Below are 116,666 nucleotides of genomic sequence, written 5' to 3'. Positions count from 1 at the left end.
TCGCGGTCCGTGAGTTCGAGCCCCGCGTCGGGCTCTGGGCTGATGGCTCAGAGCCTGGAGCCTGTTTCCGATTCTGTGTCTCCCTCTCTCTCTGCCCCTCCCCCGTTCATGCTCTGTCTCTCTCTGTCCCAAAAATAAATAAACGTTGGAAAAAAAAAAATTTAAAAACTGAGAACAAACTGAGGGTTGATGAGGGGTGGGAGGGGGGAGGGTAGGTGATGGGCATTGAAGAGGGCATCGTTTGGGATGAGCACTGGGTGTTGTATGGAAACCAATTTGACAATAAATTTCATATATTAAAAAAAAGTAAAAATAAATAAAAATAAATAAATAAAATAAATAAATAAAATTTATTCCACGTTTATTTATTTTAGAGAGAGAGACAGAGAGCGAGTAGGGGAGGGGCAGAGAGAGAGGGAGACACAGAATCTGAAGTAGGCTCCAGGCTCTGAGCTGTCAGCATGGAGCCCGACGCGGGGCTCGAACTCACAGACTGTGAGATCATGACCTGAGCCGAAGTCGGACGCCCAACCGACTGAACCACCCAGATGCCCCCACAACAACCCTTTAGAGAAGCGGATGGTGACGCCTAGGCAGGAGGTCAAGTGACTTGCCCAAGATCACGGCTAGCCCATATTCCAACCCAAATATTCCTTCACAGCCTTCAGAACTGTTGAGAGCTTTTCTGTTTCAGAGCAAGATCCTAACAATTTGTGAGTTAAAAACAAACAAACAAAACTTGGTCTTCTCAACAGGATGGATGGGAATGAGGTCAGCAGAGTAAAGAAAAGCTGAGAATTTCTTCCTTTAAGGGCACAGCGAGGCCTCGTAACTGGAGCCAAGCGTAACATGGGCGTTTTTAATAGGTGAATTTTGTCAATGCCTAGATTTTGATGGGCTCCTTGATGGTGGCAGAGCAGGAAGCACACCCTGGCAGAGCTTTGATCAGTCTGGTGCGTACAGTTCATGTGGGCATCACACACCCCTCGGCAGATTGCTTCTCTCTGAAGGCCTGTAATTATTATTGCAACCCGCAAGCCGAAAGGTGTTAGTCATCACTGGCATTTGAACAGCAATTTCAAACGCACAGAGGCCTTTGAAACTCGTGACAAACTTGTAGGTAGGCAGAAAAGCAGTTACTACTAACCTCATTCTACAGATGAGAAAACCAAGACTCTGGAAATGCAGGTGATGGCTCAGCTAGTGACAGATCCTCTAATTCGGAGGCCACAGAAGACTCTTCTGGATACATTGTTTTTCTTTGTAATGTTGAGCAAAGCGGGATACATTATTTTCTTTTTAATTTTCTTTTTTCTTTTTTTTTTATTTTTAAAGATGTTTTTTTTCAACGTTTATTTATTTTTGGGACAGAGAGAGACAGAGCATGAATGAGGGAGGGGCAGAGAGAGAGGGAGACACAGAATCGGAAACAGGCTCCAGGCTCTGAGCCATCAGCCCAGAGCCTGACGCGGGGCTCGAACTCACGGACCGCGAGATCATGACCTGGCTGAAGTCGGACGCTTAACCGACTGCGCCACCCAGGCGCCCCTAATTTTATTTTTTCAAATTTACATCCAAGTTAGCATCTAGTGCAGCAATGATTTCAGGAGTAGATTCCTTAATGCCCCTTACCCATTTAGGCCATCCCCCCCCCCCCCGTCCCACAACCCCTCCAGGAACCCTCAGTTTGTTCCCCATATTTGTGAGTCTCTTCTGTTTTGTCCTCCTCCCTGTTTTTATATGATTTTTGCTTCCCTTCCCTTATGTTCATCTGTTCTGTGTCTTAAAGTCCTCATATGAGTGAAGTCATATGGTATTTGTCTTTCTCTGACTATGCTAATTTCACTTAGCATAATACCCTTTAGTTCCATTCCACATAGTTGCAAATGGCAAGATTTCATTCTTTTGGATTGCCAAGCAATACTCCATTGTATATATATACCACATCTTATACCACATCTTCTTCATCCATTCATCCATCAACAGACATTTGGGCTCTTTCCATACTTTGGCTATTGTTGATTGTGCTGCTATAAACATGGGGGTGCATGTGTCCCTTTGAAACAGGACACCTGTATCCCTTGGATAAATGCCTAGTAGTGCAATTGCTGAGTGGTGGGGTAGTTCTATTTAATTTTTTGAGGAGCCTCCATACTGTTTTCCAGAGTGGCTGCACCACTTTGCATTCCCACCAGCAATGCAAAAGAGATCCTCTGTCTCCGCATCCTCGCCAACATCTGTTGTTGCCTGAGTTGTTAATGTTAGCCATTATGACAGATGTGAGGTGGTATCTCATTGTGGTTTTGATTTGTATTTCCCTGATGATGAGTGATGGTGAGCATTTTTTTATGTGTCGGTTGGTCATCTGGATGTCTTCTCTGGAGAAGTGTCTATTCATGTCTTTTGCCCATTTCTTCACCGGATTATTTGTTTTTGGGTGTTGAGTTTGATAAGTTCCTTAAGATTTTGGATACTAACCCTTTTTCTGATACGTCATTTGCAAATGTCATCTCCCATTCTGTTGGTTGCCTTTTAGTTTTGCTGATTGTTTCCTTCGCTGTGCAGAAGCTTTTTATTTTGATGAGGTCCCAGTAGTTCATTTTTGCTTTTGTTTCCTTTGCCTCCGGAGACGTGTTGAGTGAGAAGTTGCTGCGGCCAAGATCAAAGAGGTTTTTGCCTGCTTTCTCCTCGAGGATTTGGATGGCTTCCTGTCTTACATTTAGGTCTTCCATCTGTTTTGAGTTTATTTTTGTGTCTGGTGTAAGAAAGGGGTCCAGGTTCATTCTTCCGCGTGTCGCCGTCCAGTTTTCCCAGCACCACTTGCTGAAGAGACTGTCTTTATTCCATTGGATGTTCTCTCCTGCTTGGTCAAAGATTAGTTGGCCATACATTTGTGGGTCCATTTCTGGGTTCTCTATACTGTTCCATTGAACTGAGTGTCCGTTCTTGTGCCTGTACCATACTGTCTTGATGATCACAGCTATGTAATACAGCTTGAAGGCCGGGATTGTGATGCCTCCTGCTTTGGTTTTCTTTTCCAAGATTGCTTTGGCTATTCAGGGTCTTTTCTAGTTCTTTACAAATTTTAGGATCGTTTGTTCTGGATCTGTGAAGAATGCTGGTGATTTTCTGATAGCGATTGCATTGATCTGTAGATTGCTTTGGGTAGTATTGACATTTTAACAATTTTTATTCTTCCTATCCAGGAGCTTGGAATCTTTTTCCATTTTTTTGTGTCTTCTTCAATTTCTTTCTATATCTTTTAGTGTATAGATTTTTCACCTCTTTTGTTAGATTTATTCCTAGGTATTTTATGGTGTTTGGTGCAATTGTAAATGGGATCGATTCCTTGATTTCTCTTTCTGTTGCTTCATTGTTGGTAAAGTGAGATACACTTTAAAGTGAGAGGGGAGCAGACTGAGAGGAGACAGGACTGAGCATGGCGATGGGGGGGGGGGAGGGTTGCCTTAAGACTGCTCTCTGGGACTGAATCCTAGGTACCATGCTCTCTCTCACTCCCTCCAGCCGTGGAGGCCTCAGTTCTGGTGGATCCGGTGCCCCATTTTTAAAACAAATATCTTAAAACAATTTTTTTTGGTAATGTTTTATTTATTTTTGAGAGAGAGAGAGATAGACACGGAGCACACACGGGGGAGGGTCAGAAAGAGAGGGAGGGAGACACAGAATCTGAAGCAGGCTCCAGGCTCTGAGCTGTCAGCACAGAACCCTACGTGGGCTTGAATCCACAGACATTTAAGACCGTGACCTGGGCTGAAGTCAGACACTTAGCCGACTAAGCCATCCAGGCGCCCCTTAAAACAATTATCTTGAGACACTTTATGAAATTCATGGACACCATAACCTTCTGACACATACAATTTTTTTTTTTACTTTGTGTGTGTTTTATTTTCCCAAATAGCTCCTGAACTCCTTGAAGACAGGAATAATATCTTTTTCAAAAAAATGTTTTTAACATTTATTTATTACTGAGAGACAGACAGAGAGAGACACAGAGCATGAGCATGGGAGAGGCAGAGACACAGAATCCGAAGCAGGCTCCAGGCTCTGAGCTGTCAGCACAGAACCTGACACGGGGCTTGAACTCACAAACCGTGAGATCATGGCCTGAGTTGAAGTCGGACGCTTAACCGACTGAGCCACCTGGGCGTCCCTCTTTTTTTTTTTTTTTTAATTGAGACAGAGGGCTCAAGTGAGCAAGGGCGGAGAGAGACTCCCACAAGGGGCAGGGGACAGAGAGAAAGACAGAGAGGGAAGAGTGGCACACCCAAAGTGGGGCTCACGTTCACCAGAAGCAGGGCTCGTGCTTACCCAATGAGAGACTTGATGTGAGACTCCATGCGAGACTCAAACTCACAAACGGCGAGATCATGACCTGAGCCAAAGTCAGATACTTAACTGACTGAGCCACCCAGGCACCCAGGGCTATAGTATCTTTAATACATTTTAGTATCTCTTTCAATGCATTTCTTTTTTCTTTTTTCTCATTTTTAAAAATATTTTTTTACTTTTGAGAGAGAGAGAGAGAGAGAGTACGCACAAGTCAGGGAGGGGCAGAGAGAGGGAGACACGGAATCCAAAGCAGGCTCTAGGCTCCAAACTGTCAGCACAGAGCCCAATGCGGGGCCCGAACCCATGAACCATGAGATCATGATCTGAGCCAAAGTCGGATGCTTAGCCCACTGAGTCACCCAGCTGCTCCTCCCTCAATGCATTTCATGTAGTATGTGTTCAATAATGTGTCCTTCTTACGATTACTATTGAAAGGCAAGGCAACATACATACAAGTGAGTGCACCAACTTGTTAGTTTCACTTCTACCATCGTGTTAGTCTTTCCTGTCCTTGAGCCTCATATACATAGAATTATAATGTATGTCCTTTTTTGTGTCTGGCCTCTTTCAGAAGTGAGTGAATCTGTGAGATTCATCCATGTTGTTACATACTGGTCGTTGCTCTCCAATTGTGTAACTAGGCCATAACGTATTAATTCTCCTGTTGGTTTGGGTTGTTCCCACTCTGGGGCTATTATGAGCAAAGCTTTTATCAACATTTTTATACAACTCTTTTTGTGGACATTAATACGTACCTTCTTTGGTGAGATAGCCCATAGCTGAACCATAGAGTAAATGTATATTCAGCTTGAGTAAATACTGCTATACTTGAACTGTATTTATAAAGGAGAAAAAGACAAATAAACTCTATTTGAAATATGTGCTTAAGGGGTACCTGGGTGGCTCAGTTGGCTCAGGTCATGATCTCTCGGTTCGTGGGTTTGAGGCCCGCGTCAGGCTCTGTGCTGACAGCTCAGAGCCTGGAGCCTGCTTTGGATTCTGTGTCTCCCTCTCTCTCATTCACACTCTGTCTCTCTCTTTCTCAAAATAAATAAACATTTAAAAAAGTTTAAATATGTACTTAAGGGGTGCCTGGGTGGTTCGGTCAGTAAAGCGTCCAATCTCTGATTTTGGCTCAGGTCATGATCTCGTGGTTCATGGGTTCAAGCCCCAAAAGAGCTCTGTACTGACAGCTTGGGGCCTGCTTGGGATTCTCTGTCTCCCTCTTTCTCTGTCCCTCCCCCGCTCACACACCCCTTCTCTTTCTCTCTCTCATTCAAAAATAAATAAATAAACATTAAAAGAAAAGGAAAGAAGTACTTAAATATGCAAATGTTAAGGTGTGATTTCCCTAGAAGATAGAAGGAAAGAGTTAGAGATTTACACCTACTTGTAATGACATAGTTTGGATTTATGAGAAGACAATTATAATATGAACAAATGTTGAACTTTTTTCTTTATGTTTGATAATTTGAAAGCGGTATGTGTATATATACTCAGCCTTTTTTTTTTCAATATATGAAATTTATTGTCAAATTGGTTTCCATACATATACTCAGGCTTTTGACATTTTTAGAATCACAGTGAACGAGGCAGCTACGGTGCAGCCTTATAGGTGTTACTATAAGGGATGCCTTCAGTGAGGGGATTTTCCAAATATAGTGAGCAGCTCTTGGGAGAGATCCAAAGAAAACAAAACACAGTCTTCCTGCAATGTAAGTAATAGTTGAATTCCTGGAAAATTTGGTGCAGATTAACAGCAAGCAAGATATATCTTAAAAACATTTTTTTAATGTTTATTTATCTTTGACAGAGAGAGACGGAGAGAGACACAGAGCATGAGCGGGGGAGGGACGGTGAGAGAGGAAGACACAGAATCTGAAGCAGACTCCAGGCTCCAACCTGTCAGCACAGAGCCCAACGCAGGGCTTGAACTCCTGGACAGTGAGATCGTGACCTGAGCCGAAGTCAGATGCTCAACTGACTGAGCCACCCAGGCGCCCCATCAAGCAAGATATATCTTGAGTTTACATGTAAAATGAAGTTAGATTTTTGGCACGTATTGTTAGATGTCTAGCAGGGACACCGACAGGCCACTTGGGTACAGGAAAATTATTCTTCATGCAGGACGATATTGCACATAGCAGGATGGCTTGGCCCTCACCCTGTAAGGGCCCTGCCTTCATTCACAGTGAGATTCAAAACCCCCACAAACTTCCAAAATGACAACAGGGGGCAGTATCACCCCAGTGAGAACCACTGTCCAAGCAAGACCTCTTTTGTCCAATACGGTCAACAACAGCCATCTGTGGCTTGTTCTGTATTAAATGAAATTAGAAGTCCAGTTTTTCAGTCATACTAGCTACATTTCAAGTGCTTAAAAACACACGTAGCAAAAACTTCCCACAGAGAAAAGCCCAGATCCATATGGTTTCACTGGTTAATTCTGCAACTACTTAAAGAATTAATAGTAGTTCTTCACAAACTCTTCCAAAAAATAGAAAAAAGAATACTTCCCAACTCATTAAATGAGGTCAGCGTCACCCTGATACCAAAAACTAGAAAAAAATGACATAAGAAAATTACAGACTAATATCTATTATAAATAGAGACACAAAATCCTCAACAAAACACTAGAAAATCTAATATACAAACTGTGACCGAGTGAGATTTATTAGGAATACGAAGTTGTGAGGGGGGTGCCTGGGTGGCTCAGTCAACTGGGCGAATGACTTCGGCTCGGCTCTTGCAGTGTGTGGGTTCGAGCCCCAGGACAGCTCTGTGCTGACAGCTTAGAGCCTGGAGCCTGTTTTAGATTCTGTGTCTACCTCTCTCTCTGCCCCTCCCCATCTCATGCTCTCTCTCAGAAATAAATAAACATTAAAATATTTTTTAAAAAGGAACACAAATTTGGGTTGACATGTGAAAATGAATTAGTGTAGGGGCACCTGGGTGGCTCAGTCAGTTAAACATCTGACTCTTGATTTTGGCTCAGAATCTCACAATTCTTAGGTTCAAGCCCCTCATCGGGCTCTGCGCTGAAAGTATGGAGCCTGCTTGTGACTCTGTCTCTCTCTGCTCCTCCCCTACTCACTCTCTTTCTCTCTCTCAAAATAAATAAATACACATTAAAGAAAAAAACGAATCCATGTAATACACCATATCGGTAAAAGACAAAAACCACACGATCATCTCAATAGATGTGAAAAAAAGAGCATTTGACAAGATGCAAAACATCTTCATGATAGAAACACTTTACAAAGTAGGAACAGAAGGGAACTTCCTCAATATGATATATAGGACATCTACAAAAAATCCACAGCTAACATCATACTTAATGATGAAAGATTGAAAGCTTTCCCCCTAAAATCAGGAATAAGACAAGGAAGTCTACTCTTACCACTTCTCTTCCACGTTGTACTAGAGGTTCTAGCCAGGGCAATTAGGCAAAAAATTACATAAAGGACAGATTAGATAGGTTTGCAGACCTCGTATATAGAAAATCCTAAGGAATTCACCAAAAACTGTTGGAAGTAATGTTGAGTTCAGCAAGGTTGGAGGGTAAAAGAGAAAAGACAGAAAGCAATTGTATTTTTATACGTTTGTAGAGACCAATCCCAAAAGCAAACTAGGAAAACAATTTCACTCACAAAAGCACCGAGAAAGAAGAAAATACTTAGAAATAAATTTAACAAAAGAAGAGCAAAATGTATACTTTGAAATTAGAAAGCATTGTTGAAAGAAAATAAAGTTCTAAATAAGAGGAAATGCATCCCATGTTCATGGATCCAAACAGTTAATATTGTTAAGTTGGCAATACTCCCCAAACTGATCAACGGGTTCAGTGCAATCCCTATCAAAATCGCAAGTTGGTTTCTATGCAGAGATTCATAAAACGTTTTTGAAAAAGAAGAACAACGTTAGGGGATTCACACCTCCCTATTTCAAAAACTCTCTACAAAACCACAGTAATCAAGACAGTGTTGTAATAGCATAAGAATAAGCATGTAGATCGATAGGATTGAATTGAGAGTCCAGAAATAAATCCCCAAATTTACAGTCAACTGATTTATAACAACTGATCTTCCAAAACAAATCAATAGGGAATCTTTTTTTTCTTTAAAAACATTTTTTTAAATGTTTACTTATTTTTGAGACAGGGAGAGATAGGGTGTGAGTGGGGGAGGAGCAAAGAGAGAAGGGAGACACAGAATCCGAAGCAGGCTCCAGGCTCTGAGCTGTCAGCACAGAGTCCGACATGGAGCTCGAACCCACAAACTGTGAGATCATGACCTGAACCTAAGTCAGATGCTTAACTGACTGAGCCACCCATGTGCCCTGGGAATCTTTTCAATAAATGGCGTTGGGACACCTGGATATCCACATGCAAAAGGATGAAGTTGGGCCCCGTGTTAGGGGTCCCCAAGACCATCCTCAAGTTCAATGATTCACTAGGAAGACTCATAGGACTCAGCATATAGTCATACTCACGGCTGAAAGGAAACAAGCCAAAAATCAGCAAAGGGAAAAGAAAGACACATGGAATGAAGTCCAGGGCAACCAGATACAAGATTCCAAGAGTCTTGTCCTGGTGAAAACACATATTTAATTCTCCCAGCAATGAATTGTGACAACACCTATGAAATGTTGCCAACTAGGGAAATTCCAAACTTCTAGAAGGAAATCGAGTGCTCAGCAGAACCCATAGTGTTTGTACAGGTCTTTTAAGAAGTGTGTGCCCCTGGTAGCAATTAGTGATGGGAATCCTCTTGAAACCTAAGTTCGCAAACTCCAACCACAGGCCAACCTTGCAAGCAGCCTTTTACAAGGTTAGTCGTTTGGGCCTGCTACGTTAACTCTTTTCTGGGCATACCCTTACCTCACATGACATGCAAATAAGAACTCAAAATGGACGAAAGACTTAAATGTAAGAGCCAAAACAATACAACTTTTAAAAAGAAATAGGGAGGGGCGCCTGGATCGCTCAGTCAGTTAAGCATCTGACTCTTGATTTGGCTCGGGTCATGATCTCATGGTTTGTGAGTTCAAGCCCCAAGTTGAGCTCCATGCTGACAGTGCAGAGCCTGTTTGGGATTCTCTCTCTCTCTCTCTCTCTCTCTCCTTCTGACCCTCCCCCCCTCCATCTCAAAAATAAATAAACTTAAAAAAACAAACAAACACAGGGATAATTCTTCTTGACTGTAGCTTTGGCAATGCTTTCTTAACTATTTCACCAAAAGTCCAAGCAGCCAAAGGAAAAATAGATAAATTTGGCTTCATCAAAATTCAAAACTGTTGTGCACCAAAGACATCATCAAAAAGGTAAAAAAAAGTAACACACAGAAGAGGAGAAAACATTTGAAAATCCTGCCTCTGATAAAGAATTTGTATCTAAGATACATAAAGAAGTTAAAAAAAATTTTTTTTAACGTTTATTTATTTATTTTTGAGACAGAGAGAGACAGAGAATGAATGGGGGAGGGTCAGAGAGAGGGAGACACAGAATTCGAAACAGGCTCCAGGCTCTGAGCCGTCAGCACAGGGCCCGACGCGGGGCTCGATCTCACGGACCGCGAGATCGTGACCCGAGCCGAAGTCGGCCGCTTAACCGACTGAGCCACCCAGGCACCCAATACATAAAGAACTTTTACAACTCAAACATTTTTTTAAATGGGCAAAGGACTTTTTTCTCCAAAGAACATATACAAATGACCAATAAGTACATTAAAAGACGCTCAAAATCCTTAGCCATTAGGGAAATGCACATCAAAACCTCAATGAGATACCATTTCACACCCACTAGGAGGCTATAATAAAGAACAAAAAAAAAACAAACAAAACAGGAAAAGAGTAAATATCGGTGAGGATGTGGAGAATCAGAACCCTCACGCGTTACTGGTGGAACGTAAAATGGTATAGTCACTTTGGGTAACAGGCTGGCAGTTCCGTCATGAATTAAACAGAGTTACCAAACGACCTACAGTGTTATAGCCCCTGTTACTCAAGAGAAATGAAAACGTATGTGTGCTCGAAAACTTGACCCAATGGGGTGCCTGGGTGGCTCAGTCGGTTGGGCGTCTGACCTCGGCTCAGGTCATGATCTCGCGGTCTGTGAGTTCGAGCCCCGCGTCGGGCTCTGTGTTGACAGCTCAGAGCCTGGAGCCGGCTTCCGATTCTGTGTCTCCCACTCTCTCTCTCTCTCTCTTTCAAAAATAAACACACATACACACACACACACACACTTGACACAAATGCTTAGAGCAGCATTGTTCATAGTAGCAAAAAATTAAAATGGAAAAAAGGAAACGCGCTGGATTTCCATCAATGGACACGTGGATAAACAAAGCATTGTATGTCCACACAATGAAATAATATTATTCGGCCATAAAAAGGAATAAGATACTGATCCATGTTACAACATGGGTGACCCTTAAGAATATTATGCTAAGAGAAAGAACCCAGTCACCGGGGCCACATGTTATATGATTCCATTCACACAAAATGCCCAGAATAGGGAAATCTATAGAGACAGGAAGTAGACTGGAAGTTTCTTAGGGCTGATGGGGGTAGGGTGGGGATGGAAGGGTAGGGAGTGACAGCTACAGAGTATAGGATTCCTTTATGGGGTGATACAGGTGTTCTAGAGTTGCCTGTAATATGGGGCATACTTATCTTTGATTATACAGAAAACCGATTACAGTATACGGTTACGTGAAGCAATGTATATCTCAGTAAAGCTGTTAGAAACGTTTAGATAATCCAGATTGGATACGTTTCCACTCACTTAGCAAATGATCAAAACCGATTATACCCAGTGCTGAGGAGGGTGCTGTGAAGCACACACACTTTGCAGGTGCACTAAACTGGTGAAACAAAACACCTTTCAGAAAATTATGTGGTTACGTATCAGCCCTCAAAGAACGCGCATCCTTCAAGTTTCACTTTTGAGAATCTACCCCAGAGAAATACTGTTATATACAGAAAAATCTAATGTAAAAGGGTTATTTTTAATAATAGTAATAATAATAATAATAATAATAAATGGAGACAAGACAAATGGCCAGCATTAATAGAACGATTAAACGAGCTGTAAAGGGCCACAGTGATGGAATACTATGTACCCGTCAAAATGAAACATATTTTTCTATCTAAAAAGTTCCTGGCCTGAAGAACAAACTCATAAATTTGTTGAACTGAAAAGGAGGCTGAGGGAAGTCCTATTAAAAAAAAAATGTTTTAAAGGGGCACCTGGATGGCTCAGTGGGTTAAGCGTCTGACTTCAACTCAGGTCATGATCTCATGGTGAGTTCGAGCCCCGCATCAGGCTGTCTGCTGTTGGCACAAAGCCTCCCTTCAGATGCCCTGTTCCCCTCCCTCTGGGCCCCTCCCCTGCTCTCTCTCTCTCGGTCTCAAATAAACTTAAAAAAAAAAATGTTGTCCCAAGAACAACAGCATCAGCATTACCTACATGTATGATAGAAATGCATATTCTTGGTCCCCACCCCACACTTCCTCAATCAGAGCCCTGGGGGGTGGGCCCAGCAATCCGTACTTCACTAGCCCTTTGGAGCACACTAAAGTGTGAGAACCACTGGCACAATGCGGTGTAACAGGAGAGGCAGGATTCCAACTGTAGCAGGATCAAAGCTAACATGTACTGAGTGCTGACTCTGCCTTCCCGTGAGGTCATATCATTTCCACGACCATATTATGAGGGGTTGGAACTTCTGTTATTCCCATTGGACAAATCAGTAAACGGAAGTGCAGAGATGAAGGTAATTGCCCGAGATCGTGAGTTAGCGGATGGTGGAGCTGGGGCCCGCAGACCGGGCTTCTCTGCCTGCAAAGCCCACGCTATTAACCCTCATGCCCACGTTTCGCTCAGTGTGGGCCCCAAACATCACACGTAGTGATGGGATGGTCTCAGAGCGTACTTGGACGTTCACTTTGAACTCCGAGAGTTATGTACCGGTAGGTCTTCCTCGACTGAAGACGGGGTTCTGTTGTGATGAACCCATTAAGTCGAAACTATTTTAATTTGAAAATGCATGTGATACACCCAACCTACTGAACATCGTGGCTTAGCCGAGCCTACCTGAAATGTGTTCAGAACACTTATCCCAGCCTGCAGTGGGGCAAAGTCATCGAACGCAACATCTATTTTACAATAGAGAGTGGAATACCTCATGTGATTGATTGAATACCGTACTGAAAGTGACAAAACGGTTGTACGGGAACACAAGGGTTGTAGGTGAGTCCGTCGTTGACCCCGGCGATCGCGTGGCTGACTGGGAGCTGCGGATGGCCGCCACTGCCCCGCGTCACGAGAGGATAGCACCACGTATCGCCAGCCCGGGAAAAGATCAAAATTCCAAATTCCAAGTAGAGCTTCTACTGACTGGCTCTCACGTTCACACCATTGTAAAGTCGGAAAATTGTAAGTGAAACCCTCATGAGTCAGGGACTGTCTGCGTTTATTTTAATGGGGTGTAGAAGAAAACATGTAACTAGCATTTCAAACTCATGATTCCAAGAGTAGCATTAAGCTTCCTTTTGAAAATTTATCTTGTCACTTAATTAGAAGAAATACTAAGTGAATAAAAGCACTCGATGGGGACGCCTGGATGGCTCAGTCAGTTAAGCATCCGACTTCAGCTCAGGTCATGATCTCACGTGTGTGTGGGAGTTGGAGCCCGCGCTGACAGTGCACAGCCTGCTTGGGATTCTCTCTCCCTCTCTTTGCCCCTCCCTTGCTTGCTATCTCTCTCTCTCAAAATAAATAAGCATTAAAAAAATTTTAATGAGGTGGGGGGAGGGGCAGAGAGACAGAGAGAGAGAGACAGCGAATCTGAAGCAGGCTACCTGCTGTCAACGAAGAGCCTGACGTGGGGCTTGAACCCACACACTGTGAGATCATGACCTGATCGAAGTCAGGTGTTCAACCTACTGAGCCACCCAGAAGCCCCTAAAATTTGTTTAAAAATACATGATTTATGCAGGGGCGCCTGGGGGGGCTCAGTCGATGAAGCGTCCAACTTTGGGTCAGGTGATGATCTCAAGTCTCATGAGTTCAAGCCCCCCGTCCGGCTCTGTGCTGACAGCTCAGAGCCTGAAGTCTGATTTGGATTCTGTGTCTCCCTCTCTCTCTGCCCCTCCCCACTCATGCTCTGTCTCTGTTTCAAAAATAAGTAAACATTAAAAAAATTAAAAAATAGATATGATTTATGCATTTTAGTGTATAAAAATTATACCTAAAAAAAGGGCTGTACAAAAATACTAGATTCTAGCTAATGTGCATGCTGGAGCGTTTAATGTTTATTTATTTTGAGTGAGAGAGAGAGAGAGAGCAGGGGAGGGGCAGAGAAAGAGGGAGAGAGAAGATCCCAAGCAACCTCCATGCTGTCAGCATGGAGCCCGACATGGAGGCCGATCCCACAAACTGGGAGGTTAGACCTGAGCCAAAATCAAGAGTTAGATGCTTAACTGACTGAGCCACCCAGGCGCACCTGCATGCTGATGTGTTTAGAGGGAAGTGTATTGGGGGCGCCTGGCTGGCTCAGTCCACAAAGCATGCAACTCTCGATCTCAGGGTTGTAGGTTTGAATGCCACGTCGGCTATAGAGATCACTTTAAAATAAAATCTCGGGGGGCGCCTGGGTGGCTCAGTCGGTTAAGCGGCCGACTTCGGCTCCGGTCATGATCTCGCAGTCCGTGAGTTCGAGCCCCGCGTCGGGCTCTGTGCTGACAGCTCAGAGCCTGGAGCCTGTTTCAGATTCTGTGTCTCCCTCTCTCTGACCCTCCCCCCCGTTCATGCTCTGCGTCTCTCTGTCTCAAAAATAAATAAACGTTAAAAAAAATTAAAATAAAATCTTGGGACGCCTGGATGGCTCAGTTGGTTAAATGTTCGACTCTTGATTTTGGCTCTGGTCATGATCTCCCGGTTCATGAGATTGAGCCCTGTGTCAGGCCCTGTGCTGGTGGAGCCTGCTTGGGAGTCTCTCTCTCCCTCTCGCTCTGCCCTTCCCCCACTCTTCCTCTCTCTCTCTTTCTTAAAATAAATAAACTTGAAAAAATAAAATAAAATCTTAGAAACATAGGAGAAATATATGAAAGTCAGCCTCCTGCTTTGAAATATGTCACAAAAATAAGATAGGCTGATTTGCATGGAGTGTTACATATGGGATAAAGTAATTCTAGCAAAAGGTTTACTGTGGAACCATGCCTACATGAATACGAATTCTCTCCACCTCCCCGTAGGCTTGAAAACTTACATGTTGGGGGGAAATGTATATATATGGCCCCGGACAGTGAATGAATGAATGAATGAATGAATGAGTAAGGCCTCAAAGATGAGGTAGAAATCTGCTGAAATGCTTTCTCTATGCTCTCCTGCCTACATTCCAAAGTGGGTTTGTATTACTTCTGTAATAAAAGAAACATTTTTTTTCAACCAGAAACAGTGGCACAGGAATCAACTGACAAAATAGGCATTTATTCCAAGGACATGATGCCGTGAAGAAACCCCCCAAGGCCAGCCTGGGAGTGGGAGAAAACGGCTCCCCCCAGCTCAAGGGGGAACGGAACCTCGGTGCTTCTCTGCACCCCAGCCGTGCAGGGAAGCCTGGGGCGGAGCTCTGGGAATGAGCTCTGGGCTGTGGGCCCGCGGCCTGACTTGCCCGCCTGTCAGCGCAGGCCCAGATTAGTGTGACCGGTGCTCCAAGAAGCCAGAGTGTCAAGACAGACGACAAAGGAAGTCGTGCAGAGGCAGGGCCAGGAGCCCTGACAGGGAGATGCCCAAGGTGTCGGAGATACAGGCGGCCGCCATGGCAAATTCCCGGTGCTCATCACTCGTCTGGAGAGGGCAGAAAGCAGGGGTGAGGCTTCAGTCCTAGACACCCCTGCCCTGGCCTTCCCCAGCGAGGCTACCCACAACCCTCAGCCAGCTGGTGCTGACCTCCAGCGCAATGTTGTGGAAGGTGTTCACATAGGCAGCACCGCCCAGGAGTCCCTCATACAGAATGATCAGGAAGACGAGGTAGATGCTGGGCAGGAAGCTCAACCACACGTCCACCAGCAGGAAGGCCAGGTTGAAGCACTATGGATGCAGGGGAGGGGAGGGCTGAGCCTGGGACCGGTGGCGGGCAGGGAGGCTGCGACCCCATCCAGTGGCCCCCGGTTCTGAGAGATGCTGAGAGGGCTGACAGGCCTGCATCACATCCCAGCACCCAGCTGGCCTACCAGACCCTGAGATCCGGGGTAAGCCTGCTCCCTGTCCCGTCCCAGCACCCGAGACCTCGTAGGTCTCTCCCCACCTCACCTTTGGTCCTGTCACTCCTGCCGCCTGGAGCGCTATTCCACCTCCCCTTCACTTGGGATCTCCTAGCCACCACTGTTCATGGCTCAGCTTGGATCAGGACCCCTCCCACCCCAGTGCCCTCTTCCCAAGGGCACTCTCCCCTCCCCCCCCCCATTTTACCAGACTGAGGCTACACATGCACCAGCAGTTCTCAACCGGGTGGGATTTTGCCACCCAGGGGACATTTGGCAACATGTAAAGATGTTCTTGGCTGTCACGAGTGGGAACGGTGTAGGCAGAGGCCCAGCCCCCTGCAGGGCACGAACGGCCCCACGACAAAGGATGGTCCAGCCCCAAACGTCAACAGTGCCGAGGTTGAGAAACTCTGGCTAAAGTGTTCTCAGTTCTCCTACGAAGCTTCTCCGACCCCACCCAAGGGGGTAGGTCCCTCCTGTGTGCTCCAGTCCTTCAGAGGATCCCCAGTGCCCCAGGTCTGAGCACACAAGGTTGCCTCCCCAGTGGGTAGGCCACCGTGGCAGCTCACAAGGTTGATGTACATACACCTGGGGGTGTGGTGACCCACATAGACCTTGCCCTCAGAGCTTCTCATTCATGAAGTCTGAGGTAAGCTCAGAGACCTGCACATAAAAGAACACACCCAGTAGGGGCGCCTGGGTGGCTCCGTCGGTTGAGCATCCGACTTCAGCTCAGGTCATGATCTCACAGTTCATGGGTTCGAGCCCTACATCGGGCTCTGTGCTGACCGCTCAGAGCCCGGAGCCTGCTTCAGATTCTGTGTCTCCCTCTCTCTCTGCCCCTCCCCTGCTCACTGGCGCGTGCACACTCGCTCTCTCTCAAAATAAGTAAATAAATACACTTTAAAAAAAAAAAAAAGGACAGCTAAAATCGCAAGCCACCCATTTCAGTGGCATCTACTGAGTTCAGAATTGTTGACGCAGTGCTTTGGCACTTTGGGGGTACATAGCCCTGGGTTCGCAGTACTGCTCAGACCAACAGAGAAGAAAGCTGGAGGCCATTCACATGGCGTCGTCATAACCCGGAAGTGCAAAATCTTCACTTGCCCTATATCTCGTTATCCGAGGCATGAGCTCAGCTTATTAAAAAGGACTTTCCTGTACTAACCAAAGATGTAGTTTGAGAGTTACCTTCAGGGACCGTAGACACATGACCTTGAAAACGAGTTACCTCCAGGGGCTGTAGACACATGACCTTGAAACAGCGAAGGCTGGTTATGTGAAGCTACTTGGCTTAGACCGTTGGGAGTGGATGGTGTTTGTGCACTTAACGCTGTAATACTTTTGCTGTGGGAAGTCAAAATTTGCTCGCCAGCCTTGAGGTCAATAGCCTGTTGACTACGACATCACCGATTCTATTACAATGGACCATCCAGAATAAAAGAATGGTACATTTTTTTTTATCCTTAGAAACGTTATTTGAAACCCTGTGTCTCTGCACGAGGCTTGCGGAAATAACCATTAAGTGAGTGCTTCTAATGGGTTAAAACAGAATACAAAATCTCATTTTCTTCTTCTTCCTCTCACCTCTATTTCCTACGACTGCCCTGACAAGTAGGTGTTGGCCACACCCGATTTATAGAGGAGGCGCTCTAGGCTCAGGCTGGTGTAGAGACCGGCCCTAAGTCACCCAGCTACAGAGTACACAAGCTGGGATTTGCACCCAGGTTTGCCAGGCTGCCGAGGCCACGCGTTTCACGCAGAGCCGGAGCCCTGCTGGCCTTCTGTCCCCCGGGCCCAGAACCTGATGGTGAGCAATAAATAATTCCTGCTGAGGGAGGGAAGCCTGGGGTCTGGGAAGCCGGGAGCTACGGTGGGAACAGAGGGAGGGCCGGGCTCGCTACCTGCAGCAGGGCCAGGACCCACGTGAAGCGGATTCGACAGCAGCGGAGAGAAGAGCGGGACACAAAGACGCCGGCCTGGTAGAGCATCTGGTACCTTCGGTGGAGGCAGGGAGTAGGAGGAAGCCCTTCCGGGTGCCACCCCCAGCCCCCTGCCCGTCCTGCCGCCACACCCTCGCCCTTCTTACCAGCGGTACTGCTGAGCGTGAGTCAGGGACGTGTTCCGGAAGAACAGGAGCTCAAACTGCAGCAGAGAGCAGACAGGGCAGACGGTCAGAGACACGTGGGGCCCCGCCTCCGTTGCTACTCCCCCCCCCTCCCAGCAGCCCTCACTCACAAGCCCCTGATTGATGAAATACTCCGCAAAGTAGACCAGGACCAAGGGGACGATGTACCACAGCAGGCCCTGGAAGGGTCAGAAGCTGTAAGTGGCAGGCTGGCAGGCGGGCACTGGCCACGGGGGACCCGCCACCATCCATACCTTGAACACGTTCCACCTTTCCTGAAGGGAGAGGTTCGAGCTGGAGTCTGCAGGGGAACAGGGAGAGAAGGGCAGGTGAGGCTGGCACGTTGACTCGGCGCAGGGTGCTGGTGTGCAAGAACCAAGCACGCTCACGCTCACTGAGCGCGCTTAAATGCCACCGGACTGTACAATTCAAAATGGTCAAATTGAGGGGTGCCTAGGGGGGGGTCAGTTGGTGAAGCGTCTGACTTCCGGCTCAGGTCATGATCTCACGGCTTGCGAGTTCGAGCCCCGCGTCGGGCTCTGCGCGGACAGCTCGGAGCCTGGAGCCTGCTTCCGATTCTGTGTCTCTTCCTCTCTCTGCCCCTCCCCTGCTCGTGCTCTGTCTCCCTCTCCCCCTCTCAAAAATAAACATAAAAAAATGGTGAAATCGGTAAACTTCACGTTAGCTCTGTTTTACCACTGCTTAAGAAGGAAGGAAGGAAGGAAGGAAGGAAGGAAGGAAGGAAGGAAGGACAGAAGGAAGGAAGGAAGGAAGGACAGAAGGAAGGAAGGAAGGAAGGACAGAAGGAAGGAAGGAAGGAAGGAAGGAAGGAAGGAAGGAAGGAAGGAAGAGAAAGAAAGAAAGAAAGAAAGAAAGAAAGAAAGAAAGAAAGAAAGAAAGAAAGAAAGAAAAAGAAGCCGGTGAGACGTCTTCACGGCTCATGTATACAGCTCAAAGGCTACACACTCCATCCCAGCCAAGCTGGTCCCTCCTGTTTCTTGACCATCCAAGCTCATTCCCACCACAGGGTTTTAGAATTTGCTGCTCCCTCTGCCTGCAACCTGTTCAGCCCGACATCCATAAGGCTGACACCCGGTCATTGAAATCTCAGCCCAAGGACACTGCCTCAAAAAGGCCTTCCGGACCACCTTCTCTATGCAGGACCCTTCTCTTTTTCCCCCTGGTTCCCAGCAGCAAAACCGCTTTATGTCCGGCCAGCGCTTACCAATGCTTGAAAACAACACATTTCCAATTCAGCTGCTTCTTCACGAATCTCCCCCCTTTCCTATGTCAGTCACCTGGTACCCCCAGCCAAGTGCTCAGTGAGAGCACTTCTTGAATAGATGAACGCAAATGATTCTTACCGTAACCAGCACATCCACTCCCCCCCCTTCCCGACTGGGTCCACTGTAGACAGCAAAGGCTAAAACCCAGCGAGAGAGACAGTGACGGCTCTGCGTCTCTTACCTGGCTTCGCCTCGGGGGCCTCGCTGTTTATCAGGGGCTGCCGGGCTGATGTCTCTGCCTCTTCCTCCCCTCCAGGGTCCTGGGGCTCGGGAGATGTGAGCAAAAAGAAATAGCTAGGAGCGGGTGGGATGAAGGTAAGACCAGAGTGGCCGCTCCCTTCCAGGGTACCACCCCCTCCACCCATCATTGCCACAGCCCCCCATCCCGTGCCAGAGTTGATCGCTCTAGCTACCGTGTGTTACGCATTCATTCAAGTTTTCAAATTTCCGTCACTTCTAATATGCCGTATCTACGCTCCTCCTACATATATTTTTTTTTTTTTGCTTGTTATTTTCCTTTAAATTGATTCCCTTTCTCTATGTGGCCTTGTTCTAAGCATTAATATGTGGATAACAGGTTGGATTGGCTAGTTTAAATTTTTTTCCTGATACACTCAAAATTAATCAAGTAAGGGTCCCCCCCACCCCGCCCCCCGCAAATCATCTTGGGATCCACACTGTACCAGAGGCTTCACACACATCACCTCATGAGGACACAACGAGAACTACCGCCAATTAAGATATGGGGAAACTGGAGCGCCTGGATGGCTCAGTTGGTTAAGCATCTAACTTGGGGTCACGTCATGATCTCACGGCTCGTGAGTTCGAGCCCCGCCTCAGGCTCTGTGCTGACAGCTCGGAGCCTGGAGCCTCCTTTCGATTCTGTGTCTCCCGCTTCCTCTGCCCCTCCCCACCTTGCGCTCTGTCTCTCTCTCTTTGTCTCTCTCTCAAAAAACAAGTAAACATTTAAAAAATTAAAAAAAAAAGATACAGGGAAACTGAGGGCCGGAGAGGTGAAACACCTTGCCCCACACTACACCGCTAGCAAGTGGCGGCTCCAGAACTCAAACCAGGTCCATCAGAGTCCAGAATCCACATCCCCTCTTTACAAGGCGGCCAGGATCGGAAGACTGGGAGCAGGGTCTAGTTCTCTCCCCTAACCCATCACCCTCCCAGCCCAGGCAGCCTACCTGGCCAGCAGCAGGGCGGGGATACCCAGCATGGACAGCAGGGTGTGCTGGGGGGAGAGGCCAGCCTGGGTGAGGCCCAGGTAGGACAACGCTCCTAGCAGCCCTGCTCCCCCGGTTCCTGAGGACCACCAGGAGATCACGGCCCTGAGAGGAACACAAGGGTTGAGGAAGGACCAAAGCCAGCACCGGGAGGTCCTCTCCCCGATTCCCTGCTCTGCCTGCTTACCTGGGGTAGAAGGCGGTGAGCGAGAGGAAGGTGACCTCCCCCAGACCTGACGAGATGCTAGCCAAGACCACACCTGGGGGGGGAGGGAGGGGACAAGCATGGCAGTGACCACACCCAGCCTCCCTGATATCTCTGGTCCCCTGAGGTGTCTGGCCAGGGCCTCCTCTGCATCAGCTCAGCGGAGCTAAAAACAGATCCCTTGGGCAGGCGGGCTTCAGACCTGGAGTAGAACCAACCCGCTCCCCCGCACATCCTCTCACAGGGAACGGTACCTCCATCCACCCAGTTATCAACTCCGGAGCAAAAACTCATCTTTGATGCCTCAGCCGTCATGGAGTCTTGGTGACTGCTCGTCTTGAGCTCCCGGTATTCCATCCATTCCCTCCTATCTCCCCACCCCCAACCCCTCCAAAACGACCTCATCCCCCCTCTCCTGCCTGCGACAGTCCTGGCAGGCTTCTGAGGGTTACACAAACAATCCCCTTCCTCGGGGAAGCTGGGGAGACTACCCCACGATGCTCAGTTTCGGTTCCTCTGGGTTCCCCACCTGACACAAAACCTCACACTCACCACACAGGCTGGTCCCCACTGAATGAGAAAAGGCAACCAGGATGAAGCTTCCCGCAGAACAAATCCCACTGACGAGCACCCGGGGGCTGAGGGGGAGAGGCAGCGAGAGAAGAGGGTCAGCTTCCGCCCGCAACTCCCCAGCCCTCCAGCCGTCTCAGCCCTCCTGGCCGTCCCACTCTCAGATCCCACCTGCCCTTCCTCCCACCACCCCCACCCGGACCTGTAGGGCAACAGATGAAGACCAAGAGGGGCCAGCAATTTGATGACGAGGGTGGGGAGGATGTCGGCCAGGAGCACCGCCTGGAACGGGAGAACACATTGAGACCCCAGATGGTCCCAGGCACAAACCTCCCAACCAAGTGGCCAAGGGAAGACACACACCAGCCGGGTCGACCCGCTACAAACACAGGCCCTGAAGTCAGACAGCTCTGGGTTCGAGTCCCAGCTCTGCTGCTCCTTAGCTAGGAGTCAACAAGACATTCACACTCTCCGAGTTTCAGTTTCCTCGTCTGGAAAATGGGGGATGGTTATAGCGCCTAGCTCGTAGCACTGCTGTGTGCATTAAATGAGCCAATATAGGCCACACACAGAAAAGGCTCAGTAAATGGTCTTGATTATTATAATCACGACAGTCGCAGCTGGGTGCTGGGGGTGGGGGTGCGGGGAAGGAGGAGACCAGATGGGTACTCACAGCCGTGGAGACAGAGTTGCAGTCAAATCGGGATGAACTATTGTGGGTGGTGGGCGCTGGGTCTGGGTCTACCTGATAAAAGAGAAGAGTCTTTTACCCAGGGAGGCAAGAGGAGAGACCAAAAGGGCCCGACTCCAGTCCCAGCTCAGCCCTAACTTGAAGGATGGCTTTGGCTCCGCACTGTACTCTTGGGACCTGGCTTTTTCTATGTGCACAACAGGCAGGGTGAGGTGGCCGTGGAAACCTTAAACTAAGGACCCGAAGGCCAAAGATGGCCCTGTAAATGGACTCTACTTGGGTAACACATTCAGGAGCTTTCATTTTTAAAGATTTGGGTTTCCAGAAAAGCTGATCTTGGACCGAATTCCCTGTGGGGCCTGTAAGGAGGTGGCTGCTGGCCTTTGGCGTGCATCCCCTCGCTCATCATAGACAAGAGGGTCTCAACGGGAGGTGATTATAGCCCCCAGGGAACATTTGGCAATGTCTGGGGACATTCTTGTCTCAACTGGAGAACTGGGGGGGTGGGGGGGGGTATGCTACTGGTATCTAATGGGTAGAGGCCAGGGATGTTGCTAAACACCCTACAATGCACAGAAAGCCCCACAACAGAGAATTCTCCAGCCTAAAATGTTCGGTGCTGGGGTTAAAAAAACCCTACCAGGGCCCCACCCAGCCAAAATTTGAGTTTGGATACCTGGCACCAGTTGATTCTTAAAAACCCTTCTCACTCTGAGGTCTGGGAGATTGGGAACTTTAGTCCTCTTGCCCCAACCCTTGGCTACCCCATTCCCTGAGTTTTTCAAAGGGGCCCCTGCCCTAGGTTGAGTTCTTCATCTTCCCATAATGACTAAATATGGTGGCGGTGATAGAGAGGGTCACTTACATGGCTTTGGTTCCCGGATGCCCTCTGGTGGCTAAGGATGTCATGGGCGGCGCTGAGCATCACCACATAGGAAAAGTTGTTGCAAAGGCCCAGGAGCCTGGAGTGAGCATTATAGACCTTTTGTTTCTTCAGTTTTATTGAGATATAACTGACACAGAAGAACAGATCCCAGCCTCCTTCCAGGCTTACAATCTACCCACAGTCCTAGCACCAAATCTCCCCTTCCTGTGGCCTTCAGTCAGCTCCCTTGTTTTTCTCTGTCACTAGCCCCCCCAATGTTAGGGCTAGAAATAACTGGCTTTGGGAGGCAGACTTGGGTCCACATCTTATCTCTCCCAGGAAGAGAAGGAAGTCGTCCTTGATGCCTGTCTCCTCCAAGCTTCCACCATGATTCAGTTCCTGGGACTATTCTCATCCACTGATCCACAGTCTCTGACGTGCTGTGGGACAGTAGAAAGATCCCGGAGCTTGAAGCTCGGAAGGATCACGTTCAGATCCCAAACCTGCTGCTTCCTACTTGAGTGGCCTTGGTCTCCTCATGGGTAAATGAGGATACAAGTTTCTCTTCTCACTGCCTCGCAGGGGGCTGCAGGGATGAAAACAAGATAATACCAAAGTCCTTTATGACCCGTGAAGCATCTTTTTTTGCTTAGTCTCATTTCCCAGAGCCACGCTCAGTGATGGGAAAGGAACTGGGCCAAGGGCCAGAGAGTTCACGTGCTCCTTCCACAAGCCTACAAAGTGGTACTACCGGTCTCATCTTGCTGCTGTGAAACCGAGGTTCAGAGAGGTTACGAGACTCTTCCAGAGTCACGTGGGAAGTCACTTCCAACCCGGTGTGCCACCCAAGCCCTCGATGGTCAGGTTAGTGCTAGAAGCATTTCCCAGAGCTCAATATTTGAATGATTCCAGGAGGTAGGTGGATGATCGTTTAAAAAGCAGGCATGTGCTTTTCAAAACATGCATTGGGAGAAAGACTGGCTTTCCGTCTAGAGTAGTGATTTAAAGTTTTCTTTAAAGAAACACATGCATTTACAAATCTAAAGCCTGACTTGCTTGAAGTAAAACACGAAGTAGTCCTGCAGGTGAAATGAGGGTCTGGCCAAAATAAGAAGGTGGTAAGTAAATGAATAAAGTCTGGGAACTTTACCGGCTGCCTTGGGCAAACCAACTGGCTCAGTAAATATTTGTGAATTCAGCTCCTTTTTCAGAGCTCAATTTTTTCCTCCTCAGCTCTTTCTTCCTGTTGCTTCCCCCTCTTCCCACCGCATTTTTACTTCTGCTGAACTCTTCGGGCCACTCACCAGAAACCCATCGCGTTCTTCCACAGGGCTCCCTGACGGTCTAACAGACGGGGCCGAGGTTCGGGGGCGGTCTCCTCCCCTGGGAAGGCGAGAAGAAGCGAGCATGACCTCCACCCCACTCGCAGGTGCACGAAGGCCCCACGGGGCTCCTCCCGGGGCCGAGCCAGCGCCCGAGGCCCGAGTCTGGTGGGGACAGAGGCTGTCACTCTCAGGAGGGCGCGTAGGAATACGCACCTTCGGAATCCAAAAGGCGCCGCCGCGAGCCCGCACAGCCTCCCATGGCATCAAGTTCAGATCCCGCGAAGGGTTCAAAGTCAGCGAGAGTCCAGGCTTGGCTCTGACCCGGCGGATGAGGGTCTGCGACAGATGAGAAGGATCAACGCCCCACTGCCGGTCCCGGCTCCGGCTTCTCCGCCGCACTCGCGCCCGGCGACCCACCACGTTACCCCGGGCTCCATCTCGCGCCCTCGCACACCCCATCACGTCCCACCCGTTGGACTCTGCCCCCGCCCCCCTTTAAAGCAGGGGGCTCTGCGGTCTGTACCTTTAAGAGCAGCTGCAAGTTCGGCCCCGAGGTACCGCAGGTGGGCGGCTCACGTGACAACACCAGCGGGTCCCTCATCACGTGCTTTTGGAGGTCACCACAACTTCCGGGTCCTCTCTCTGTCTTCGCTTTAGGCCTTCCCAGCCTCGGGGCGGGGGACAGAGAGAGGCCGGGAGAACCCTGGAACCGCTGGTTTAAAACTAGAGCGGGTAGGATCAGCAAAGAAGAGCCAAGACATTAGACTAGCGTAGGTCTTGACCGTATCCTGCCAGCACTAGGCATGGCAGCGAGCGGCTTCAGCTCCTCTCGCGACCTTCAATTGCCAGAAATAAATATGGCCACCGGGTTACTCCCTTCACTGTCTCTGGCCGGGAACAAAGACAGCCAGTTTCGGGCATCCTTATTCTTATCTGTTGCCCTTAGATTGCTTCGGAACTGAAAATAAAGATAACACTGATCAAAGAGGATTTCTACCTATTGGCAATATCCAAAGCATTGAAGAGATCCCTTTCCCCAAATTATCCTAGAACTGAAGATTATCACAGAAATAGTCCCGCCTCCCCCCTCGCTTTACAGATGAGAAAACAAAAAAGGAAAATTGCTGGTGAAGACGCAAAGTGAGACCTAAACGTGACCTTAGAGACCTTTTTAGCAATAGGAAATAGAGCACCAGAGGCAGGTGTGTTTGGCCGAGCAGGCTGCAGCAGAATTCCTGCCTGCATCCAGGATACTTAGACCTGACGAGTAATAAGGTCCAAGATTCTGATTCTGTGATCTCATCTAGTCCCTTTAATTGGAAATTTAGAAGGTGGGGATTAGGGGAAGAGATGTAGATCAAAGTCACTTCACATAGTCCCAAATAAGGAGTGATTATTCTCTTACCTTTCTCTAAGTAGTTAAGCAGCATCCTGAATTTTCTTCATGGAGTCCTTCCCCTGCTAATCCCTTCTATGGGCTTCCACCAGCTGGTGCCCACCTCTACCAGCTCTTTCTCACCACCAAGTCCTCAGACTGCTGTTTGAAATGTGCCCCCCTTGGGCTGCTTCCCAGGTCACTCAACCAATGAAATATGGTGTCCTACTACCCTTGTGGTGCCCTAGAAACTCAGCAACATGTCATACATGGCCTCTGCCTTCAAGGAACTCACAAGAGGTTGAGAGGTAGACACAAATAACCACAATACAAAGCTTAGCCAAGTTTTGTTTTGCAAGAATGACTACAGATGAGGGAATGGACATTGGAGCCACCAGCCCGGCCCCTTCTTCCCCTTAGGGAAGCATTAATGACCCTGAAATGAGAAGCCAGAGCTCTTACCAACCCCTCTTCGCTCCTACTCCTTGTCCCTAGGCAAAACAGGAACCACAAACCCCAGCTTCCTCTCACAGAGTGGCTGTGGCTTGTGGGGGAGACGGAAATGGCTGAGGTGTGAATACAAGACCTGAGTCATTTAGGCTGCAGTTGCCACGGCCCCCTCCCCCCTCCCCAATTCTGAGGTCTCCTGCTCCTACGTTTTTCTTTATGGCCTCCCTTCCCTTGCCCTTCAGCTCCAACTATGCACCTGAGTCCCCCCAGGTGATGCACACCGATTTCCCAGCCAGGACTGGAAGCTGCTGTGGGCACCGCAGAGGGTGGGCAGGGCCTGGGGAGGGGATGCGTCAGGCAGACTTAGGGGAAGAGGAAGTGTCCTGGGCCCCGGGGAAGACTGGCTTGTCTCAGTGGGTGGGGACGGTCATTTGTCGGCTTTCTGGACACACAGAGACAGACAGGATGGATTTCCTCCGGCTCCATCTCCCTGGGCTGCATCAGGCCTTGAGGGGGGCATTGGTGAGAGGGGCAAGGAGATGCCAGAGACTTTCGCCCTGCTCCCTGGGGCCCCCCCTTCCCTCCACCCTTTGAGACTGTCCTCAAGACTTGAGATTCCTCTCCCAGGATCAGGTAGCCTCCTAGCCTGATTGTTTCTGGATTTCAATACCCCACCTCCACAGATACATCCCTACCCCTAATCTAGCCCTTTGCTTTTCCTTCTGCAGATACAGTTCTCTTTCTCCTTCCAGATCCCAGAACCCCTCTTCTGTGTCTGAGTTCCTCTGGGGCAGGGTCCCATCCTAAACAGTTCTAAGAAGGCTGGATCTCCCCTTAATGCCTTTGTCCCCCTGCCCCTTCTCTTCCAGGATTCCCTCAGCACCTTTGTCTCCTACCTGATGGGCGATGAGGTCCCCACTGTAGAGAGGAGGGAGGCAAGGGCAGCTGAGGAACTGGGGGAGGTGGCTGCAGGAAGGCCAGAGGAGACTGAAGAGAAGGGAGCCCAGGAGGCCCTTGAGGGCCTTGGAGGCAGCCAAAGCAAGGAGGGTGGAGGGCTGAGAGAGCCTAGAGAGGCTGGAAGGTACCAGGAGGGAGGTTCAGCTACAAAACAGACCTGGGATTGGGAAGAAGGCAGCTCCCATGGGTCTCAAGCAAACAGGCAGCTCACTGGGGCCTGGGAAGCAGCCAGGGCTGCCAGGTGCCAGGAGCCAAGTGCCCACTTAGAGGCCAAAAAGACGTTTGAGGCAGGGTCTAAGGCTGGTCGAGGCAACGGCAGCCAAACCCAGGAGAGTCGAGGGCCCAATGAGCAGGAAGTGAACAGAGAGGAGACACGGAGAACCTGGGAACGGGAGGAGGAGGCGGAAGAGATCAGGGAAGGGAAACCAGGGGTGGCCGGAAAGGCGGAGTCAGAGTGGACCTGGCAGAGGGAGCCCGAGGGGAAGGTAGCAGGGGACAGCAGGGAGTCATTAGAGCAGGTGTTCAAGGAGGCAGTTGCAGAGGAGATCCAGGCGCCTAGGGCCAAAGAGGCTGGGAAGGAAGGAGAGGTGATGGTGGTCCTAAGGGGTAGCCAAAGCACAAGGGTAGAGAAAACACGGGAGTCAGGGACAGAATCTGAGGCTGGGACAACCTCAGGCAGGGAGGAGGAGGCCAGGACAGCCTCAGGCAGGGAGGAGGCAGAGACAACCTCAGGTGGAGAGGAGGAGGCCAGGACAACCTCAGGCAGGGAGGAGGAGGCCGGGACAACCTCAGGCAGGGAGAAGGAGGCTGGGACAACCTCAGGCAGTGAGGAGGAGGCCGGGACAACCTTAGGCAGGGAGGAGGAGGCCGGGACAACCTCAGGGGGAGAGGAGGAGGCCGGGACAACCTCAGACAGGGAGGAGGAGGAGGCAGAGACAACCTCAGGCAGGGAGGAGGAGGCTGGGACAACCTCAGGTAGGGAGGAGGAGGCCGGGACAACCTCAGGGGGAGAGGAGGAGGCTGGGACAGCCTCAAGCAGGGAGGAAGAGGCTGGGACAACCTCAGGGGGAGAGGAGGAGGCCAGGACAACCTCAGACAGGGAGGAGGAGGAGGCAGAGACAACCTCAGACAGGGAGAAGGAGGGTGGGACAACCTCAGGTAGGGAGGAGGAGGCCGGGACAACATCAGGGGGAGAGGAGGAGGCCGGGACAACCTCAGACAGGGAGGAGGAGGAGGCAGAGACAACCTCAGGCAGGGAGGAGGAGGCTGGGACAACATCAGGGGGAGAGGAGGAGGCTGGGACAGCCTCAGGCAGGGAGGAAGAGGCTGGGACAACCTCAGCAGGAGAGGAGGAGGCCAGGACAACCTCAGACAGGGAGGAGGAGGAGGAGGCAGAGACAACCTCAGGCAGGGAGGAGGAGGCCGGGACAACCTCAGGGGGAAAGGAGGAGGCTGGGACAGCCTCAGGCAGGGAGGAAGAGGCTGGGACAACCTCAGGGGGAGAGGAGGAAGCCGGGACAACCTCAGGCAGGGAGGAGGAGGCCGGGACAACCTCAGGCAGGGAGGAGGAGGCTGGGATAACTTTAGGCAGGGCAGAGGCCGGGACAACCTCAGTTGGGAAGGAAGGTAACCTCTCGGGAGCCAGGGAGCCAGAATATGGGGGAGTCGTCTCCGGAGAAAGGATCTCAGAGGGCACTGGGAGGACCTGGGCAATAGAGGAGGCCACCAGGGAAGACCAGGAGGAGGAGGTGGATGAGAAGAGAAAGGCTGAGATCAGCGTTTCCCCCAAACAGAGCCAGGCTCTAGGAACTGAGGGTGTGGAGGAAGCAGTGAAGGACCAGCTGGCAGGGAGGGAGCCTGCAGGAGGCCAGGGGTCAGAGGGGGAGGGAGAGGGGTTTGAGGTCCAGGCAGATCGGGACGGGGAAGAGGCCGAGGGGAGGCAAGCCTCGGTGAACAGGACTGTTGCCCTTGGTCTGGAGGAGGTGGTGCAGGCAGAGAAGGCCAAAGAGGAGGGAGAGAGTTGCTGGATCGCCGAGGCTGAGTTGCCCAAGAACAAAGTGGCAAACGAGGCTGAAGGCGATGCTGGCTTGGAGGCAGCCCCGGAGGCCAGCCTTGAGAAGGAGTGCAGGGGGGAGAAGAGCGAGGGGGAGGCTCGGACAGGTGGAGAAGGGCTGGCGTTGGAGGGCAGTGGCCTTGAGCACGAGGTCACCGAAGGCCAGGACCCTGAGCTGATGGCCGCCCCCCAGACCCCAACAGAGCAGCCTGAGGAAGGACTGGGGGAAGAGGAAGAGCCCCGGGGCATCCCAGCCCTGAACAAAGAGGAGACAGAAAGGAGCCCGGAGGAATACCCCAGAAACCTGGGGTATGGAAAGCCTGGTGCCTCTGGGACTGAAGCCCAGAGGAGGGACTTGGAGGGAGGGGATTCCCACAAAGAAAAAGCAGGTGCTGAAGAGGGGGAGGAGGAGGCTGTAGGAAGCCAGGCATCAGAGGAGGCCGAGGAGGCCGAGGGAGGCCAAGAGTCTGCGCTCCCAGATGTCCTGGAGGCAGGTGGGGAGTGGAAGAAAGCCGAGGAAGCAGGGTGTGGAGCAGAGGAGGGAGAGGCCCGCGGAGCACAGAGCCAGGAGCCAGGTGGAAGGTTCAGCGCAGGGGCAGGGGCAGGTCGGGCACTGGGGGAGTCAGATGCCCGAGGCACCGAGGATGAGGAGGCAGAGGCCACGGTGCCCTGCAGGGCAGACACGACATCCAGCGGAGTCTGGGGGCTGGAGGAGGCGGCTCTGAGCCTCCAGGACGGCGAGGACACAGGGGTCAGGTCTTTGGCCGCTGAGATAGCGGGGGACAAGGCCGATGGGAGGGCTGCTGTGCCTGGGGGAGGGCCCAAAAGAGAGGCTGGGGAAGCTTGGGAATCAGAAGGGAGGCAGGAGGCTGGGGGAGGAGAGGAGCTGGTGGAGGCTGCGTGGGAAAAAACCCGAGGGGGGCCAGAGTTTGGCCCGGAGGGCTCAGCAGACATGGAGGTAAATAGCAGAGGGGGCCCAGAAGAGGCTTTTGAGGCCGGAGACGGTGAGCCCTGGGGAGAGTGCGCAGAGGTCAAGGAATCTGCAGTGGCAGAGGGAAGCTGTGGGACGGACAGCTTTACCTGGGGTTCCCAGGTGGCGAGGGCAGAGGGCGCCACGGCCACCACGGTAGAGGCCGAGGGGCTCCCAGGAGGGCAGACGCCGCCGTGGGAACAGGAGGCTGCGGGATGGCGGTTAAAGGAGCAGGGGCAAGGCGGTGAGGGGCAGCGTGGGGACCTCCACCCTGAGGAAGAGGCACAGAGGCCCCTCGACGTGGAGGGTGTTGAGGTGACTGAAGACCAGAGGGCAGAGGCCGGGGAGATTGTTCCAGAAGGCCCGGAGGACATCCAGGGCCAGGAGGACCAGTCAACATACCAGGAGCCTGGGCCACGTGGGGAGACGGCAGCAAGTACCGGAGGGGATGCTCACGGCAGCTGGAGTGAGGTGAGGGCTCCAGCCAGGGTCCGGGGCTGGACAGAGCAGAATATCGAAGCCAGCCCCTTGGTACTCGGTGCCCCTGTCCCTGCAGGCCCTGCTTCCTGGGTCTCGCCTGGACGTCTCTGTCTCGCGGAGCCGTGTACTCCTGTCTCGAAGCTCCTCGCAGCGTCGCTCCCGGCCCTCTTTCCGACGGACCCCCGCCCCTGAGCGGCAGGAGGAGCCTCCCAGCCCCCCCCCTGAGGAAGAGCCGTCAGCCCCCGAGCAGAGACTTCTCCGGCCAGAGGAACCCCCGGAGGCAAGCCCCCCAAAGCCTGAAGGGACCCCACTGCCAGCCAGGAGAAGGCCCCTGGGACACGGGTAAGCAGAGGGCGACGTGGCTCGGCCGGGGTGGGGAGGAGGCTGTGGACACGTGGAGACCAGCTCTCACAGCCCGTCTCCACCTGCAGGTTTGGCCTTGCCCACCCCGGCATGATGCAGGAACTGCAGGCCCGACTGGGCCGGCCCAAACCCCAGTGAGCGCCCGGAGCCCCTGGGAGCCGGGCCCTGAATGAGCGTCAGAAGGATCCGCCAAATCCTGCTTGGCCTATCTCCCTCCGCCACTTTGGACACACCCTTTTCCACCCTCTGGGCCTTGGTTTCTTGCTGTGTCAAGCTCGGAGCAGACAGAGAAGCGTGAACTGGAGGAGTCTGACTGCAATGTGGCTGATGGACACGCCCCCCCCCCCCAACCCCTGGCCCGCTGGGAGCGCGCCCCTCACGGCCTGTCCTGATCACGCCTCCGGCGCATCTCTGCTGTCTGCAGGACCGAGGGGACGGGACAGTTCTCCTCACGGCCTTCCCTCCCCGACCTCTCCGGTCCCCACCCAGGCCTCCAGAGGGCAGTGCAGTGGGAACCCACAGCTCGGCGGGGGTGGGCGCTAGCCTGGAGGAGAGGGGTCAGGAGGCCCTCTGGACCTCCATCTGCAACCAGAGGTTGATGGGAGACGGATCAGTGGCCTTGAGTTTGAAAAACTCACGGCTCTGCAGGTTACTGTGGCAGCCACCAGCCCAGCAAGCCAGTCTGGGGGAAGGTGGGCCGCGAGCCCCCGAAATTTAGGAGCAGAGAGGGGTCCAGGGCGGCCAGAGACTACAGACCCCCCCCCCAGACCCTTTTGTCCTTTGGCGTCAGGCACCCCTTCTGGGAAAAGAAGCCGAGGCTGAGAGAGGATGACAGTGCTTTATTCGGCACCCCGCACGGTGGCCTAGCCCGGGGACAACTAGCCGGCTCTGAAACAATAAATAAACCATCATTTTCCTAAACAATAAATAAATATCCAAGAAATAAATATCCGGCAGGGCCTGGAGGGGCCTTAAGTTATTGGGTGGGGGTTGGGGTGGGGGGCCGGTGGAGTCCTGCCCTGTTTAAGGCAGACGAGCTGGAGGCTGTCCCGTTGGCCCGAACTGAATGAAGGGCGAAGGGAAGGGGCTGAGCGGTCACCCCATCAGGGCCGGGAGCCGAATGAGGACCCCGAGGCCGGGGCTGGGTTTCCGGCTTGGGAGAGTAAGAGCAAGTCCCTGACGGCCCGAGCTAAGACGAGCTCCAAGGAGTGCAGCAGCTGGTAGGTATAGAGGAGCTGGGGCCAGGACGGCTGCCCTGACACCCGTGAGAGGCCACTCGGAGCCCCTGGGAGCGGCTCCTTCCTCTCCTCGTCATCTTCCTCCTCGGGGAGGTTGAGTCCCGCAGCCAGCACCTGTGAGGAGAGGCCCACGGGTCAGACAGCGGCCAAGCGGAGACCCCGAGCAAACCCTTGTTCCGTTAGGTGCCCAGTGGTAAGAGAATGACATCAGACGCCACGAGGTCATGATTTCCCTGGACAGCCCCTACTCTAGACCTTCCATTATGTCATCGTCTCACGTGTCCTGCCTGATTTTTTGATTCGAGAAAATGGAAGTCACCGAGCCAGATGCCGCGCCCGGGGCGGGCACACCATCCCAGGATCGCCCTGGGCGTGTGGGATGCCCGAAGTTCTCCTCTCGAGGGTCATTTGGGGGTCCGGAGATATTCGGGAGGATCTGGTGACGTTAGGGGCTAAGGGAGAAGGGACCGAGCTTTGCTGTAGGGCCTGCTGATGCCAGCAGCTGTTCCAGGTGCTTCAGAGCTGTTTGGATCAAGACATCAAGAGGAGGCAGAGATTCAGGGGGGCAGAGCCAGGGCCTCCACACACACACACACACACACACACACACACACACACACACTCAGAGGATCTACAGCAGCTCCTTCCAAACTTACCCAACCTGCGGGCAGGGAGTGTTTGAAAAAGGGGGCCCGTGAGCCTCAATGTTATGTGTTGGTCTCTGGGAGTGCGGGAGGGGGGTGAACACTCTACCTGGAAGTGGAGATGCCGCTGCAAATCCCGGAGGTCCAACCTCATGGTCCATAGGTCTATCTTCTCTGAGCTCGTCCAGCCCCCCTGGCTTCCCAGGCTTCCCAACAGGGCATGGAAGGGGCGAAGTGTCATGAAGAGGAAGCAGAGTCGTTCTGGGTCCTGCGGGAGGGAAGGGAGGGGGTCAGGAAAGGCTTGGCTGAGGATCAAACCTAAGCCCATCTCCACTGTCCTATCACTCTCTCTCCACAACCCCACTCTATCCTCTTCCCTACCATCCCTTTTCATGTTCCTTTCCTTTTTGTTTTTTTTTTAAGTTTATTTTGAGGAGGGGGGGAGGGAGGGACAGAGAGAGAGAGGGAGAGGGAACCCTAAGCAGACTCTGTGCTAACAGCAGACTGGAGGCTCGATCTCAGAAACCGTGAGGTCGTGACCTGAGCCGAGATCAAGAGTTGGACGCTTAACCGGCTGAGCCACCCAGGCGCCCCCCCCCTCCGTTTCACGTCCATGGCTTCACTTGTGTTTTTATCCTGTCTCCAACCTCCTTCCCACACTAATCCCACGCCATCCCTCCTCCGTATGTGCAGTCTCGTTCTGACATGACTTCTTTATTCCAGCTGGATCTTTATATCCGGCGACATGCCAAGCCTCATCCGGATCCAATTCCTCCATTCATCTCCAAATCCATTTCCCATTCAATCCCCTGACTTCATCACCATCCACCCGGCCCAGCCTTGCTGCCAGCTCTCCTGCCCCACCCCACCGGCCCCCGACTCACAGAGAGGCTGTGCCAGGCCTGGAAGGTCAGGGAGACATTGGGGAGCCGATCTCCCAGGGGCAGGAGGTCCAGGCTCACTCCTGGCAGGTGAGATTCAGCCTGTGGGGCAAGATCTGTTAGTGGGGGGGGGGGCAGAGGGATTGGGGATTCGCCCGTCCCCAAAGCCAGCTGCATCAGAAAGAGACTCACAAAGCGGTGGGCCTGGGTCCGAACCTCGGAGAACAGCTTCCTGGCGAGGTGCAGGCTGACCTTGAACTCCCTCCGCAGCTCCTGCAGGCTCAGGGGGGGCCTCCCTGGCGGCCTCGGGAATCCCCAAACACCAGCACGAGCCAGGAGCAAGGACAGCAACAAGAGGCTGAGCCCTGGAGAGAGGGGGGAGATGGTGGGCCAGGTGGGGGGAAAGCTCGAGAAGAACTCAACATGCCCCTTCTGAGCCTGTGCTGTAGGCAAAGCCTGTGTGGCATTTTGCTGACCCCGCAAGGCCACTAATGACACGGAAGCTATCGAGGACACCATACGGCATCTCTGTCTGAACGAAAGGAAGGTACCCCTTCTCCGAGGCGGACACGGCCTTGCACAGAAGGCCCACATTTGCAAGCAGATCTCAGGCTCCATCTCGGCCCCTCACTAACTCCCTTGGCTAAGTGTCTTTTTCGGTGGACCAACCGCTCAACGGTATGTGGCAGCCTGGGGGCTATCATCCGTGCGTTTTGCAGATGAGGAAAATGTGAGGCTGACTAGCCCAGGGTGGCGTGGCGAGACGGGGAGGGAGCCAGGACTGGATTCCAGATCTGCCCAAATGCAGAGCCTGCGTGCTTCCCCCGCAGGGAACTCAGACGAGGCGGCCGCCTCCCCTGGAGTGGGCACTCTGTTCTGCCGAAGATTCCTGGGGCTTAGCCAGGCGGCTCTGACGGCCTGAACTGGAGCCCCAGGGGTGGGCGGGCAGTGCTGGAGACTCTACCTCGGAGAGTCAGAAGGACAGATTGGTCCAGCCACCACCGAGGCCGATGGGTCACTCTGCAGTGTCAGAAGAACAGGGGGTGCCAGGGGGAGGAAGGGGGCCTGGGATGGGAGGCATAACCTCTGTTTCTCGTCCAGGTCCTTCCCTGGATGAGATGAGTCGCCTCTTATCTCTGTGCCTCAGGTTCCCATCCGTAAAATGGGGTAGTCAGGCCAGCTGGTTTCTGAAAGTATTTCTGGCCTATGTTTCCTGGACAGAAGAGAGAGGGGCCCTAGGGTGGGGGGGTCTGGGAAGAGGCCAGGGTTCGGTGGTTTCTCCATCAGGGAGAGGAAATCTAGCAATCATGGAGTTACACAATTCTCCTCGAAACACAAACCAAAACTAAGCTGTAAGTCTGCCTGTTCCCGCTCACCCTCCTCTCCATGCTTCTCCCTTGTCCATTCTTGATTTCTAACCCCTGGGCTCTGCTTCCCGAAATGTCCTGTACGTAAAGGTGAAGGAGAGCTTCTGGGTCCTTCACCGGCCAGTGTACTTCTAGAGGTGGTGGGTGGTCCCTGGGACCCCTAGCATCCAGGCTCCCTGGTTTAGGGACCACATCCCAGGGACTTCAGGCAGAGTGGGGTTCTTCTCAGCTCTGTGTTGAGGGAAAGTGAGTACCCCAGGCTCTGGTGGATATTGCCACCCCAAATCGAGCTGGGCCACTTCCTAGGGCTTCCTGTCTGAGCTCTGGGACCCCAGACCCTTCCCTTGGCTTCTCCCTACGCTCTGCACTCAATCCCAGCTCCTTGGCTCTGGCTCTCTACCCGTTCTCCAGCCCTTGGTCCCTACTATGGCGCTACCATCTGCTCTTCCTTCTGTGTCTCTGTGTCCTTGAGTCGCCCACTGTGGATTGGACCTCCTTCCAAGCTATAGACCCTTGACCCAGTTAGGCCGCCGCCGCCTTGGCCCCCGCCCCACACTCCAGCCCACTCCTCCCGCCCTTCTTCCTCTCCCAGCCCCAGTTCTCAGCCAAACTGTCCCATCCCCGCTCAGCCGCTCCAGCCAAACTCCTGGTCCTGGTCCTGGTCAAACTGGCTGCCCGCCTCTCCCCATCCGGGCCGGTCAAGGCTTCCCATCTGCTGCCCAGCCCTGATCAAACCATCACCCTCATTCACGCCAGCCTCATTCCTATCCTCCGGTCGACTGTATCCTGTATCCTTAGTCTTGACCCAGTAGCTGTCCCTCGGCCCCCGGCCCCCATCCACACCAGTCAAGCCCTCCCACCCCCTGCCCAGTCTCAGCCAAGCTTGCCACCCCCTCCGCCCCCCGGCCCTGGCCTCAAACTCACGCCAGCCAAGGTCGCCTGCCATCTGGCCCATGGCGGGGCCCAGCCTGTGTGGCCAGCCATCTCCCGGGCAGGGGTCTTATACTGGGGGCTGCGCCGGTTTCACTTTCCGTCCTGCTTGTACTTTCGGCTTTGCGCTCAGTCTTCCCTCCTCACCACCCCTTGCTGAAATGGGGAAATGTCATTTCCCTTCCCAGAGGGGGCGGGAGGTGCAGCAGGGGGGGTGGAGGGGGTGGCGGGAAGCTAGGGTTTCGGTCAATCCAAGCTCCGGACCCCCCGCTGAGCTCCTAGGACATTTCCTCCCCTCGCATCCCCACTCCCGGGTAAGTCACTGCTCTAGGGGCTGGTGATGGGTCCTGGACCCTCAACCCCTCCTGTTCCTCTGCTCTGTCATCATCATCCTATGCCATCACCAGCTCACTGTCTGGCAAAAGATGGACAGCCAGGTAAGGGGATTGCCCATCGGAGAGGACTTGGGGTTTTGAGTCATCCTACTCTTTTCTGGTTAACCAGATGGCTGAGTGAGGGAGTGCGAAGGAAGCGGGGAAGTCTCTGGGGGGGCTGGGAGGGGGGCTTTGTGTGGAGCAGTGGGGCCCCAGTCCGGGCAGGGGCAGGGCTCAGTCTACAGGCAGGGGCAGGGCAGGTGAGAATGGGCCGAGGGCTCTGTCTTTGGCCAGAGTAAGATCTGGGATTAGATCTCAGTCCGTAACCATGATCAGGACTTGGTCTACTAGGGCCGGACTTGGTCCAGAACTTTGTCTAGGGCCAACATCCTAGCTCTGTCTGTGTTTGGGGTCAGAGCCGTCAATGACCCGGAGGCTCTGCTTGGGACCCATCGGGGTTGAGCTTAGACCTCAGTCCAGATTGGGCCCAGAGCTCAGGCTGTGGCCGAGCTTCTGACAGAGCCTGTGACTCAGGTCAGGGCTCAGGCCTGGGCTGGGATAAGAGCTCCCTCGGTGACCAGGGTCAGGGCTCACCAGGTTGGGGTTGTGTGAGGTCAGGATGGGGCTCAGCCAGGTCCCAGAGTAATCCTGCCCTGTGTGTTTCTGCTCTGTGGATGGCTGTCAGGGCTGGGCTGACTCAACGACAGGTCTCCCTTCCAGCATGGTGCCACCCTTCACCCCACCCTGGATTTTCCATCTTCAGGGACACGATGGGGGTTTCTTGGTCTTCCCCGAGGCCCACTTTCCTTTTGGGATCCGTGGGGTTTCCCTGTTGGGTCCCTGCAGTGAGACAGAAACCATGGGGGCTTTCCCTTCCTGTAGTCTGCCTCCTCGGCTCTACACAGGCCCTGCCCATCGGGGCCGCCTGGAACCAACTGCCAGGGAAGTACCAGTACATTTCGGGGAGCAATCCCAGAGGGCTGCTTGGAGGAGAAGGAAAAGGAAGAGCGGCTGGCACCTGCCTAGCCCGGACGGGTTTCGCTTGCCGCGTCCCCCAGTGGTGACAGCTCATTCTCCCACATCCCACGCAGCTGAGGCTCCCCACTGTGGGGGGTCCCAAACATCCTGAGACTGATCATGAGGGCAGACGCAGGCCCTGGTCGGTCTTCCTCCCATCCCCAAGTCCTGCGGCCACCCTGGAGGCATGCCACCCCACTCACCCTCTGATGCAACCACTCCCCACCCTTTGCCGGTACCCAGAACTGCCGTACCTCTCGAACCTCGAGCCCCATCACCCGCTCTCTCACCACAACCTCCGGATCCTCCCGACCTTCTCTGATGGTTCTTCAAGACCTCCTGTCTCTTGTTGTGTCTCTGCCCTTCTCGATCTGGCTGCAGCTGACTCCCACGGCCTCATTCCTGGCCGCTGCCCTATTTCTGCTCTAGCAACTGGAGTTTCATGCTTGGACATGATGAACCACCTCAGACTTGCTTGCCTTTGCACACGCTCCTCTCTTTGCCTAGAATGTCCCACTGCCTTCTCTGGAGTTCCCTCTCCTCACCCTTTTCTGAACCTACCCCTTGTCACGGGCTTCCTCCCCTGAATAGCTCATTCCTTCCTGCCATAAATCCTGTCTCCAACAGACGTTTCATTTTTATTTCTCTTGCTTATTCTATCCTCGCTGATACCACTCCAGCCATCCCGGCTCCCTCATTGCCAGGCATGCATGCTCCTGCCTCAGGGCCTTTGCGCTTGCTGTCCCTTCTGCCTGGAAGGCTCTTCTTCCAGATATCTGCAAAGCCCACTCTCTTCTTTCGATCCCCGCTCAAACGTCACCTTCTCAGATGGAGTCCTCACTGACTACCCTATTAAAATATGCAGCCCGGTCCCTGGCACTTTCTCTTTTCTTTGTTCTAGAAAGCAATGTTGCGATTTCCAACTGTAACTGTGGATCTATCCATTTTCCCTTTTAGATGCATCGGTTTCTCTCAACTGCTTTGAAGCGCTGTTATTTAGGCAGACACACCCCTAGGACTGTGATGCCTTTTTGAAGAGCTGACCCTTTTATCAGAATGTAATGTCTCTCTTTCTCCTTGATAATATTGCCTCTTTTTCCCTGAAGCTTACTTTTTTTTTTTTTTAATTAATTCAACCGGTCCTGCTCTTTTTGATTGGCGTTTACATAGCTTATCTTTTTTTTTTTTTTTTGGAACATACTCATTTTTAATCTATTTTTATTTGCAGTGGGTTTCGTTAAAACAAAATTTTAGATTAATATTTTCGTCAGTGTATATGGTATTGATCAGTGTCCGCCCTAAGCAAAGAAACGTTCTATTGCTGACCGAAGGGATCTGTCCTATTCTGAATGTGAGGTCCGTTCTTAGCCCTGTGACCTCAGCGCCTTCATGAGTTCAAGATCATTAATTTGTAGTTTGTCCTACTTTGTTCCTGGTTATAAAGGGCAAGTGGTGCCTTTTCCAGATTTTATACCTTTAAAAAATACACATTATTTGTGTGGCCTTGTTTTTTCTAGTTTTAGTACCATGTTAATTAGATGTGACAGTGAACATCTTTATTTTTGTCTTCATTTCAGAGAGTAAACTTTATTTATTTATACTCTTTAAAAATTGTATAATGTTTTTATTTATTTTTGAGAGACAGAGAGCGAGCGACAGAGTATGAGCGGGGGAGGGGTAGAGAGAAAAGGACACACAAGAATCCGAAGCAGGCTCCAGGCTCTGAGCTGTCAGCACAGAGCACGATGTGGGGCTCAAATTCACAAGCTGCGAGATCATGACCCGAGCTGAAGTCGGATGCTTAACCGACTTAGTCACCCAGGCGTCCCTATTTATAGCTTTTTAATTGTTATTTTTGAGAGAGAGAGAGAGAGAGACAGAAGAGTGCGAATAGGGGAGGGGCAGAGAGAGAGGGAGACACAGAATCTGAAGCAGGCTCCGGGCTCCAAGTTGTCAGCAAGGAGTCCAACGTGGGGCTCGAACCCACGAACCGGGAGATCATGACCCAAGCCGATGTTGGACGCTCAACTGACTGAGCCACCCAGGCGCCCCTCAGAGAGTAAACTTTAAATTGTTCATTATTATTTTTTTCTTATTTTTTTTATAGATTCCCTTCATTAGATTCCAGAAATCCCATGTAATCATAGTTTGAAGACGTTATCTTTAATAACTGTTCACTTTAGTTATTTGCCTGTGTCTCTTACATACACTTTCTATCCCTTTCCCTGCATTATATTTCTCCATAACATTTAAAAATATCTAACATTTTTGACCTCCTGGGTGACTCATTTGGTTAAGTGTCCGACACTTGCTTTCGGCTCAGGTCACGATCTCATGGCTTCATGGGTTCGAGCCCCACAGCAGGCTCTGCGCTGGCAGTATGGGGCCTGCTTAGGATATTCTCTCTCTCTCTCTCTCTCTCTCTCTCTCTCTCTGCCCCTCCCCACTTGTGCTGTCTCTGTCTCTGTCTCTCTCTCTCAAAAAAGAGAAAACACCCTTAAAAAATATTTAACATTTTCTCTCTCTCTTTTTTGTCTCTCTCTATGCACTAGAGCGCGAGCTCCCCAAAGGTGGGAATGTTTGCCAGTTATGTGCACTGATATATCCCCCGTAGCTAACAATAGCAGCTTCTTAGCCAATCAGCAAACAAATCTGTCTTTTATCACAGTGCCTAATGCAGGTTCTACTCACGGCTGGCGCCCTGTCAGTTGCCCTCCTAGAGCGGGAGGTCTGGGACCCACTGCCGAGCCCTGAGCTCTTGCTGTCAGCCTTCCCCGACTCTGCCAAGGCTCCAGACAGGTACTGAAGGATGGAAATGGGGTTTTCTGGGCTGCTGGCCACGGCCCTGGGCTGATGATCTTGGCAGAGCCTTGCCAAGAAACCAGAGGGCCGATGAGGAGAGGTGCGGGGTGGTGGCGGGGCGTGGGGGGGGGGTGGGCAGCCTCTGTCTATATCCTTGGAGGATGGGCCTGAGCCTGTCTCTGTCTACCTGGGCCTCAGTTGCCACGAATGGATCTTGGCTGGTGAGCTGAGGCTTGGGCTGGGAGCAGCAGGAAATCGAAGGGATGTGGTGAAGGCTGAGAACTGCTGGAAAGGAAACCAAGATCCCGGAGCTCTATGGACTCCAGGGTGTAGCTGACACTTCTGGTGACCTCAGGTGAGTCACTGGCCAGTTCCGGACCTCAGGTTCCTCATTGAGAAGCAGTAGCAGTTTTCAAATGCTGCCCCTATTATTACGTAGGGAAATTAAAACCTAGATGATTTAAAAGAGAGAGAAAAGAGCCATCTGCCACATTTCTGATCATTTCCCAAGTACCCCGTTAGAGCTCTGACCCCACGGGACACTCCATGGGGTTGCATGGGAATCCTGCGCCCAGGAAGTAGAAGTTAGAAGCTTCAGATGTGACATCAGGATGGAATCAGGGAGGGGAAGTCTCGATTCAGAGTCGACACAGCAGATCAGTGACAGGGCGAAGCCTGAACTCAAGTCCCTTGTTTTCAGCTCGGGCTGGTGAGGGGAATCCCTGGGCCCTCTGATGTCAACTCCGAGACTTGGAACTAACCCCTCGGTTAAATCAAGCTGGGCTTCGCTGAAGGCAGGAAGGCTGGGGGGAGGTGGGGCCAGTCTGGAGCTGGGGCCACACCTCGGAGTCTCCCAAACACAGGTGGTGAGACCCTGAGCCCAGGCACAGCGCCCACCCCTTCCCCCCTGAGCGTGGAGGTGGAACATCCCAGAGCCCCAGCCCCCCTCACCTGACTTCTCTCCTGTTGTACACATGCACCCCACACCACACCCAGGGTCAGTCATTCTTTCTGCAGCATGCCCTCGCCACGCCCCTTCCCACCGACCCTGGGAGCTGCCTCTAGATGGGGTGTCTCCTATGCGACTCCCGACCTGGGGCGGGGGAGTCTGGCAAGGGGAAAGGGCTTCTCTCCCTCGATCCCATCTCTTTTTTCCCTGTAAGAGAGAAAAAAGGCCTCAAGGCCATGGCAGACAGCTAGGGAGGGCTGAGACAAAGGGGTGGGGGTGGGTGACGCACTAGTGATGCGGGGCGTTCTGTGTGCGTGATGCAGGAATGCAGGGGCGGGAAGACTGAGCCACGCAGGGTGTGGGGAGAAGGTGGGACACCAGCTCTGTGGAGTGCCAGGAAGGAAGAGTTTGAAACCCAGGAGGCAGGGCTGTCGAGGAAAAATCACCGGCCTGGGGGTAAAAAGTCCCGGTTCAAGTCCCGGCCCTGCTTGCCCTTCCCCCATCAAGTGTACCCTCTTGAAAGAGAGCGGCCCAAACACTCTTGGCTTCAGTTTCTCCATTTGTAAGATGAGGCTTGCGATCCGAGGCCTGCCCACCTCCCAGCTCAGACATGGAGGTGAACTTGGGAGACATAGGGGGTCACGGGTCAGGGCCCCACTTGGGAGTCAGTCCTACGCTGCTTTCACAGCCCCTATACTTCCTTTGGTCAAGTATGACCTTTGGCGAGGCCTGAAATCCCCCTGTTCTTGGCTCATCTACTAGGTGGGGAGGCTACTTATTCGCCGGATGGGACTGCGGTGGATTACGCACATAAATGGCTCCCACTGAGTAGCTGTGTGATCTTAGGCAAGTTACTTAACCTCTCTGTGCCTGCTTTGCCAGCTATAACATGAGGCAAATAATACAAACTCCTAAGACTGTTGAGATGATTCAATGAGCTATTATTTACCAAGAGGTTGGAACAGGGCCTGGCATGTGGTAAGACAACAGGTATAAGGAAAGAAATGTTAGTTGTCATTAATAAATACAAGGCATGGTTGCCCTCCACGGACGAAAAAAGGTGGAAGGAGAGTGGGAAGAAGAGGGTAAGGAACAGAAAAGGCTGCAGTCACGTCTTACGAATTCGGGACGGTTGGGGCTGTGACTGGTGAGGGCACAGGCAGAGGGGACCTAGTGACCCAGAAACATGCGTCAGGGCAGAATTCGGGCCAGAAACAGAAATCGCCGGGAGCCAGCCAATTGGGCCCTGGGCCAGGGTGTGGACAGCCTCAAATATGAGAGTCAGTGGGTGGGACTCACCTCCCAGGCCAGGGGAGGCTTCATCCTGTCTATGAAGAAGACCTGGAATGGAGACAGACCCTGGGCTGAGCCCCCGGACGGGTCACACCAGGTGTCTGAGGGAGGGGCGCAGGCCGGAGCACACACCAGGCCTCCGGCGGCCCTAAGCTCGGAGGCTGACACCGGGCCCTACGCCCCACCCAGAGCTGTCACCCCGCAGCCTCTGCGGGGTCTCAGCCACCCGTGGCTGCCGTGTCCCTCACTCGTCTGGCCCACTGCATGTGAAACCCCCAGGTGGCTCCCCCGGAATGGTACGCACCCACTGCTTATAGTTTTATGTCTTATCTGATTCATACAAAAGAATATATACAACCCACCCACTTTTCTTGCTCCTGCCTCAGTTTTGATCCTGGCCTTACGGGTCCCCGTGGCTTCTCATTCCACTCAGTGAAAGCAAAACCCTCTGAATGGCTTACAAAGCCCTGGTGATCCTTCCCACTGACCTCCTTTATTCCCTCCCACACCTTCTGGCTGCCCCACAAACACTCCAGGCACACTCCTACCTCAGGGCCTTTGTACCTGCTATTCCCTCTGTGTAGAACACCTTCCTCAGCTCTTCAAATAACCGGCTCCTTGTATCTCCATCTGGTGTTTCATCTTTTCATGGATGCCTTTCTCCCTCTATGGCTTGAGGACTGTCGCCTCCGGTTCCCACCTACACTAAGACCCCTAAGATCTAGATGTTAGTCTCTTAGCTTTTCAATTTTTCTGCACATTCTGGGCCCTTCCCAAGGCCCCTAGGGTCTTCCCCAGACCTCCTCCAGACCCACCTCCTCAGACATGAGTCCTGCTGCCAATATTGATGTGAACAACTTCCACTCTTTCCCCTTGGGGTAGGAGAGGGGAAGACAGAATTCGGGATTGAGTACTGAGGTGTGGCAACCATGGTCCCTGCCCCCCGAGGCGGCCACCTAGCTGAGAAGACTGGATACACGTGGGAGACCAGAGGCAAAGCAGGGCAGTTTGTAACTTACCGGTCTGCAGCTGTGACTAAACAGGCAGGATGTGAACTTGAACCTGCTGTTGGCTGCCGTGAGGGAAGACCCTGCCTCAGTCTGGAACTGACTTTGGAAAGTAGAGCTGAGAGCCAGAGAGGGAGACAAGGGTCTTACAAGTTACTTCGAGCTCCTGGATCCAGCTCTTCCTGAAGCGATTACTTTGAAAAGTTTAGTTTCGTGAGTGAATCTCTAAAAAAAATATTTTTTTAAATGTTTATTTGTTTTTGAGAGAGAGTGTGAGTGGGGGAGGAGGAGGGGCAGAAAGAGAGGAGACACGGAATCCGAAGCAGGCTCCAGGCTCTGAGCCGTCACACAGCCTGATGTGGGGCTTGAACCCACGAACCGCGAGATCGTGAGCTGAGCCGAAGTTGGACATTTAACCGACTGAGGCACCCAGGCGCCCCTCTTCTTTTCTGCTTAAGCTATTTGGAGCTGTGTTTCCCCTCCCCTGCTTTGAGCCACCTTCACAATGGATTTCCAATGTCAAAAATCACAGACCAGATTTTTGTTAAAGGATAAAGGCAAATACATCGTGTAGTAGAAAGAGCCCTCTGTTAGAAGCCAGTGGAGAGAGCGTTTCAGGTAGAAAGGACAACGTGAAAACAGAGTCGATGCTTGGTCAATATCTACCGAGCGCCAACTCGGTATGTCCAGGCATTGTTCCAGATATTTGAGTTCAGCAGCGAATGGGGCCAATGGAACGTTCGGCCTTCACGGAACTTATACTGAATGGAATAAAGTTAAAATTATATTATAATTATAAAATTATACAAATTAAAGTGATATAAAATGTAATCAAATGCTTCTATGTGCCCAGGTACTTTTCAACTACTGGCTCATGGAATCCCTATGCTGGAGGCATTATTATTTATATTCATTATATGAAGAGGAAACTGAGGCCCAGAGGGGTTAAGGCTTTGTGCCCAAGGTTACCCAGCTAGTAAGCGGCAGCTCTGGGACTTGAACCCTGGACCTCTGGTCTTCTTAGCCACTTATACTATACTGCCTAGCAGAGCGGTTAGCATTTTGAACCTTCTCTATACATCAGACATCGCTCTAATGGCTTTACACGCCCAAACTCGTATATTTCTCAAAACAATCCAGTTTACGGATGAGGAAACCAAGGTTGATAACACAACAGTAGCAGGACTGAAATTTGAATCAAAACAGAACAGTTTGAGAGGCCACATCCTTCCCCCCCCCTTATGGAAGTCTAATTGACAAATAAAATTATAAGCTAAAGTGTACGAGGTGCTGATCTGATACGTGTAAACACCGTGAATGTGTTTCTCCCTTGGCGTTAATGAACAATCCATCACCTCGTATCCCAACCCCCCCTTTTTTTTGGTGAGAACATTTAAGTTATAGTCTCTTAGCAAATTTCAATTCCACTACAGCCGTGGCAGTTCATGCTCCTGATCACTGGCACCAACGGCCTCTAATTGCGGAGGACACAGAAAAAGGAAGAGGGGCCAGAAAACAGAAACCCTGCTCAGGAGCAAAAGATAGCAAGAGGCCTACCCCTGAGGCCTCCTCTCCAAATGGTGCCAGGGTTTGAACTTTTTTTTTTTTTAAGGTTATTTATTTATTTATTTTTGAGAGAGAGAGCGTGAGCACAGGTGCAAGTGGGGAAGGGGCAGAGAGAGAGCATGGGGGGGGGCGGGGAGAGAGAGAGAGAGAGAGAGAGAGAGAGAGAGAGAGAGAGAGAGAGAGAGAGAATTCCAAGCAGGCTTTGCACGGTCAGTGTGGAACCCGACGCGGGGCTCGAACTCACAGACCGTGAGATCGTGGCCTGAGCCAAAGCCGGATGCTTAACCCACTGAGCCACCTAGGCGCCCCAGGGTTCAATCTTGACAAAGAGATGATCCCTCCTGCATTCACTGAAAGTGCCAGGAGCCCTACTGGCCCGGCCCCCCCACCCTAGGGTCCTCTCCGTGTTCCCTTGCACCAAGGATCTTGCCAGGGTGACTGTGATGAACAGCCAGAAGAATGCAGGAAACAGTGACACTGAAAGAGGCAGAGGAGAGGGGCAAATAAGAGAGGGTGGGACCCAGGGAGCCTCCCAGCCACCCCCCCCCCCCCGGGGCTCCACACATCCCACCAGGAATCTCATGGCCATTCCCCCAAAGTCCAGAACCTCTCACCTGTCCGGGAGTAGGAATATGCACTCCAAGCTTTCTATAAATACCAGGAAACCCTCAGGAGCAGAGGGGTGGGGGGTGTCTCCCAAGGGAGACAGGGCCCTTGCTGCCAGAGGGGAAGCTGGAGTAGAGGTCAGAGGTCACAGCTATGTCAGGCCGTGCCCCTTCCACCTCCCGGACCCCCATCCTGGCTCACACTCTCCTCTGCAGGTGATAGACCAGCCCTGCTCCCAGGACCCTCTCGCAGAGATTGCTGGTCAGGACCTCGTGCCCTCACCGCTGTCCTTGCTGGTCTGAGCCCCAGAATCCAACTGACCGCCCGGTCCCAGAGGAGGAGAGCAGGGCAGGCCCAGACAACTCCTATAGAAGCAGCAGATATATTGACTCCAACACCGTTCTCATTCAAGGGGGAGCAGACGTCAACACAGCCCTAAAATAGGCCAGAGTGCAGCAGGAGGTACAGAGGAGCATGGGGTTCGGGGTGAGGAGAGGGTGGTTCTCGTGAGAAACAGAGGAAGCTTCCTGCAGGTGAGAATCTCTGACCCAGACCTAGCGAATCGCGTTCCTTTTCAGCCTCGGTTTCTGCATCTGCAAAATGGGGGTGAGGACTATATTTGCCCCGTGAGGTTGTGGGGTGGGTCAACTCTGTCGGGCGATCAGACAGGGGAAAACTCTGGAAGGCAACACTGATTGTTGGGAATTAGTAGGATTCTGACAGGACGGGGCGGGAGGAGAAACGTCCCCAGTAAAAAGAGCGCTGTGAAGCGAGACTAGTCCTGACATACTCGTCCGCGAATGTTTATTGTGCACCTACTTGACCAGCCCTGAAGAAGAACTTAGCCTGAGGGGCGGGTGGTTGGGGTCTGAACACCACACTCAAGAATATGGACTGTGTCAAATGGGCAGTGGGGAAGCATGTTAAGGAGGATGGTGACGGAGAGGGCATCCCCAGAACACCTTTAGGAGACTCCCCAGGGCAGTGCACCTGCTCCACGGAGGGGCCCAAAGCACCAGGCTTAGGGGAGGAGGGGTCAGCGAAAGCAGAAGAGAGGACACTTAGGTCACCCAGCCCAGGCCCTGCCTTCTGCCTCTGGTCACTGAGCCCCTGCCCTTAGTGCTTCGGGCTTCTTGGCTGCCAGCGGTCACCTCCCCTAACCCCAGACAATAAATTAGTAAGCAAAATGCATAGTATGTTAGATGGGTACTATGTGCTCTTTTAATAAAGAGGAATTTCAGCACAAATGACTCCCTAACTTCCTTCTGGTCTTCACTTAAAGGCCCTCACGTCTCAGTGAGGCTTTCCCTAACCAAGGCGTGTTTTATTTTTTTTTAATGTTTCTTTATTTTTGACGGACAGCGAGAGAGAGACAGAGAGACAGAGCATGAGTGGGGAGGGGCAGAAAGAGAGGAAGACACAGAATCCGAAAGCAGGCTCCGGGCTCTGAGCTGTCAACACAGAGCCTGACCCAGGGCTCAAACTCAAGGACCACGAGATCATGGCCTGAGCCGAAGTGGGACGCTCAACTTACTGAGCCACCCAGGTGCCCCCCCCCCCCCCGCAACTGAGGCATTTTAAATTGCACACACCCTGCTGAAATTCTTTTGTTTGTTCACTTTTATTGTTTGTCCCCACTGGAATGTGAGCTCCATGAGAAGAGAACTGGTTTACTGTTGTACTCATAGCTTCTAGAATATTCCCTGGCTCCATAAATATGTGTCGAAGGAATAAATGATTATTTCCTCAAACAGTAAAACACACACACACACACACACGCACACACACTCCAACAAAACTTCTCCAAACCAGTTCTCCAGAAAAGAGAGAACAGGATAAGCCTGCACAGAGCTGGTGTAAGCATTCCGTGAAATGATTACAAATGAACTTCAATTTTATAACTCAAATGTAAGGCAAAAGTTAGAGGGAGGATGTGTTCAGTCAGGAGGACTGAACCCAAGGGGATGGTGCTCATCTTCTGATTCCACAGCATTCACTGCTTTTGTAATCAGAAAAGCAAAGCATAGGGACGCCTGGGTGGCTCAGTCGGTCGAGCGTTGGATTTCAGCTCAGGTCATGGTCTCGAGGTTCGTGGGTTCGAGCCCCGCGTCAGGCTCTGTGCTGACAGCTCAGAGCCTGGAGCCTGCTTCAGATCCTGTGTCTCCCTCTCTCTCTCTGCCCCTCCCCCGCTCATGCTCTGTCTCACTCTGTCAAAAATAAATAAACATTAAAAAAATTATGAAAAAGAAAAAAGAAAAAAGAAAAGTGTACCTTCTTTTACACAGAAAAGGAAGTGCTTCTAGTTGTCAGAGACCTGGGCGTAGTGTCTGGCCCCTGGGGAAAGGTACCCCTGTGTGGGGCAGACTGCTTGCTCAGGGACTCTGGGGATGGGTTGTTCTTCCTTCTTTGCTTTCTCCAGCCTGGCACTCCCTGAAGGCCACAGAGCTCTCTGGAAAGCTTGGATGTGGGAATCAGCACACCGAGTCTACTCCCAGCTCAGCCTGTGACTGCCAGTGAACCCATAACCCAGGCCTTTGCCCTCCCACAGGACTTTGGCATTTGCCAAAGTGTGATAATAATAATTACCATGCGGGGCACCTGGGTGGCTCCGTTGGTTGGGCGTCTGACTCTTGGTTTCGGCTCAGGTCATGATCTCATGTTTGTGAGTTTGAGCCCCGCATCCAGCTCTGTGCAGACAGTGTGGAGCCTGCTTGGGATTCTGTCTCCTTCTCTCTCTGCCCCTCCCCCCCTCATGCTCCCTCTCTCAAATATAAATAAATAAACCTTAAAAATATATATATTTAAAAAAATAATAATTGCTGTGGTTGAATAATATTGAAGTCAAGTTGGTGTAGAACATGTAAGTTTCAGGTGTAACGTGATAATTCGACGTTGGTATGCACTACAGAGTGATCGCCCACCAGTGATCACTGGTTACCATCCATCACCGTGCAATTTTTGTACACAAACCAAGGTGGAGTTTCCCCACATCTCCTTTGATGCTCATCCCATTCCTGGTAAGTCAGTGAGGGCCATGTGGCTTTCATTGCTACGGCGAAGGGATGTCAGTACGGTTTCATTTTTAGTTCAACAGCCGTGGGGGACTGAAGGCACAGAGGATCGCAGCGACCCGAATAGCAAGGTGGATGGGGTGGGGGTGGGGCCAACTTTAAGGTACTCCCCAAGTCAGGGAAGAAGGGAAGCAATTTGAAAAGGAAAGGAGGAGAAGTTAGAACTGGCGTGTCCCCACAGGGTCCAGGCCACGCTCGTTTTGAACAGTATGGAGAGATCTGAGGACGGAAGGGACTGTGCCCCCTTTTCCAGTGGAGGACAGGCCCCAGATGTATCCCTGCCCCCAGGTGTGGGAGGTGGCCCGGAGCACACAAAGAGCAGGGCTGTGAGGGTTGATCTTAAACAACAAACGGAAAGGACAAGGGGGTGCCTGGTGGCTCAGTCAGTTAAGCATCTGACTCTTGATTTTAGCTGAGGTCATGATCTCATGGTTCATGAGTTTGAGCACCTCATGGGGCTCTGTGCTGACAGCGTGGAGCCTGCTTGGGATTATCTCTCTCTGCCTCTCCCCTGCTTGTGCTCGCTCTCTCACAAAATAAATAAATGAACATTAAGATAAAAGAAGAAAAGAAAGGACAGGAAGGGCAGTGGCAGGGACGCGGTGGCAGATGGCAATGTACCAAGCATTCCACGCCCCTTCCCAGCTCTGCTCCTGATCAACCCTGGAGAAAAGAGAGAAAGGAGGGCAAACTGACCCCATCAGACACCTGCTGCCAGCAGAAAAGGAGCACTGTGTATCAACTTAAACAATAGATTGCATTTCTTGCACGCCGGAACTCTGTCTCCGGGTCACTGTTTTAATCAAGCACTTACATGCTGCTTACTATGCACTTTGCAACACTTCCTTGCTTAATCGCAGCAAGGACCCCGTGCTTAATGTTACTGGAATTCCTATTTTACACGTGGGGAAACTGAGACTAGAAAGGTCAGGTAAGCAGCCCAAGGTCACACAGAGGATGAGGGAGCAGGGACTTGAACCCACAGAGTCTGGGTCCAGAGCCCATTGTGTCTGCTTCTCTGCCGGTTCCTTAAGGTCTTGTTCTGGGTCAGGTGCCCTGCTAAGTGCTTGAGAGACTCCATTTCCTCCTCAAAACCATTCCGGGGGGGGGGTGTACTTTTCATCTCCTGTCTACAGATGTGGAAATTAAGGTGCAGGATAAACTGGGGCACCGGGGAGGCTCAGTCGGATGAGCGTCTGACTTCGACTCAGATCATGATCTCACGATTTGTGAGTTCGAGCCCCACTTGCAGACGGGATCTGAACTTGGGCCCGGGGGACCCTGAGGCTGTTCCAGTCACTATTGCCGTGTAACAAACCATCCCGAAACGTCAGGCTGTGAAATGACCGTTTGGTCACACGCTGCGTCCGTGGGTGGGGAATTAGAGCTGGCTTGTCTCTGGCGCCCCAATATGTTGTTGGGCCTCATCCGGGAAGACACAGATGCCAGAGGTGACACGGCGGCTGGGGCTGGAAATCGTCAGCGGGTTCCTTTGACTTACAGTCTGGAGCCGGAGGATGGCTTTCAGCTGGGACTTCCGCGGGGCTGAAGACCAGAATGACATCAGCACGTGGCCTTTCCATGTCGTGTCTCCGCGTGTGTCGCTTCGGACTTTCTTGCAGCAGGGTGACTGCACTCCAAGAACCCCAGAGAGCAAAGTTCCCCCCACGTTCAAAAGGAGCACAGTCCCCCGTCTCCCATTCGATAGGAGGGTGGCAAGGCCCCACGGTAAGGAGGGCGTGTGGCTTGGGAGTGCTTGCAGTGATGACCCTATTTGTTAAGTGCAGTGTGAGACAAAAGCCCCGTGCACCTGACGCCTTCACGCTTCACTGCACGTTAGACTCACTCTCCCAACTCCCAAGGCCCGGCCTTCACCTCGGACCAACGAAATCAGACTCTCTGGGAGGGGAAGCCAGGCAGCCATTGTCTTTAACGCACCTGCGACCGGGTGATTACAAGGCGGCCTTCTCCCATGTATGCAGAGCACCTGGCGGAGCATCTGGCTCCGAAACAACCCGTGTTTCTCCGAGTGTGAACGCCCGTGACCCTTAGCACACAAGGCCATCCGAGGTGTGCGCAGGTGGACTGAAAGAAGTGATATTAGGTGTCTTTCTACGATCTTCGAGTTATGACAAGTGATTGTGGTTTTCCAGTTTGGGTGGTGATGTAGTCTCCTTTTAAAGTGCGTTTGAGTGGAAAAGGTAAGGAGGTAATTTGAAAAATTCTGGGCAAACAATGGTATAGCCTAAATGCACGTAGGGCAGAAATCAAGAAAGTGCTGTGTGAAAGATGAGGCGGGGAAAAGCCTCAGGCAGACCATCAATGATGGTGGCCATGACTCTTCCTAGTACTGGCATTACCTTTAAGGAGTGCCAGTTAAAATCAACTTTGGGTGCTTTTGAAATTGGAAAAAATACACAGCCCTGAGAGCTGAGTGGGCAGAAGAGGACTAGGTGTTGGTGAAGCAAACCCCGTAGTGAGTTTCCAGATTTTCGGCAAGGAGCTGGGAATCCTTAGAATTGTGGCAACCTGGTGGGGAAACTTCCGCAAGCTCCCAAGGGGAAATAGAAGTCAGTCATCCCTCTGTTCTCAGGAGGACCCCTAGAAACTAAGGAGACAGACATTACATGCAACTAGGGGACCAAAAAAAAAGGGGGGTAAAAGGTGGGTGGAACAGTAGAGGGGTGTTCTGGACAGGTAGAGTCAAGAACAGGTTCTTGTCCTGACTGCGTCCCCAGTCTTCGTATGAGTTTTAGCCCCTGCCCCATCAGGCCTTGATTTTCCCTTCCGCGAAGGGCAGAGTGGGGCTCTAACATCCAGGATCCTTTCAGATCCAAACATTCAGTGATTCCAAGAATTATCTGGTTCCCGGAACAGCCACGTAAAGGCCTCCCAGGCAGAGTTTGTGCCAAGGTAAGGCGAGGCCAGGGAGGGCCAATCACAGGCCAGGAGTGAGGGTAGCATATGGGGCCTCCTGGCAAAGTGTCAAAGGACCCAGAAGACAGGGAGTGGCCACGTTCGGCCTCAGACACAGCGCTTTGCAGCCTTTGTTTTCTCCTTTGAAGTAGACCTTTTGACAGGAAAAGAAACAGGCTCAGAAGGAGTAGTAATTAACCAGAAATGAACTAACATCTAGGATTCCACGTTGTCGTACAGGTTATCCTCAGGCATATAGTAAAAAGGGAAAGACCCGGACTTCAAAAATTAGACGGACCTAAGTTCAAAATCCCAGCTCCTCCAAGTTGTGGCTGTGTGACTTTGGGCAAATTACCTAACTTCTCTTAACCTCGGTTTTCTGGTCTGTAAAATAGGATCAAATAACATTATGCCTATTGGATTAGTGTAAGGGTTAAATGGAACAGTGCCTGTAAAACACCTGTCACAGAGTAGTAGCCCAATTACCTGGGGGCTGTTGCCATGATTTTCTAAAGCTGACACACCAGATCTGTGCTGGGCTGAGGCCTTCCTCTGTTCATATTCTTAGGTCCCTAACTAAGAACAATTGCCTCCAAGTTGTGCAGCCTAGGGCTTATATGGAAGGGCAGGAGAAAAAGAAAAATGCTTTGCCCAGGACCAGACCTAGGGCTTTTCTCCCCACCCCACCCCCCTGCCTTGTGCTGAGTCTGCCGGTGGAAAATGTTTCTTGCCAGTTTTTTCCCCAGTATTCACACCCCCGCCCTTCCCAAGTTTTGGCGAACACGTGGCTAAGCACCTGAATACTATGTCTCCCAACCTCTCCGGTAGTTGGGCGTGGCCATGCGATTATATTCTGGCCAGATGTAACGTATTCTACTTTTAGGTCATGGTCTTCAAAATGAATTGGTGTGGCTTCCCCCACTCCCTTTCCACGGGTTGAGATGCAGATCTGATTGGTGGCAGACGCCGAAGCAGCGAGTGTGGACCCCAAAGTGGAAGCCATGTTTGGAGCGTGGCGGAACAATGAGTTCAAAGTAGCTGGAATCCCTGACGTGGTCAAGTTGTCATTTTAGCCCAAGAGTACTGACTGTTGGAGCTGCTACGTGACAGAGAGAGAACTTTCTATCCCGTTTTGAGACTTCAGTACAGCAGCCCCCGAGTAACCTGGGGCAAGTCCCTTCATGTTCTAAATCTCGGTGTTCTCCGTTTTGCAGACGGCACCATAAAGAACAGTCACTTCAAAAGGTGGTTTTATATGAAAATGACATGATCAGTCAGATTGTTTATTCTGAAAAGGGAGAGGAGCTGGGGAGGGTCTGGGGAGGGGGCTTCTCTCACAGGCAGCATGACAAGGAAACAGGACATTTCCGTGCATTTCCTAAGAGACCACAGAGGCACATTTGCCAAAACCTCTGCGCACCAAAATAAAACAAAAGCAGCCAGGCTGGCCTCTACCCGTCCCTACCAAACCGGGGACGCCCTCTCCCAGACACATATAACCCAAGACAAAAACCGTTCTTGTTGGTTCATGCAGAGGCAGACATATGCAGGCAGGGACAAGAAACAAACAAAACCACACAGAGGGAGGGGGGACAAAATTCCACACACAGGCTGCAACTGCTGAATTTTGTTTATTGTCCTTGCCACCCTTAAGGGGTTCCCGTTTCTTTGGTGTCTTTCCTTCGGGGTGGGGGGTATCTTTCGTGACACTGCCTCTCCATTCCCTTTGTCTTGCTCCCCACCCCTAGCTTGTCCTTTTTCTGGGGCTTGGTGGCCCCTCAGAGCCTAGTCAGGTAGGGTAAGTCCCGGGGTGGAGTGGGAGGGCAGGCAGGCCTGGATCCCTCCCCCAGGTGCCAATTCTCCGCAGTCCTGTCGCCATCGCTGTGTGGTATCCGTGCTGTAGCCTCATCTGGGGCAAGGAAAGAGAGTGACAGTTCTAATTCTGGGTTCTAACTCTTCCTCTCCCGGTCACTTGCTCTGGGTCTCCAGAGAAGGACCCTATCCTCTCTGGGCCTCTGTTACCCTCTCCGTAAACCAAATTTCCCTCCAATTGCAAAGGTTCTGTGTTTCCCCTTTTGCTCTGGCCACCAGGAAACTCAGAGTCCGATGTGTGTCTCATTTTATTCTATGTTGAGACAATCGTTCTTTTTTTTTCTTTTTTAATTTTTTAATGTTTATTTTTGAGAGAGGGAGAGAGACAGAGTGTGAGCAGGGGAGGGGCAGAGAGAGAAGGAGACACAGAACCCGAAGCAGGCTCCAGGTTCTGAGCTGTCAGCACGGAGCCCGATGAGGGGTTTGAACTCGTGAACTGCGAGACCGTGACCTGAGCTGAAGTCAGACACCCAACTGACTGAGCCACCCAGGCACCCCAAGACGACAGTTCTTGGAACCTTGCTCCCCACCTGACCACACACATTCAGGCATGTCCTTTGGAGGCAGAGGGACGTCTACCCCTGACTCTTTACCTCCAGCTCTGCCTCAAGACCGTGCCCCTCGCTTTTTCCGCTCCGTGTTCTGAAGCTTGGTCACCAGCTTCCTCTCGTGGCCACCGGGGCTGGGGCGGTTGGTGTTGGTGGCAGCTTCTCTCTTGCTGCGACCTTTCCGACCTCCTGCTCCTGGGAACCAGTCAAGAGGCCGAGGTGAGGTGGACAGAGGCCTGATACATCCAAGGAGAGGCAGGGAGTTGGGAGTGTGGGGTGGAAAGAGCATAGGTTGGAGGAAGCGGACTGGAGAGTGGTCACCATATAGCTTTGGGGCACTTGTAACCCCTGTCTCCCCATCTGTGAAATGAGGGGCCCCCATGATCTGTTGTTGCCCCAAATTCTAGGGGCCTGTGAGGTCCCAGGGCTGAGCAGGACAGCACTAAGGGGAAGAGGGGTTGGAAGGGGTGACTGGAGGGGTCAAGGGAACAGGTTAGAGAAGGGTGGGGGGTGGGGAGGAGTCCAAGGAGGAATCCTAGTGGGGGGGGGGAGTGGGGGTAGAAGGTAAGGGACCAGGAAGGTGACCGGGCCAGACCTTACCCAGGTAAGAAGGAGCCAGGTTATAGAGGTCATACTCATCCAGGCTGAGGTCTTCGTCCTCCGGACCTGGGGGCTGCTGGGCCGGGCTGGCTGCTTGCGGGAAGGTGGCCATCACACCTGACTTTCCCTTGCTGTCTCCCTGCCGTCTCCCAACGCTTTGTTTGTGTCTGGTTTCCTGACACCTCCCTGTTCACGGGCCCCAACTTATAAGGCCACGTGTCCTCCCCAGGCCCTGTCTGATGCAATCTGGCCCTTTCCCAGAACCCGACCCAGTAAACAGCAATCACGAGAGGGGAAAAGAGTCGGTCCTGTGAGTCCCAGCCCCTTCCCCTCGCCTCCTCCCTCTCACTGGGGCTCGCCCAGCTGGGTATTTTTCCACAGAGGAGATCCCCGCCCCTCAGGGAGGAGGAGGAAAGAGGCAGAGTCTGAGCATAAACAATCCTTGGGATCATGGCCAGTGGGGATCGGAGGGCCTCACCTGGCCGACTCCTTCCTGCCCGTCTCCTGCCCCCTGCCACACAGCTGACCCCATCCCAATTCTGCCTTAGACGCAGGACCCTGGTGGCAGATTACGAAGAACACTCCATGAAATAGGTCAGCTGTTCTCACCCCGAACACACCCAACACCCCTTTTTGATAAGAAACATCTGGAAAGCCCCCTTCATAGCCCGAGCTAGGAAGGGGGGGGGTGTGGTGATGGAGTGGGTCCCTAGGTAGTGTCCCTCACCCAACAGGGTGCGGATCCTGGAGCCAGCTGCCCTGGGTTCAAACCTCTGGTCCACTACTTCCTGGGTGACCCCAGACAAGTCACTTAACCTCTCTGTGCCTCGGTTTTCTCCTCTGTACAAATGAAGATGATAATCATTGCATTGACTTCCCAGGGTTGGTGAGAGAACCGAATGAGACACCTCAGGGAAGGACACTTGCGACAGTGCCTGGCACGTTCCTACGGTCTTAGCTTCCCTATGAGTTATTCGCACAATGTCCAAACAACTCAATGATGCCGTCACCGTAACGGGAAGGCGACGTGAAAGGAAACCCACTTATGCTGCAAAAATGTCTTTCAAACCATGGAAATGCTGAGGGAGAAGACATTGCGGAGTAAACAGGCATTTGGGCCTACTTAATATGAACGAAAGGAAGGGATTCAGATAAGAAATGCGTGAAGATGGAATGTTCCACACTTGCCTGAAGGGATCTGCTCCTGCGGGTTGAGCTGACCCAGAGAGGGCCACACCCGGGGTGGCCCACTCACACTTTCCCTGGGGTTTATGTGCCAAATCCCAGGGCCGGCACTGAGGACCTTCTCGGGCTTAGCCAGGTGTTTAAATTCTCCGCTCACTTGCCCACCTTGCCGTGAGCCCGTTCAAACACCGCTCCCTCTCAGTGCTGCCTAAATTTTACCTCCCCCAAAACCCTGTAATAACCCAGTCTCGTTCTGTGTTTAACACGAAGAGGCACTTCTGCTCCTGTTTCTCCCTAGCCTGAGCCAGAATTAACTTTAGCTTTTGTTTTTCAGGTTTGGTTGATATGTGAATTCCTGAACATCCAGGAAATGAAAGTGAGGTCACCTGAATAAAACAGAGCTTGGGACAATCACAGACGGACCGAGGGCAGGCCGCCCCACAATGTGCCGCTTCAGCATGTTGGCTATTTTATTTTATTTTATTTTTTCAATGTTTATTTATTGTTGAGAGAGAGAGGGGCGGAGAGGCAGAGAGAAAGGGAGAGAGAGAATCCCAAGCAGGCCCACACGGTCAGTGCAGAGCCCGATGCGGGGCTCGAGCCCACGAACGGTGAGCTCGTGACCTGAGCTGAAACCAAGAGTCAAATGCGTAACCAACGAAGCCACCCAGGCACACCTAGCATATTGATTTATTTTTTTTATTTTTTTTAACATGTATTTATTTTTGAGACAGAGAGAGACAGAGCATGAACGGGGGAGGGTCAGAGAGAGGGAGACACAGAATCTGAAACAGGGTCCAGGCTCTGAGCTGTCAGCACAGAGCCCGACGCGGGGCTCGAACTCACGGACTGCGAGATCATGACCTGAGCCGAAGTCAGCCGCTTAACCGACTGAGCCACCCAGGCGCCCCGTATATTGATTATTTTAAATAAAAGTTACTTCAGAGACAACCTGTGGTGAGAAGGGCAGACCCTCCTCAGTCGCCGAGAGCAGGAAATAAATCTCCCAGGTGAAAGTTAAGGAGGTAAAGAGACACCCTGATCACCAGACATAGGAGATTTAGAGCCAAGACGTCCGTGATTTTTTTTACTCATTTCCTATCCCAGCCCAAAATCTGTTTAGAATTGCTTACAAATTAAAGCTCCCCAAGTTAAGTTCTCTTTCTCCTTTCAATTCCTCATGGATTTATGGTCTCTTCGTCGAAAAGGATAAAAACTGCCTGCTTTGGTCATTTTTGTTAGGTCTCAATTTCATGACGGGGGCCCCCACGCGTGCATAATAAAACTTCGTTTTTTCCTGTTGTTTATCTGTCTCGTGTCCATTCAATTCTTAGTCCAGCTGGAAGCTTCTGAAGAACAGGGGAAGAATTTTTCCTTCCCACGAATACTAACAGACCAGATGATCAGGGGCAGAGGAAAATAACCTTAAACCAAGATGCCACACGCAGGCAAATTAAGGTGGAGACAATGAGGAAATACGCGGTTCCTACAAGGCAGGAGACTTCACCACTGCATGTGATGGAGTACGTTCTAGCCTCACGTCCTCGTAAAGGAGCGTTTTAGCTTCATGACTGTCTAGCAGGACAAACGTCTGCACCCTGTCGTGGTCACTACCAAGAACACCCCCCCCCCACGCTCCAAATTCCTGAGCTGCCCAGGCCCCTGTACGAGCTGCGAGATCCTGGGCTCCCTTCTGACTTTCCATCGGCTCAGCTGCACGGGGAAGATGGTGACAGAACCACTAGGTGCGACAGGCCTTTGTCCTGAGCCGGCACAGTGTAGATCGCTATTTCCTCCGATCTTTGGAGAAGGGAAATTGAAGCTCCGAGAGCAACTTGCTCAAGGTCACACGGCTGGTGAGTGGTGAAGGATCCCTCCCGAGGTCTACCTGACCCCAGTTCCAGCCTGGTTCTAGATCAGCACGGCTGGCCAAACACTGGCAAGCTTTTGGCGGCCGTGCCTGGGGAAGCACCTGTCAGGGATTCCTTCCTTCCGCCCTCCCTGTCCCTCCTCCCTTCCCCTTGAATGATGAGGACTTGCTTTGGACCAGGCTGGGTGCTAAGAATTCCCCATTTTTACCCCATGACCCTCATTTTGTTATACTTTCCCCAGAGAGATCACTGATGGAAATATCCTTTTTTCTTTGTTTCCTTCTACGTGATATGTCCCCACTCGAATGCAATCCTGGTTTGGTTCAGTTAGTGGCTAAAGGAGTAGGCTCTGCTTGGGTCCAAAGCTTGGTTCTTGTACCTGTTAGTTTCGTGCCCTGAGAGAAGTTATTTAGCCTCTCTGTGTCTCAGTTTCCTCATCTGTAAGATGAGATTAACGATGATACCTACCTGGTGGGATTGTTAGAAGGATTAAAAGGCCAATTCGTGTCAAGGCGCAGAACAACGCCCAGAACAGAGTAAGTGGTCAATACATGTGAGCTGTTATTATTATCGTCATTCACGAAGGCAGGAATCTCATCTATCTTGTTGTATCCCCGGTCCCTGGAACACAGTCAGCGCTCAATAAATGATCAGTTGAATCCGCAAAGCTCTTTTACGGTTGGTGGGTTTTTCAGCTTCTTGGTGCTGTGCTCTGGGGGAACTGAGAGCCCCAACCCTAGTCCCACAGAAGACTGTGAAGACAGTGTGACCGTTCTCCGTGGAGCCGGGGAGGAACGTTTCCTGGCCTTGATCCTGCAGGTGCTATTAGAAGAAAGCCCAGATCCCAGGGGAGCGGGGCAGACAGAGGGAGGGTGGCCAAGAGAGAAGGGACTTTTGGGAACCCATGGCATGGACCTGTAGGGCCCAGAAGGTGACTCAGTGGGAGAAGTTGAAGTGTGTTTTCCCATTCTCTAGTCTCCAGGTAAATACGTGTAATCGGCCAAGAGGAAGTTTATTGTCTTTCTATGTATGACTGTACCTTCGTGACATTCCAGGAGATGGCCAGGCACACCTATTACAACCCAGTGTGATCCGCACGTAACCCGGAGTAAACCCCGGGGGCGCTGGGGAGCTCTCAGGAAGGTACCCAACCCAATGGGAGTGAGGAGGGTGGGGGACAGTTGGGAGAGGATCACAGCAGGTTTCCTAGAGGCAGTGAACCCTGAACGAAAATGACTGAGAAAGAGGGGTGCCTGGGTGGCTCGGTCAGTTAAGCATCCAACTCTCGATTTCTGCTCAGGTCATGCTCTCACGGTTCGTAGAATCGAGCCCAGCATCGGGCTCTGCCCTGACACTGTGGAGCGTGCTTGGGATTTCCTCTCTCCCTCTCTCTCTCTGCCCTTCCTCCATTCATACTCTCTCTCTCTCAAAATTAAAAAAAAAAAAAAAGAGAAAGACACCAAAACACATCCAACTCTACGAGTTAAACTGGCCAAGTCAGGAAAGCGTGGACAGCCCAAAGGATGTGCAGGTGTTTTTGGCTCAAAGGATCTGGAGATTCCCAGGCTGAAGGCAGGTTATGTTATCAAGCTGGGCTGGTGGCATCCCTGGGTACCAAAGAGACGAAGAAACCTAAATGTGGTGAAATAAAATGGGTCCGCCTGACTTTATAGCAGCAGGTCCAGAGACACCCCCCAAACCCGGCAGCTGACTTGCAATTATTCTTGGCTGTGCACTACCATCACCTTGAAGACAAGTGGGTGCGTTCTCTCCATGGGCAGTTTGGCAACGCTGTTCAGAATGTTAAATATGCCGTGATATTGTAGTTCTACTTACAGAGTCTCCTGAGGAAATGCTCCTGCGGAAATGGCCTTGTTTATAATAGTGAAAAGCTGGAAACAAGCTAAGCATCCAACAGAAGGTGACCGATCAGCATTCTTTGGTGAAATACTCCGTAGCCTTTAAAAACAATAAGCTACGGGGGTGCCTGGGTGGCTCAGGCGGTTGGGCATCCGACTTCGGCTCAGGTCACGATCTCACGGTTTGTGAGTTCGAGCCCCACGTCGGGCTCTGTGCTGACGGCTGGGAGCCTGGAGCCTGCTTCCGATTCTGTGTCTTCCCCCTCTCTCTGCCCCTTCCCTGCTCATGCTCTGTCTCTCTCTCTCTCTCAATAATGAATAAACGTTAAAAAAACAACAGTAAGTTATGTCTCTGGCTCTGATGAGAAAGTCGTCATGAATGAGAAAAACAAGTTGCAGAACATTATGTGTACTATAATCCTAACTTTTACATTACGCTGTTTAATTTTTTTATTTATTTACTTATTTATTTTTCCAAATATTTCTTTTTTTATTTAATTTATTTTTTTTTAATTTACATCCAAGTTAGCATACAGTGTAACAATGATTTCAGGAGTAGATTCCTTAGTGCCCCTTCCCCATTTAGCCCATCCTCCCTCCCACAACCCCTCCAGTAACGCTCTGTTCTCCGTATTTAAGAGTCTTTTATGTTTTGTCCCCCTCCTTGTTTTTATATGATTTTTGCTTCCCTTCCCTTGTGTTCATCTGTTCTGTGTCTTAAAGTCTTCATATGAATGAAGTCATATGATATTTGTCTTTCTCTGACTGACCAATTTCACTTAGCATCATACCCTCCAGTTCCATCCACGTAGTTGCAAATGGCAAGATTTCATTCTTTTTGACTGCCGAGTAAGACTTCATTGTATATATAGATACCACATCTTCTTTATCCATTCATCCATCGATGGACATTTGGGCTCTTTCCATACTTTGGCTATTGTTGAGAGTGCTGCTATAAACATCGGGGTGCAGGTGTTTTTATTTATTTTTAAGAGAGAAAGACAGAGAGCCTGAGCGGGGGAGGGGCAGAGAGAGGGAGACAGAATCTGAAGCAGACTCCAGGCTCTGAGCTGTCAGCACAGAACCCGACATGGGGCTCAAACTCTTGAACCTCAAGATCATGGCCTGAGCTGAAGTTAGACACCTAACCGACTGAGCCACCCAGACGCCCCTTACATTACAGTTTTTGAAATAATAAAAGTAACTGTGTGTAATACATTGTTTTCAGCATAAAATAGGTATCACACTTCCTCTGGTAAATAAAGAAGATGAATGGTCAGCTAAAACAATCATGAATGAGTCTAGAGTGATAAATTCTACTCCTGGAACACTCCCTAGAAATCAGTGAACCCAACCCCTTTACCAGAGGAGGAAGGAAGGACAAGACAGGCTAGCATTCACTATTCTACAAACGTCTAGGGCACCAATCATACGCCAGGCACTTGCTTGGTGCTGGGATATAGAAGTGAACAGAACACGGCACCCGTATCCAAGGGGCTCATAGGCTGGTGGATGATAGTGTCCAATAAGCAGGATGTTACCACCCAGCGTAATAAGTAGTGTGACAAAAGCACCTTCAGGCTGCACCATGCACCTAACCCAGGCTTGTGAGCAACTCTCAGAAAAACTCACGTGTGAGCTAACCTAGGAAGTCAGAGAGACCAGGTCAGTTTCCCAGGAAGGCCAAAGTGAAGGGAAGCACAGCGCATTTAGTTAGCCAAAGGAGCTAGAGCGCAAGGGAATTCTGGTCCTGGATTTATTAGACGAGAGTCTCCTGTCTCACAGTTCAGTGCTCTTTTTTATTCTTGTCTTTTTAAAAATTTTTTAAAATGTTTATTTATTTTTTGAGACACAGAGGGACAGAGCATGAGCAGGGGAGGGGCAGAGAGAGGAGGAGACACAGAATCTGAAGCAGGCTCCAGGCTCTGAGCTGTCAGCACAGAGCCCGACGCGGGGTTGGAACTCACGGCGTGTGAGATATATGATCTGAGCTGAAGTCGGACGCTCAACCAACTGAGCCACCCAGGTGCCCCTTAAAATGTCTCTTTAGAGGAATAGTACGGACTTCTAGTTACGCCAAAATTTCTATATGAATTGGGTCATGCCATAGAACTCTTAAATCTGCAAGGGATTTTTTTTAATGCAACCAAATATTTATTATTTTTTTATTTTTTAAATGTTTATTTATTTTTGAGAGAGAGAGAGAGAGAGAGAGAGAGAGAGAGAGCAAGTGGGGGAGGGGCAGAGAGACAGAGAGAGAGGGAGACACAGAATCTGAAGCAGGCTCCAGGCTCTGAACTGTCAGCACAGAGCCTGATGCGGGCCTTGAACCCATGAACCATGGGATCATGACCTGAGCTGAAGTCGGACACTCAACCGAGTGGCTCAGTTGAGCCACCCAGGTGCCCAAATCCGGAAGGGACTTTAAAAGGAATCGCTTCGGTAGGAGGGGCCAATGTCAGCATTCTGACACTAAAGGGGTCGTTGTCTGTAAACTGACCCAAATCACGTACTTTTTATTATCACCATCAATCCTCAACAGTGTCAATAGTACAATACGCCTCCCTGCCACAGCCAACACCTTCTCCCTTCGTATGCCGGGGCACCTAGTATGCACCTACACACACGTAAAAAACAGGACCAAGTGGATTTCAGAACTAGCTGAAGTATCCATATTAGCTATCTATTCATCTCATGTTTCCATATGTTCTCCATTCTGTTTCATTTTGTAAACATAGCTTGAGTAGTCAAAATTACAGACATACGAAGAACTCACAACTATGTTTATCTTCCTAAGACGACGGTATTTACCTCCAGCGAAGAACCCTGTCTCTTCAAGTCTCAAATCCATTTCCCACCGAGGCCGTGGCATCTGATGTCCAGTGCTGTCACTTCTGCGTTCGCGGGCTTACCTTCTCTGCTGGGTACTCTGGGACCTTCTTGGTGGGGTAGACACACAGAGGTCTTTAATGTCCAGCTGGATGTCAAAACACTGGGCGGACAGCATCACCTTGTAATTCCTGGTGAAGGTTTCCTGGATAGGATAGCCATCCTTGACTGTATAAATTCCAATCCAGGTGTCATGTGATCTAGCTGACTTTCTGTCTGACCACTCCTGGATGGTAATGTGCTCTGGGGATCCCCTGTAGAAGCCCTGGTCTTTGAAGGTGGCATCCAGCCTGAGGAATGTCAAGAGAATCCTGGGGGTCCATCAGGGAGATCTTTGAGCATTTGCTTGTTGGCTCATTCAATCTGATACATCATTCCATACTTACAGAGGAAAATCTATTCAAATACGATTTTCAAATAGTGAAGATCATAGCCTTGCAGTTTGAGTGGGTGGTGGTAGGGGATGGGGAATGTCTGTAGAGCCCAGTACTCTTCAGGGGCAGAATCTGGCCCCCCTCCCACCAGCCCTCCTCCCCAGCCCTGCTCTCAGCTGTCCCAGGTTACAGAAGTTCCTGTGCTTTGAGGAGTGGCTTCCCCCCACCCCAGAGAAAGAGAGCCCCAAGCCAATCTTATTTTCGTAAGCAAAATTATTGTAGTTACTGAACAAAGAAAGGGGGAGAGGCTAGGGGATGGGATGTCATCACACTCTTCGGGAGTGGTCATACCCTAGACAGGGATCATGGAGAATTTGTACTTTTTCCATTCCAGATTCTAGATCTCTGCAGTGTTTGACTTTCTACCGCGTATACCCATTTTTAATTTAATTTTACTTTATTTATTTTATTTTATATTTTATTTTATTTCTTTTTTAAAATTTATATCCAAGTTAGTTAGCATATAGTGCAATAATGATTTCAGGACGAATCCCGTGATTCGTCCCCTACATATAACCCCCAGTGCTTATCCCGTCAAGAGTCCTCCTTAATGCTCCTCACCCATTTAGCCCACCTCCCAGCCATAAGAGTCTCTTAAGTTTTGCCCCCGCTCCCTGTGTTTATATTATTTTTGCTTCCCTTCCGTTATGTTCATCTGTTTTGTATCTTAAATTCCACATATGAGCGAAGTCATATGATATTTGTCTTTTTCTGACTAATTTTGCTTAGCATAATACACTCTAGTTCCATCCATGTTGTTGCAAATGGCAAGATTTCATTCTTTTTGATTGCTGAGTAATACTCCATACAATGTATACCTATTTTAGGAGCGGCAGTGGGGTAGGGGAGGAGATAAAGCCAATTTTTAAGAGTTAATGTATTGTATCCCCTTCCCGCCTTGGGTTCCATACACACTATGCCACCTTCTGGTCATGCTACGGCTTCTTTTGTATGTGTTGGGGAGGAAAGGCAGTAAGTGTAGAGTTAGAATTTGCCCCACCTGCCTGCCATGGGAGGTCAGATCCAAAGGAAGAGCCTGTAACCAAACCCGGTGAGAATTCATTCACCCGATGCACAGCAAGCCAGTAAAAACTGACACCGAGCTTTTGCAGTGAAGGAAGATAGGGTATTTATTGGTGTGGTGCCATCCAGAAGAACGAGGAGCTAATGCTCAAAATGCCCCGATGGCTTACAAGTGAGGGTTTTTCAGGGCAAAATTTGGGTCAGGGATCTTCTGAGAAGGTAGATGCTGTTGATTAGAAGCCCATGAAGTCATGTTAACAGTGGTTCCTTAGTTGGTTCTGGTGTCGCTTCGTCCGGTCCCAGGGAGGTCAAAAGTTTGTTCCACCTTTTGAGGGACTTGGAATCTGAAAAATATCTTTGTTCTGTGTGTCACAGATTTCGTGAGCTGCATCTGGTGCTTATGTGTTCAGGATAGTGCTGGTTAGCTGCCTGTATGTGCTCGGACTACTTGTAGGTGCATACAAGTAGTTGGGCTGTATTTCTTCACGTTCCTTTGAATAGTAAGCAAGCATTTCTATCTCTTGGGCCTGGATTTGTATGTTGTTCCCTGGTCAGTCCAGCCATGTCTGGGGATCATATGACCTCTAGTTAGTTCTATCGTCTGCACTAAGAAGATGGGTGTGGGATTCAAGCCTTTTTTGTTTTGTTCAAGTGGGTTATGGGTAGGCATGAATAGGGACAAGGTGAGAGATGGGTAGCTGGCTTTCCATAGAAGGCGCCGGAAGCCTCCATGCACAGAGTCAGTTCTGAGCAGGAAGAAAGCAAAAAGGAGGGAGAGTATGAGCACCGTCCTCAGCAGTGGAACTCTGTGAAGAAAGGGATTTGTAAAGGGATTGTTAGGAAGTCATGCTAATGTAACTCCCTCCGCCTGACCTAAAGAGACCTTCAGTCAAGATCCCTGTGACTTTTCAAGGCTTTTTGGAAAAGATTTCAGATGTGATGCTCTGACGCAAAGGGACTCAGAGACCAGAAGGGCCCAGTTTTCTTTGCCACACTGTGCCTTTCTCACAGGAAGGAATGGTGCTGTCCAGGCAAAGTGAGTGCTCTGGTCAGCACCACATTTCTAAATCAGTGGGTTCTGGTTTGTACATTGGTCCCTTTTGAGCTGCCTCGGTGTGAGTCTACCCTGAGAGGTTGCTCACAAAATGGAATTTCTGGTCCTGCAGACCTGAGGACCAAATTCTCTAGCAGTCACCCCACCAAGACACCGCCCCCTCAATGGCCCTCCCCAAAGCAGAGATAACACCTTCATTTTCTCTTTCATCTAACAAATGTTTTTGTTATCTGCCAGGCACAAGGCTGTGTGCTAAAGATACGGTGATGAACATAAACAGGTATGAGCCCAGCCTTCACGGGGCTTATAATCTAAGGAGTGAGAGGTAGGACAGACATAAATCAAATTATGCCACAAACAACTGTACGATTGTGTTATTGTGTTATGGTCACGATTACAGGAGGTCTACTACATGGGGCTCTCGAGGGATCGTGACAGAGGGATTTGGCCCGGTCAGGGAGACCTGAAGTTGAGTAGGAGATTTGGAGGTAAATAGGGCAAGGAAATATGCTCCAGAGGAGGGAGGAGGGACATGGCAGGTATGAAAGACCTAAAGAAGTGGAGACGCTGAAGGAGAGAGAGAGGTGGAGAGGGGTGGGAGAGAAGGTGATGGGGCGGGAGACCCAGGTGCCAGTTCACGCACACCTTTGTGTTTTAAGAAGAGTGCTCTGGCCAGAATGTGTGAGGGCAGACAATTTAAGGGGCTATTACCAGTCTCATTGGGCAGTTATACTTCCCAGAAAAATCCTCACATTGGCCGCTAGAGGACAGGCATGAGGCTGGTTGTCTGCCGTAGCCAGTAGTTGGAGGCGATTTAAATGTCCATCACCACGGGTCCAGATAACTACAATGTGGATGTCCATTGAGAAAGACTGCACAGTTATTCTAAGTAACAGGCACACACAACAACAAGGACAAATCTTAAAAGTACAGGGCGGAGTGGAAAAAATAAGAAACTGAGGTTTATAGCACAATACCATTTAAGCAAATTAAAAATACATGCACCCTAAACAACACGCGTGTTTTGTAAAGACACACACACGCTGGGGAAGGGAGGAGGAGTGGAGAAGAGATAAAGGTCATAAACAGAGAAAACAAGAGAGAGGGTGTACTGAGCCCAGTGATTGTAGTCTGTCATAAAGCGAGTAATGAGTGACCCAACCTCCACATCTGGGAATAAACAAATAAAAAGCTCTTGCAGTTGTTGAAGGAGGAGTAGAGACCCCTCAGACGAGGGTGCAAGTAGTGAAGACGATAAGTGTATGGAGTATGTTTTATGAATGAAACATACAAAACATATTAACAGCACCTGGTACATAGTAAGTCCCCAACAATGTGAACTGTTATTATTTATTATTTAACCAAGCTACATGGAATTTCTTGGTCAGCACTAGGAAATTTACTGATAGATCCCTTCTATTCCCCTCAGGAGGGGTGACCTTGCCCAAAACAATGTATTCTTTGCTAATAATATCCTTTTTTTCTGCTCCCTCTCCACTTCAAAAACCTTTCCTTTTCTTCAGCTCGGTGGGTGGGATGCTGCCCAATTCACGAACTGTTTCAATAAAGCCAATTTGACCTTCTAAGTTACTCAGTTGAATTTCTGTCGTTTGACAGTAGTAGTATAGGAGATTAAAGATAAATTCAAACAAACAAACAAACAAACAAACGTGAGCTCCAAATCTCTTCTGAGGAGCAACTAAGGTCAGTATTTGACATTCAGGAGAAACAGCTCTTGAGACCTCCACAAACGCAAAATTTGTGATATCCTTGCCAGCATTAGCTTCATAAAATGCAGGATATAGGGCTGAGACTGGATAGATGGTCATGCCATCATCATTGAGACAGAGATCACAAAATCAAAAAGAACCTTGATGGGGGGGGGGGAATGATGCATTAATTTGGGGCTGAAACAGTTTGTGTTGAAGTCTGCGATCCTTCTAAGTGCACACGAAAATATTGAGGGCCTACTATGCGCCCTCATAGGTACTAGGAATGTGCTAGGTACTGGGAACACATAGGTGAACAAAACAGATGATCCTAACCTTATTGGGCTGGCAAGTGTATCAAATAATCAAACGACATAAAATGTACTTCTAAACTTTGGCAGGGGTTATGTAAGATACTGGTATGTAAACCATTATAGTTAAACATTTACTCACGTCCTTAATAGGTTCCTGAGAAGACTCCCTGAAAGGGCAATTTCTGGGTCTAAGGATCTGTTTGTTTTAATATATTCAAACTTTTTAAAATAGAATTTATCTTTTGGAGCAACCTGTGGTTTCACACACACAATTTTTTTTTATTATTATTATTATCTTATAGAGGCTTTGGGGAATGAGAGGCTACTGAAAACAGACAAAGGCCTAAGTTTGTTAAAATAAGGTCCAGCGGCTGACTCCGGACTAGGGTGACAAAGTAAAAACTACATTTCCCAAGGAGCAGCGCGGCACGTCACAAGGGAAGGACGGCGCATGCGTGAAGGGGTTCGCGCTGCGACTAGCTCATAAAAGGAAAACAGCGTGTGTGGCTCTCGACGTGCCGCGAATCTTCGAACGTAAGGGCGTTAGCTAACGCTTTGAAAAGCATTCGAGGGACGCGCCCGCTCCTGCCGTCGCAATTTCCAGCGCGACGTGCTTACTCCGTTCGTGGCTTGGCAGGTGGGGCTGGGTCGCGCTCTGGGGCCCCCGGGAAATGACGGGAGCGGAGGGTTAGGGTCCCCGGTGCGTCCCTACTCCCGGGCCTTGCCGAGGCGGCTCTCGAGGGGCGGTGCGCACGCGCCCTGGGCGGGGAGAGGCGGGGCTGGAGGAGGGAGGGCCGGCGGTGTTTGAGTTTGCGCGTGCGCTCGCCGGAAGCTGGCGCGTGCGGTGCGGGGCGCTAAGGCGGCAGAGGCGGGGTACTCAGCCCAGGTGTGGGAAGACAGCAGCCGAGGATGCGCCCCCCTTAAGGAGATGACTTCATTCGCCCTCCAGAGACTTCCAGTTGCCTGCTCATCTGTCTGCGCCCGTTTACAGCCTAGGGCTTCAGTCTGTAGCTGACATCTCATCTCCAGGTCTCTTGAGAACCCACTCCAGTCTAGGCCCCCACCATTCCACTGAAATAGCACTTTGTCAAAGCCACCAATGATCGCAACGTCGCCAAGTTCAGTTTTAACTTCGTTCGCACTCCCGTAGCAATTTTTGATGCAGTTCATCGTTGCCCCTTCTTGAAGCACGTTATTCATTTGATGTGTGCAATAGCCACGTCTGTAGCCTCAGCTCTCTGGCTTCTCTGCTGATTTCTTGTTCCTCTTCCTTATCTCTAATGATTACACCGCCCCCAGGCCTCATCCTGGATCTCTTCTCCGTGGTCACTTCCTAGGAGCTATCAATTTCAAGGCTTTAAATATAAATACTGTGTGTTGTGCTCTCAAATTTCTATCTGCAGCCTAGTGCTCTGCCTTGAACTCCAGATTCTTATAGTCACCTCTCAAATGATATCTCTTAAAATGTCAAATCAGCATCTCAAACATGTACAAAACTGACATTTTAAGTTTTACCCTTCTCGTACCTTAACCTGTCTGACCATTCTTCCAGTTGCTCATGCCAAACACTGAGTTATTCTTGGTGTATTTTGTCCCCCTCCCCTTTCCTTCTCCAGTCAGTATATTATCATGTATTTGCCCTTGAGGCTTTGAAGTTTCACTATTGGGTGTCTAATTGTAGATTATTCTCTTTGGCACTTTGTCCTTTTTGCCTGAGAATTTGTGTTTTCGGTTCTTCGACATCCCTGTCATTGTTTATTCAAATTTATCTGTGTGTCTACTCTGTCCTCTATGTCCCTTTTATTTAAAAAAATTTTTTTTAATGTTTATGTATTTATTTTGAGAGAGTGCACATGTGCATGCAAGCCGGGGAGGGACAGAGAGAAAGAATCCCAAGCATGGAGCCCGACAGGATTCAATCCCACGAACCATGAGATCATGACCCGAGCCAATATCAAGAGTTGTTCCTTAACCAACTGAGCCTCCCAGGCGCCCCATCTCTATGTCCCTTTTAACTTTCACCTACAAATAAGTATATGGGACTATTTGTTTAATGTCTGTGTTCCTTTCTGGACTGTAAGTTTTGTACAGCAAGGCAGGGACTCTTTGCCTCATTCACTGCTGTATGTTCCTCATGCCTGGCACAGCAGTATTTAACAAATTATTGAATGAATTAATTTATAGAGAAAAAGTACCTCTTCTCCGTAAGTGGGAGTAGATTGTCTTTCTTAGAGTATGTTTATAGGAACTTTTTTTTTTTTTTTCTGGGATTGGAGAGAAGGTATTGACTAACCCAGCTTCAGAATTGGTGCATGCTTCTAAGCTGAAAGACTGTTTTAAGAGATTTCCAGGATTCAGCTCCCATAATCTATTTTGAAGACTTAGTAGGTGCCAGGCCCTGTGCTAGTTGCTGGGAATATAGGGACGAATACGCCTGCTTCTCTGTCTTCTGAGAGTTTGTGGTCTGCAGGAGAGACAAGTTAATGCAAGTGTCTCGTGCGTGTGTGACAGGTGCAAGAACAGAAATTTGTGTACTGTGCTTTGGAAATTTTGATTGCCCTTGGCATCAGGGCACCTGAGCAGGGCCTGGGACAGCCAGATCCCCCTGCCATTCTCTTCTGGCTGCAAGCAGCTTTGTTCTTTTACACGAGGACACAAATAACATCATAAATACTATGTTCTGTGTATGCTGTGGTGTGAGAAATGTTGGCAAGTACTGCCGTGAAAGTATTAACTTGGCTGCCATTTGATTTGCACCTGAAAGACGAGCAAATTTGAGACCCACGGAGAGGTAGGGAAAGGCTTAAAGGACCTGAAGCATGAAAGTCTGTGCTTGCTTGGGCTGGGGACACTGGAATTGCTTACTGCAGTTGCTGTATGGTATTGCTGTTTGAGAGGGGCTGGCTGTCCAGGATCTGAAGTGGTGCCTTGAAAGTGTTTTGTCGGGGCACCTGGCTGGCTCAGTTGGTGGAGTGTGTGACTCTTGATCTCGGGGTCGTGAGTTCAAGCCCCACGTTGGGTGTAGAGATTGCTTAAATAAACAGACTTTTTAAAAAATCTTTAAAAAAGAAGTGTTTTGTAAACCACAGTGTGTGTTTTATAAATACCTGGCCCAGCACGAGGCACCCTGTTCTCAGTGGGTAGGTCCATTAGAATTCATAGTTTTATTTCCGATTCTGTGTCTCCCTCTCTCTCTGCCCCTCCCCCGTTCATGCTCTGTCTCTCTCTGTCCCAAAAATAAATAAAAAACGTTGAAAAAAAAATTTAAAAAAAAGAATTCATAGTTTTAGTGATCTAGCTTTCCGGAGCTGGAAACAGGGGCATGTAGTAAGTCAGCCTTTTAAACCTCATTTCTAAATTTGTGTACAAAGAGTCTTACAAGTGTTTTAAAAATGAATCTTCTATAGGATCCTATATCATTTGCATTGGAAAAAATACCCAGTATACATCACTTCAGGATTTGTGGTCACTCTATCTGTGGAGGGGAAGCTACTTTGTTGAACATTATACCAATAGGTTTGGGATGTTGATCATGAGCCTTAAGGCTTAGGTCATAGAGTCAGACAGATCTGGATTTGAATCCCACCTCTTCCACTTATTACTTGTGTGACTTCAGTAAAGTCACTGATTTCTCCAAGACTCCTGTTTCCACAGTGTTAAATGAAGAGCAGTTTAGATGGAGTCATCTACATAAAAGTGCTTAGCTCATAGTAGGTATTCAGTAAGGAATAGCTGTCAGTGTTTGTCGTAGATTCTAAATCTAAAGTTCTCTCTTGGCCAGCAAGAGAGCAGACGCAGGATTAAAAGCAAGAGATGGCTAATGTCTGCGAAAAGACAAGACCCCGAATAAGGGTCCTTGCTCCGTATTTATTAAGATCAGAAGGCTTACAAACGTGATGGGCATGCACAAAGAGACAATGAATCTGTGAACATTAACTCATGGGCATGAGGGAAAGGGGGTTTTGAAGATACACGGTGTTTGAGGTTTGGGTCAATCCTGGCGCCAGGCAGATGGGCAGATGGTTGTTAATGGCAGACAGGAGGCGCAATGTCTGTTTATCTTAGCTAGCCTAGGGGATAAGGCAGATAGGGGAAATAACCTCAGGGTTAACAAGGCACCTTTTCTTTTGCTAATCAGCTCTGCTCTGGGCTGCTTCACCCACAGCAGCAGAGGTCTATAGCCCTATTTACCTGTTTACTTGGTCCTTCCCTCCTGTGAAAGCAGCTTTACTGCTATAGTACTAAATTGGGGGGCACTTTTGCCCTGAATACCTAATCTTGCTTACTTCATATACCTTTGTGTTGGGGGCCTTTGCCCCCCTCTCTATTCTAGGGGCCTTTGCCCCCGCCACGTCTATTCTGGGGAACTTTGCCCCTCTCCTACTCTATTCTGGGGGCCTAATCTTGTCTACTCAAGCTTGGGTAAGAGCATCCTATGGCTTTGTAATTCTTTATGCCTTGTTAACCCACTGGTGCAAGCCCAGGGAATTTCTAAACTTATTTCCCACAATTGTTACCTTTATGTTTATCAGAAGCCACTATGAATCGCCATCCTATTGGTGACTCTTTCAGTGCAATCTTTTTTTTTTTTTAATTTTTTTTCAACGTTTTTTATTTATTTTTGGGACAGAGAGAGACAGAGCATGAACGGGGGAGGGGCAGAGAGAGAGGGAGACACAGAATCGGAAACAGGCTCCAGGCTCTGAGCCATCAGCCCAGAGCCCGACGCGGGGCTCGAACCCATGGACCGCGAGATCGTGACCTGAGCTGAAGTCAGACGCTTAACCGACTGCGCCACCCAGGCGCCCCTCTTTCAGTGCAATCTTAATAACAGTTGATTGACAGTTTCTAGTAGACGAAATGGTCTTACTTCATGATCTCTTTTGCTAATGAATAAGCCGAAGTCCTTACAAAGTTTGAAATTGGGAGGGAGAACATAGATTTTAGAGTTTGCAGTTTTGTAACTACCTGTTATTTCCTGAGTTACCGAGCATAATTTAACCACTCTGAACTTCAGGTTCCCCAGCTATAGAGAGGGTGTGCTTAGGCGATTGTTAGGTTTCAATGAGAATGATGTATGTAAGCTTTGGTCTAGAAGCATGGTAGGTAGTAGGGGAAAGAAATCCGCATCTCCTTAATTTTTTCAAACCAATTGATGAATGTAGATTGTTGTTGAGCGTGGCTACATTGAGAGTATGGGATCTGAGTGTAGGGTCTTAGATGCCTGCCTTCCCTTTGATTCAGAACAAAGCTCTGTCTTAAGCCCTGTGGGATTGATGTTAGAGTGGTTTAAGTATAGAATGTTTGGATTTATTGGTATGAGGCCTTGGCTAGAGAACAGGTTTAGACTGAGTGGTTAGCGGTTAACACGTTCTTTGTCCCTATAATTACCTATTAGGCTTCTCAGTTGCAGATAACAAAAAGCTAACCCAAACTAGTCCAAGGAGAAAAGTAGTATCCATTAGACTCTAACTGAAAAGTCCTGGGTATACCAGCCTCAGGCACAGTTATATCCCAAAACCTAAGTTATGTCACCAGGAATTTTTTTTTTTCTTTTAATGTCTTTCAGCTCCACTTTTCTCCATGTTGACTTCTGTCTCAGACAGGCAAAAGCCTCCATCAGTTCCAGGCTTCCCTGCTACTCTGTTAACAACCAACTGAAAGAAGGTATCTCTTTTCAGATAGCTTCCAGCAAAAGATCTTTTTTTTCCCCCTAATTTCTGTCTAATTTTAATTAAAACAATTTTTTAAAATTTTTTCAAACATTTATTTTTTTGAGAGACAGAGCACTAGGGGGGCAGGGGCAGAGAGAGAGAGAGAGAGAGTCACAGATTCCGAAGCAGGCTCAAGGCTCCAAGCTGTCAGCACAGAGCCCAACATGGGGCTCGAACCCATGAACCGTGAGATCATGACCTGAGAGAGAGAGAGAGAGAGAGAGAGAGAGAGAGAGTCACAGATTCCGAAGCAGGCTCAAGGCTCCAAGCTGTCAGCACAGAGCCCAACATGGGGCTCGAACCCATGAACCGTGAGATCATGACCTGAGCCGAAGTTGGATGCCTAACCGACTGAGTCACTCAGGCGCCCCCCAGCAAAAGCTCTTAAATTGATTTGGGCCAGACTTAGGTCACATTCCTCTTCCTGAGCTAGTCATGGCGGTCAGAAAGAGTGGAATACTCTTGTGGGCCCAGGTCATATACCCATCTTGGAGCCAAGGTGAAGGACATTTTCTCGAAGGAGAAATTGGGAGTACTGTTACCAAAATGGAGAGAAAAGGTGATGGGCATACACTGAGAGGTTGCTTCCAGTAATGATGGAGGAGCTCAGATCAGGCCAACCCTCTCACAGACGATGACCATAACTCGTACAAATTAAAACAAAACAAAAACCCACTAACTGGAGTCAGTGGAGCAGGAGCTGACCCCCAGAAGGGAGTGGCACTGATGAGGTGTTCTCAGTGTCTTGTTACGTGATACTCATCTTGAAAAGATAGCCACGCAGAGGGAGTTCCAGTTTTTTTTTATGTTTGTTTATTTTTGAGAAAGAGACAGACAGAGTGCAAGCAGGGGAGGGGCAGAGGGAGAGGGAGACACAGAATCCGAAGCAGGCTCCAGGCTCTGAGCTGTCTGTCAGCACAGAGCCTGATGCGGGGCTCGAATTCGTGAACTGCGAGATCATGACCTGAGCCGAAGTCGGATGCTCAACCGACTGAGCCCCCCAGGTGTCCCCCAGATTCTTGATATAAAAGTCATTTTACCTAAATGTCCCACCCACCGATGAATGGAAAAACAAAATCCATACCAGTGGGGTATTATTCAGCCGTAAAAGGAATGAAATACACATGTATAGCAGGAATGAACCTTGAAAATATTGTGCTAAGTGAAAGAAGCCAGTCCCCAAAGGCCACATAGTGTGTGATTTTGTTTCTATGAAGCATCTAGAACAGGCAGATCTGTAAAGTCAGAAAGTAGAATAAACAGTTGCCAGTGGCTAAGGGGAGTGACTGCTGATGGGGACAGGTTTTTGGGGTGTACAGGCTTTGGGGGTCCTGAAAATAATTCTGAAATTAGGTCACGGTGATGGTGGCACAACCTTTTGAATATACTAAAAGGCCGCTGAATTGAACAGGTAAAGGAAGCCATATAAGCACATGGGAAGGTGCTCAGCATCAGTGGTCACCAGAGAAGTCTAAATTAAACCCACAATGGAAAACCACTTCACACTAGCTAGAATGGCTAAATTTTCTTAAATAAAATGAAAACAACAACACTGTATGTCATCGGGCATGTAGAGCAACTAAAACTTCCATATGTTGTTGGTGGGAAGCCGGTACACCTTCTCAGGAACGGGGTCTGGTCTGGCGGTTTCCTGTAAAATTAAGTATCCACCTCAGACCTAAGCACTTAAGAGAAATGAACATATGTCCGAAAAAAGACTCACATGTGACTGCTCGTGGCAGTTTTATTCACAGTGGCCCCGAACTGGGAATCACCCAGGTGCCACCAAAGCGAGGGCTGGTTAAAGAAACAGGTTTTTTCATACAGGAGAATGCTGCTGGGCAGTGGAAAGAAACAGACTCCTGATACACATACCACCACCGATGAATCTCAAAAACATGTTGAGAGAATCCGGACCCTAAAGATGGTGGATGGCATGATTACATTTCAGTGAAATTCTAGAACAGGTGTAACTAATCGATAGTGAAAAATGTCAGAATGGTGGTTCCCTCTGGGTAGAAATAGAAGGTGGGGCTTTTTTTTTTTTTTTTTTTTTTTTTTAGAGCATGAGCAGGATAGAGGACCAGAGGGAGAGAGAGAGAATCTTAAGCAGGCTCTGCGCTCAGCATGGGTCTGACCTGGGGCTTGATCGTATGACCCTGGAATCATGACCTAAGCCCAAATCAAGAGCGAGATATTCAACAACTGAGCCACCCAGGCGCCGCGGAAGTTGTGGCTTCTAAACCGGTTGGAAGAAGAGAGTGCTAGGAGCCAAAAAGCGTATACTGTTGGGCCTTGCCTTAGAATTCAGAAGAATGCCTGAAACCTTGCAGGGATTGCCTGGCCTCCCAGGGTTAAGAACAGTGATAGATCAGCTGGGGCCTTTGGACTCTGATAACAGGCAGCTTGGGCTCAAAGTCATGTCCTCCCAGCTGGGAGCTCTGGCCTTTCAGCCAAGTTCCAGTGCCCGGTGCTTCGTTCCCACAGGCTCTGGTGTTGCAGATGTTTTCTGGGGAAGTCCAAGTTCACAACCAACTGGATCCAGTTAGTGGGAGTTTGTTGTAAAATCATAAAATGAGGTGGTTCTCCCAAGCAAGGCGCCACCCAGCAGGCAGAGCTCACACAGGAGAGCACTCCTCCATGGTGTGGTCTTTGTGCGGGCCATCTGCTCAGAGCCGCTCCCCTCAGGCTCGGGATGCATCAGTGTTTTCTTTTGCTTGTGCCTTTGACTGCTTTGCTCGACTTAGCATAGTCCCTGTTTTTTCCTGGCAGTTCCCTGAGCCACATCTGCGGACAGAGAGGGGGAAACTCATGTCCACTAAGTGTGTGTGTTGTCCCAGGCACTGCCTGGACCTTACTTGTGTTGTTAATCCTCCAGTGGGTGCTCTGGTCTTTATGGAGACTCAGAAAGGTTAAGGAGCGCCCACGGGGTGAGTAAAAGGCCTCATGAGAACTTAATGTTCCCTGTTCTGTCCCCTTTCCCCTCCTTGGAATGCTCCTAAAATATGCATGGCCGTTCATTTCTCTGATGACTTGTTGGTGGCGTATTTCATTTCTTTTTGTGACTTGATGCGTTTGGGCATGCGGGAATGCTGTTTGCCTCTTCCTGTGTTTACCAGAATAGTTTCTGATAAACAGCTGCCAAGCCCTCCTATGTTCTAGGCTTTGTTTCGGGTGCCAAGGCACAGAGATGACTAACACTCAGTTCTTGTACTTAAGGGGCTGGAAATCCTAGAAGTGGGCTCCTACACAAATAGAAAACAGTTTTACAAGAGCAAGTGCACTCTGATTGCAGTTATGTTGCAGGTACAGAGAGCGGCGCACAACATGAAAATCATTTAGGTTGCTGAGGTTTACTTTAATAATTCTTTAATAATTCTTATACTATTTTTTTGTCTGCTAAATTAGGAAAAAATGGGAAGAGAGGTGTGGCCAGAGTGCTCTGGGGCCCAGGGGCGTTCCTCACTGCTGAGTGGTTAAGGAGTGCCCCAAAGAAGAGAGGGCATTTGAGCAGGAAGAACATGCTGGCATTTGTCTGTTAGGTTTGGGGGGAAGGGGCATCCGGGTAGTGGAAAAGCTTGATGGTCCACTTGCAGAGGTGACTGGTTCCAGAGAAAGCAGTCGTTCGTTGTATAATCCAGAGATGAGCTTTTCCCGGGCGGGGCACTGCCCAGTGGACAAGGCGACCCTCCGGAATGCTGTTCTCCATCTCAGCACTTCACAGTGTTTCACACTGGATAGAAATGAGGGGAGGCGAAAGCGTTTCACCATTTATACGTGAGGGGATCCCGATGATTGGTATAGGGGCTGAGTGTCAGAGGCCAAAGGTCTCCAAAAACGGGGCCCATCCCCCCACTGCTGCTTGCTGGTTGCAAGATTAGGCCCTGACTGCTTTGCTCTTTGACCTCCTTCTTCCCCTCCAGACCACGTGGGTCAGCTTTCAAATTTCAGTGTGCTGAAAGTTTCAAGCTCCATCACGTGTTTGTGTGTGTGTGTGTGTGTGTCTCTGCATCTTCCATTTGCAAAAGGTTTTCTGAGATACATGCTTTTTTTCCTGTGTATGCATAGGATACCTCTGGAGAAATACCCAAGAAACAGTAGGGGTTACTTTTTTTTTTAATTATGTGCATATGTTAAAGGGTTTTTTTTTTTTTTTTTTTTTTTTCCTTAAGAGGAACAGGCTTTGTGTCCAGCCACAGTGAGGCACAGCAATGGGTGATATTGTGATAATGTGATGAGAGCCCCAACTAAGACAGTGACAGGTGGGGTGGAAGGGAGGGGCCGGGTTTGGGAGAAATTTCTGAGGCAAAATCCCTAGGAATGGAATGGGGTGGATCAGGGAGATGTGGGGTTGCAGATGGCCAAGAAGGAGGAGTGGATGCCTCTGAGATGTGAGGCCTGGGAGGCTGGCTGGGCAGCGATGGGTGCCATCAAACCACATCTGGAAGGCAGAGCAGAGCAGGAAGTGTGAGTTGTCTGAGGGGCATCTCGGGCCCTCAGCTGGCAGCTCAAAATCTGAGCTGGGAACCTTGGCGAGGGGTCAGGGTTGATGGAGGAATCTGGAAGTTTCAGAATATGGGGCCTTACAGCAGATGAGCTACCCAGGGAGCTTACAGACTGAGAGGGGGGTCCTGGAGTAGCCGTCCTGTGGGTTGGAGGAGGGGGCAGCAGAAGGACCGCACAGGGTGGTTGGAGAAATAGGAGGGACCGCAGGCCTGGAAGCTCAGCCAAGCTTTGAGAAGCAGCATGTGGTCAGGTGTTCAGGGCAGCAGAAAGGTCCAGGAGCTAACAGGAGATCACTGGGGACTGGGCGGGAGGCGCCATGCTGTGTCGGGCTGAGGTGTGAATGGGAATAGAAAATGAGGACAGTGGGTACGTGTGGAGCCCTGTGCTAGGTATCGAGGATCTAGTGATCCCCACCCTCAAGAGAGGAGACAAAAACACACAAAGAGAATTTGAATATGATTTGATAGGCACTATGTATGGTAGAGAGAGGCACAGGATAATTCGAGGCCACAGAGAAAGGTGACAAGTCAGCCTAGGAGACAGGTTTCTGACCGTGGCTGGTGAAGGGAGGTGGTATATGAGCCAGATCCTAGAGAGTAAGTAGTTAAATTGGGCCGAGGATTAGAGATGTCCTGCTTGCAGGAAGCACGTCCCAGATGGAGGGAACAGCATGGGGATAAGAAATGTGACATGGTGTGTGGTCAAAAGCAGGAGTGTGAAGTGTCTGGAGTATGAAGTGTGAGGCAGGCAGGGTAACGAGAGGAGATAGGAATGGGGGGCCAGGGATGGAGGCCACTTCCGTCGAGTCTGTGTTGTGGGTAAGGACTTGATGTACCCTGGAGGCGCGGGTTGAAAGCGTTTGGCAGGGGAACATGGCCACGCTTGTCTTTCAGATGGGTGGTGCCGCGGCCGTGTCGAGGGTGGATTTGATGGAGAGGAAAATGCAGAAGAGGGTGCTGTGTAAGTTACCGGGAGGCCATTGGTGTGGTGGGAAACAGTGACTGAAGGCTAAGAAGGGGGCAGTGAGTCAACAGGATCGGTGACCGATTGGACAGGGGATTGAGGGAGAAGGTGGTTTGAAAACAGCTGTTTTCAGCACAGGCAGCTGAGTGGCTTCTGGACATGCCGGCAGGGAAGGAGCGAGCTAGCACACAGGAGTTTAGGGGTGGAGTGGGTAGGGAGGGATGAGTTGGGTTTTGGACATACAGGTTTTGTTTTGTTTTGTTTAAGTTCTATTGAGCTATAATTCACATACCATACAATTCACCCAAAGTGCACGATTCATTGTTGGTTTGTTGTTGTTGTTTCACTGATTTGTACAGCCATCACCAGTATTTTAGAATGGTTTCTGGACAAATTGATTTAAAATCTTTCTGAAATAGTAGAAAATTTATAGCATATAGGAGAGACTCATACAAGGAAGGTCTGTGTCAGGCATAGGGATTTGGGGTCTTCTCTGGTAGGGCTGTCCAGCCGGCATGAAAATAAGGTTCTGAATCTTGGGGAAGCTGTGGGGGCTGGAGGTAGATTTGGGAGTTGGTGCCATGTGGCTCATAGTTGATAATTCGAGGAAAGAAGCCTTTGCTTAACAACAAAGTTTGGGAGAGTTGATGTGGGAAGTTCACAGTGGACCTTACTGCGGGGGCGGGGGGTGGGGAGAGGGTCAGGGCAGGAGAGAGGTGGTGTGTCAAGTAGAATTATTATCAAGTTCTTGCCAAGTCCTTGACACCACTTACCAGTGGTGGTTATTGATGTGAGGGGATTGCTGATGAAAGCAGAGGTGTTTGTTCTTGCCTGAGGAGCTCCCAGTCTGGTTGGGGAAGAAAAGCCAGTTTATAAAGGTAGGTTGGAAAGTCTAGATAGGAAGAGTCCAACAGGAGACACGTTTGGCTTATTGAGGGACAGTCAGGCAAGACCAGGCTTGAGCTGATCCTTGCAAGTGTAAGCTTTGGGGGAAGGGCATGCCCTTCAGCCTCTCTGGAGGGGAGGGGTGGTGGAAGGGACCTCCATGTCAAGTGTTTGTAGATGGGACGGGCTGGAAGGAATGTTCGAAAATGATGATGGGCTAGGCTGGAAGGAATGTTCGCAAATAACGAGGGCTGCCACTGTGTGTATCTCAGGGCCGGATCCCGTCCCTCAACTGCCCGTGTCTTCTTCAGATGCAGCCCTGTTCTCTGGCCCTTGGTCTTGTTCTCAGCATGCTTCTAGAAGCCCCTCAGCCAGCGTACTCCCATTTCCCCACCCGAAGCCCCCCACCCCCACCCCGCATCCACACTGCCTTCCCCTCAGGCTTCCACCCTCTCTGGTGCCACAGCTCTGGCAGGAGGTAGTTGTGTACATGTGCTTCTCCTGCGTGGTGGCTCCTGTCTCTCCCATTGCCTGTTTCCTGAGGTCCTAGTAAAGTCCTGACTGAGACCACTCCCGAGTCCTTTCCTGTAACATCTGGGGGCAGGTGGATGGGGTGGCGGCCAGGGCAGGGTGGGGTGGGGGAGAGACCTGGAAGTGTATACGGCGGCGGCCAGGCTCGAGCCCCAAGGAGCGCCAGCATTTGCAGGACAGGCCGGCGAGAGGCCGGTGCAGGAGAGGAGTGGAGGCTGACCACGCAGGAGGGAGGTCCTGACGCCGGGGGAAGAGGCAGTGGGCACCTGTGTCCAGCGGATGCAGGCAGGGGAAAGATCTAATTCTTTGACCTGTCCGGTTCCTGGTTCTCCCGAGAGCATCATCGCTGGGCTGGGGAGGACGGAAGCTAGACTGAAGTGGGTTGCGAAGTCAAATGGGGGCGAGGACTAGAAGCACGGGCTTGGACCACTTCTGAAGTTTTGCCGTGAAGAGACGAGGTGGGGAGCTGGAGGGGAGTGTGGGGTTTGGAAGCTCTTACATATTTAATTTTTAAGATGGGCTCTCCTAAAGTATGCTCGTGTGCCATACGGCGTAGGAAAGGGGCGTCAGCCGGCCCGAGAGGAGATGGGATTCAGAGCACAGATGACGGGTTGCTCTTCACTAAGTGCAGAGGTGACCGGTGCTGCTGCACTTAGCTTGTCCTGCTCATGGTGGGAACAGGGTCTCTGGCTTCTCTTCTGACCAGAGTGGGAACTTGGGACTTCAGCTAGGGGGGCTCAGACCCGGGTCTGAGGGCAGCAGCAAAAACATCGAAAGAAGGAGAAAGGTTGAAATGTCAGACAGACTTGCCGGGAACGACACCAATTTACGGGACAGCATTGTGGGCACGCCTGCCGCCGGTGTTTGTGGTGGCACAGCGTAAAGTTAGATGCACCCGTCCGGTTGTGGGGCTCGCCCCAATTTTACCGTGCACCGGTGTGGGCAGGTCCACGGCAGGTGGCTCCACCCAGGGTTCCTGCTTTACTTAGCGGGAGAGAACAACTCTTTTCCACGCGAATCCATCCTCCTTGGGATCTTTCCACTGAGCTCTCCTTCCGTCCACACCTTCACCTTTGGTGTAGCTCACTGGGGGGGTCTTTCTCCTTCCTCTTTTCTCACTCAGCAGATCAGTTCCTTCATGCTGATCATTCTCAAGTTTGTACGCTTCTAATCTCTAAACTCTCTAAACTCGAGATCTATTATTTCATGCGATTCTAGCTAATGCAGCTGGACTTTTTTTTTTTTTTAAGGGACATGTTCTTCCCTGTATTAAAATGTATTATGTAAAGCTGTGGTGGTAAAAAATAGTGTTGCATGTGGGAAAATGTGTCTTGTGTCCCAAGCAATCAGGAAAAATAGATAAATTGGACTGTATAGACATTTAAAAATGTATTTCTTTTTTTTTTTTTTAATTTTTTTTTCAACGTTTATTTTATTTTTGGGGGGACAGAGAGAGACAGAGCATGAACGGGGGAGGGGCAGAGAGAGAGGGAGACACAGAATCGGAAACAGGCTCCAGGCTCTGAGCCATCAGCCCAGAGCCTGACGCGGGGCTCGAACTCACGGACCGCGAGATCGTGACCTGGCTGAAGTCGGACGCTTAACCGACTGCGCCACCCAGGCGCCCCTAAAAATGTATTTCAAAGACAAAAATAAAGACAACCCAATAAAAATGGGTAAAGGGCAGTTCTCCAGAGCAGACACACAAATGGCTAATAAACAGGTGAAGACACGTTCGGCATCATTAGCCATGGGGGAAATGCAAATCAAAACTGCTAGTTAACTTTTCAACCCCACTAGGAGGGCTGTGATCAGAAAGACAGTTACACGCACTGCTGCAGATGTAGGGATATCGGAACCCTGGTGCTTTGCTGCTGGGAATGTAAAATGGTGCGCCCACTTTGGAAACCATCTGGCAGCTCCTCAAAAGGTTAAACCTAGAGTTACCATACAACCCAGCAGTTCCACTCCTGGGTATAGACCGAGAAAACGGAAACATGTCCACAGAAAAGCTTGTCCACGACTGTTCATAACAGTGTTATTCTCATTAGCCAAAAGTGAACACAACCCAAATGTCTATCAGTTGATGGATTAATATACAAAGTGTGGTGTATGCGAGCAGAGGAATATTATTCAACAATGAGAATAAATGAAGTGCACAATAGGAAAATCTATAGAGGGGCGCCTGGATGGTTCAGTCGGTTGAGTGTCCGACTTCAGCTCAGAGCCTGGAGCCTGTTTCAGATTCTGTGTCTCCCTCTCTCTCTACCCCTCCCCCACTCATGCTCTGTCTCTGTCTCTGTCTCTCTCTCTCTCTCTCAAAAATAAATAAACATTTAAAAAAATTAAAAAAAAAATCTATAGAAACAGAAATAGATTAGTGTTTACCTGAGGCTGGTGGCTGGGCGTGGGAGGTATATCTATCTAAAATTAACAACTCAGTGAATTTCAGTATATTCAGAGTTGTGCAGCTGTCACCACAATCAGTTTTAGAACGTGGTCATCCCCTGGCTAAAAAGCCCCGTACTCATTAACAGTCCCTTTCCCCCTAACCACACTCCCGCCACCACCACCCCCCCCGCCGCCATTTTCTGTGGATTTACCTAGATGATATTTCATCTAAATGGAATCGTACAGTAGGTAATGCAGTCTGTCGTGTGTGGCTTCTTTTACTTAGCATAAGGTTTTCAAGGTTCACCTGTGTTGTAGTATGTGTCATACTTCGTTCCTTTTATTGTTGAATCATATCTGCCTTTGTGTGAACAATACCGCTTTCCTCCATTCGTAGGATTTCTCCACATCCTCACCAACACTTGTTATGTCTCTTTTTAATGTGAAATGATACCTCCTTGTGGTTTTGATTTGTATTTTCTTGATGGCTAGTGATACTGAGTATCTTTTCATGTGCTTTTTGGCCATTTATATATCTTCTTTGGAGAACTGTCTATTCAGATCTTTTTTAAGCTTATTTATTGAGAGAAAGAGAACAAGTGGGGAGGGGCAGAGGGGGGGGGACATAGGATCCAAAGCAGGCTCCGTGCCAATAGTGGAGAGCCTGATGCGGGGCTCAAACTCATGAACTATGAGATCGTGACCTGAGCTGAAGTCAGATGCTTAACCGACTGAGCCACCTAAGTGCCCCAGATCATTTTTGTATATGGTCTGAGGAAGGGGTCGAAATTCATTCTTTTACATATGGATACCTAGTTGTCCCAGTACTGTTTGTCAAAAAGACTATTCTAGTTGTCTTGGGACCCTGGTTGGAAATTAATTGACTGTAGGTATGAGGGTTTATTTCTGGTCTCTCGATTCTGTGTCATTGATTGATAGGTCTATCCTTATGCCAGTACTGCATCGCCTTGATTGCTATAGCTTTGTGTAGTGCATTTTGTAATTGGGAAAACATCTTTATATTCGAGATTGTTTTGTCTATTCTCGATCCCTTGAGTTACCAAATGGATTTTAGGATGAGCTTGTTAATTTCTGCAAAGAAGCCAGCTGGGATTGCACTGAAAATGATGAGGGACAGAAGCAGGAAGATGCTTACCCTTATCCAGGAAGCTGACCTAAAGCCTGCATAGTTTTGATACAGATCAAATACATGCTGGTTACTACATTCTGTAAGGGTCTCGCGACTGCCTCTATATCTCCAATAGTTAATATCGAACTGAATGACAAAGGAATCTTGCAAAAGTAGTTTTACGAGTAGACATTCAAAGAAATTCGAAGAAATTTTGGTAATCTGATATTCCCAGCATGCCTCCTTCCCTTTGATTACTGAGTATATATAACCACCAGCCTCACACAGCAAAAGTATAGCACCTTCTGCCCGTGGGTTGGGTTCCCATGCTACTTAAATACACTTAGTAAGTTGCACTGTCAGCGGCTCAAGAATTCTTTCTTTACTGTTGGCCTCAACCCCCACATAATTTTTGGTAGCCTGTACGGGGACAGTGATGAAAGAAATTCAGGAGCTTCAGTGCGGCTTGGTAAGTCTTCTTTACCCCCAGTATTTGTTTCTTTCTTGTTCTTTTTTGGAGATGTCCTGAATAGTATGACTCTCCAGAATGTGTCTTGTCCAAGTGCTCAGGAGAGAACCTGTGCCTGTGGCTACACTACAGGGAGGGACAAACTTCTGCCCCCCAGCTGGACACTGGTACCTTGGCCGTAACAGCGTTGGTCAGAAATCAGGCTCTCCCTGTTTTACTGGTTTATTTATTTATTTTTTTTTTAGTGTTTGTTTATTTTGGGGGCTGAGACAGAGTGTGAGCAGGGGAGGGCAGAGAGAGAGAGAGAGAGAGAGAGAGGGAGACACAGAATCCGAAGTAGCCTCAGGCTCTGAACTGTCTGCACACAGCCTGACGCAGGGCTCAAACTCAGGAGCCATGAGATCATGACCTGAGCCGAAGTCAGACACTTAACTGACAGAGCCACCCGGGAGCTCCTGTTTTGCTGTTTTTTATAACGTTTGTATTCTTCTTGGGCTTGGGATGGCCATACATGTCATTAGGGTGGCTGCCAACCTATTTAGGCGACCCCCTAAATAGCCCAGTGTGATCCCTCGATGAGCATAAAATTCAAGATACATCTTCTTGTGTGCTTCCCGAAAGGGACAGGTGGGAGCTGTTCCCATTTGGGGCACTCACCCAACAGGGGACCCCTCCCTTGGGACTGGATCACGGCTGAAACTCATGAGAAAGTTGCCCGGGTTAGGTAGGAGTTCCACACTGCCATCTTTTCATGTCTCTCATTTGACCTTCCCCATCGACTGTTTGGTGTTCTTGGTCCTGCTCTCGGGGTAAAGGTACCTTAGATATCTCGTGCGTAATTCGATATGAAATGGCTGCCCCTTCTAAACAAAGGCCAGAACCTCCACCCCATCCATTACTGCTAGATCCAGAGGCTTACGAAGGGTATCATTATTGGTCACCAAGCCTACCGACTCCCCCAAAATGGAAAGAGGCAGCCTCAATGGTTGCGGCATTTCAGTCCATCTCCCCGCACCTACTGCAGGTTAGGGTGCAATAGGGGAAGTGGAGGGAGGCCCACATCCCTCCTCAAGTAGTACAGGGGTGTCAGAGCAGTCAGGGGAGGGTGCCTCCTGCCACCCTGAACCCCAGGAAGCTTCAGCAGTGTTCCTGATAGGATGCCATTCAGAAGCCGAGGGAGATTTTGGTCAAGGACTCTTAGTTAATGTAACTATGGATGGGATCAGCTTCTTCAGTCCCAGAGGATTCCCTGTCTCCTAACACAATGGAGTTAATTTGGATTTAAAGAAAAAGTGCCGAACCCTACTCCCCACCCCAAAGAATAAATACTGCCTCCTAGTTAACACTGCCAATAAAAGATAGAAACCCAAGTGCCAGGGCGTGCAGCTCACTCTCTCGAGCTTGCCTGCTCTCACATCTCGAGAGTGTCTTTTTCACTTTAATAACCTTTCCCTCCCCACTTCTTTTACTCATCTGCTGTGCTGCATGTCTGTCCTGAGCTCCTTCCTGAGACAAGACCAAGAACCTTCAGCATCCGCTTTAGGTCTGGCTGGGTCAAGGCTCCAGGGATTGGGGTCTCCCCAATTCACACGGCAACACCTTTGGCAGCCATGAAGGGACAGGGTAACAACAGGTCGAGTGACCGTCTTCATCGGTGAGGTTCTCACCTTCCTTGTGCTGGACAGTTGCTTAGTCACTCTTTGTTCTGCTCGCTCTCTCTGATCTCCCTGGGGAAAGGCCTCAAAAGGAAACAAAAAATTCCAGTATGCCAGATTATATCTCAGTACAGGGGAGACTTCTCCTGTCTCTCCCAACGACACGCATGTTGATTGAAAGGAAGGATGGGCAGGGGTTCCCTCTTGGGGGGCACGCTAGGCCAAAGAGGGCAGCAGGTTGGGGATGCCCACCTGCATCAGGGATGATAGTGTGATGGTTCCAGGGAGATGTCCCAGGGCCCAGACTCTCCAAGGTGGCGCTCTTGGGGTTCAGCAGGGACGCCTCTAGCCCAGGAGACTGTCAACTTTCTTTCCTCTAAATCCTTGATCCCATCCCACCCCGCCTTGAGATGCATCTTGAGAAACTAGAACCAGTTTGACCCTGGCACCTTGTATGCTTCCTTCCCACGTCGGCTTCTTTGTAACATTGTCGGCCTCAGTATAAACTAAAGAATGGAGAAGTCTGACTAGAAAAATGGACCGAAATCCCACATGGTCAGGCTTTTACGGATCTGTACCCAAACCCTGATCTGTCCATGCTCTTTTAGGGGCCCTGAGAACACCCACCTCGTCCACTCCTCAATCCACCATCAGCTCACCTGCCTTAGGCCTTGTACTTCTGTTAATCTGCCACAAGCCTGTGTTCTGTCCTGTTCTGTGTGCCCACCCACCTTGTCTCTTTGTAAACAGGTTGCTGCCAGGATCCTGTACAGCCCCCCCCTCCCCTTTTTCCTGAGTTACTCGTCTCCTCTTTGCTGCTGCTTCTGTGTGTCAGATCTGAAATCTGTCTCGAGAGACCTGGATGAATGTCGCCTGATCCTTGTACGTGGAGACGTCTCCCTCCTTCGTCTCCAGGTTAATGGCTGTGATAAACAGAGCCAATTGTCTGTTATAGGTCTTCCTCAGGATGAGGACTTTAAGGAATATTCCCAAGCAGCTTTTGAAACTCCTTTTGTTTCAAGGGGGTTCCCTGTATTGTCTGGCCAGACTAGACTGTCTTTTTTCACATTTTGTTGGGGGAAAGAAAATGTTCATCTGTTCTTCTGTCTGGTGACCGGGAGTCTCTTTCTTCTGTTTGGGCTTTTATCGCCTCCAGCCTTGCAGGCAGCACCTCGCCTCTTCTGCCTCCTCCTCCCTCTCCTCCTGTTTCTGCACCACCCTCCACCCTAGGCAAGGCTTACCTAACAGGCTCCTGCACCCTCCTCAGTGCCTGTGGCACCAGTGGTTTCTGGTCCTACTCTCAGTGTCAAGGAGCAGAGAGCACTCCAAGCTGTTGGGCCACCTCCTTTTGAGGTTCAAACTGAAACACCTCCCAGGTCAGCAAGAAGGGGCCTAACGGTTCCCTTGGACTTAAACCACCCCTCAGATTTCCCCACAGGTACCCCAAGTAACATGGACGGTGTGGAGCAGATTGATTGACTTTTAGTGGGCACAGGTGCAACATATTTTGATGTAAAGTCAATTTAAGTTTGTTTATTGTTTTTAAGTTTATTTATTTTGAGAGAGAGAGGATCCCAAGCAGGCTTTGTGCTGTCAGCACAGAGCCTGAGGTGGGGCTTGATCTCATGAACTGTCTCATAAAGCTTTCATGGGTAATGGTTATGAACAAGTAGGTAGGTTGAATAAATGAAAAGGTTTCTAGGTAAAACTTTTAATGGCTTTCAAGATCTTTTGTAGCATGAATTTTTTTTTATGTTTATTTATTTTTGAGAGAGAGAGTACCCATGCAAGCAGGGGAGGGGCAGAGAGAGAGGGAGTCAGAGAATCCAAAGCAGGTTCCAGGCTCTAAGCTGTCAGCCCCAATGTGGGGCTCAAACTCATAAACCATGAGATCCTGACCTGAGCCAAAGTTGGATGCTTCACCGGTTGAGCCACCCAGGTGCCCCAGTAACCTGAAAGTTTTAAAGTTTTGCTAAGTTAAATGATAAATTGAATTCATTGGATATCCATAACCTTTCTAAATAAGGTAAAATACCTAAAGCATTGTTTTCTGAACATAGGTTTGTGTTTTTGGCTTCTTATTGTGGAGAAACTGACAGGGTTGCTTTCCTCATCATTTCCATCAGCCTTAATTATGTTTAATAGAATTTTAACTTAGAAGCCTTAGTTTCCAGTGAACATGAAGTAGTAATCAATTGTGAACTGTCTGCTATACCAGAATTCTTTAGATTGGCAAATTTATGAATATAGTTCATAATTTCTAAAAACATGTTTTCCCATAGCACAATCTTTCAACAAAGCATGCTTAACAAGAGACTCAACTCTGTATGTAGGAAAGTGGGAAATGTGTTAGGAAGATACAAGAAATGAGAATACATTTTGTTGAGAGGAAAAATAAAGTAATTTTGTCCTAAAATGAGACTGTTTATTTAGAGAGAGAAGGCTTAGGACAAAGCCTGAGTGAAAAAGAAAGTTGTAGAAGGTTTGTCAAGGCAAATCTTTGAAAAGAACTTTGTATGTAATCATGACTAAGATTGAAATGATCTCTTATTGTCAGCTTGGTTAGTTAAATATGGAGTTTTATAGTGATCTATGATCCTGTTTAGGCATGTACCATGAAACTTCCCAAGATTCAAACTCTAAATAAAGTCTTTTTGACTGATTAGGCTGGTTTATTTGGTATGGTAAGCTACTTGGGAAGTTGTATCACAGAGATGATGATAAAGGTTATGTTGTTTGGGTAAATGCTGTAACTGTTCTAGAAATTATATGAAATTCCTGTAGTTTTAGTATGTTCTGGTACAAGGTCATCATTTGACATTCTGAGCTTCAACATACCTTTTGGAGGACACGATGAACCCGTAACAGCCACTAACAGGGTTCTCTCCTATTCCTCTCCACCCCAGGCACCCCGTATGCAATGGCCCTGGTGTCTGCTGATTCCCGCATTGCAGAACTTCTCACGGAGCTCCATCAGCTGATCAAACAAACCCAGGTAAAAAGCTGCAGCCCTTGGCTCCTGGAGGGCAGCATGTGAGTGGCAGGGGCAGGGGCGGGGGGTGGGGGGTGGGGGGTAGGGGGTGGGGAGGGTTGTGTTCAGAGAGATTGGACGTGCAGGAGCCCAGGTGATGTGAAGAATGCGTTTTAAGAACGAGAATGTGGGGGTATAACTACCCTTCCTGCTGGATTTTCTATCAGGGGCAGGATTTTGTGATTCTTTCTGTTTAATGACGGCTATATTGAGATCTGGTTCACTAGTTCCAAGTGTCCGATTCCAGTGGTTTTGGTGTATTTACAGAGTTGTGCAACCATCACCACGATCAATTTCAGGATGTTGACATCATCTGACAAAAATGCCCTGTACCCATTATGGCCATTCCTCTTTTCCCTCCACCCTCTTATCTCAGCTGAACACAGATACTCTTACTGGGCAGGATATTCCAGGAGTGCAGGCAGAAGTTCTCTCCCAGGAGCTGGTCAAGGGCCAAAACTTTTTTGGAATGTGCAGGATCTGAAAACACAGGCCTGTTGAGTTCAACTTTTCCGGCACAGCCCCCCGTCCCCAGCCCTTGGCCTAGGCTCCCTTAGAGCGAAATGATATTGGAGCATCTACATTTAATACAGCATTTCTACATCAGCTATAGCAGCAGTGTCAACACGAGTATGCCTAACATTTGGAGGAGCCGGTGTGGGGTCGGGATAGACTTCAAGAAACAGCCTGTCCTATTGAGCCATTACATACATTTTCATATTTTTATACTAATTTGGTTACCCATTTCGCCCCTTCATCCACTCCTGTTTGTGCCTTATAATACGTTTGTGTTGAACTGTTCCTTTGGGCACTGGTACCAGAATTATCATATGACTTCTTTACGTAAGGCAGTTGAGTTTTACTGGCGATACCAGGGTGGTACACTGTTGAACTATGATCATGGTAGAATTCAGTTTCATTATAGAACAAGTTAGTAAGAATTATAGACTTATTTCTTATGCCTTCGCACCGGAATTGGCCTTGCCCACTTACTAGATATCGTACTTAACTAGGTATTGTCCTGGACAATAAAAGTATACTTTACAATATTTGCTTTATTATGGTTGGCCACGATTCAGTTATTTCTGGGTTCTGGTGACAAAGCCAGTCACCCTATTGCAGCTCACAGGCTTGTAAAGAGACTGGTTTTCATTGTGTGCCCTTGTACAGCGGGGCTCACCTCCTCCCTATGGAAAGGACCTAAGCGATACTCAAAGTAACAGCCCTACCTCTGCCAGCTGTACCTCAGGATGTCTAATTTGATCTGTTCTTGGATCAAGGTAGTCATGGTGCATCAGTATAAATTATAAAAGCCCTGTACAGGTGCCCTAGAAGGGCCGCCACAGGTTTAGAAAGCCGTGCTTCCCCTAGGTGTGTCCTTGGAGCTCAGTGGCTAGAATGGAGGGCCATTGCCCCATGGCTGCGCAGCCCCCGTCTAGATTAAAATAGCCAAGAGGCCCTGAGGGGCAGGATGGCAAACCTTTCCCAATAACACATGGGTCCGTGAATTATCCAGCACTATCTGTTGGATTGACCTGGCCCAATACACTAACTCCTCCTCATCTTTCCAGGTGGACACACACTCCTTGTCTTCCTCCTACCAGAGAACTCACCTTAGTCTGTTCGTTTTACTAATCAGTCTTCCTCTGAATGCCACTTCTCCTTAAAAGTGTATTCAATTGTCCCATAAGGCGCACACTAGCACCCGTCTCCCCTAAAACCTTTTCTGTCTGTGGGCCAGTGTACTTTCTCCAGCACGCATTTTGTTGCCATTGTTGTCTACTGGCCTGGGTAAAGTGAGGAGACCTATTTCGTACTCCAAAATGCTGGGTGCCCTATACTGGATGTATGGTGGCCACACGTAGATGTATTTTAGCCTGAATGTATCAAATGGCCTCTCCAAACCTTCTTCACCTCAGGGCGAGAAGGTTCCCCAGGGGAATTTGGACCCACCATGTGATGCCTGCTGCTTTAAGCCTATCAGAAAGCCATTTTTTTCCATTTAAAAAGATATCTTTTCATTCACAAAAATAAGAGTGGTGTGTGTTTGTGCACGGCCTGTTGGATGTGCCGCTGCTATACTTTGGTCCATTATAATCAGGGTCCTCTCCAAGCATTCGGTCATCCAGGTTTATAGTTACACAGGGACCCATCTCCTGGGAGCCATGCACCACACAGTCATGTGGCCCAGAAGGGAGCGGTTCCCGGAAATTCCTTCCCAAATGAAGTCTTTTGTAGTGGGATGTAACCTGAAAAGTAAGGGTCAGGAGATGCCGGTATAAATATTTCTGGGGCCTCTGGCCTGGGATGCGGGGTGCCACAGCAGGATAAAGGGCCTCCCTCATGCCTGTTGACCTCACCCTTGCAGGAAGAGCGTTCACGGAGCGAACACAACTTAGTGAACATCCAGAAGACCCATGAGCGGATGCAGACAGAGAACAAGAGTAAGTAGCTGGGCTCACAAGAGAAAGGGGTGTGGGCCGAGACAGGGAACCTGACTGTTACTAGTGTCGGACAGGATTTGGACAGGATTTTTGCATGTACCTACACAACCCAAAATGAACCGCTCCTTAGCCAGAGGGACAGTTTTCCCTTAGGCTATGTGATATATGGTGACCCAGGAAACAGATAGCAGATGACTTAGCACTAAGGAGCCTTAAAATCTCCCAATTCTAGGGACTGGGACGTCAGTGAAATGAGGCTGCATCCAGGGGAACCCCTTTGGGCACACAAGCATCCCCAGTAGGCTGGTGTTTTCTAGAGAGAGCTTCCCTCCCGTGCACTGCACATGCCCCAGCAGCCCTCATGCTCAGCCTCCTGGGTTGGTGCTTTCCAACCCTGAGCAGCTTTGAGAGTTGTCTGTCTTCCTCTGTGCTGACACGTATTTTCTGTCATGCGATGGCAGAGATTAGAAAGTCCTCTCCTGACATGTAATGATGTGATCTGTACCATAGGAAAATGTGAACTCGTCGAACATGGGCATCTGCCTCAGAGAGCACTTCTGACCCAGTAAAGCTCACACCCTGGCCCGTGGCCTCTGTAAGCCTCCGGAAGTCTGATTTGGGTGTACTGGAAGCAGGGCCACGTGACCACCAGCTGCCCCTTGCCCACGCCTCTTTCTCTGTTCACTTTGCAGTCTCTCCCTATTACCGGACAAAGCTGCGTGGGCTCTATACAACCGCCAAGGCCGATGCGGAGGCGGAGTGCAAGTGAGTACTGTCCCACCGCCCTGCCCTCATCTCCCCTTCCCCGCCCGTGTGCTGGGCTCCAGAAGCCTACAAACCACAGCCCCAGCCGCCTTTCCTGCCACGGATAAGCAGATTCCCACTCCCCAGGCTGTCCCTGGGGGCCTGCCTTCCCTAGAACCCACTTTTGGACCTCTCTTTCCCGATAGCCCTGCTGTTTTATAGATGGCAATGAGGTGGGGACCAGACCCCAGCACTGCCATTTACCAGCCACAGTGACCTTTTGAGCAGGCCCTTCCGTCGAGATTCAGTTGCTCCGTCATTACAATGGGGATAATAACCATCTACAGAATTGTCAGCATATGAGACGGTTGTATATATAGTGCCTAAGACCAGTGTTTTTCAAACTTCTGATCATTACCTGTGGTAGGAAATACATTTTCTGTTGTGGCTTAATAATAATAATATTAAATACATAATCATCATGTTAATAATATTAATAAAGACTCCTATTGGCCTTACTGTGCCAGGCATTATTCCAAGTACTTTATGTATTTATCTCAATGCTCAGAGCCACCATTTTACAGATGAGGAAACGAAGACACAAGGGGTTCCATAATCTGCTAAAAGACATACAACTAGTAAGTGGGGGAGCCCAACTTTAGACCCAAAGTCCATATTCTTGGATACCATGCTAGAATGGTTTAATGATTGTCTTTTCACATTTATTTTATATGCACATATATCATAGAATTGGAACAAGAAATAGTTTGTACTATGTCTTTGTGTGTGTGTGTGTGTGTGTGTGTGTGTGTGTGTGTGTGTGTGTGTGTTTTGTTTTGTTTTGTTTTGTTTTAAGTAATCTCTACACCCACTGTGTGGGGCTCAAGCTCATGACCCAGAGATCGAGAGTTGCATGCTCTTACGGCTGAGCCAGCCAGGTATCCTCTGTTCTGTTTTTTTTAAATGCTGGTTGTTACCCAGGAAATTAATTTCACAACTCACTAATGAGCTATGGGCTCCATTTAAATACTGGCCTGCACATGTGGTGATGGCCAGCACCCTAAACATTTCTAGTGGTTCCAGATCTTCCTCTCCTCCCGTCAGGCTCTTCATGAGCACACTGCCTTGTGCTCATGGTCCCAGATTCTCGTCGCCTGCTGTCATCTTTGTTTTACAAACCTTTGCTGGCACCTGTGTCTGGTGCTGGCCATCCACATATAGAGACACGAGGATAGCGAAGACCCTGCCTTCAAGGGCAAACAGTCCGGAAAGGAGAGGCACCCTAAGAAAAGAGTTACAGGACAGTGTGGTTGATGGGCCAGCAGAGGTGGGCTCACTGTGCCTGCAGGCCTGGGATGGCCGCGGGGAGGAGGAGAGACTTGAAGTAGGGGTCAGCAGGTGGACACGGCAGAGGGGACAGTGTGTGGAGGCTGTGGAAGAGTGCTCGCTGGACATGTGCACTGGGGGACTGAAAACCAGTCCTGTGTGGCTGGGAAGGGCAAGGCAGCATGTGGAGGGCTTCCAGGAACTGGGTTTTATCCTGGAGGCCACAGGGAGCCAGTGAGGATGTAAAAGGAGAGAAACCTCTGGCTGCTGTGTGGACGGTAGACTGGGTGAGATTCAGAGCCAGTGAGGAGATCAGGCAAGAGGTGGTGATGGGATTGAGCCAAGACAGTGGCTGTGGGGATGGAGAAGCAAGAGTGGGTTCAAGGGCAGATTCTGAAACAAAATTGGGGGAATCAGGGGCGCCTGGGTGTCTCAGTCGGTTGGGCGTCCGACTTCAACTCAGGTCATGATCTCATGGTTTCTGGGTTCAAGTCCTGCGTCGGGCTCTGTGCTGACAGCTCACAGCCTGGGGCCTGCTTCGGATTCTGTGTCTCCCTCTCTCTCTGCACCTCCCCTGCTCATGCTCTGTCTCTCTGTGTCTCAAAAATAAATAAAAACATTTTTAAAAAAATAAAATTGGAATCATTTGGGACAGAGGAAGGTGAAGATCCCAGGGTTTTTTTTAGCTTAGAGGCACCAGCTGGGCTCCCTGTGCTGGTCTGGGGAGGAGAACAAAGGGTGGGGCTGACTTAGGCAGGGGGAGGCACCGGCCAGGGGGAGGCACGGAGCGTTCTGACCGCCAGCCGGCCTTCCAGCCCACCCTTCCCCACCGCCTCTTCTCCCTGATGTGCAAGTTTGTCATCTGGCCATAGTCAGGCCCTTTCCCGCTCACCTGCACTGGAGTTGGGCTGGCATGAGTTAGAGGGACACACACATTAGAGAGTAAAAGGCAAATGGCCCTTCCAAGCTTAACTGCTGGGAAAGTGACTGCTTCAGAAACCAGTCTGGTGTGGGCTCCTCTCTCCCATTGACCCATTGGGAGTTAAACACTTAGAAGCTTATTTCCTAATTTCAGGGCCCAGCCTCTTGCAGTTCTGCCACTTTACTTTTCAGACTGTCAAAAGTTCATACATTTATTCACTAGACTCTGAGTCCTTGTCAGCACCGGGTGCCGTGCTGGGCCCGGGAGCACATGAGGGGGCGAAGTGCCACCCTGCCTGTGGGAGGCTCTGAGTCTGGGAGTCTGGGTGGGGAACACATGTCACGGTGTGTTCCCGGGACACTCTCCTCCACCCATACATCTCCAAGCAGATTAATTAAAGCCCTCAGGAAACTGAAGAGGCGCCAAGAGCCAGCGTCAGGAGTTAGTCCCGTGACACGCCGCTAGCTGACTCCTTAACATGCTGCTGCTCTTTCCTCCACATGCTCTTTCCTGCCCCCCGGCTGGGTTTCATCCTCCTGCTTGCAGAAAATGGAAAAGTGCCTGTGTCTTCATTTAACAATTTCTTTTTCTTTTTTTTTTTTTTAAAGGGCTTGAGGTTGCACACTGGCTGCAGAGGTCAGAGGGCAACAAGATCAAAGATTTCACTTTCCAGAAATAGGCAGCCATTCCCAGGCAGGAACAAATTATTTTCTAGCCTTAGTGCAAAAGGCCTTCCGCAAGAGTGGGAGGGATGGGGTCCTCAGTGATACTTTGGCCACAGACAGTGGCTTCCAACCACCCCGAGTTCCGGGTGGGGAAGATGGTTTTAGCCCCGGCTCGGCTGGCGCAGGCAGAGGTGTGGGTTAGCTTCCCAAGGGCCTGAACGACCTCCCATGGCAGGTCCCCAGAGGAGAGAATGATTTGTGGTCTGAGGACGGTCTTTCCGCACCAGGTGCGGGGCCCTGGACAGCTGACCGTTGGCTGCCGGCGCTTGCGGCGTAGATGTTGTTCCAGGCTGCAGACCAGAGGTGGCGCTCTAGTCTTGACCTGTTCCATAGGAAGGAGGTCTCGTCCACTTTTTTCCAGGGTTATGGCCGTTTTCCATTGTGTAGTTAGTAAGTCTCTTATGGGAGATCATCGAGATTATGTAAATATTCCAGGTCAAGCTGTCTCTTAGCTTTGGCATCTGTTTATGGTTCTTGTTCACAACAATTGGGATTCTTTTTCTTAAAGCTCCCCAGGGGATTCTGATGTGGTTGAGACCCACTCCATTAATGTCTCACAGAGTACAGTTTAGGACATACTGCATAGAGCTGTGTTCTTCAGACAGGCCCAGCAGCAATGGTCAGACTCCCAGGTTCCCTTTGGCCTCCTGGCTTTTACTCCCCTCCTGTCCTGGGGCCTGACTGCCCTGTGTCCCAGTGCTCCCGGCCTGCAGTGGCCCTGGCTGAGCCCTCCCTGTGTCCTGTGCCTGCTGCGCTGAACTGTGATGCTGCAGGCATATCAGGTGACATGTCCACCCCTCCCTGCTTTGGACTGCCCCACTCCATCTGCCTGACAAGCTCCACGAGAGCCTGGGACCCAGCAGGACACAGCTGCGAGGCTGTATCGTGCTGTGTTCTTATTTGTCTCCCTCCTGCTAAATGAAGGCCTTCAGAACTACAGGGGCATTTACTAAAGGTTTACTAGAGGAATAGCTATGGGAGAGGAGAATAAATGACCCAAAATGGAGTCTGTGCTGCTTAGTCCTATTGAAATACTTTTTGGGGAAGAGTCCTCAAGATCTAGGATAAAGAAATCTTCCTCCAGCGAGAACTGTGTTCAGTCTGCTGGATTGCCTGGGCCCCAACCACTCTGGAACCCCGTAAGTTAACTCCAGAGGTTTACTGGGGCTGTGGCCTTTCGGAGACAGATTCCTTCTACCCATACCCCTGCTCTGAGCTGAGAGGACTCCCCACAATCCTCTGGAGTGTCTCCTTTTACACGTCCCAGTGTGGGCAGACCCCGAGCCTTAACTTCCACCCTGCGAATCTCCAGACTGTTCAAAGCAGCCAGACCTGTAACATGCTTTCTTCAGGCTTTGTCAGATGCAGTTCTCTCTGCTTTGCTTGCCTCTCTGCAATTCTCTTGGATTCTTTGGCCTGCTTCCTCTCACTACCTTATTGGTTCTTTTATGCTTTTAAAATTAAAAAAAACACGGGTGCCTGGCTGGCTCAGTCAGTGGAACATGTGACTCTCGATCTTGGGATTGGAGGTTTGACCCCCGACCCACGTTGGGTGTAGAGATTACTTAAAATTAAAATAAATAAACAAACCAAACCAAATAAATAGGGTGCCTGGGTGGCTCAGTCGGTTAAGCGTCCGTCTTTGGCTCAGGTCCATGATCTCACAGTTCATGGGTTCGAGCCCCGCGTCGGGCTCTGTGCTGACAGCTCGGAGCCTGGAGCCTGCTTGTGATTCTGTGTCTCCCTCTCTCTCTGCCCCTCCCCCACTCACACTCTGTCTCCTCTCCTCTCCTCCCTCTCTCTCTGTCAAAAATAAACATTAAAAAATAAATAAATAAGCACTTAGGGTTTATAGTTTTTGGCAGTAGGGTTGATCTGAGTTACCCAGCCTGCTGTAAGCAGAGAGGGAAGTCTGTGCTTTGTGCTTCATCCTGACGCCTTCTCTCCCTTCTCCCCACCCTCAGTATCCTCCGGAAAGCTCTAGATAAGATAGCAGAAATCAAGTCTCTGTTGGAGGAAAGGCGGATCGGTGAGTCGGAGATGCGTCTTGACCAGGCTGAGTGAGGCTTCTGAGAGCAGCAGCCACGGCTCCCTGCAGCCTCAGCCCTGTGTGCTCGTTCCGTGGACTTCCGATGGGGGGAGCGCATCTGTGCAGCCCGGGTCTGGGGAGGGAACGGAGACTCTCCCCTGCTCAGAGGCAGGGGCTCCCCAGCGTCCCTGTGCAGACCTGGAAGGTTTCATCCCCCCACCCGTGCTCGTCTCCCTTCCTCTTGGGCCTGGGCAGGTGCCTCCTTCCCGCTACCTCCACTCGCACTTCTTTCTGTCGTAAACCCTGGCTGCTCTGTGAGGGCCGTTCTAGGATGGAGTTTACACAGGTGCTGGCTTCCAGATCCCTTCAGGCCGCCCCGGCTCTCCCACCTCTCTTACCGTGAGCCCACAGCGGGCAGTCGCCTCCCCCGTCAAACGTGTCACACCGCCAGCGGGGTCCGTGTGAGGTTGACTGGGTGTGTGGCGCCATGCCTAAGGAGGTCAAGGGTCTGACTAAGGAACCTAAAGTTCTTTTACCTTTATGTGGAATAACAGCACATTCTAATAGTAGAAAAGCACACCTAATTGTACACACAGCTCTGTGAAATTTTCACTGACTGAACATCTGATGTGACCAGCATCTCAGAAGCCCCCCTTTTTGCCCTCTTTCATCCTTCACACCAAGGGACCCCCCTGACCCGACATCTCACCGGTCCGTGAGAGTAGTCCGCAAGTGTTTCTCCGCGGGCATCTGGCGGAAGGGGCCGGGATCCCATCTGGGCCCTTGCTGCTAACGCGGGAGCTGGGGTTCCGGGCCGAGCTCCACTGGCAGCTCAGTGCACGGGTGGGCCTGGGGGAGGCGCCCTGTCCCCGGTGCCTCAGGGGCTCGCTTCCTTCCCACAGCGGCCAAGATCGCGGGCCTGTACAATGACTCGGAGCCCCCTCGGAAGACCATGCGCAGGGGGGTGCTGATGACCCTGCTGCAGCAGTCGGCCATGACCCTGCCCCTGTGGATCGGGAAGCCTGGTGACAAGTGAGGGCAGGCCCCGGGGTGGAGGGAGCTGATAAGTGGGAGGGGCTGGACCTAACACCTTGTCCCACCCTCAGGCCCCCGCCCCTCTGTGGGGCCATTCCAGCCTCTGGCGACTACGTGGCCAAACCTGGAGACAAGGTGGCTGCCCGGGTAAAGGCTGTGGATGGGGACGAGCAGTGGATCCTGGCCGAGGTGGTCAGCTACAGCCATGCCACCAACAAGTGAGTCGACACCCACGCCTCCGTCTGCGCTCCTGTTACACCTGTGCGGCTGCCCCTCCCCCACGTGCAGGATGGGAGAAGGGCTTCCCTCGGGGTGCCTGTGGGGACGGGGACGGTGTGTGGAGCAGGCTCCTTGGGCCCTTCCCTGCCCCGCTCGTGGCTCCCCGACTCAGCGCACCTCCCTGCATCCACCGTTTTCCTTTTGTTCGCCAGGTATGAGGTAGATGACATCGACGAAGAAGGCAAAGAGTGAGTGTGCTGGTCAGGGCGGGACCATGGAAGCTGCTGGGAAGGAACCCCCGCCTGGCCGCGGGTTGACCTAAGCCCCCCCATCCCCCAGGAGACATACCCTGAGCCGGCGGCGCATCATCCCACTGCCCCAGTGGAAGGCCAACCCCGAGACGGACCCTGAAGCCTTATTTCAGAAGGAGCAGCTCGTACTGGCCCTGTATCCCCAGACCACCTGCTTCTACCGTGCCCTGATCCACACGCCCCCACAACGGGTAAGCAGCCCCCACGGGAGAGACCGCACAGGACACGACGACTGGGCTGACCCCATGGGTCATGGGGTCACCGTCCACCTCCCTCCCCTCCTGACCACCTCCTCCAGCCTCTCTGAGCTAGGAGGGTCCCGTGCGTTGCCCTGTCTCCTGCTCACACTTCCCCGCAGCTGCCCTCCGGCCCTGCCCCCTACGGCAGTGCCATCCAACCCCTCTCCCACCTTCAGAGTCCCAGCAGGCCCTGAGTGGAATGTGACCCACGAGTCCCCTAGTCTCACCTCACCTGCGCATTTCGACAGGCAGCCCTGAGATGGGAAGGCCCGTGCCGGGGCCCTTTCTCCGTCCCCGGCTGCGCTCCCTCACGCTGGTCACCCTTCACCTCATGGTGGGGGAAAGGCCCTTCTCCCCTCTTCCTCCAGGATTCCTGCCTGCTGCCCTCTGGGTTTTTCTTGATCCCCTTAACAGAGGGTCCTCAAAAGGCACCAGATCCTCTATGTAGGATCTCCCCATATAGACAGTAAGTCTCCCTCCTGCTTGCTCTTTGTTGCTGAGAAAAGAACTCCGTCCTAGCAGGGATTAGGTTCAAACATCTAGACTTTTTGAGCAAGGTTGGGGACAGGAGAGGCTGGGAGCCCCAGAGGTTCTGCTCATTCTCGGCACAGGGCCTCGTCTGGGGGTCTCTGACCAGCCCCTCCTGTCTGCCCCCTACTGCAGCCCCAGGATGACTATTCAGTCCTGTTTGAAGACACCTCCTATGCGGATGGTTACTCCCCTCCCCTCAATGTGGCCCAGAGGTACGTGGTGGCTTGTAAGGAGCCCAAGAAAAAGTGAAGTGGGCTGGCAGACTCCAAATCTCCTGCCATCCTCACAGGGGAGTGCAACAGAAGATTTTGTGATCAAATAAATATTGTTCCCCTTTGCCCATGTCTCCTTGGCTTTGCTTTTCCAGGCCCTTCTCCCCCTCCTCCAGACAGGACAAGTTGGGGAATTGGAGGCCGCGGAGGAGATGGCCGCATCTGGTCCCAGCAGGCATTTAGTTTCAGTTGAGGTTTGCTCTTTGCTCGCATTAGAGACTCAGGGTGTTAACACAAACGGAATTTTATTCTCGACCCCGGGGTCAGGCCGGGTCACAGCAGCGGGGCCGCGGGCGTGCCTCGGGGAGCGCCACTCACAGGTGCGTGCGGAAGCGGAGGCTGCAGCCCGCCATCTTCTCTGCATAGTGGGCGTCAAAGCGCTCGTTCTGGGCCACGGTGAAGGTGGTCTTCCAGTCCCCCGCGACGCCTGTGGGCATGAGGAAGAAGGGCAGCGTGGCTGTGCGTCCTGGCGGCAGAGGCGGCCCCGGGTGGCTCGGGCAGCTCTCGCTCTGCTTCCACGCTTGCCTCCCCACCCAGCCAGCCGTCCGGGCGCTCACCTTTCCTCATGAAGGCCGAAACGCTGTGATCCATGATGTCAGGGGGTATGGTGGTGTAGTTAACCATGGGGTTCTTCTTCATCTCCTTGAAAGACGTTTGCTGGGTGATGAGATCCACGGTCTCCTCTGGCAGGGTGCGCCCCACAAACTCCAGGATCTTCTGAATTTCCCTTTTAGGGTTCTGGAGCAGCAGAGGGGCTCTTCAGTAGAGGTTGGGATCGCTCATTGAGCGAACAAAAGGGGGCCTCCCAACCCCTTGGGGGACCTGGCCGCTTCCGCTTCCGGCCCTCCCAGCCCCAGCTCCTTGGGCCTGCCTTCCCTGGAGGCACATTAACTGCCACCGCCCTGTGACCCTGTAACAAGCTCTGCCTGGGTCCCAACGGGTGAGGGCAGGGACGGGTGAGGGCAGGGACAGTCGTCTCTCAGAACTCTGGCCCCAGGGAGAACAGCAGCAGCAAATGGCCAGTGGGTGGCGAGGTGTCGCTCTGGTCTGAGACGAGCCCTACAGTGTTGCCCCCCGGGTGGCACCGCAGCTCCATGTCCCGGGCGGGAAGGCGGGCTGGGGGGGTCCCGGGGACTGACGTGGGGGCTGCCATGGGGAAGGTGGCTGAGAGGGCCTCGGCAGGTCCCTGTGGGCTTCTTGGCTCTCTGGAGAGAAGTGGCAGCAGGTGACCTCACCTCTTTCATGTCCTCATAGAAGAGGTAGAGAACAGGGTGGGTATGACTCAGCTCCCACCACTCCCGCACGTGCTGATACCAGGACCCGTAGGACACTGGGGAAAGGGCAGGGGCAGCGACACAGAACTGACATTAGTTTTGACTGACCGCTGCTCAGCTCCACCCCACTCCTTCCTCCAGATTGAGCCCCACCTTCTCCGGCCATGAACTTCTCCAGGAAGCTGTCCCAGGTGTCAGGGTCAGGGTGCACCTTGGCCATGCGGTAGAAGTGGTAATAGGAGACAGCCACATCCTTTGCGTTGCGGGCAACATAGACCACCTGGAGGGGCAGACGACCCCCCCCCCCACACACACACACCCACGCATCATCACCACACAGCGAGCCAGGCACTGGATGTTCCACCTTTCACAGCATCCCTGTGAGGGAAGTTATCCCTGGTCTGACCAGAGGGGAAACTGGCTTAGAGGCTGACTTGTTTGTGTTCCCAGAACCCTATTTGATGCTAATCTAATCCCCTCAGTGCCGCCACACCCAGATTTGGAACCAGGCGTGCCCCACTGTCACCAGCCCCCTCCTCTGCGGGCCTGGGGAGGCCTGCAGAGAAGACTGCCTTTCACAGCTGTGCACAGAGGAGGCTCACTTTCACCGACTTCTACCACAGGATGGGGCAGACAGCCTCCCCCCTTAAGATGAGACCTTCCTCTCAGGACCAAAACTGGGATGGCTTCCTCTGCCACTCACCTTGACCTTCTGATCCAGCAGGGTCTGAGGGAGCAGGGCCAGGGGCAAGTGAGTCTTGATGATTCGTGGGGCCGGTGTGTCTTTCAGAACCTCCATACCTGTGCCGTGGGCGGGGAAAGGTCTGCCGAGCTAGAGCCCAGTCCTGCCTCCTCCCTCCGTTCCACGTGGCCCTAGAGCCCTACTGCACACCTGTGGGAATCCCTGGAGCCTTGAACTCAAGGAAGGGTACCCGGATAAAGACGGGGGCCCTGCGACACTTCTCCAGATCGCCACCTTGGTAGATCATGTCCAGGATCTCGCTCACCCAGGTGGTGCCTGGAGAGCAGGGAAAGAGGAGGCAGACAGGGCTGCGGGTGGCCCCCTGCTGGCCCAACGCGGGACTTGTGGCCCAGGAGAGGGGTGGGTGGCCCTCATCACTTACCAGATTTGGGGTAGGTGCTGATAAGCAGGTCATCGGACTGGGCCTGGAAGTTCTGCAGTGGCCCCAGTGCCTCGGCAAAGTACTTGATGAGAGGGATCCCCTTCACGTACTGCAGTGGCGGGCGTGAGGTGTCCGGGACCAGCTCCATGCCGCTGCGTCAGGGGCCAGAGTGCAGCCTACTTCCCTTAACATCACAACACGCCATCTACTGAAACCTTTGCTTTAAGATAAGGGACTGAAGGCTGGGTGACTTGCCCCCACTCACAAGGCTAGCGAGCGGCGGGGGCTGGGGTCCAAAGCCACACGTAACCTGCAGAGGGTCACAACGCCGGCTGCACCTTCACCTGAAGGGCCTGAAAAATCCCAGAGCTTGGGGCCACACCCTAAACCAGTTAAATCACTCTGGGGGCCCAATCCCAGTTTTTGGGAAGCTCTCCAGATTCCAGTGTGCACTTGAGAAAACTACTCTAGAGGCTGCCTGTCCTAAGTCCCCGCCTGTTTTCTTTTTCATACTACTTCCTGCTTCAGCCCCTGGCCTACTGCACTGGCCTCCTCGCCCTGTCGTCCCCTGGAGCTCCTTGGGCCCCTCACATGTGGAAACATCCCAAAGGCCAGCCTGTGACCCCACTTGTCCAACCACACTCCATCTTGGCTCGGAGATAAACACAGCCAGCTGAGCAACTGAGCTGCTTTTAGGGGCTAAAGTCTGAGATGTAGATGAGCAAAAGAGAGGAGTCACGGAAGGGGGTTTCGGACCGGGTTGCGGTTGGCAGACTGCTTTCCCGAGGGAAAGCACAAGGATGCCATGCCATCAGAGGCAGCAGCAGAGAGAGAGGATCTGGAGAGAGAGGAGCTAGCGACGCCAAGTGAGGGAGGTCTGGCCCAGCCCAGCCCACCCCAGCACTCACCGCACCTCTCTGGATCTTGGCCTTGTGGCTCCTTTGTGCTGTGGCTTACTGGGTGCAGTTGTGGGGAGTACAGAACTGCTTTCTGAGCTGAAGCGTTTCTAAGTCCAAAGTGGGAGGTCTCTGGAGCTAGCACTGGGATCTGGCCGTCCTCCAGGAAGGAAAGGGTGGAGTTTAGAGTGGGAGGGCCCCCCTGTGCTCCCCTCCTCAGCACCTTAGCCAGAGCCCAGCTTAGACTGACCCGAAAATCCAAGATACGGGTTTAGCATGCAGAAAATAAGAGTGAATCTAGACAAGAGGGCCCAGTAAGCTTTCATTTTTGTCTTTTGGGGGTTTTTTCAAGCTGTAATCCTGGCTCCTGACCTGCCTTCCTAACTCCACCCCTGCAGGGCGGGCCAACCAACAGCTTTTTCTAATGGATCCAGCCAGTTGAGAGGGGGCAGGGTGGAGAGGAAAAATGGGACACTCCCGTGAGCAGGGTCACTCACCTTCCTGACAGGCCAGTCTTGGAGATGCCAAAGGTTCAGGCCGGGGGTGGCGCACAGGCCCCCAGCAGCCCAGGGATTCTAAAAACTGTTACTCTTGACCTCTGACAGCAAGGCCAGTACAGAGCAATGTGGGTGGGCAGCGTGACAGAGTCGGGGGTGGAGCAGAAAAGGGAGGAAGAATACGGAGTCTAATAACCCTGGGAGTGAGTCCAGCTTCATGATTCCCAAGGGATTTCATGGAGATTCATTCATGGTTGGTAAAAGAACCATGGCCCCCAGAAGGTGCTTTTCTCTCACTGGGTCTGAAGGGGCTCTGCAGACAGAGACAAGAAGGAGTTGGGGCTTAGAGAGCCACGGGGCCCCATGGGGGTAGAGTATCACCCTCCCCCTTCCACCGCACTCTTGGCCTCTGTCCTTCCTATTTGTATTAAAGTCCAGAGTCAAGCTGGGCACTGGATTTGGATGGGCTCTGAGTCAAGAGTGTGTCCCCCAAGCAAAGCACTGTGTGATGTCAGAAGTGTGCTAGGGACAGCTGGGGCACCCGGGCCTCCAGAAAGAGGAGAGGCTCATCCACACAGGCCAGCAGCCTCTCCCTGCCTCTGCTCTGCTCTTCAGGCCCCAGTGATTGGCAGGGCCTCTGCCTCCAGCCCCCAGCAAACAACAGGAAGTTCCGTTAACGCAAGACTCTTTATTGTGCTCAAGTAAAAACCGCCCAGACCCACAGGAGTGGCACAAACAAGCAGTGGGCGGAGGATCAGGTCTCCAGCATGTCTGTCCAGTGTTCCTGTGGAAACAAGAGGACCGGTCAAAGGCAGCCTGGGGGGGTGGGGCGGGGGAGGGGGGAGGCTGGGGCCAAAGCCACCTCTCACCTCTTCTAATTCCAAGTTCTCTTCTTCCTCCTCGGTGCCCATCTGGCACAGCCAGATCAGGTCTCCCCACAGCAGTGAGTTCTTACAGCTACCAAGGGGTGCAGTTGGTAGGAGACACAGTCAGGATCACAAGCCTCTTCCAGGCTAGGCCCTGAGTGCCAAGATAAGGACTCAGCTGCCCTGGGCCTGGACTTGGACAAGTGACACCATCTTCCCAAAGGTAGGCCAGGCTGGGGCAGGGGTGCTGGACTCACCCAGGGCATTGACCCTCTAGGGGCAGAAGCTGCCCTGGCTCCTTCTCCAGGAACTCCTCTGCAAGGCAGATCACGTGGGCCCTGAGGCGGCAGCCAGGGTGGGGGCAGCACAGGGGGCCCTCTTCATCCTGTCAGAGGTGGTAGGCAGGTAAGAGAGAAAAGCGGGAGGAATGATGTAGCTAAACACTCAGAATTTCTATGGACCAGATACTGTTGCAGGGGCTTTGCATTAAACAATCCTGTGAGGCACATACTGCTGCTATTTGCATTTTATAGATGAAACTGAAGCACGGAGAGGTTACAGCACTTGCCCACAGAGACCAAGCTAATCAGTTTCCTCTCAGCATGAGCAGTGATTATATATTTTTTAAATTTTTTTAACGTTTATTTATTATTGAGAGACAGACACAGAGCATGAGCAGGGGAGGGGCTGACAGATGGAGAGACACAGAATCCGAAGCAGGCTCCAGGCTCCGAGCTGTCAGCACAGAGCCCAACGCCGGGCTGGAACTCACAAACCGCGAGATCATGACCTGAGCTGAAGTCGGACGCCTGACCAACTGAGCCACCCGGCCGCCCCATGGGCAGTGATTATATAAACAGCACGGCCACTGCAGCCACATCTATAGTTCTTCCAGCTAACCGACCTCAGGTAGGTCACTTAATCTCTGAATGGCAGGTACTCAATGTACATTTCCTGAGAGCTCCGAAGAAGTCAGGCCCATCCTTTCAGTTAATCTGTTAAATATGTATTGTCTGTTTTCCCGGACCCTTTTCGACAGCAGTGAACAAGACCTGGCCTTGTATGGGCGGTGGGAGAAACTGACAAGATGAATAAAACACCTAGCATGTTAAACAATAAGTGTTTAGGTTAAAAAAAAAAAAAAAAAAAAGGCAAGGAAGTGTACAAGAAAGAATTGCAGTTTTAGATGGAGAGCCGAGGAAGACTTCATGGAGAAGGGGAAGGTGGCACTTTATAAAGACCGAAAGTCTAGGGAAGAGCCTTACAGTCAAAGGGGAAAGGCACAGGCCCTGAGCAGGAGGGTACTGATTCTGGGGAATGGCAGCAAGTAGGCTCATCCCCATTTGAGAAACGAGGGCAAAAGGTGTCAGTGGGCTGCCCGGTCCCTCAATAAACAGCTGGATCCCAAGTCGTCTGAACCCTGAAGGCCAGGTGGAGCCGCTCACCTGGAAGGAGCGCGCGCACAGGGCGCAGCAGGCCTCGGCATCTTGGTCAGGCTCGGACTCCAGGTCAGCTAAGGGTCCGGCGCGGCGCTTCGGGGCCGCGGCGCGGGGCGGCGGAGGCCCAAAGGTCAGCGGCATGTGCGGCGGTGGCGGTGGGCAGAGGTCACATCGGAAGTCGGCGCGCAGCCAGCGCACGGTGAGCGGGAGGCGCACCCAAGGCGGCACGCGCAGCATGTGCGCCAGCACGCGCAGGTGGAAAGCGAAGGCGGCCTCGCTGCGCAGGCGCGGGCCCACGTGAGCCAGGCGGCGTGAGGCTTGCGGGTGCTGCCAGGCCCACTCGAACTGCGGGCGGAGAGTAGGGGCTTCAGGGACGCCCCGGGAAGGGGCCGCCAGGGGAAGGCCCGAAGCCCCAGCCCATTCTCCCACCGTCCCTGTCTCCTTTCTTACCCGAAGGGCAGCCACGGCGGAAGGGAAGCCGTGCACGATAAGCACCATCGCCCTGGGGAAAAGAACGAGGGCGCGGCCTGTTGAGCCCCCCCGCCTCACCCCGCGTCAAGCTGAACCCCCTCGCCATGATTCACCCCCAGTCCCACCTGAGAATGAAGTCCTCATGCCAGGCTTCAAGCCAAGTCCGCGAGGCCCCGCCCCCTTCGCGAAGGTGCATCCTCTCACACCTGCCAACCTCAGGCCCCGCCTCCAGCACAGGCCCCGCCTCCTGCCCTCCCCCTGTCCTCTCCCTTGCAGACTCTCTCTGATACAACCCCAGCCTTGTTCATCAGCCGCTGTCACCGGACCAACCCTAGATCCTCAGTCCCCTTCTCACTCAATCCCTGCCTCTTAGTCCCACAGCCGAGTTTCACAGGGCTCCGCCTCCCCACCGTGCTCCTCCACCCTTGGTGCCATTGCACCAGGAACTCGCATCCCGGCCCTGCTCTCAGCCACCGCACCGGCTCCGCCCACTGTCACTGGCTTGGCCCCGCCCCTCTCGGCAGGCCTCTCCTCAGAGCCTCGCCTCTCCCTGGAAGCCCTGCTCCAGACAGCAATCCACTCCCTCTTACCAGGGCCCGCGCCCGCTGGTCCGCCAGGCCCCTCCTTTCTTGCGGCCCCCGTTGTGCTGCTGGACTCTACGAGTAGGGTTGACGGTGAACCCCACGTAGACGCGACCCCGGTGCCGAGGGTTCAGGCAGTAGAGCAGATAGACGCCGAAGAAGCGCCCGGGCCTCGCCGCGTCCTCCCCAGGGCTCATCGGGACTTGTGGGTTGATTGCTGTGGCCTATGACCTTAGGGAGGACTGAGTTGCCAGGGCCGCAAGATGCCTGTCTCGGAAAAAGCGTTTGGAGGCGATCCCGAGATACCCTAGAGGCCACGGCAATGCAGATTCGCGCACCCTCTCCTGACTGACTGGGGCTAGGGTGTCCAAACCGGCCCACGGGACCCGGGATGCTGTGCAGGCGGCGGGCACTTATTAGCGCCCGATTCGGTCCTTGGGCTGACTCTGATTGGCTGGCTGATGGTAAGCGCGGAAACCTAGGACTGTTGGAAAGCTGGACTTGCGTGAGGGCGGAAGTGCCAGGTTTACAAACGCCTTAGTAAGGGCGGAAGTCGAGACTCTGACGGAAGTGGCGTCGGTAAGGGCGGAAGCGGTGTGGCTACGTGGGAGCTGGGATTCCATCCCCGCTGGGCTGCCGCCCCTTCTGGGCTGCCGCAATGGAACTCAGCGCCGAGTACCTCCGGGAGAAGCTGCAGCGGGACCTTGAGGCAGAGCACGTGGTGAGTTGAGCGGTCTAGATTCGCCCAACGAAGGGGAAAGAGGGCCTGAGGGGCGGGTTTCATACTCCCCACACCGTTGTTCCCCATAGGAAGTCGAGGACACGACTCCCAACCGTTGCGCGTCCAGCTTCCGAGTCCTGGTGGTGTCGGCCAAGTTCGAGGGGAAGCCGCTGCTTCAAAGACACCGGTGAGGCCCCGGGAGCCCTTCACTCAGCGCGACCCCAGCGCCGGGACCACAACCCTGGCCACTCCCCTCAACCTAACTCCCTAACCCCCACCAGTGCGGCCCCGCACGGTGAACCACGACCCCAAGGATGCCACCTTCGTGGCCCCTGTATTGACACTTAGGCCCTCTTCCTCTTTGGTCCGCACGTCCTGGGGACACAACCTGGGAGACACCTCCAGTCTCCCTGATCACCCTACATTCTGGGATCACGACTCAGGCCTCCACCTACCGTTTCCTAACCCCATCTTTCCCCCAGGCTGGTGAACACGTGCCTAGCAGAAGAGCTTCTGCACATCCATGCCTTTGAGCAGAAAACTCTGACCCCAGAGCAGTGGACCCGTGAGCAGCAGAAATAAAGAGACCTAGGCCGGCACAGCCACTAAATTATGAATCAGGGCCAGCTTCTGTGTCAGCGTGTTGTGGGGGGGAGGGTGGGAAGGGTGCTGAGCTTTAATCTAGAGCCTGGTTTCTCCCTGCCCCACCCCACCCCCACTCTCCATTGTCTTACTTTGGACAAGTCTTTCACACATCCACAAGGCCTTAAGTGTTGAATCAGATAAAACAAAACAAAACAAAACAAAACAAAACTGAGCCTCAATTAACTCACAGGCTATCGTTTCTTCCCAACAGAGGCTACTGGTATTGCCTTTTGGCTTCAGCTAACACCCAATTACTTTACAAGGATTAATATGATCTAAAATCTACTGCCTCCACTGTAAGTACTCACTGACTAGTGGGCAAGGCATTTATGAAAAAGGAACCAACATTCACAAGAGGGTGAGTTAAGTAGGAGAAGTCAATCAGAAAGTTCCCATGGTACAATGTCTCATATCTGACTTAAGCAAACAAAAAGCCCAGTTAATACAGAATATAGTAACAGGATGTCATGGGCCTGAATAATGCTGAAGTTCTTTTGGAAAAAATAAAACATTTAAGCACATGTAGTCTGAATATTTTCTCCCAGTCTGTCTTGCCTGTTCATTTTCTCAGTGCATCCATTTTTCCTTTGTAATTAGTGCTTTTTTTTGGTTCTGTATCCAAAACATTTGCCTACCTCAAGGTTGTCAACATATGCTCTCATGGTTTCATCTAAAAGATTTATGGTTCTAGCCTTTATATTTCGGTTTATGATCCATCCCAAATTAATGTGTACAGAACAAGGTAGGGGCTAAGGTCCATTTTGTTTCCACTTGACTATCCACTTTACCCAGAATTATTAAAAAGACGTCCCTTTCGCCCACTGAATTGGCTTGACAATCTGGGTGAAGATCAACCAACAGTACTTGTGTTTGGTCTATTTCTTGGACTCTTTATTCTGTGTCATTGATCTATCTTTATGCCAAAGACTTTGATTGCTGTGGCTTTACTGCAAGTCTTCAAATTAAGCAGTATTAAGCAGTTTAAGTTCTTCAACTCTGCTCTTCGTTTGAAGACTTTTTTGGCTATTCAAGACCCTTCACGTTTCCATATACATTTTCGAAACAATCTGTTAATTTCTTCTAAAAAAAAAAAAAAAAGATGGCTAGGATTTTGACGGTGATTGCACTGATTCCACGGATCAAGTCAGGGAGAACAGGAATCTCAAAACATCAAATCTTCCAATGCATGAACAAAGCATATCTCCCATTTATTTCAGTCTTCCTGAATTTCTCTCGACAACGTTTTACGGTTTTCTGTGTAAAGGTGTTTTGCGTCTTTCATTATATTTATTCCTACCCAGTTTAGGTTTTTGGATGCTATTGTCAATATTTTCAATTTTAATTTTCCTACCCATGTATGTACTTGTACAATATATCTATCTGACAAAGAATTCCTATCCAAAATATATAATAAACTCCAATGAGTCAAAACCAAAAACCATTAACAACAAAAATGGGCAAAAGACTTGAACAGACAGTTCACGAAAGATGTAGGAATGTCCAATAAGCACACAAAAAGATGCTTAAGATCATTAGTCACCAGGGAAACGCAATTTAAACCCATAACGAGATGCTCTTTCACCCTCACTGACAATACAGAATGTTAACAAGGATGTTGAGCAACTGGAGTTTCAATATATTGCTGGTGGGAAGTGTAAAGCGATAAACCACTTTGGAAATTAGTCTAGCAGTTAAATATATACCCACCCTGTGACTAAGCAATTCTATTCCTAGACATTTATTTGAGAGAAATTGAAGACTTGTATAAGAACGTCCCTTGTAGCCTATTTGCAATGACCAAAAACTTCGATACAACTCAAATGTTCTATCATTGGAGAACACACGAACAAATCATGGTGTATTCATACATGTATAGGAACAAACTACTTTACACTGACAAAGACTCTTTCCTTGACCAAACTCTAGCCAGGTTCCTCGAGCCCTCTTCTCAACTAGGCTTCAACCTTGACTTACTGTATAGAGACTTGAACAAACACTAATGAAGACTTTAACAGCTCAAGGCTCCACCCCTAGGATGATTCCGGTACCCCTTAGTGCCTGCCCGAGAAAACTCAAGGCTGCCAAAAGCATCCATTGTTTCTTCTAGCCAACACTGAAAGATCAGGTCCCTGTCTCCCAGTGAGCAAATCCAGGTGGTTTCACATGAACCAATACCTTTTCTGGCTTTTGTAATTTTTTACTTCTGATTTTATTCACCCCCAACTTTACTCCCTCATTCTCTCTTTAAAATCTCCTCTGTACAAACTGAAGTTGAATTTCATTCACTCTGGACTCTTTTCCTTATTGGAATAGTTAATTACTGATTAAACTCTGTCCTCACCACGTGAACTACTATCTGGCTTTATCTTTAAAAAAAAATTTTTTTTAATGTTTATTTATTTTGAGAGACTGTGTGCGTGGATGCACACGCAGAGGAGGAGCAGGGGGTGGGGAAGACAGAGAGAGAGAGAGAGAGAGAGAGAGAGAGAGAGAGAGAGAATCCTAAGCAGGCTCTACACTGTCAATGCAGAGCCAGACATGGGGCTCAATCCCACAAACCGTGAGATCATGTCCTGAGCCGGAATCAAGAGTCAGGTGCTCAAGTGACCAAGCCACCCAGGTGCCCCTGGCTTTACCTTTGATAACGCAAACAACATGGATGAATCTCAAGGAACACAGTTGAGTGAAAGAAGACAAAAGAATACATACTGTATGACCCCATTTCTATGACATTCGAAAACAGGCAAATCTAATCTACCACAGATTTCGAAACCAGAAGATGACTGGTGAGGGTAAGGAGAGTATTTAGAAAGATATAACAAGGGAAGTTTCTAGAGTTTCAGATATATTTTATATCTTGTTTTGGGCGGTGGTACACAGATATACCGTTGACTCTTGAACAACACAGGGGTTGGGGTGTCAACCTCCTGTGCAATCAAAACTTTGAATATAACTTTCGATTCCCCAAAAACTTCACTACAAATTGACTACTGTTGACCAGAAGTCTTAACAGTTGATTAACATGTATTTCGCACGTTAGATTTATTATATATTGTATTCTTTCAATAAGTAGGCTAAAGAAAATATTAAGAGGGGCACCTGGGTGGCTCAGTTGGTTAAGTGTCTGACTTTAGCTCAGAGCACGATCTCATAGTTCATGGATTTGAGCCCCACATCGGGCATTCTGCAGTCAGTGCGGAACCCACTTTGGATCCTCTTTCTCCCTCTCTCTGCCTCTCCCTTGCTCATGCACGCTCTCTCAAAAATAAATAAGCATTAAAAAAAAAGAAAATATTAAGAAAATCAAAAAGAAAATACGTTTAGAGTACTGTACTGCATTTATCGAAAAAACCACATATAAGTGCAGTTCAAACCCATGTTGTTCAAGAGTCAACCATATACACTTGTTAAGACTCATCAAACTGAACACTAAAGACCTGAGCATTTTATTTTATAAATCATCACCCTCTCACCCCTGCTCTCCCACCTCCATTTTCTTCCTTCCCCTCTCCCTTTGTCTCTTAAGAATACCTGGGGAAATTCTGAAGAACAAGAAAGATGAGTGATATAGCTGACCCTCCCAGTTCCCCATTCAATATCCACTTACCCCTTCCTCCTTACCCCCATTTTGTTTGAGGTATCAATCTGCCACATGAGAAATCCTCCCCTCCCACACTTTCTTGCAGCTAGGGGTGAGGTCACCTGCCCAATTCTGGCCAATGAGAAGTATGTAGAAGTCTACAGGGTGGGACTCCCTGAAAAGCTATTGCTTTCACGGACTCAAACACATGCTTTGGTTAGTATTGCTTTCTTTTCTTTCTTCCTGGAGCACAGCTGCTCAGATGAACTAAGGAGATTGTGCTAGTCCCTGATACAACCCTGTTTTACCCCAAGCTAGAGGAGCTCTTGGCAAGTCACGACTAACACTTCGCAAGCGAAAATGTTTAGGCATCGAAATGAAAAAAGCAATTCCGACTGGAAGTCAAGAATGATCTACGCATTGCTGTGCTAAAGTACACATAAGAATTTAGTATGTAAGTGATATTTCAAATCAATGGAGGATACAGACCATCAACGGACAGTGTAGGAACAAAAACTGCTAACTTATAACATACAAAATTATAAAGACAGATGAATGCTCTAAGCAATAGAAGCCAAAACCATACAAGTGCTAAAAGAAAAGGCAGTGAATGAAAATGGTCTCATAACACGTTACCCAAAAGCCCCAAGCCATAAAGTTAGACTGTCAGATTTGGCACCATAAAGATTCAGAATTTCTGCATCATGAAATGTACGGTACAAGCCAAACGTAAAGACAAGCAACAGTTTGAGAGAAAATAATGGAACACATACGTAGGCAAAGGACTACTACCATACATATGACAAGTTCTTACAGACCAATAAAAACATAAATGAAACAAAAAACCAAAAACCCAGTTAGGAAAATATAAGGAGAAAGGCGTCATGTAAAAAAATATCAGAGATAGTGAAGAACTAAAAATGCTCAGTCTTAGGATGCCAGGGTGGCTCAGGCGGTTGAACGTTTGGCTTCGCCTCAGGTCATGATCTCACAGTTTGTGAGTTCGAGCCCCGCGTCAGGCTCTGTGCTCATAGCACAGAGCCTGCTTCGGATCCTCTCTCTCCCTCTCTCTGCCCCTTCCCCGCTTGCTCTCTCTCTCTCTCTCTCTCTCAAAAATAAACATAAATTTTTTTTAAATAAAAATACTCAGTCTTATTAGTGAGTATAATAAAAAAGTTTTTTAAATAAAATAAAAAATTTTAAGAGGTATTATCCACCTGCCAGCTGACAAACAATTTAAGAGACTGAGAATACTCTGTGTTTAGCATCTCTTTTCCCATGAGAACAGAAACGGACACAACCTCTTTCGAGGACCACTTTGCAGAGGCTTCTCCCCTGAAATCCATCTCACTGGAAAACTGAAACGCACATGCAAAGATGTTTATCGCAGCCCCGTTTTAAGAGCAAAATCATAGCTACCCACATAATGAACAGAAGAACAGTCACATAAACTAAAACCACATTGTGGAATACTGTTCAGCCATTACAACAACAACAAAAAAAGGAGACAAAAACTTATATGTACAGTATATTCAAATTAGACTAATGAGTTGGGGAAAAGTACTCATTTGGCCCTTTAACAAATTAACCATTAAGGGGCATCTGGCTGGCTCAAAGAGTATGTGATTCTTGATCTCAGGGTTGTGAGTTTGAGCTCCACGTCGGGTGTACAGACTACTTAAAAACAAAATCTTGGGGGTGCGGGGGGGAGGGGGAATCTGGGTGGCTCAGTCAGTTAAGCATCTGACTCTTGATATCAGCTCAGGTCATGATCTCACATTTTGTGAGATCAAGCCCCGCAAGAGGCTCTGCACTGACAGAATGGAGCCCGTTTGGGATTCTTTCTTTCCCTCTCTCTCTCTGCCACCCTCCTCAACCCGGCGTGCACACACTCGCCCGCTCGCTCACTCGCTCGCGCACGCTCTCTCTCAAAATAAATAAGCATTAAAAAAAATAACAAAAAATAAATAAATAAAATCTTAGGGGCGCATGAGTGGCTCCGTTGGTTAAGCGCCTGGCTCTTGATTTTGGCTCAGGTCCCGATCTCATGGTTTGTGGGACCGAGCCCCACACTGGGCTCCACGTAGATGGCATGGAGCCTCTCTCACCCTCTCTCTCTCTGCTCCTCCATCTCCCCCCTCAAAAATAACTAAACATCAATAATAATAATAATAATGTTTAAAAAATTAAAAAATCTTAAAAACATAATCATTAAAAAAAATTAGTATTCTAGATGTGAAATCATTGTTTTTCATAGATATTTTCCAAAATTTAATTTGTTCCTTTTTTGAAAACATGAGGAGAGGGTTGCAGAAAATCCACGATTTACGGGACCTTCCTGATGGGCAAGTTGGGCAGCTAATTTATCCTCACCAGAATATTCCAATTCTAAAGTGACACATCTTCTCTGAGGATGGAAAGCAGCAGCCCCCACCTTCAAATATTCAGATCAATCTCTCAAGCGCTGCTCTCTGGGCACGGCTGCAAAGATGCAATCCGTGTGCTGGAAAGGCCTGGGCCCTTGGGAAAATGCCGCCTCTCCAGGGAGGTGATCCTGTGACCCACCTGCACCTCAAGGGGGACACTTTTGGATTCGGTTGAAATCAGATTAACTTCTGTAATTTTTACAACAGGATTTCAGCCTTACGGCCCCTGGCCTGGTTTCTAAAACAGACAGACCACTCAAATCCAGTGAAACAGAACAGCAGAATGTTGAGACCTCATCAGGAAGTGCAACCCTGAGCATCGGCATTCAGTTCCTCGTCACTTTGCCGCCTGAGAAATGGGTCTAGCAGGCACGTGGCTAAGGCAGACACGGTCATTCCCCCCACCTTTCTTCTCGTGGGGGGAGACAAACGTTCAACACTACGCCTACGCCGCAGCCGGACTGACCACCGCCAAGGACACGCACAGAGAACACGGAAGGGGCTGGGCCTGGTCTGCAGGTGTCAGGGGCCTCCTGGCGGGAGCCGCATCTGAGATGAGCCAGAGGGCTTGGCTTCTTCTTTCACTCACTGGCCTCACCCACATCCAATCTGTCAACACATCCCATCACCTCCTTCAAAACGTACCCAGGATCTGGTCGATTCTCAGCCCTTCCAGTGCTCCCATCCTGACCCAAGACAGCAGCACCTCTGTCTTGGAATATTCCATCAGCCTATTAACTGATCTCCCTGCTTCCGTCCTTGCTCCCTACAGGCTGCTCTCAACAGAGAAGCTAGAGTGATCCCATTAAAACCCAAGTCAGGTCACCTCGTTCTTCGGTTCAAAATTCTCCATCGGACACCACCACAAGTCCCTAAGATCCCTTCAGCCCTCCTCCTTCTCCCTCATGCTGGCCTGGTCCTTCCTGGAACAAGTCAGGCCTGCTCCCTCCATGGGGCTTCCTACCCTCCCTGCTCTCTGCCTGGGACACTGTTTCCAGAGACATCCACAGGGCTCCCTCCCTCACCTCCTACAAGTCTGTCCCCACCGCTGTCCTTCTCAGGGGGCCATCTCAGGGGAAACTCTAAGCTCTACTCAGAGATACTAGCCTAGAGGGCATCTAAAGGACAGAAAAAAAAAAAAAACCAAAAAACCAAACCCCTCAGGTCCTAAGGAAAAACACCCTGAGGACATAGCGGAAATAGCTGACCAAGCAAGGTGGAAAGCAGAGATGGGGTCCAGAGGGACCGCGCTGCTCACGCATAAGGTGGTGTGGCACCAGGGCGGAAACGCAGGGTGCCACCGCGGCGATGGTGACAGACATGGATGAGAAGAGGTGATCACTAGAGACGAGGCGTTCCAGAAAACGAGTGGCCTGTGCGTAGCCTGGGTCCTCCACATGCACCGTGAAGCCGACTCGGCTGATGGCAAGAAGGTCGAGACAGACAGGAGGACTGTGGGCCAGGCACCCAAGACGTCCACGGATCAGGTGAATAACCAGGAGAAAACAGTAATGAGGAGGAAGAGAGGATGCTGCACCTGGGGACCATGGATCTCAAAGAAATGGGGGGGCTGGGGGGGGTCAAAGAACAAGGACACAAATCTTGCACCCCGATCCTGAAATCTCATACCCTGGGGTATGAGAAAACAGAGGCACCATCTGAGAGGACTTCAAAAAAGGATATCCCCGGGGAAGGACCAGGGTCAAAGCAAAGAGAGGGAAGAGATGGCTAAGGAGAGGCTGAGGAAAGAGACGAGGCTGGCGATTAAGGAGTGGGAATTTCCCAGGACACAGGGAGGGTCTGGGGAGAGGGGGTCAGGGGTAAACAACAGAGGGAACTGCCTTGGGTGGGCAGCACAGGACGGAGAAGACAAGGAGAGGGGAGATGGGTAGTGGCGAGAGTTAGCGGTCACAGTAAGTTCTGGAAAAATACCTGCGGAATCCCATGGAATTTTTAAGCATAAGCCCAGAATGTCCACTCAGAAGAGTTCTCACTGTAGGACCGCAGGACTGAGAGCACAGGCCCATGCTGATGGTCACGGCACTGACGATGACAACTGGGACAGTGCTGATAATAACCACCAGTCTTCGACCCCTGCCATGTGCCAGGCACTGTGGGGAGCGCGCCACATTTAATCCTGCCGACAGCCGTCTGACACCGTTCACATCACCACTATCCCCGGGAGGGCTCTGAAAGGAAGGAGGGAACAACCTGCAAGAGAAGTAACAGAACCGCACGAGTCCTGGGAAGCTAACTGGCTCCTGTGTTAAATTAGGGCTGTTATGGCCGTAACCTGACGCGGGGGGAACCAGCCTGATCCACAGGGATGACATATTCAGTAACTTCAACCAAACAGTGTTCGGAATGGAGGGAAATCAAAACCAGTAGTAACAATTTATTGAAGGCTTCACGCTGTGCCAGATCCGTGCTAACTGCCTCGTGTCTGTGATCTCATTGAATCCTGACATCCCAAAGGTGGGTTACCATTGTTATCCCCCCACTTCAAAACTCAGACGACAGACAGCCCACGGTTCACGCAAGGAATCCCTGTTTAAAAAAATTTTTTTTCCAACGTTTTTATTTATTTTTGGGACAGAGAGAGACAGAGCATGAACGGGGGAGGGGCAGAGAGAGAGGGAGACACAGAATCGGAAACAGGCTCCAGGCTCCGAGCCATCAGCCCAGAGCCTGACGCGGGGCTCGAACTCACGGACCGCGAGATCGTGACCTGGCTGAAGTCGGACGCTTAACCCACTGCGCCACCCAGGCACCCCAAGGAATCCCTGTTTAATAACGTGACCTTTTGACAAGATTGAAGGGTTTAACACATTACGGTGAAGATATCACGGAACTTGAAGGAGAGAGACCTACAACATGTCTTAAAACACTAACTTACGGATTCTCACAATCTTTTTGCGTGTTTTTTTCACACGAGGGAAAGGCCAGTGCAAAAGAAGCTTCAATGAAACGCGCCCAGATGGCAAACACGCCCAGTCTTTATAGCCCAGGACCTATCCGAGCAGATTCTGATTCCGTGAGTCTAGAGTAGGACGTGAGCATCTGTGGTTTCTTTCTTAATTTTTTTTAACATTTATTTATTTATTTATTTATTTATTTATTTATTTATTTATTTATTTATTTGGGGACAGAGACAGAGCATGAACGGGGAGGGGCAGAGAGAGAGGGAGACACAGAATCGGAAACAGGCTCCAGGCTCTGAGCCATCAGCCCAGAGCGTGACGCGGGGCTCGAACTCCCAGACCGCGAGATCGTGACTTGGCTGAAGTCGGACGCTTAACCCACTGCGCCACCCAGGCGCCCCACATTTATTTATTTTTTGAGAGAAAGAGACACAGCATGAGCAGGAGAGGGGCAGAAAGAGAGGGAGACGCAGCATCAGAAGCAGAGCCCGATCAAAAAACTTGATGCAGAATGGTTTAGTGGCAGAGCTAGGATCAGCCTGACAGAGCCTGGCCCCGAGGTCCATG

General features: G+C 50.5%; 8 protein-coding genes and 3 long non-coding RNA genes across 21 annotated transcripts; 5 read left to right on the top strand and 6 right to left on the bottom strand.

Annotated features, from left to right (window-relative positions):
* Positions 1-14,821: 14,821 nt before the first annotated feature.
* On the bottom strand, positions 14,822-25,464 carry CLN3 (CLN3 lysosomal/endosomal transmembrane protein, battenin). 3 transcript variants are annotated; one of them, XM_045047631.1, is made up of 17 exons: positions 25,326-25,464; positions 24,444-24,878; positions 24,134-24,256; positions 23,900-23,978; positions 22,596-22,692; positions 21,713-21,784; positions 21,242-21,321; positions 21,022-21,107; positions 20,452-20,524; positions 20,226-20,369; positions 19,217-19,329; positions 18,004-18,050; positions 17,860-17,928; positions 17,711-17,766; positions 17,526-17,619; positions 15,305-15,445; positions 14,822-15,202 (listed from the first exon to the last, which is right to left on the bottom strand). In XM_045047631.1, the coding sequence occupies exons 3-17, from the start codon at positions 24,177-24,179 to the stop codon at positions 15,083-15,085; spliced, it is 1,317 nt and encodes a 438-aa protein (XP_044903566.1). In that variant the 5' UTR covers positions 24,180-24,256; positions 24,444-24,878; positions 25,326-25,464; the 3' UTR covers positions 14,822-15,082. The 3 variants fall into 3 exon arrangements, with proteins under 3 accessions (XP_044903566.1, XP_044903567.1, XP_003998774.2); XM_045047632.1 differs by having other exon boundaries at positions 24,444-24,643; positions 25,326-25,463; XM_003998725.6 differs by lacking the exon at positions 25,326-25,464 and having other exon boundaries at positions 24,444-24,948.
* On the bottom strand, positions 16,551-17,519 carry LOC109495208. The gene is made up of 2 exons (XR_002150497.2): positions 16,877-17,519; positions 16,551-16,836 (listed from the first exon to the last, which is right to left on the bottom strand). It is a non-coding gene; the product is annotated as an uncharacterized LOC109495208 (long non-coding RNA).
* Positions 25,465-25,868: 404 nt separating the features above from the next.
* On the top strand, positions 25,869-31,515 carry APOBR (apolipoprotein B receptor). Its single transcript, XM_045048286.1, has 5 exons — positions 25,869-26,267; positions 26,615-27,952; positions 28,172-30,196; positions 30,282-30,547; positions 30,637-31,515. The coding sequence occupies exons 1-5, from the start codon at positions 25,962-25,964 to the stop codon at positions 30,704-30,706; spliced, it is 4,005 nt and encodes a 1,334-aa protein (XP_044904221.1). The 5' UTR covers positions 25,869-25,961; the 3' UTR covers positions 30,707-31,515.
* On the bottom strand, positions 31,388-35,771 carry IL27 (interleukin 27). Of its 2 annotated transcripts, XM_003998744.3 has the most exons (5): positions 35,623-35,771; positions 33,524-33,696; positions 33,335-33,433; positions 32,560-32,718; positions 31,388-31,920 (listed from the first exon to the last, which is right to left on the bottom strand). In XM_003998744.3, exons 1-5 carry the CDS (start codon positions 35,651-35,653, stop codon positions 31,672-31,674), a joined length of 711 nt encoding a protein of 236 aa, XP_003998793.2. In that variant the 5' UTR covers positions 35,654-35,771; the 3' UTR covers positions 31,388-31,671. The 2 variants fall into 2 exon arrangements, with proteins under 2 accessions (XP_003998793.2, XP_019676291.3); XM_019820732.3 differs by lacking the exon at positions 35,623-35,771 and having other exon boundaries at positions 33,524-35,531.
* A 76-nt stretch (positions 35,772-35,847) lies between these two features.
* Positions 35,848-43,264, top strand: LOC123382624. Its single transcript, XR_006591255.1, has 3 exons — positions 35,848-35,942; positions 39,688-39,818; positions 40,020-43,264. It is a non-coding gene; the product is annotated as an uncharacterized LOC123382624 (long non-coding RNA).
* Positions 43,265-49,503: 6,239 nt separating this feature from the next.
* LOC123382574 lies at positions 49,504-52,494 on the top strand. The gene is made up of 2 exons (XR_006591142.1): positions 49,504-50,514; positions 52,113-52,494. It is a non-coding gene; the product is annotated as an uncharacterized LOC123382574 (long non-coding RNA).
* A 347-nt stretch (positions 52,495-52,841) lies between these two features.
* On the bottom strand, positions 52,842-54,513 carry NUPR1 (nuclear protein 1, transcriptional regulator). Its single transcript, XM_003998723.6, has 3 exons — positions 54,250-54,513; positions 53,695-53,844; positions 52,842-53,138 (listed from the first exon to the last, which is right to left on the bottom strand). Exons 1-2 carry the CDS (start codon positions 54,359-54,361, stop codon positions 53,708-53,710), a joined length of 249 nt encoding a protein of 82 aa, XP_003998772.1. The 5' UTR covers positions 54,362-54,513; the 3' UTR covers positions 52,842-53,138; positions 53,695-53,707.
* Positions 54,514-67,049: 12,536 nt separating this feature from the next.
* On the top strand, positions 67,050-98,724 carry SGF29 (SAGA complex associated factor 29). Of its 3 annotated transcripts, XM_006942198.5 has the most exons (11): positions 67,050-67,224; positions 72,157-72,254; positions 87,737-87,825; positions 90,230-90,305; positions 90,998-91,070; positions 95,987-96,051; positions 96,954-97,083; positions 97,158-97,304; positions 97,518-97,553; positions 97,645-97,807; positions 98,519-98,724. In XM_006942198.5, exons 3-11 carry the CDS (start codon positions 87,751-87,753, stop codon positions 98,633-98,635), a joined length of 882 nt encoding a protein of 293 aa, XP_006942260.1. In that variant the 5' UTR covers positions 67,050-67,224; positions 72,157-72,254; positions 87,737-87,750; the 3' UTR covers positions 98,636-98,724. The 3 variants fall into 3 exon arrangements, with proteins under 3 accessions (XP_006942260.1, XP_006942261.1, XP_044903354.1); XM_006942199.5 differs by lacking the exon at positions 72,157-72,254 and having other exon boundaries at positions 67,051-67,224; XM_045047419.1 differs by lacking the exons at positions 67,050-67,224; positions 72,157-72,254 and adding an exon at positions 67,486-67,616.
* Positions 98,725-98,886: 162 nt separating this feature from the next.
* On the bottom strand, positions 98,887-102,102 carry LOC101088902 (sulfotransferase 1A1). 4 transcript variants are annotated; one of them, XM_019820727.2, is made up of 8 exons: positions 101,965-102,102; positions 101,057-101,240; positions 100,825-100,950; positions 100,636-100,733; positions 100,086-100,212; positions 99,894-99,988; positions 99,216-99,396; positions 98,887-99,085 (listed from the first exon to the last, which is right to left on the bottom strand). In XM_019820727.2, the coding sequence occupies exons 2-8, from the start codon at positions 101,202-101,204 to the stop codon at positions 98,973-98,975; spliced, it is 888 nt and encodes a 295-aa protein (XP_019676286.1). In that variant the 5' UTR covers positions 101,205-101,240; positions 101,965-102,102; the 3' UTR covers positions 98,887-98,972. The 4 variants fall into 4 exon arrangements, with proteins under 4 accessions (XP_019676286.1, XP_019676287.1, XP_019676285.1 ...); XM_019820728.2 differs by having other exon boundaries at positions 101,057-101,232; XM_019820726.2 differs by having other exon boundaries at positions 101,970-102,102.
* Positions 101,970-106,003, bottom strand: SLX1A (SLX1 homolog A, structure-specific endonuclease subunit). Of its 3 annotated transcripts, XR_006590943.1 has the most exons (8): positions 105,816-106,003; positions 105,205-105,256; positions 104,761-105,099; positions 103,573-103,700; positions 103,319-103,406; positions 103,172-103,233; positions 102,450-102,762; positions 101,970-102,112 (listed from the first exon to the last, which is right to left on the bottom strand). XR_006590943.1 is itself a non-coding variant. In XM_003998719.5 (6 exons), the coding sequence occupies exons 1-6, from the start codon at positions 106,001-106,003 to the stop codon at positions 103,204-103,206; spliced, it is 825 nt and encodes a 274-aa protein (XP_003998768.1). In that variant the 3' UTR covers positions 103,123-103,203. The 3 variants fall into 3 exon arrangements, 2 of the variants coding, with proteins under 2 accessions (XP_003998768.1, XP_006942251.1); XM_003998719.5 differs by lacking the exons at positions 101,970-102,112; positions 102,450-102,762 and having other exon boundaries at positions 103,123-103,233; XM_006942189.4 differs by lacking the exons at positions 101,970-102,112; positions 102,450-102,762; positions 103,172-103,233 and having other exon boundaries at positions 103,328-103,469.
* A 387-nt stretch (positions 106,004-106,390) lies between these two features.
* On the top strand, positions 106,391-107,693 carry BOLA2B (bolA family member 2B). The gene is made up of 3 exons (XM_003998718.5): positions 106,391-106,527; positions 106,617-106,714; positions 107,010-107,693. The coding sequence occupies exons 1-3, from the start codon at positions 106,465-106,467 to the stop codon at positions 107,107-107,109; spliced, it is 261 nt and encodes an 86-aa protein (XP_003998767.2). The 5' UTR covers positions 106,391-106,464; the 3' UTR covers positions 107,110-107,693.
* Positions 107,694-116,666: the final 8,973 nt, after the last annotated feature.

Source organism: Felis catus, chromosome E3 (assembly GCF_018350175.1).
Source record: "Felis catus isolate Fca126 chromosome E3, F.catus_Fca126_mat1.0, whole genome shotgun sequence".
Lineage (NCBI taxonomy): Eukaryota > Metazoa > Chordata > Mammalia > Carnivora > Felidae > Felis > Felis catus.
Note: the sequence above shows the minus strand (reverse complement) of the source record. Positions and strands in the feature narration are given on the sequence as shown.

Bases quoted from the DNA above. Each gene is read 5' to 3' on its own strand.
- IL27 (XM_019820732.3), bottom strand. From the start codon at position 33,949: ATGGAGCCTGAGATCTGCTTGCAAATGTGGGCCTTCTGTGCAAGGCCG. The intron at 33,434-33,523 runs GTGAGTCTCTTT...CTTGCCCCACAG, and splicing joins GGACCCAGGCCCACCGCTTT to GCTGAATCTCACCTGCCAGG. The intron at 31,921-32,559 runs GTAGAGTGTTCA...CTCTCCTCACAG, and splicing joins AGCGGCATCTCCACTTCCAG to GTGCTGGCTGCGGGACTCAA.
- APOBR (XM_045048286.1), top strand. From the start codon at position 25,962: ATGGCCTCCCTTCCCTTGCCCTTCAGCTCCAACTATGCACCTGAGTCC. The intron at 26,268-26,614 runs GTGAGAGGGGCA...CTTCTCTTCCAG, and splicing joins AGGCCTTGAGGGGGGCATTG to GATTCCCTCAGCACCTTTGT. The intron at 30,548-30,636 runs GTAAGCAGAGGG...CTCCACCTGCAG, and splicing joins AGAAGGCCCCTGGGACACGG to GTTTGGCCTTGCCCACCCCG.
- NUPR1 (XM_003998723.6), bottom strand. From the start codon at position 54,361: ATGGCCACCTTCCCGCAAGCAGCCAGCCCGGCCCAGCAGCCCCCAGGT. The intron at 53,845-54,249 runs GTAAGGTCTGGC...ACTGGTTCCCAG, and splicing joins CCTGGCTCCTTCTTACCTGG to GAGCAGGAGGTCGGAAAGGT.
- BOLA2B (XM_003998718.5), top strand. From the start codon at position 106,465: ATGGAACTCAGCGCCGAGTACCTCCGGGAGAAGCTGCAGCGGGACCTT. The intron at 106,528-106,616 runs GTGAGTTGAGCG...TGTTCCCCATAG, and splicing joins ACCTTGAGGCAGAGCACGTG to GAAGTCGAGGACACGACTCC. The intron at 106,715-107,009 runs GTGAGGCCCCGG...TCTTTCCCCCAG, and splicing joins CCGCTGCTTCAAAGACACCG to GCTGGTGAACACGTGCCTAG.
- LOC101088902 (XM_019820727.2), bottom strand. From the start codon at position 101,204: ATGGAGCTGGTCCCGGACACCTCACGCCCGCCACTGCAGTACGTGAAG. The intron at 100,734-100,824 runs GTGTGCAGTAGG...CCCACGGCACAG, and splicing joins GGCTCCAGGGATTCCCACAG to GTATGGAGGTTCTGAAAGAC. The intron at 99,989-100,085 runs GTGGGGCTCAAT...CCCTTTCCCCAG, and splicing joins GAAGTTCATGGCCGGAGAAG to TGTCCTACGGGTCCTGGTAT.
- SLX1A (XM_003998719.5), bottom strand. From the start codon at position 106,003: ATGAGCCCTGGGGAGGACGCGGCGAGGCCCGGGCGCTTCTTCGGCGTC. The intron at 103,701-104,760 runs GTGAGCGGCTCC...CACCTCTGACAG, and splicing joins TGTGCGCGCGCTCCTTCCAG to GATGAAGAGGGCCCCCTGTG. The intron at 103,234-103,318 runs GTGAGAGGTGGC...TTGTTTCCACAG, and splicing joins AGAACTTGGAATTAGAAGAG to GAACACTGGACAGACATGCT.
- CLN3 (XM_045047631.1), bottom strand. From the start codon at position 24,179: ATGGGAGGCTGTGCGGGCTCGCGGCGGCGCCTTTTGGATTCCGAAG. The intron at 21,108-21,241 runs GTCCGGGTGGGG...TCTCCCCCTCAG, and splicing joins CTTCATCTGTTGCCCTACAG to CCCCCGGGTGCTCGTCAGTG. The intron at 18,051-19,216 runs GTAAGAGACGCA...GTTCCCCTGCAG, and splicing joins GGCCCCCGAGGCGAAGCCAG to ACTCCAGCTCGAACCTCTCC.
- SGF29 (XM_006942198.5), top strand. From the start codon at position 87,751: ATGGCCCTGGTGTCTGCTGATTCCCGCATTGCAGAACTTCTCACGGAG. The intron at 87,826-90,229 runs GTAAAAAGCTGC...TCACCCTTGCAG, and splicing joins AGCTGATCAAACAAACCCAG to GAAGAGCGTTCACGGAGCGA. The intron at 97,554-97,644 runs GTGAGTGTGCTG...CCCATCCCCCAG, and splicing joins ATCGACGAAGAAGGCAAAGA to GAGACATACCCTGAGCCGGC.